The 115,747-nt window shown below is 39.2% G+C and overlaps 4 protein-coding genes across 4 annotated transcripts; 1 reads left to right on the top strand and 3 right to left on the bottom strand.

The window, feature by feature from the left end:
* Window positions 1-4,155: 4,155 nt before the first annotated feature.
* On the bottom strand, window positions 4,156-12,645 carry LOC121505305 (overexpressed in colon carcinoma 1 protein homolog). The gene is made up of 6 exons (XM_041780476.1): window positions 12,400-12,645; window positions 10,486-10,510; window positions 10,355-10,390; window positions 10,157-10,233; window positions 7,283-7,355; window positions 4,156-5,231 (listed from the first exon to the last, which is right to left on the bottom strand). The coding sequence occupies exons 1-5, from the start codon at window positions 12,464-12,466 to the stop codon at window positions 7,300-7,302; spliced, it is 261 nt and encodes an 86-aa protein (XP_041636410.1). The 5' UTR covers window positions 12,467-12,645; the 3' UTR covers window positions 4,156-5,231; window positions 7,283-7,299.
* A 6,098-nt stretch (window positions 12,646-18,743) lies between these two features.
* Window positions 18,744-54,785, top strand: lamb1b (laminin, beta 1b). Its single transcript, XM_041780474.1, has 33 exons — window positions 18,744-18,857; window positions 19,179-19,351; window positions 24,777-24,912; window positions 29,030-29,103; window positions 29,989-30,177; window positions 30,330-30,393; window positions 32,184-32,386; window positions 32,728-32,848; window positions 32,938-33,126; window positions 34,194-34,370; window positions 35,396-35,508; window positions 35,610-35,689; window positions 35,820-35,955; window positions 36,056-36,214; window positions 37,293-37,426; window positions 37,501-37,621; window positions 38,252-38,438; window positions 39,932-40,075; window positions 40,154-40,385; window positions 40,456-40,619; window positions 40,833-41,057; window positions 41,147-41,364; window positions 42,043-42,139; window positions 46,653-47,022; window positions 47,103-47,287; window positions 47,473-47,714; window positions 47,794-48,000; window positions 48,079-48,223; window positions 49,725-49,932; window positions 51,149-51,290; window positions 51,913-52,089; window positions 52,210-52,369; window positions 53,804-54,785. Exons 1-33 carry the CDS (start codon window positions 18,824-18,826, stop codon window positions 53,938-53,940), a joined length of 5,343 nt encoding a protein of 1,780 aa, XP_041636408.1. The 5' UTR covers window positions 18,744-18,823; the 3' UTR covers window positions 53,941-54,785.
* A 693-nt stretch (window positions 54,786-55,478) lies between these two features.
* eri1 (exoribonuclease 1) lies at window positions 55,479-60,998 on the bottom strand. Its single transcript, XM_041780475.1, has 7 exons — window positions 60,565-60,998; window positions 58,550-58,731; window positions 58,209-58,425; window positions 58,038-58,121; window positions 57,851-57,960; window positions 57,629-57,743; window positions 55,479-56,408 (listed from the first exon to the last, which is right to left on the bottom strand). The coding sequence occupies exons 1-7, from the start codon at window positions 60,637-60,639 to the stop codon at window positions 56,166-56,168; spliced, it is 1,026 nt and encodes a 341-aa protein (XP_041636409.1). The 5' UTR covers window positions 60,640-60,998; the 3' UTR covers window positions 55,479-56,165.
* A 4,721-nt stretch (window positions 60,999-65,719) lies between these two features.
* tmcc3 (transmembrane and coiled-coil domain family 3) lies at window positions 65,720-114,974 on the bottom strand. Its single transcript, XM_041780870.1, has 5 exons — window positions 114,749-114,974; window positions 76,935-77,099; window positions 75,122-75,903; window positions 70,936-71,071; window positions 65,720-69,457 (listed from the first exon to the last, which is right to left on the bottom strand). Exons 1-5 carry the CDS (start codon window positions 114,749-114,751, stop codon window positions 69,155-69,157), a joined length of 1,389 nt encoding a protein of 462 aa, XP_041636804.1. The 5' UTR covers window positions 114,752-114,974; the 3' UTR covers window positions 65,720-69,154.
* Window positions 114,975-115,747: the final 773 nt, after the last annotated feature.

The raw sequence follows: 115,747 nt of genomic DNA, 5'->3' as shown, positions 1-115,747 counted from the left end.
AAGTAATATTTGACTTTTTAAACATGTCTGTCTTTCTGGCATGTCTGTCTTTACTTCTCATCAAAATAGGGTCTCAGGATACCTTTAACCTCCTAATTTAGAGCCAACTTTCTTATTTCAGAACAATAAACTGTCATCACCCAAACCAGTCTTACCTTTCATTAAACAAACAAAACATTACGGCTGATGAAATGCAATAGACTCATCTACCTTATCTTAAACCTCTCCACTCATCCTGTTCAGCTGTCTGTTTGCATGTTCACCACTGCTAGAAACTAGTCTCCACTGAGGTAAGATGAACATTATACTTTAAAGAATCTGATTGTAATTAAATGTTTATTTTATAGACATAAAAATAAAAATGTTAACATCAACTGATGAGACGTGTGTCAGGTATATTATTCTCTTTTTATAATGCTGTTTACTTACCTTCTCATACATTTTAGTGGTTTGCTTTGTCAACTACTATGTAGGGAATAGATAGTAGTAAATGAGTGTTTGAGTCCAGGCACAACTTTACTCTCTTTTTAAGGAAATGAAAGAAGTAGATAATTTAGGTTTGCAAAAACCATTTATGAATACAGTTGAGAGCAAAACTTTTGCTGTTTCTTGAATATTGCTGTCAAACACCAAAGCATTTTCATAATAGCTTTTCCCAAATGTCTCAATTTTATTTTAATTGCATAAGTCTTACCTTGGAAAGGAATCAATTACCCACTTTTGCTTAATCTTCCAATCCACTATAGGAAAAGGATGAACCATGAAGCCGTTTTATAAGACAAATGATCAGCATGAACCTCCAAAAGGTGAGCACCATCCTTCTCTTTCTGGCTGCATTTCTCTCCATACTAAGCTACGTGGATGTTCTAAAGGTGGGAGTGCTATTTCAAATCAACCTTTAAGTAGAGCCACAATTCCAAAAAAGTGTGGGCACATGTAAAATGCTAACCAAAGCAATGCGATGAGTTTCAGGAAAGGAATGTTGTCCCATTCTTGTCTGATGTAGGATTCCAGCTGCAAAACACATCTAGGCCGTCTTTGCTGGATTTTTAATTTCCTGATGCTCCATATGTTTTCTATTGGTGAAAAGTCTGGACTGCAAACAGACCAGTTCTACTGTGAAGCCATGCTGTTGTGATGATTAGGTATGTGGTTTAGCATTGTCTTGCTGAAATATATTCGGCCTTGTTTTGATGGGAGCATATGTCGCTCTAAAATCTAGATCTACTTTTCAGCACTGATAGTTCCTTTCCAGATGTGTAAGATGCCAACGCCATAGGCACTAATGCAATCTCATACCATCAGAGATGCCGGCGTTAGAACCGTGTGCTGATATCAAGCTGGATGGTCCCTCTGATTTTGCACAAGAATTTCGAATTTTTATTAATCTGAACACAGAACAGTTTTCCATTTTGCCTCATTTCAATTTGAATGAGTTTTGGCTCAGAGAAGATGGGGAAGTTTCTGGATCCTGTTCACATGTGGTTTCTTTTTTGCATGATGCAGCTTTAACTTGCATTTGTGGATGGCACAACCAATGATTTCTAGAAGTGTTCCTGAGCCCGGGCAGTGATTTCCAAAACAGAATCATGCCTGTTTCTAATGCATGGATCACGAGCATCCAATACCGACCTTCAGCCTTGTCCCTTGTGCTCAGATTTTCAAGACTCTCTGAATAATTTGATGATATTATGGACTATAGATGGTGTGATATTCAATATCTTTGCAATTTTTATTTTGAGGAATATTTTTCTGAAATTATTCCACAATTTTTAGACACATTTTTTCCACAAATTTGGGACAATTTTTTGTCAGATGATTAGACATGCTAATAAATGCAGTGCTTAAAATTTGTCTGCAGAATTTTTGTCACCATCTTTCTTTTTTTTTAACCCCCTTCCAGTTAGAAAACTTGGTCAACATCCTGAACAAAGTGACCTATGGTCCTCAAATGCCTGATGACTTCTGCACCCCTGGAGACTCTGAGGAGGAATGCCACTTATTAGACTCCATTTCTTGGCCTGAAACTCCACGTCTGCCAGCTTCTTTTTCACTGAATCAGACAAGTGATCCTGCTCACAGCACCTTCACCATTCTCTCAGGGAAGAGCGGAGGAGAGTGGTATGTAGGAGATCAGCTGGAGGTTATGATACAAATGTACGACTTCCATGAAACCCTAAGAAGTCGGGGAGATTTCTTAATCGCCTGGTTGTGTAACATGGAACTTGAAGCAGGTGTGGCCAAACGAGTTGTGGATCACCTTAATGGCTCCTACTCTGCTGTGTTCACTTTATATTCTAATTCTAATTGGTTTAAAGTTGCAAAAATTTGTTTCAATATGCAATAACAAGTCAAAATCTGTGTAAGGTGGCAACTTTCTTCCAAGCAGGGAGGTCCAACCAAACCTGGGGGCGGGGCTAATTCCCCACATGACATCATTAGGGGAAAATCTGAGAATGGCTTCTTTCATCACACATTTTTTGAAAGGTGGAAGGGAATGGCTTTTTCTGATTCTTGGTGGGATTGTGGACAGGCGAGGGTCACATATTTTTGCTAGAAAACCTGAAAAAGTGTATTTTACATAATATGTGACCTTTAAAAGTGGCAATAATAGGTCAGCAGTGGCAAAAATAGGTGGAAAAAAGTGCTGGAAAAGGTTTGAAATGGACAAAAATGGGTTTAAAGTTGCAAAAATTTGTTTCAATATGCAAAAACAGGTCCAAATCTGTGTAAGGTGGCACAATGGGTGCAAAAATGAATAATAAGTGAAAAATAATTGTTGCAAAATTGGATGGGAAAAGTGGTTCAAAAGCAGCACTCAATATGAGAACCCAATAATAGCCTGACACAAGAAGTGTCATTCAGGACGCCAGCACCAATGCTTTTGATCCAGCACACATGCAGTTATATTATCAATGAACCAGATCTGGGGAGGACCCATTCTCTGGGTTTGTCAGGGGCCCAGCCAAATCTGTGGGCACGCAGTAAAAGGTAAACTTACCTTTTACTGATGTTTTTATTTGACATTAAACTGATTTTATGCATATATTTTCATAAGAATGGGTAAAATATACAGTTTAAAACCTTATGTCTCATGACCCCTACATTTAGAGCCATTCTGCTAATCAACCAAAGTGGTTGCAAAATGTTTTTCATCAGCACCACTTTGCCAGGCTTTTGTTGCCCTGTCCCTACTTTTTTTGTGTGTGTGTGGCAGTCATCTAGTTCAAAATGAGCTTAATTTATGGTAAAATGTCTCAGTTTCAGCATCTGATATGTTGTTTAGGTTCTATTATGAATTAAATATGGGTTTATGAGATCCTGTTTTTATTCACATTTTACATAGCACTCCAACTTTTTTGAAATTGAAGTAAGATTCACACATTAACCTGCTTATTGCTTTATCCCATGCCTCACCTATATGTTATATATATGTGTAAACCATCCAAAATGAGCTTGTAATCTACTGCACGTGGCTGATAAGTTATTCATTCCCGTTGAGTCAAACCACACAAACCTCAGGATGCACATCAACACAGACGCAGCACCCATTCAAATGCACCTAAACGACATACATTAATGCACCTGCATTGTTTAAACCTCGCTCTTATGCTGTTGACAGTTTGTGGTTTGTTTTGCTGAACGCCTTTTTTTTGTTAAGTGGATCAAATGTCAAGAAAATGAACTTTTATTACATATTTAAAGCATCCTATAATTTCCAAGGACTAGACCATTGATGATTTTAATAATGATTTTTATCATTATTAAGATTATCAAGTCACTATATTACAAAAGATGAGTTTTTGTATGTAGTCCTCATGTGAGCTGGTCCCTGATCCAGATAGGTAACTGAATAACAGTTTGAAAAGAGAAAAAACAAAAAACCCAGTCTCTTGTCAAGTGATTTTCATTAACTCTGTTTTTCCCTGTGAAGATGTGCAGAGAACGGAGCTCTTGAATCACTCGCAGCCTCACCCTGAGCACAAAAGGTTAATGAAAGAAAACTCTCCTCCGTCAGAGCTCTTATCTCTTTGCGTATATTCCCCAAGGAGGAGGCATTCTCTGGCTTCGGCTCCCGCTGTGAGTCCTGGAGGGCCGAGAGTCTGCAGCTTTTCACCACAAACAAGCTGAAGTACACGTGAGTGCCAACATAATCATCCTTTATTACTTTTATACCTCAAAGCACTTCTCATAAAAGTCTATTTAGTTATATCAAAATGTCTGTCGCCTGCTTCAGAAACATTGAATTAATCTTTAGACGTGTTATGGCTGTTCAGTCACAGTGATGACTCCTCACTCAGCCTGAAGCCCTTAGAGACATCCATCTTTAACAACAGACACAGGCAACAGATGCGTTTAGGCATTTTTTACCCATTCTGAAGCTCAGATTATCTTGACCATGTCTAAATGTGTTGCTCACTGCAATTTGATTGGCTGATTAGATGTTAATGTGTTATTATGCAGTCTTGTGCACAAGTTTTAGGCATGCAGAGCACTAAGGATTCACCACAAGGCTCGAGTTGCGCCTGGACAGTACCTGAGGTGGTGTTTACTTCCAGAGCACAGCTGGGGTTGCATCAATTCTTCTCACCCGATAGTGGCCTCAGTTGGCTTACCTGCCACATCTACAGCCTCAATTTTTGTCCCAAACATGCCTAAAAGTTCTGCTCAGTACTTTATTTTGCTAGAGTGATCAATTCATTAGCTTTTTTGTCTCTTAGAGAAATTTGTAGACTGAAATGCATTGGTTGCTGCCATGTGATTGGCTGATTCAGATCCTTCAATAACTATTACCTTTGTCTCAATGATATTTACCCTTTTAAGACCTTAAATACATTACACAGCCAGTCTTATGCATCTGACTTCAGAAACAAATTCGACAAGGTACGGCACATCTTCCACCTCTCAGTTTCCATTTCATGTTCATAAGCTGTTAGAGTTTCACCTGCAGCTGCCACTTCATTTAGCAGCCTCCTAAAACCCTCATCATGAGGTGCATCCAGAGGACTCTTCATCCTTTTATAAGCAATCTGTCAGTTTATAAGGCCAAGAGTCTGGGCTGACATCTGCCTCCATAACAGTCAGGTTTATCAGACTCCACAGTCCCATTTGAGTCCATGCAGAAGGTCACTGCTGCAGCACTGGTCCCCATTCAGACTTGCATCCGGAGGGTTTCTTCTTCTTCTCCATGCACAACAGACTCCTGCTGTCGTAAGGTTTCTTTGTAGCACCTGAAGGATCACAAAGACAGATATATTAGTCATTTCATGCATATTAAATTGTATTTAAGTTGATATTTAGAGGTCTAAAGGTGCAAAGTGTCTCACAAGGTAAAGGCTAAATCTGTAGGGAAAATGTCACCTCTATAAATGGAATTTTCTAGATGTAACAAACACAAAGAGTCATTTAAAGGGGACATATTATGCAAAAATCACTTTTTCTGGCTTTTATAACAAAAATATGTGCCCCTGGCCTGTCCACAATCACATCAAGTACCAGAAAAATCAAATCTTTCTTCACCTTGTGTGCTTTAAACAAGCCATTTTCAGATTTTCCCCTCATCATGTCATGTGGGGAGTTAGCCCCGCCCCAGGTTCAGTTGGCCCTCCCTGCTTGGAAGAAAGTTCCACCCTCCTCTCCTGATCCTCCTCTTAGCTGGGAGCTAAGAAGAGGATCAGGAGAGCCACATCCATTTCCTGAGAGGAGGCGGAGTCAGACAGCTCATTAACATTTAAAGCCACAGACACAGAAACAGCTTGTTCTGGGCAGGGTGGAAACAGAGGGGATTTTAGACATACAAAAATCCTAAATTGGAGTGTTTTTCAGCAGCAAACTTCACAGGCATGTTTTTGGGACCTCTGAGACCAATATAAACTTGTCTTAAAAGGGTAAAATACAGTATGTCCCCTTTAAGGTATATAATCTGACTTTAAATGACTAAACTTGAAGCTTGGGCTGGAAATACAAACTGATAAAATGTACAGGGAAAATAGCATTTGAAAACACAGCTAGTAAATTCAGCAGCTAGAGGCTCTTAATCAAGACAGTGACATAAAATGATATTAAGGATGGTACAGGGTCATGGGAGAGAGTCCCTGCTGCTCCAGCTACCAGTGAAAACAGACCTCGAATCCACTAAAGTCAAGGTGAACAGGGAGCTTGTGCAACAGAATGTGCAGCCCTAAAAGATTCTGAAATTCCTAATAATAGTTTTTTTCAAATCTGTTATTGTGCTGCTGCTATCTTGGCATGGACACTCCTGTAAATGGGATTCTTAATCTCCGTGAGAATAAATCTAAATAAATAAATGAATAAGTAATTCAGATACTGAGTGGTAAGCTTTCTGTGGAGGCGCCTCAGTGCATAATAAAAACAGTTTGATATCCGATAGCTGCATACTGAGGTGATCTGGGAATCCTTCATCCAATCCTTCATATTGGCATGCATTGTTCTGCTAGAGACTTTTTGGCCCGAGGCAGCAGTAAGATCCTGCCTTTGAGCTCCTTACAAGCTCTTCATATGATAATACTTTCTTTTACTTATATCTTTAAAACAACAACAAATACAAAATCGTTTATCTCAACATGAGGGAGAAAAGCTGTCCTGTTAAAGAGGCACCACTAGCATCTTAGCTTTTGGCACACAGCATGTGGGGAAACCAAGCCACAGTACAAGAGCTATAGCAGGGTTCCTGCAGATCCTTGAAAAGTCCTGAATAGTCCTATATTGCACATTTGAAATTTAAAGCTGTAAAATTTCTTAAAAGTCCGATTTTTACCAGTACGAGGTCTTAAATTTTAGAAGGCACATTGGCTAAGATATGTCCTTACAGTCTTTGTTTTCTAGCCAACCCTATACAATTGTTGCATAAATATTCTCCATATTTCCCAGACCCCTCTCTCTGATTTTATCAGACTCACTGTGATTTAAAAATCTCCACTGATGTGAAACACTAGTCCTGTTCTTTAACAGAAGGGCCACCAGGTTGTCCACTGAAAAATACTTGCAGTCCACCCCTATATATGCAGGTCTTCTCTGTTTGAGGAAATGTGTGCACTAGACTAAAATATATATGACATAGGCTGGCTAATTTTTCAATATTTTAGACATTTGAGGGTGAAAATTGTACATACTGTACTTTAAAGTAGTGAGTTAAGAGCGGGTAAATTTGGCAAAAACACCGTCATGGTCCTTTAAGTGCTGACACTACATCCTAGAGCTCATTAATGAGGATGAAGAGACTGGAGGAGGTCGTCAAACACACACAGGAGCAAGCACAGACCTGGCTCTTCATTAGAATTAGAGTCCGTTCCCCCACAACGGCCTCCCGAGGGATGACGAACCTTTCTCACTCTCTGTGGAAGACAGAGCGGTTAATTAACACAAATACAAACTACTGAATAAAATGCATTTGTAGCATGGATAACACATGTAAAACAAATGCACTGTTCTTGCTTTGATACACGTATAAATAAACGTGAGAGTTCAGGTCACATAAAACACAAACACATGATGATACTCTGTTTTCTCTCTCCCATGCTCTCATGACCCTGGAGATTCAACAGGAAATTGAGGCTGCATGTGTGTGCAGATTATTAAGAATTGGATTTATAGTACACTCTCACGTACGCATGCAGCCTCACACCAGAGAACTGAAGCGCATTTGTCAACTTACTAAGACTTTGTAAGATTGTTTCCCTCCATCCTACCAGAGAGTACAATGAAAAACCCATATTAGTCTCTAAAGGGCATTTCCAGTACATTTATTTTCTGCCTTCTTAATCAGCAGATGAATATGTAAGCCTGTTGAATCTACACTTTTATTTACCTTTTAAAATTAACAACAAAGTTTAATGTGCAGTCATTGTCTAGAAATATGCTCAGGGGTCAGATGTTTACTTGAGCTAGAGAGAAAATAGTGTAAGTGATTAAATGCCCTTCTCCCCTTCAATTTCAGTTAATTATTGAGCTTAATTCCAGCTTGCAGTAGCCATGTTACATAACATTATGTAACATAGAATAATGTTAGTCTGACAAACTGAATTTAAAACTCAGCAAAATATTCTGTCTTTACACTGAAGCATATTTTAGACAACTAGTCTTGACTTAGATTAAAACATGAAAAGGCATTACATGACACCGTTGATGTTACCTGAAGTCATTCTGCATTGCTTTGCTATGTGACGCTACGTCACATTACATGTTGCATAACGTTATGTTACATTACATTACTTGTTACATTGCGTGCTACTTTAAGTTGAGTATTACATTATGTTGCATGCTATGTTACATGGAGAGTTACATAACACTTTATGTTGCATGTAAGGTAACATTATGGTAAGTGTTATGCTGCATTACGTAACGTCTGGCCGTTATGTTGCCTTCTGTTCCTCTATGTTACCTTACATTATGTTACCATATGTCATGTTACCTTGCCTTACCTCATCTTATTTTACATTACATAAAATAACCATATGCAACCTTACACGACATGTTACATAGCATTACCTTATGTAACATTACATTTCCCTGTGTCACCTTATGTGACCTTAGGTCATCTAACCTTCTGTTATTTTACCTAATATTACCTTATGTTTCCTTTTGTTATGTAACCTTACCTCACTCTATGCTTTGTAAAATTACATTACCTTACATTACCTTATGTTACCTTGCATTATGTTTCATCCCCTTACATTATACTATCTTACATTACATAACATTACCTTACCTTATGTTGTATTACCTTAGGTTAAACTACCTGACATTACATTACGCTACCTTCCATTTTGTTACCTTATGCTACCTTTCATCACATTATGTTACCTTATGTTATTTTACATTACATTACCTCACATTACCTTGTGTTTTCTCATGTTACCTTACCTCACGTTAAGTTATGTTACATTACCTTACATTAGATTTCATTAGATAACATTACTTTACCTTACATTCCGTTATGTTACCTTACCTTATGTATCATTACTTTACGTAACACTACCTTATAATATACTACATTATGTTACCTTACATTACGTTATCTTACATTATTTTGCATTACCTTATCTTATGTTTATTACCTTATAGTACACTACCTTACACTACATTATATTACATTATGTTAAGTCACCTTTCCTTATGTTACCTTATGCTACCTTACATTACATTATGTTCCCTGATGTTAAGTCATAAATTATGTTAAGTTACCTTAATTTATTTTACCCATCATATTACCTTACATTACCTTATGTTTTCTCACGTTGTTACATCACCTTACATTTCATTAAATAACATTACTTTACCTTACATTCTGTTATGTTACCTTACCTGATATATCATTACTTTATGTAAAACTACCTTATAATACATTACGTTGTCTTAAATTATGTTCCCTTATGTTACCTTACGTTACGTTAGCTCTGTTATGTATCATTATTTTACGTAACACTACCTTATATTACATTACATTACGTTGCCTTTAATTATGTTATGTTATGTTACCTCACCTTTTGTTTTATACGTTACGTTGGACCACGTTCCATAACGTTATGCTATGTTGCTTTATGTTACATTACCTGTCCCTGTGTGACCTTGTGCCACCTTACAAAACATTATGTTATGTTACATTATGTTGTAATGCCTCATGTTACACTACCTTACATTACGTTACATTATGTAACTCTGTTTTGTTATGTTACTTTACCTTATGTTTTATACCTTACGTTGGACTACCTTACATTATGTTATGCTATGTTACTTCATGTTACATTACCTTTCCCCATGTTACCTTGTGCTACCTTAGATTACATCATACTTCCATATGTCAGGTAAAGTCACATTACATTTAACATTCTATGTTATGTTGCAAAAGATTATTCGTTACATTTTTTCTTTTTTCTGTCTTCACACGGTTGATAGGCCTCATCTGAGGCATTATGTTTTTAGGTTGCCCATCCATCCATCCATCCATCCATCCATCCATCGTCCACTCTGACTTGCAGATGAACTGAATATGTTTTAGAGGTACAGGGTCATGTCTTCAACATCAACGTGACCTCAAATTAACCATAAGGAGGCATATAACCATAGGCAGTGGTTCCAGTGAAGTTACGGAATAAGACTGAGTGTGAGTGGGTGTCGGTGTCAGCAGGTGTGTTACCTCTCAGTGATCCTATCTGAACTTGAGGGATGTTGCTCATATCTGTAGGAAATCCCACATACACACCTCCATAGTTCCTGTTTACACACAAACAAACTTGCATGTTCACATGGAGTAATTTTCATCATACAATAAAGCCCATTTTCTAGCATGCATTTACCAGTATAGTCTAGGTAACAGTCTAGGTAAATGACTCACTTCCATTTTTCATCTTCTGGAGCAGACTCTTCTGATCTGTCAAAACACGCACATATTTAAAAATCCCCATGTGTATGATGATGATATGTTAAAAATCAAAGAAAGGTCAAACAACTAAAGATTTAACTCACCCCTTTGATGAAGACTCAGCAGGACCTGAAGTCACAAACAGACGTTAATGGGATTAAAAGTAGGCTAATGATGAATTACTTTATTGAGGATTTATTCAATATTTTCTCAGGCAGTATGTTCATCTTTGATTTTCATTTCTAACAGTCTCTTTTAAAGCCAAATGTCAGAAATAAACCAAGTTGATTCAGAAATAAACCAAGTTGATTCAGAAATCTTCATTAAAATTAAACGCCATCGTAAATCAAATAATTCTTTACTTCCAAAGTATACTAAAAAGTATTTTGCTATGAATATTCTGTGTCTAAAGTCATATGGATTCATTTTATGGTCCAGACCTGCCCTGTTTGCAAAATGTATCTGTCTGATGACAGACATGGAGTTTGTCCAATCCATTTGCTTTGCAAGGTTAGGAATATTTTGCTCAAGTTAGTGCAATATTTAATGGCATGATTAAGAAAAGTCTGATCTTTTGTTCCCTTATCAAGGAGGGTGAAGTGTCTAACAGCATTAATCCACAATCTCACTTCTCTTTCTCCAATAGGAGTCTGTAGAAGCACAACTGTGGCTTGTCTCTCTGCCACGGTGACAAGGCACAAAAAAGGAAGTTATGGCCTTGAGTTCATATCTCTCCCTTCTTCCATTATTCCTCTTTTCCCACTCTGGTGATCAGATAGTTATGAGCATTCACTCTCTTTAATACTCAGCTAATCAGATTCTGCCATAGCCTTGTTTGACCAATCCCCATGCACCTGTCATATTTCAAATCTGTTTCTCAGAGTCAGTCTGCCATTTCAGTGTGGACACTGCAACCCTCCTCCACCTCAGCCACCTCCATTCGGATCATCGGCATCTAGGCCAGATCCTCACGGGTCTTCTGCTGCTCTCATCCTACATACCTCAGTCTCCTCTTCCAAGCCACCTCATTGGCTCCTGGCCCAGCTTCTCAGAACCTTGGTAAACTCATATGAAGTCTCTCCTGATTTAAATGTGATAATATAACCTTGCAAAGCAGGATTGGCCAGATTGCATGGCTGTCATCGGGCAGATTCATCTTGCAAAGCTCCCATCTGAAACAGTTATGTCTGATCTAAAAAACAAACCAGGGCTTTACTGAAACTGGATGTCGATAGCAATGGCTGTCACTGGTTTAGCAATTACCTTGGGATGTAGCTATAGTATAGAGGCAGTTATATTAGAACTGAGTAAATTTCTTAATTAAAAAAAAGAGCAAAGAGCCACACTGATAGCTTCACTTGGCACAGAATTCAATTTTGCACTTCTATCAACCTGCCTCAGTATGAGTTTTATCCGCTAACAAGCTCCATGGTTCGTAAGACATCATATGTCTGATGAGCTCGGGTTACTAAAAGAGGTGAGTGTGCCTACTACCTAATTCTGTCTTGTTGCTCTGATTGGCCCATAATGCATGTGACAGAGAGAACATTCACAACCAATCACCTTCTGAGAATTTTGTTGAAGTCTTGTTCTTCCCAAACGCATTGTATGGAAGGTTTTCCAGATGAATGTGAAATATATACATGCAATGGATATGAGACAGTCTATCTGGCATGTCAGGTTAGAGATTATAGCCAATGAGATTGATGAATGTTTAATGTAGATAATGCTTGCAAGGTTTTAAATATGAAAAACTGAATGATACTCTCCTTATATGCAGACGATTCCTTTAATTATTTTATCTGAAAAGATTATACATTACATGAAACAGCTACGAGTTTGATGTAATCCAAGACCAAAAAAGAGCATAAAGTAGATAAATTATTGAATGGGGTTTAACTGCCATTAATGGCCGATAAAAGTTGATAAAAAAATACTTAAATACGGATTAAAAGCATGACTTAAGGAAACAAAATGTTCTTGTTCTAGCTCAAACATCCTCTCATAATGTTTCTCACCTGCAGTGCTGCCGCCGCCGCTGCTTTTGTTGGTGTTGTTGGCTGGAGAAGAATTCCCACATCCCATCTCTCATCTGACTTTTTAAAACCTTAAAGGATGAGGAGAGAAGAAGCGAGGAAGGAGAGTATTAAGAGTGAAGAGTCTCAGGTTGAGAGGAATGGCAAAAATCGTGTCTCCTTTTCTGTATTTCCTTTTCTTTCCCCCCTCTCTTCTTTGTGTCTGTAGCTCTCAGCATGGAGGAAGGATTAAAATGACGCCAAGAAACGAGGGAGGAAAAGAGGAAGGGAGGGAGCGAGAGGGTAAGTGTGTTCACCCCTGCTGTTGAGGGAGCACAGCCTCTCTGCAGTGTGTGTATCGTGCTCTGAGATCTGCACAATCTGAAGGAGGGTGATCAAAGTCAGCTAGAATCGATATAATTGGCTCATTTTTTCCCCCAAATGCAGAGAAAGAAAACTTGAATGGGATTAGCTGAGAGGAATGGGAAACACACCTGAGGAAAACCAAACTTCAGAGACACTCCAAACAGTTTCTTTACATGCTTTATCACTGGTTGCTTTAAATGTATGTTTATAAATGTTGTAGAAAAGCTGTTAAAAAGCTCCACATTCAGTTCACAGTGATTTCTGTGCCTCTGCTTCTCAAAAGCAAGTCTTGTTTTTTCTGCACATGAAATTTGACAAGATTAAGTCCTAGAACCTAGTTAGAGATGTGTCACCAGGCAACTTTTCAAATCCTGGGAGAACTCAAACTCCCATGAGTGATTCGATCAGGACAGGGAGAGAAACCCACCAATCAACAGTCATCTCATTAATGCTACAGTCTGCAAACAAACGGGTAGAAACTGAAAACAAATAGATACTTGTTGATCTGGTGGATGAATAAGACATGATATGGAATGATGGGAAAGGATCAGATTCAGTGGGGTATGATACCATTCTGCTCATGGGATAAAATCTGATTTTGTCTAAAAGTCTAATTGTGTGTTTCGTCTGTGATTGGCTGAAAATCTTCTCTCTGTTTCCGGCAGACTACACACACAAAAAATAAAAGCTTCATAGCAGAGAGAAAACATTTTGTTCCTATGTTGTGTCATTTTATTTTTCACCATCCTGTTCCCCCTCTGTCTGAGACTTTAAATGAGTCACACCACCCACCCACTCACCTCAATCACAGGGTGAAGCAAAGTGGCTTTCAGAATATAAATGATTCCTCTTGTTTCCAGCAGGAAGTGAAAATGACATCTTGAGGACATGCTGAGAGCTGAGAGCAGAGTTTAGAATAAGACTTTTTCTGTTTGTTTGGTGGTTTTAATGAAAAAGAAAGAAAAGGTCAGACTCTGAGCGAGGATCTGAAACCTGGCTAATGACCCGTCTGTGACTCTCTAATCTGAGGACTTTGGAAACATGTTTGGTCTTGTAGGAGCTTTAAAACAAAGCCTATGGATGAGTTTCCCATGTAAGAAACTCCACAAATACAAACCCTAATTCTAAAAAAGTTGGGACACTGTAAAGTGTGAAAAAAGTCCTTCTCAACCTTTATTTTAATGGAATGTAACAACATCCTCAAACTGATCAATTTTGGGAACATGTTCACCCTGACTTTGATGTCCGCAGCATGTCCCAAAAAAGCTGGGACAGGAACATGTTTACCACAGTTTCATTATTTTACCTTCTAAACCAGTGGTTCTCAACATAGGGGTCAAGACCCCAAGGGGGTCACAAGACACTGAGAGAGGGTCTCCAGATGCCTTAAAAATACTAAGAATATTTTGAATTACAAATTTGCCACTTTATACCAATTTTGCCAAATTGTAACCTGTTTTCGTCACTTTATTCCACCAATTGTAACATATTTTTGCCAAATCAATTTCTGACCATTTTAAACCCTTCCTTGACTCTTTTTCCTGCCTTTTCTTGTCCCTTCTAAACCAATTCCTTTCACTATTTGCCTATTATTGTGACTATTAACCACTTTTTATGCCCATTTTTGCCCATTTTAACCACATTTCACTAATTTAACCCATTTCTGCCAATTTGTGCCTGTTTTTCTGCCTCACTTAACAGTTTTTGCCAGAGTAATACATTTTTTTCTCGTTTCACCAATTTTTCCACCCATTTTTTGCCACTCTAAACCCACTTTTAATCCCCTTTTACCACTTAAATGCTGTTTTTTTTTTGCCACTTTGACCCATTTTTGCGCTTACTTTTTGCCCCCTTGTCTAATTTTTGCCACATTTCACTATTTGCTATGCCAATTTCTGCCATTTTAATCCATCTCTGCCAATTTGTTGTCTGATTCTCTGCCTCGATTAACTAATTTTTGCCAGTTTAAACCAATTTTTGTTCCCATTTCACAAAATTTTCCACCCATTTTTCCACTTAAACCTATTTTAGTCACTTTTATATCCCCTTTGACCTCTTTTTATGCCTGTTTTTGCCACTTTAACCCATGTTTGCAATTTTTTGCTTTTTTTTTACCACTTCTGTCAAATTTTTGCCACTTCTAACCCATTCACAATTCCATTTCACCACCTTTTCCATCAGTTTTAGCCATTTTTATCCCATCCCATCATTTTTATTCTATTTCTTACATTTTTTAGAAAGCTATTAACTATGGCACAAAAGAGTAATAACAATATTTAATTTGATAAAAATTGTTATTATTCAGGTTTAATATAGAATAAGGATATCACAGGTTAACTTTTCTCAATTACCATGCTTTTGCTGACCTCCATGGCTCCCCAGTTTGTCTGGGCTCCAGAAAGCTCCCCCATTTATCCCCCCTTATCAGCGGCCTTCTCTACACATTATTATTCTTGAATGTGCATGGCTGATAAACCACCTTCAGGTAGAGTGGGGGTCTCTGGCATCTTTATTTTGTAGGTCGCAGGCTGAGAAGGTGGAAAACCTCCGCTATAAACTACACCCTGTAAGCATCTGGAGAGTGAAGACTTAATTTTTCAAGAACTAAAAGCGAAATTCTGTCCCATTCTTAATCGAGGTACCTCTTAACCTCTTAAGATCTTGCATGTACATATGAGATGTTACATCTTAGAATTTCTAGAATAAAGTCATAGTTTCTGCTGTTACAGTTTTTATGTAATTGTCCAGAATGTATGTTGAAGTTGGAATATTTTGCTTTGAAGTTGGGATTACCAATTAGGAAATTTTCAGGAATTTTCCCCGAGAATTTTCCAGAACTTGTTTGGATATTTTGGGGAATTGCTTAGAAATTTTAATGTTTTTTCAAGGAAATGTAGGGGATACGTCTTATCCTTTAGAAGTTTTGGGGGAAATTAACTTGATTTTTCCTATATTAATTATTTATTTATTTATTTATTTATTTATGTATTTATGCCATTTTCGTATGAATTTGGGAGATCTATTTAGATTTTGGGGGAATTTTTCATTTTCTGGCATGTACATAAAAAAACACCCTAGGGATTTATTTTGAAATTTTTTGGGGGGGGGGGACTTTGTATGAAAGTTTTTGTTTTTTTTAAACAATATCTTTATTAAATTTACATTCTATATAGAGGGATACAAGAACAAATAACAACAGAGAAGTGTGCAAAATGAGACTGAGGTGTTCAAACATACGACAGGTCATATTTCCGAGTTAAGCACACTTGGACCATACAACAGTAACAAAAACATTTTTTAAAAAATTGAATAAAAAGGTGGTGGTCAGAGGAGCTCCTCAATGAAGGCACATATGAATCAGGCCACAGAAGATACATTATCAATGTATGAAAGTTTCAGGTATTTTCACACAAATTTGGAAAATTTATTTATAAACTTCTGTTGTCAAACAGTTCACTGTATACAATGAAAATGTCAAGTTTCAACTTAAGGGTCAATTTATCCAAAAATAGCAAAATCTGTTTGGTGAAAAATGTGCTCTGATGCCTGAAATAACTGAAAACGGTTGGAAGTGAACATCTCAACTCTGTATCTGAAGAAGAATCTTTGGAAGAAAGGGAATAAAATGTTCAGTAATGACCACTAGAGGGCGGCACATACCTTCAAACTTCTTATTAATGGCAGCTGAGATATCTATGGCTGAGACAGTCTGTGGGTGTCATGTAAAGAAAAGTGAAGCATTCAAGATTAAATACACAAGTTTCTGAATATACAATTACCACGGTAATACCAATTTTAAAGTCTCTGCTGTACAAAACAAGACTGCACAAAGTTCTGACTCATTTTCTACCAATTTTTTTTTTCATCTAGAAAAAGCTTAAATTTTTCCGAAAGCCGAGAGGGGATAAATATTTTCCAAGACAAACAACAAACTGATGCAGGGTTTTGTAAAGCATTCTCATTTAATATAGGAAAAAAAAGTTTGGACTGATATTTGTATAAAATATGACAGCGTCTAAGTGTTGGTTGCACGTTTGAGGTGTTTAAACATAATTTACAGAGGATGAAAAACAGCAGTGGATACCATCATTTTTATGCCATTAACTTCTTTTTTTATTTGTACAAGACAGCTGAAGGTGGACAGTAAATATGGCTCAACTATGCCAGTTGAACACCAGGTCTACCAGATCTGCTAAACCTGTGCTATCAATCCATCCTTTATCCATATCACTCTGGGGTCAGTCTGGGGGGGAGGGGGATGGAGCCACCCTTAGACTGTCAATCACAGGGCTGACATGAAGAGACAAACAGGCAGTTACTCTCACACCTACAATAAATTTAGAGTCATCAGTGAACCTAATGAGCAGGTTTTTGGACTGTGGGAAGAAGCCAGAGTACTCGGAGAAAGCCCCTCTATGACATAGCTGTAAATAACAGAGCTATGTAGTTAGGGTAGCTAAAGCTAAGCTCACAAAGCAGCTACATAAACTAAGCATCTATGCTATCTGTGTAGCTAAGTTAGCTTTAGCTGTGTTTGCTAAAGATAACACTACTAAAGCTAACTTGAGTGTAGATAACAAAGCTATGTAGCTAAGGCAGCTAAAGCTAAGCTCACAAAGCAGCTACATAAACTAAGCATCTATGCTATCTGTGTAGCTAAGTTAGCTTTAGCTATGTTTGCTAAAGATAACACTACTAAAGCTAACTTAAGTGTAGATAACAAAGCTATGTAGCTAAGGTAGCTAAAGCTAAGCTCACAAAGCAACTACTTAAGCTACGCATTTATGTTATCCACGTAGCTAAGTTAGCTTTAGCTATGTTTGCCAAAGCTCAGATTGCTCAAGTTAAATTAGCTGTAGATAACAGAGCTATGTAGCTAACATAGCTACAGCTAAGCTCACAAAGCAGCTACATAAGCTACATATCTATGTTATCTGCGTAGCTAAGTTAGCTTTAGCTATGTTAGTTAATGATTACATTCCGTAAGCTAACTTACGTATAGATAACAAAGCTATGTAGCTAACATAGCTTAAGCGAAGCTCATAGATAATATATCTATGTTATCTGCATGAGCTTTAACTATGTTTGCTGAAGAAAACATTGCTAAAGATAACAGCTGTTGATAACAGAGCTATGTAGCTAACATAGGTAAAACTAAGTTCACAAAGCAGCTACATAAACTACATTTAATCTATGTAAAAAAAAAAAAAAAAAAACTTTAAAAAAACAAGCAAAAAAGTTAAAGCTTACAAGGCTAAAACGACCCACCATTTATGTATACTTCTAAAACAGGATTATGATTTAGTACCGGATTGGACCTCTGACCTTTTTTCTGTTTTATTTCTGAATTGTTTATTAGTCTGTCAAGTTTGTAATTTGGTTATTTCATGAATGAACTGCCAGACTTTGTTAAAGTTAAATTTAAAGAAATCTAAAACTGGAACGGGCAAATTACGGCAATTGCGTTCTGAGATATGCGGCATTTCAGATGAACGGTGTGTGAGAGTGGCCATCAGAAATGTACGGTCTGCAGCCAGACTGTCTTGAAAGACTCAGTTCAACATAACAAGTAATTGGCAGAGGAGGGCAAAGCGGAGCAGTGCAACTCTGTGCAGCTTGGAAATGTCTGGCGGCACAAAAGCAGCATAAAATATGGATGAGGTACAGCAACAGAACAGCAGTTTCCAGTAGAAGATCATACTTCCTTATGTTGTAGTCTTTGGAGTGTTATACAAAATTCTTCATATCGTACTTTTACATTTTTCCCACCAAATATTGTCATGTACTTAAGTGGCTGTATTTATTCAGAAAATTAATGTCCCATCCCATTATACCTAAAAAAAAAAAAGAAAAAAAAAAGTCTGATGTGGTTTTGTGGCACTTGCCCCCCTCCATACAGCCTGCCTCCGCTTACTGGCACTGTTCAGCCTCCATACATGCGCACTACAACAAGTAACCTCCCTCTGTGTTTGACTGTAGACTTCATACACGCCGAGTCTCTCTCGGCTTCAGGATACATCAACACGAGAGGAGAGGAGCTGTCAATGACCCACGCTCGGATATGTCACTCTTAATCCACTTCATAACAATTCTGGGTGAGTTTAGTCCAACTTTTTCCAGTTTTCTACCTTAAAAGTGAAGAATTTAGTCTGCTTTAACTGCTTTAGTCCTCACTTTCACTCATCTTTAGCAACAACACGTAATGAAAGCCATATGCAAACTATTATTCACTTCTACTGCTCGGAAATTATTGGAATCACGAGGAATAAATCGCACTTTTACGCACAGAGCCAAGTGAATGAACTAAACTTCTTGTACTGAGATTAAATTAAAAAGAAAGGCTGTGTTTTCCAAATAAATAGCTAAATCTCAGACTTCTTTGATGCTCTCGCTGACTGTATTCTTCCTCTCTGCAGCCCTGTGGGGTTCCTGCAGGGCCCAGTTTCCAGAAATGGCAGATATGTGCACAGAGGGGAGCTGTTATCCCGCCACAGGTGACCTCCTTATCGGGCGTGCGCACAAACTCACCGCCTCATCCACCTGTGGGCTGAAGCAGCCAGAGAGATTCTGCATAGTGGGACATCTGGAGGTAAGCAAAAAGCTGCTGGAGACTAAAACAAAATTAACCTGCTGTGGAAGATGATATTTTAAAAATCCCAATCACTAGTTTAGACTCTAATCCATGCAAAGCTTCAGTTAAAGATTTTTGCGCATGTTTCTGTGTGCAGATCATGGGGAAAGCATCAAATACAAAGACCAGGCTTTACTCTGGTCTGAAACTTTGATTATAAGAGACTTTTGCCTTACTGGTTTATCTGCTTGGAGCAGAATGAGCTCTGAAATGTCCTTGCCCTTGGAAAGATAATGTGCCATTTTAAACCACAGAGAGCGACAATGTTTAGTCTGCATGTTCCTTGTTGTCTCTTTTATGCTTACAGCCTGCACTAAAGCTACATTTTGTTAGTACTTTTAAACACATGATACAAAGTAGTTAACAAGTCAGGAAAGGAGCAAAAGTGGAAGGGAAGAGTAGAGGAAGACGTGAGAAGAGTAAAACTCACAAAGTGGCAGCACTAAGAGGTAGAAATGAAAGCAGAGTGAAGAGAGCGTGATGCATTCCTTCACAAATTCTGTATGAAATTCATCACATGTCATGGAAAGATAGAGGAAAAGTGTAAAACTGTGCCTTTCAAGTTTACTCTGTATACCAAATCATGACATTTTTCCTATTAGAGGCTTATAACGTTGATTGAAAGCATGATAGAAACATTTAACAGGGGAAAAAAGCGGACGAAACATTTGGAAAAAACAAAAAGAGATTCTGTTTTCTGAGAGAAAATAGAATCCATGAGAAAAAAATAAATCTAAATGTCCAAATGGCACCATGAAAATCAGTATTACAGTGACATAAAGGCTATAAAACAGAAAATGCAATGAATATTTTAGTGCAGCTATGACGGTGGAAAAACATATACAGATTTTGCATGCTCGACATTAACTTCTAATATCATGCACATAAAATAAAAAAGGTAATATGACCTTTCTAGACATGTAGAATACTTGTTGTTGATGTTGGAGAGCTTAGAGCTGAGCTGGTTTGAAAGTTTCAAGCATTTGTTTCTAATGTGATCTCTGTGTGTACTGAGAGTCAGGGGTGTTCCCAGGGATTTAGGCCCCCCAGAAAGAATATTACAGGGCCCTCCTTAACTGGCTAGCCAAGCAACAAATGTTGCATCATTTTTACAAATATCCCTGCATTTTAATGTTTTTTAACCATAATTTTCCCATTTATGAGCAATATTTTTACTATGGTTAAATTTAATTTACTTGTCTTATTTCACAGTGTTGGAATATACCATTTGGACATTATTAAGGGATGAGCAGGGCCCCCCAGTATTGTATTTTACTCTATTTGATAAAATTTTTAGTCTGTTGATGGATTCATTTATTTATTATACCATTGGAAAGCCTGTTTATTTCCCTTTTAAATGGTGCCACATTTGTGAGGAACATGCATTTGTGGGATGAGCTGCAGAGCTGAGTATGTGAGTTGCACCCATGAAAATTTTGCCAAATCTTCTCTGCCAATGCCAAACAGCTTATTTTGCTGTTGCTTTTGACTCTTGTTTTGAGCTTCTGGTAGCTCCAGGTGCCGCCAACCTGATTGGTAAATATAAGCGTTCGCTGTAATTAAAGCTGGAAATAATTAGTGTTGCAGTCATCTATAAATCTTTACCTTAGTTTCTAAACAATGCTTTAGAGGATATGTACATTTTGGCGAGCCAGCCAGGAGCATGGAAATCTTCCTCAACATTGGGTGAAGCCAAAGCATCTTTGATTGTCTGTATGTTCGTTTTCTGTTGTCTAAACACAGAGGACAGTGTTTTGGAATTTTTTAGAGAAAAAAGCAAGATGATTTTTTTGGCCAATGATGTCCATTTTCACTTGTGTTATGATCTTAAACAACAGAATGGTTGACTATAAATGAAAATGTTGTAATTTGTTGAGCTTTTTTTGCAGCGTGGTTAGAAAATACTGGGTTTGTTAATCAGAAACATCCATTAAAGTTGCATAAAACATTTGGGCAGTGCTGGCCTTGCACTTTGAAATTTTTATGGCAGTAAATTATAAATTCATGCGTGAGAAAAGGTTAGCATTCATGGTCATTTAAGCTGGAACTAATTATTATTTAATTATTTAATTTAATTAATTATTGCAGTCATATATTAATCTTTTGCTTAGTTTCTTTAAAAATGCTTTTAGGCATGTCAAAAAGTGAATAAATGTTCTTTATGAATTTACAGATCCAAATAGTTTCACAATCCAGTGATTATCAGCTGAACCATCAACATTTTGGCACTTTAAAAACAATAATATGATTTAATAATAATCAACGTTTCAACCATTCTGCTCAGTAAAAGTTTGATTCTATTTATGACAACTTTCTCAGGTTGTGTGTGACATGCACATGTACAGTATCTGCCTGCTGTCTCATTCAGTGGGCGTGCAGACATTCCTCTTCACAATAAAAGCCCTGTGTGTTCCTCACAATCCCTCCCCTGTGTGCGTGATGTCCGGGGGCGAGACGGGAGAGATTCTCTCTTTATCAAAAACCCTTCGGCAAGGTCTCGCTGTGAATGCTGCCCTTGAAAATGAAATCAGGGACACAGAGCGGTGCCTATCTGAGCTTCCTGAGGATGAGCACAGCGCTCAAGTATGAGCGGGGGGCACGGCGAGGAGAGGGAAGTTAGCTTTAAGTGGAGCCACTTAGAGAGACTCCGCTCATATTTCAACACAGACAGAGCTGGCAGGGCCTCTGTGGAATTGAGAAACTGGTCTTGTTTATTCACACGATGCAATTCAGAGAGATTTAATGGTGTGAGAGCCAGAGTTTGGATTGTGTGCTGGCCAAACATCTGGCGTTCAGGCGAGGCTTCTGCTGTGATAAATGAGGAGAAAACATTATGAAGTAGACACAAAAGAAACTTGATATATACATCATTTAAATTCACTTCTCCATAAAGCTTTCCCGGCCAAAAGTATTTGGACACCTTCATCTAAAACAATTACTTAAACTGATCCATTATCAGCTTCTTTAACAGTTCCTTCACATCTGGTTTTAGGCTTTCATGAAATTTTAGAGCGTGATACTTCTGTCATGTGGTCTCTTTAGAGAGATTTAACACTGATGTGTGGTATTGAAGGCTTGGATCTCAATAAGCAGGGTTGAGGTGCTGTGGTTAGCATTTTCGCCTCACTAATAGAAGGATCCTGCCTGATCTGAATCCCTATCAGACAGGACCTCCTTCCTGTGTTCTCCTTGTGCATGCGTGGGTTCCCTTTGGGTACTCCGGCTTCCTCCCACTACCAGAGCATACTTGTTAGCTTAACCGGTGACTCTAAATTGCCCGTAGATGCGATTGTGAATGTCTTCAGATTCATGGAAAGTTGACTGGAAGGGATAAGTGGGGTAAGAAAAGATGCACAAGAGACAGGGATGAGCTCCGCCTTCACATTGTCAAACAAAGATGGACTGAGGCTGGAGTCAGTGGCCCAAGAGCCACCACACAGACGGGTCCAGGAAATGGACTACAAGTTTCTCCTGAACCACAGACAACGCCATCATGTCTCACCTGGGCTAAGGAGGAAAAGATCTGGACTGTTGTTCAGTGGTCCAAAGTCCTGTTTTCAGATGCATTTAGTTGGGAAATCAAGGTCCCAGAGATCTGAGAGGACCAGAATCCATAGTGCTTGAAGTCCAGTGTTTCCAGTGTCTACTGGCAGTGGTGGTTTGAGGTGCCATCCTATCTTTCGCTTTTGGTCCACTGGTCTTTATGAAGTTCAGAGTCGACGCTGTGAGATGTCTACCGGGAGATTTTAGAGCCCTTCATGCTTTCATCTGCTGAGAAGACTTATGGAGATAATGATTTCCTTTTCCAGCAGGACTTGGCAGCTTCCCGCAGTGGAGCCAAAAGTACCAGAAACTGTTTCCTGACCATAGTATTACTCATCCAGCCAAATGGTCTGACCTGAACTTCAGAGAGAATCTCTGTGGAAATATCAAGAGGGAGATGAGAGACACCAGACTCAACAATCCAGATGAGCTGAAGGCTATCAGAGCAACCTGGGTGTCATAACACCCCAGCAGTGCCACAGACTGATCGCCTCCATGCCACGTCACATAGATGCAGTAAATTGTGTGAACGCAGCACCTAACAATTACTGAGTGCATAAATGAGCATAATTTTCTAGAAGGTCAAGATTTCTGTATTATAAATCCTTTTTTAGACTGATGTTTTGTGATATTTTAATATTGTGAGATGGATTTTTGATTTTTGTGAGATGTAAGCGGTAATCATCAACATAATCATCACTGTATGAGATGCATCTAGAATTTCTGAAAGTTTCACATCTTAAATTAAATAATGGGAAAAAATAAACTTTATCATCATATTCTAATTTTTATTTTTTAGTGACTAAAAATCAACAAAATGTGATAAAAGCGTCAAACCTCATCTATGAACATAACATCTGTCTGAATGTGTTTTGACAGGCCTTTCCTGGCACTGTTGGATGTCTGACACTGGTAAACAAACTCCCATGAGTCCATGCTTCTTTCTTCATGACTTGCACATGAGCTTGAGCTTCCTTTTCATAGACGGAATTTGCCAGAAGCATTGAACTCACATGACAGTTTTTAAAGATAAACCAGCTATGATTGCTGTTCTTCACCGTTTCTGTGCCTGTATTTTTACATTTGTAGCACTTTGAGATTTATTTAGAATTTAAGGTTTGTTATAAATTAGATTTATTATTAATATAACATCTGCCGTTAAGCTTCAAAAGAGCCCACCACATGTGGCATCTATGCTTAAATTTGAACAAACAAACCCATGAAACAGAGCATATCTGCTCTTATTTCTTTATCAAATGTTACAATTGGCCATGAGAAAGTAAAGATTGATTACTAAGTGGATAAAAAGAACAGTTACATCAAAACTATTCCCATTTTTAAGGTAATATATCCAGAAAAAAATGCATTTGTGTCTATTTCAATGTCTTCTTTTGTAAGTTACCATATACAGTTGGGTTGGTTTTGGATATTTTTGGACAAAACCTGCAAATTGCAGCTACTAGCTTGGGCTATGATGAGCATTATTACTTCTGTTTAATCCTTTATAAGCAGAATGATCAACTGATTATTAATGGAAATGACTTGCAGCTGTAGTTGGCACACAGACACCTTGGACAAAATTGGATTTATCAGTCTAAAGCTATTAGTCCAAAATGCTTTCCTTTTTAACTGTTTTCAGAATTTCTACTGCGCAAAATTTGTTATAAAATAAAGAGGATTGCTGCTTTTAATTGTGACAGAAAACTCAAGATATGCTTTAAAGAATAAAATCCAAAGATAAAAGCAAAGTTAAGAGCATTATAGAGGTTTAAGAAAACTTTTGTGTCTATGATTTACGCAGACTAACCCTTTAACATTTCTTGTGTTTTCTTTCCATCAGGAAGAGAAGAAATGTTTCATGTGCGACTCCAGAAACATGTACGACGAGGACTACAACTCGGTCAGCCACACCATCGAGAACGTGGTCACCACCTTTGCTCACAACCGCCTCAAGACCTGGTGGCAGTCAGAAAACGGTGAGAAACAAAAAAAGTGTGGAAAAGTGAGTGTTTTTGTTCCTGAATGAAAGAGCGAGATTTCCTGTCCACTTCTGGTTTAAAATAAAAGAGCAGCAGAGTAGCGTGTGAGCTCTCACTGCCTCTGTTCTCATGAGAACTCGGCTCAGTAATGACTAGACAGCAGATCACAGAGCCTCTCACTGCAGCCAATCACAGCAGGCAGAGGGGGGCGGGGCTTACAGGTGTGCTGAGGGGAATAGCAGGTGTGAGGATCAGAAACAGATGTGTGTCATCACTGGAACACACACAGGCCTTTAAAGTGGGAACAGAGGGAAGAGTGTAATGAGAAAGCAGCAGTGCAGAGACTCCACAGTGAGATTGAGAAACTGTTTTAACTCTCACACTTAAATTCACCTTGAAGCGCATAAACGCAAGCATCAAGCCCCGCTGCAGGACTGTAAAACAACAAATTCTTTCCATATAGAAGTCACTGGAAAATGTCTAATTAAAGAGGGCTGTTTATGGATGAAGTACTGCTTGTCATAGTTTAATTATGGATTAAATTAACCATTTTGCGTACACATTTTTCTTTAATTTCTCTGGTTTAGTTTCATATGTGCTCAAGTGTTGATTAGTAATACATTTTATGCTTTTAGTAAGTTGTTATCCAGCAAAATCCAAACCATTTAGAAGATTTACCTGCAAATTAAAGGTATTTTGAAACACCATAGAGGTCTCTTAAGTGCTATAAATGCAGGAAAACATTTAATGCACAGAAATCCAGTAACCAAATTGAACTTTTTAAGCCTAAAAAGACAATAAAGAGTACGTGCATGCATCCAAGGTTTAGATAATTAAGTTGGCTGAGTGGGTTTGCTTGTTGTAATACTTCCTTATGAAAAAGGGACATTTTAATAACATGGAATTGAGTTATTTATTTTTTTACATAAATGCAAGCCAACAATAAAGTTATAAGCTTAGATGTTTATTTCCTCAGTTATCTACAGTTGCATGCAAACAATGAGAAATGAAAGGATATACACACTCCATTAAGAGAGGTCATTTGTTCCCCTTGTTTAACAGCTCAATTGAACATTAGCTGATGCTGTAATACTAGTGTGATTAATGGCACTCATTGTTGAAAGGGGAAAAAAACACACCATCAAGTCAGGCTGAATTTGAGCCCCAAAGAAATCACACTACAGCTGAGTTCCCAGGAAACATCCCGCTTTACTCCCACATCCATACTGCACATGCACACTCTGTTCCCTGACAGTGGTGGGAATCTGTCAGAGCTATGAGTCATGGAGGGAGCAGCGGCCAACAGTGCAGATGTCTTTAATTCAGCAGGAAGCTGCAGACATACAATGGCTTTGCATGGGATTTCCTAATTCCCTTGCAGTAGTCCTCCTGTTCCATTATCTCGCTATCTGAGCCAGTTGTTTCAGCTGCTGTTAGATTTAGTTTTATATCCATTTATAAGAAAAGGGACATCCTTTCTTTCAAGAGGCTGAACCACTAAAAAGCATCTCTTCTGTTGGGAGACTGTGCAAATTACTGTACGACATAAAACCTTATTTTAGCTTTTTAAATAAAAGTCTTTTTTTTTTAGGAAAAAAATTACTATCACAAACAAAAAAAAAAAAAACACAAAACACTAGTAATTATTAAAATTGAGAAGACTTACAAGAGCATTTGATAGAAATCCCAATATATGATATACAAGGCAATCCATATGGGGGTAAAGGGGACAACTGTCTGGGGCCAAGCCAAACTTGGGGCCCATAGAGGTCAGCAAAACATGGTCCATTGTAAAAGTTAATCTATGATAACCATATTTTATATTTACCCTGAATAATAACTTCTTTTATCAAAGCAAAAACCAATTCATTTTATTCATTTATGCAGTAGTACAATATAGCCTTTTTCAAAACAGAATTACCTTTTTTTGGTAATGACAACAATGTGGGAAGTAATGTCACCTTCATAGAAACACAACAATTTGCACAAACATATGGATGCCAGAAAATAAAGTAGAAAAAACTAGACAACTTTAAGGGACAAATATTTAGTAATTGCAAAACTGGTGGAAAAAGTGGTAAAAAAAAATGGTTAAAAGTGTAAAAATTAAACAAAAGTGACAAAAATGTGCTTTAAAAATGCAAAAATAGGTGGGGAATGGCAAAAAGCGGTTAAAAAGTAGCAAAACTTGGTCAAAAGTGGTAAAAATGACAAAGGGTTGCAAAAATGGTTTGAAGATCTGAATAATGGGCAATTTTGAAAAAAATGAGTTGTTGAAAAATAATTGCAAAAATTGCCAGATAAAGAAGTAAGAGGGGGTTCAAGAGTGCCAAAAATGGGAAACAAAAAGGTCAAAATGGGTTTGGAAAAGGAAAACAGTGGTTAAAAAGTAGCAAAAACTTGGTTAAGAGTGGCAAAAATTAGTTAAAAGTAAAAAATTTGGCTAAAAGTGCAAGTAATGAGTGAAAACAGTGGATAAAAGTAGTTGAAAAGTGGTTATGAAGTGCAAATTTAAGTTAAAACTAAATTTAGGGTTAATGGGGGCACTTTAAAGAAGTGGGGCTGTGAGTTGTTATCAAACAACTTGTAGGCCTAATGGCAGAAAACCTTGAGTAAGCTAGCTCTCTAACTGGACATGCACTCAAAATATTTAGAATTTAGTTCAGAAGTATGCAGTTTGGGAGAACGTGTAACTGTAGGTTGTGCATTTTAACAGACTGTTTTTTAAGTAACTCAGCAAATAAAATTCCAGTGGGAATCATGGCATTAGCATGTTTTATGATAGGTAAAATTTAAGTAAACTTTAGATTTTGAGTGTATGAGGGCACTTAAAAAAAGTGAGGTTGTTAGTAGTTATCAAACTCTAAGTAACTAGAGAATAATAGTTAGCATGTTGAACGAACTACCTAACTGAAGTTAGCTTGTCATGCTAATGACTTGGAAGTACGATGAAGAAAGGCATGTTAATGTATCTGGTTTTACACTTGATTAATGCTTTCACAGACATTTAATTTTATTTTATCATTTACCCCAAATTTCTAATGTCAGATTTTTTTTATACCACAACCTAGCTGCTGTGTTAGCAACCCAACTCAAAGCCAGAGTTTGGTATGCTAACATGCTAACAACAATCATGATGTAAATGTAGCACTTAGTGTGCTACATTTAAACATATGAAGGTGCCAAAAAAAAACTGGGATCTTGAGTAGTTATCAAACTCCTACTAACTGCAGATTTAAGTTAAGATGTGGAACAAACTAGCTAACTAACTGAAGTTAGCTTTACGATTGTTAAATTCTGCTAGAATAATTGTTTACTGAAAAGACATTAATTTCATTAATTACTCCAAAACTCTAATACCAAAATTTTTACACAATAATGCTAGCCATTGTGCTAACAGCTCTTATAAGTGCTAGAGTATAGAATGCTAACATGCTAACAATGACATTCTGTGACAGTAATGCCATAAATGTAGCATTTTACCATGCTAATGTGTGCTTGGTGATGCTAAATTAAGGAAATTCCTGAGGGGATGTATTAGCTTGTTTAAGGTCAAGTGCTCTTAGGTCTTGGTAACCTTGCTTCACAGGCTCGTCTGCCAGCATGGCTAATTAAGGATAAACATACTTGCAGGTGTTTGTACTTGCACTCATTCATTGCTTTGGTTTTAACACCTTTATTGAGCTTAGCAGCCAGTTACCATATTACACGAAATATATTTATTTTATTTATTTAGATTTATTTAACCAGGAAAGCCTCAATTAGATTACAAATCTCATTTACATGAGTGTCCTGGCCAAGACAAAATTTTTTTATGGTACAAGAGGCTTCAGGGTGGGACTTTACTCAACAACTTGGTAAAGATTTCAGAAAATGTTTGTGCAATACAATCCAGAACTGCAGTGAAAGATTTACAGTATATGTGGTTATAATTCAAGCTTGACTCCGCTGCATAAACAGCTGCAGATGTAAATATTTAGGATAGTTAAAGTGTGAGAATGTGCATCCTTGCTGTGTTGACAGTTTTAAGATTGCATTTTTATTACAGTTAACCTCATAAAAGATGTGTGGCTTTAACTGTTAATTTCCTGTGTTTTCTTCTTTTTACGTGCAGGTGTGGAAAACGTAACCATCCAGCTGGACTTGGAGGCTGAGTTTCACTTCACACACCTTATCATGACCTTCAAGGTGCCTGCTTTCTCTCTCTGCTGTTCTCACTTAAACACACATATATCACATAAGTACTCCCATGCCCACGGCGTGGGGATAAACACAGCATTACTACAGCTGCAGTGGAGGAATGCAGAAAATTATTCTGGTCTCTGGAGAATGGTGGGAAAAGAAAGAGGAGGGAGAGGAGGATGAGTCTGGGGCTGGGGTGTAAAGAATCATCTGTAACATATGGTGGACCGTGATGGTGGCCATATGGATTTGTAGCTCTGCATGATAGTCCAAACACACATGCAGAGACACTTTGCATATGAATCCTGTTTAAGGAGGTGATGAAGGAAAGATCAACACCTCTAACAGCCTCCATCCTATCAGAAATATCATGGTATTTAAACCAAGTTATATATAGAGGTATGTCATATTTTATCCACATTGTTTAAGATGAAAAAAATACTTTATCTTTATTTACACTTTCTTGTTACTTTAATTTTGTGAAACTTGGAGTATTTACTGCCACTGCAGTTTAGTTTTCTGATTACTTCCTCCTATATTCAGCATGATCAAGTAAAGTAATACGTGGTTAACCTAAAAATATGTTAATGATGTGAAAGTCCCAAAAAGTATTTGGTTTTGAAGATAAATCACTTGAAACAAAATTGTAATCTTAAGATAAGATCCTTTCTCCATGGCCAAGGCTATCGTGATTTTAAAAACTAAGTAAACATGTTTTCATAACCGAGTTCTTAAAAACAACGACATTCTGTTTCCCCTAAAAGGAGGTGCGCTTCAAAGTTATTTAAAAGAAGCTGGGTGGAAAATTAAAGAAAAAGTATTGAAAAGTAAAATGCATCCATGCATCTTGAAGCCATTTGACTGAAAAACTTTTTCTCTCCCTGTGTCCAGACATTTCGACCAGCTGCCATGGTAATTGAGCGATCGATGGACTTTGGGAAATCGTGGCAGGTTTATCGTTACTTCGCCTACGACTGTGAGTCGTCATTCCCTGGTGTGTCCTCTGGTCCCATGGTTAAAGTGGATGACATCATCTGTGACTCCCGTTACTCGGATATCGAACCGTCCACAGAGGGAGAAGTGAGTCTGTCTTAAAAATTAAGCATTATTTTTCTAGTGGTTGAATGATGTTGGACATGCTCTTTTAAGTAAATCAATTAGTTGAACTCCTGGGTCAGGCACAAAGAAGTCGGTTAACTGATCCAAAATGTGCCCATGTTTCTCCCTTGTAGGTGATATTTCGTGTGCTGGACCCCGCCTTCAAGATCGAGGACCCCTACAGCCTGAGGATACAGAGTGAGATGCTCATAAGCTTCCAACTCTTATAGCTGTGTTGTAGACTTTATTTACATTAGAACAGTGGTTCTCAGTAGGAGAGTTGGGACCCAAAAGTGGGTCGCAGAGCTGTTTCCAGTGGGCTGTTGAATGTGTGCCTGGAATAACCTCTTGTTTCCACATACGTATGGTTACAGGGGTAAGTCAAACGGAAGTCCATTCATTCCCGTGGCAGTCTCTGTGTTGTCTGACCTGCCTGCAAAACTTCTCCCCTTTGTAATATTTTCATCCAAAATATACCACTAGTACACTGAAAAAACTAAACTTTTGTGGTGGATTTCGGAGACACCCTATGGCAGTGTGCTAGCAAGATAACAGGCTAAGTTGAGTCATATTTATCAGCTTGATATGAAGTCAGATGAACTACTTTGATATGAAATATATCAGGATTTATCAGTTGATATGAAGTGCTGTAAGATCATTTTGGTAGTGCCAGATTTATTTGAACATTTTAGTGAACAGTTGGAAGGGGTGGTTGGCCAACTTCTGCAATTATTTCATAATAACTCCTGTTTTATCGCCGTAATTCCAGTAAACACATATCCCAAGCAGCTTAATGGCAAAAAAAACAGACAAGATTATCATCTCCTCAACAGCTACAGGTAGTTTATTAGCTTTCTATCCATCTGTAAAAAAGTGCAGTTCTTTGTGCTGGACCCTAGGGGGCATCATCCTTATATTTACAGACATATGGACATCAGTCACATACGTATGTGGAAACGGGACGACAAAAGCGTAAAAGTCTATGACAACCAGAAACGACAAGTGAGCATTGATGACATCGCCTTTAAAAGAAAGAGGACAGAATGTCTGTGAAGCTGGGGATGTTGGGGGCTATTTCCTCCATTTTTTGTTAAATAGTAGGCCATTGTTGGAAACATTCGGAAAAGTGAGTGTAACTAGCAATTAAACTTCAGTCATTTATGCAAGATTTTAACTTATTTTGCTTCTTATCTTGGAATAAAAAAAGTTGGTTTTATCAAGTAAATGTGGTAATTCCTCAAGAAATTGTCAGTTTCCATTCAGTCTTCATCATCTTGAGTAGCTTCAATTTAGAAAAAAAGTCATGGTAGTAATTGAAAGATTGCCTCTCATGTTTCTGGTGCTTTATGTAGCAATCATTTAATGCAAATAAACCATACATTCTGCATCTTTAATTATCTTTAATTCTGCTGTTATCACCATTAAAATTATAGAGTAAAATTACCGTAAATTATTGTGTAAAATATGGGCCTCCAACATAGTGTTACAAAAAAATCATGTTTACTTTCCAAAGACACCTCCCTCCCTGATATGAAACCAAATAAGGCCCTGAGAGAAGACTCCACCGAGCTCAGAACAGTATTAAAAAGATTTCCAGTGACTTTGAGACATATATTTTCATGGTTTTTGGCAGCAGATCAGCAGAGATCACAGGTCAAAGAGGAAGAGCTCTGTGTGGAATTTCACAAAAAGAAGTGACTCAGTTTTCCCTCACTCACCTGCATCCAGACAGAGACTCACTCACACACACATGCAGAGTCTTCATGTTAAGTATGTGGTGAATACTGTGGGTGTGTGAGGAACAGCAATGGCAAGTCTGAGGTTAGAAACTCAGCAAAAAACTTTTCAAAATGACGGTATTGTAAGAATTACAAAAGAGACAGTGTATAAATGAATGAGAAATATCTTAATCTAATCTAATCTTCCCTGGATAAATACATCAGTGTGATGTCTGTTTAACAGTGCTATCCTCCTCATGTTGTCTGCAGACATGCTAAAGATCACCAACCTGCGGGTGAAGTTTGTTAAGCTCCACACACTGGGAGACAACCTGCTTGACTCCCGTGACGAGGTGAAGGAGAAGTATTACTACTCCCTGTATGATATGGTCGTCCGCGGCAACTGCTTCTGCTACGGCCACGCCTCCGAGTGTGCACCGATTGATGGAGCCCCGACAGGAGCAGAGGGCATGGTAAAATACATACACGAGTATAATTTAATGTTAATTTAAAATATTGTATTGAATTTAACTGAAAGCCAAAATAATTAGGACAAAAATTAGAGTTTAAATAAACACTAACTAAATCATTTTTCCTGAGCAGATGCTTCCTAGCTGGTAAAGACAAGAAAAAAAAATTAAATATGTAAAAATCGGTCTACTTTGTAAATTCATCTACTGATTAACATCATGTGAAATAATTAAAGAGGAAGGAATAATAACAAATGAGCCTTATTAATCAGAAAAAGTCACTCAGTGTTGAAAATATCTTGCGATTGTTTCTGCAATTGGTGTTAAATATTTTGTGTTTTTAGGTCCATGGTCGTTGTGTTTGTAACCACAACACAGAGGGACTGAACTGTGAGCGCTGTCAAGACTTCTACCATGATCTGCCGTGGCGACCTGCAGAGGGACGAAACACTCACGCCTGCAAGAGTAAGAATACAAAGCAGGGATTGATCACGTTCCACCTTTGTCCAACTTCTCGTCTTTAAGTCTTTACATTTTGTCTCCTCCTTTCTCAGAGTGTGAGTGTAACCAGCACTCCACATCGTGCCGCTTCGACATGGCGGTGTACAAGACGACAGGCAACGTGAGTGGAGGCGTTTGCACCGACTGCCAACACAACACGGTGGGCCGACAGTGCGAGCAGTGTGCCCCCTTCTACTACCAGCACCCAAACAGAGACCTGAGGGACCCCAACGTCTGCGAGCGTAAGTCACCTCTACATAACCTCTGACCTCTGAGCGTCTGCCCCTCTTCTTCATGGTCCAATCCATTACATGAACTGTTTGTTAAAGAGCATGCTGGTGTCCTCCTTCAGGACATTTTCTCTAAGAGACATCTGGAGCTGAACTCACTGACTGTTAAAGTCTTTGAAGTGAGAAGCAGAAATGAGCTGTAGCTACAGCATGATTGTAGTTAAGTAGTAGGTACATGTGGAAACAGTCCTGTACACGGAATGAGCCTCCCACTTTGTTTTCCTCTGTAGGTCACTCCTCTTTATAAAACAACCCCAAATTTGCAGATCTTTGCCTCTGAATGATCTTACTCATTATCCCTCTCAAAATTATCATAGATATTAGTTTTCCAGGTGAGGTTTTCATGCATGAAATTAGAAGAAATGTGGTCCCTGTGACCGTTTGTAAAACATTATTAGAATATATATATTGGTATTGGGGAAAAGTACCTTTGGCCTGTAGGTGTCTGGGTATGAAGATCATATTTGAGCTTTCTCTGTGTCGAGAGATAATTTGTTCACCTTAAACCAGGTGTTAGCTTGGCTGAATTCTGTGTTCATCTCTGCAATCATCATTACCAGATAGAAAAACATTAGAGTCATCAGCCAACAAGAGTACCAGCGAGTAAATATAAATCATTTATATTCATAAGAAAAAGTAAAGGTCCCAAAATCGACCCTTGTGGTACCCCACTAGAGATCGTCCTGTAATGAGATGCGGTATTATTCCAGTATCAAAGGGGTCAAAATAATTTCTAAAATGGGGTTCAGCATTCATTTGAGACCAGTCAGTTGTCAGAATCAGTAAAATCAGTCTGTAAGTGAGTGAAAGCTTTACTTTTTGAGGGTTCATAAGTATATTAAACTGTATCATCAGCGTAGAGATGAACTTCACAGTACTATAATTTTTCTGCAGTGCTGTTAATGTATGATGTGACTAGAAGAGGACCAAGAATAACTCCCTGGGGTACTCCCTGGTGGTTAGGCTCTTACTCCATCTTTCACACAATGTCCTGAGCGTAATTTTTCGTGTGTCCACAGCATGTAGCTGTGACCCAGATGGGTCTCTGCAGGGCGGTATGTGTGACCCTCGGACCGATGTTGCAGCAGGGCTGATTTCAGGTCAGTGTCGCTGCAAAGCTAATGTGGAGGGAGAGCGCTGCGACCACTGCAGACCAGGACACCATGGGCTAGGACAGGGGCCGCACGGCTGTCTTCGTAAGTCTACACACAAATCCTGTTCAGCCAGCAACAGTTTTAGTGACTTATTCCATGTAGTGACTTCTTTCTCTTTGATTGCTTGGTTTTATATGAGTTTATGCCAGCTGTAATGCATTTTATCAAATTATCAGTCTTTTTAAGAGGGACTTGTTCGTTTTCTGGGGCTCCCTTTTCCAAAATGTGTCTGTTTTGACTTCTGTTTAGACTATCAAGGCCTCTATACTGACTACTGCACATGCTGCAAAACATTTCAGATATAAAACACTTCTTAAAGTATCTTTATCAAGCTCCCTTAAAGTATTTATATTTCAGTCAGGGCCACTTTGTCAAGAAATGTACATGATTTGTGGTTATAGATAGTTTATTATCAGTAGTTATTGATTTGCACTTGCTGCTATTATTTATATATGGCAGTGTGGCTGTTCTAGGATCCCTGTTCTTTCACGAGCCTACATGGAAAGCATTAAGCAGACACAGCACACATTCCTGCCTTTCCTGTGTCAGCAAGGAAAGCCTGAGGCAGGGAGAGAAGAAGCAAAAAACCCAGATCAGAGCAGGCATCAGTGGCAACAGAATGGCATTGATTAAGTCATGAGCAGGATAAAGGATAAGCTGGGGTGGAGGAGAGTTGCAAAAAGTGGGTTGCAGAGTGAGCAGCAAAGCATAGCCAGGCTAGAGCAGTTTAGATATGGCGGCATGAGTGTGATTAACCAATAGCGTGCTCGGAGTGAATCAGCTGATGAGGGCTTGCATTGGTATGCCTAATCCTATATGCTCGATTTTGATCATTTATATAGCGTTATAAATGGATCTACAAATGGATGAAGGTGAAAATTAACTGAGGAGATCACACTGTCACATCTTTGAAAGCTTGAAACATAAGTTTTAGTTTTGCAGTTCAGAAATAGTGAAAACAATTACTTGTTTGAATAGAATTTCCGATTCTACAAACACAGACAGAGTTGAGGAAGTAACGTCAGACACACTGACACTTCTTATTGTTGTGTTCTGTGTTTGGCTAGCTTGTACCTGTAACCCGCTGGGAACTCTGGCGGGAGGAAACACATGTGACTCAGAGACAGGAAGTTGCTTCTGCAAACGCCTCGTTGACGGACAAAACTGCGATCAGTGTATTGTGAGGATACATCCACAGCCTTTAGCTTTTATTTTGAGATTTGACCTCATTCTATACAGTCATTGTGTGTATTAAAAGATTCTCATTTCCTCTCCCTGTAGCCTCAGCACTGGGGTCTGTCTAATGACATGGACGGCTGTAGACCGTGTGACTGTGACCAGGGCGGGGCTGTTGACAACAAGTATGTCTAGTGGATAAACTGAATCAGGAAAATAGTGAAAAAGTCAATCTCTGTTTCTAAAATTTCTATGATAATGTCCTCCTCTGCCTTATTTTGTCCACTTATTCATAATATAACTCCTTCTCTCCAGCTGTGACCCTCACACAGGACAGTGTGTATGCAGGGAGCACATGTTTGGACGTCGCTGCGATCAGGTTGAGTCCGGCTTTTACTTCATCGCTCTGGATCATTACACATACGAGGCTGAGGACGCCAAACATGGACCTGTGAGACTGTTTACTAAACCACCCCATCTATCAATTTAGAGATGTTTTTTATCATAATATGCAAACCACAGCCTTGATGATCTCTCCTGCTCTCTGTCAGGGTGTGACAGTGGTACACAGGCCTTACCCTCTGGATCGTAGTCCTACCTGGACCGGTATGGGCTTTGTTAATGTGCCAGAAGGGGCTTACCTGGAGTTCCACATCAACAACATCCCAGAGTCCATGGACTATGATATCCTTGTTCGCTATGAGCCACAGGTGAAAAACATTCCTGCATTAATCTAATCATTATTTGTAAGAATAGTCAAGTTAAAGTTAATCTGATGCATTGGTGCATCTGTGATTTCGATAGGAAGGTGGATAGAGATAACCTTGCAAAACAGATGGATTGGCCAGACTCCATGTCTGTCATAAGGCAAATCCATCTTGCAAAGCTCCAATCTGAAATGACTGTGCCACGACTATGCCAGGTCTGAGCATCATTTTTGGAGAAGGAGGCAGTAGCTGCAGTCGGGATTAAGTCGCACTTCAGGCTGGTAACAATGGCTGCTGCTGGTGTAGCAATTAGCTCAGATGTAGCTATAGTCTAGTGGAAGCTTTAACAGAACTGGACCACATTTCTTTAATTCATAAAAGCAAAGATTTGCTCTTCCCCCATCCTGCTTTGGCGTTAGTTTGTCATAGTTACGCTTGTATACAGAGTTCCTGCAGATCCTCGGGAAGTCTTAGATAGTCTTAGATTGCACATTTGTAATTAAAGGCCATGAAAAGTCTGATCTGTAATAGATCTTAAATTATAGAGGGCACTTTGACTAAGACATTTCATGATCCAATTTTTGTTTTCTAGCCAGCTTTATATGTTTGTCATCTTCCTCCACAAATTGTTGCTTAAATATTCTCCATAATTCAGGGAATTTTGTGTTGGATGTTCTAAATTTCCTGGAGGAGGACCCTAGACCCCTCTCTGATTTATCTGACACACGGTGATTGAATGAACTCTGTACTGCTGTGAAACACTAGTCTAGTTCTCTGACTTCAGGGAAGCTAAACTTTGCACAAATAGTAAGGAAATTTGTGTTTAGTGGATTATTTCTCTGTCGTAACAATACTTCTTGACAGTAAATCTGATAGCGTTTGGAAGTCTGTTTATTTCCCTTTTAAATGGTGCCACATTTGTAAGGAGCATGCATTTGTGGGATGAGCAGCAGAGCTGAGTACGTGGGTTGCGCCCATGAAAAATCTGCCAAATCTTTGTTGCCAATGCCAAACAAAGAAATAATTCACCAAACACAAATTTCCTTGTAATTTAAATATTTGCTCTCATGTCTGTTGCCAGTTGCCGGAGCAGTGGGAGCAGGTAAACGTTCGAGTTCAGCGTCCCATCTACCACCCTCCAAGCTACTCCAGTCACTGCAGCAACTCCATCCAGAGTGGAGACGAGCAGTTTGTCTCTCTGCCACCCGGATCCAGGTAAATCACAGGATTTCTACACTCTATCTTTCTCGCTTTTACCAAGCAGAGTCTAAAGCTCCGTTGTGTTTCAGACATGTGCTGCTGGTGAGGCCGGTGTGTTTCGAGAAAGGACTGAACTACACGATCCGTCTGAGTCTGCCTCTGTACTCATCAGTCAGCGACATCCAGAGCCCGTACACGCTCATCGACTCTGTATGTTGAATTTTAAAAACAGCAGTCATTCCATCCATCCATAGTGATAGTTGAACACACTTCCATATGCTTTTCAAGAAGAATAACATCCTCTGAAATACTTTGTTTGGTGTTGTTGCATCCCAAAGATAAATACCTTCAGAATCAATGATCATCTTCATTTAGCTCAGGTTAGCCCAGCTCTTTGAAGCTTCAGAAAACAACACCAGACCAAGACAGGCTAACCACATAACCCTTTATAAAAACACAACATTCTAGTTTTACTTTTTTTTCTTTATAGGTTGCTAAAACAGGATTTTAATAGTCACTAAGTACAGTTTAATGTGTGTAGGTTGATTTTATGAACTTTAGACAATGATAAAATACTGCAGTGGTTCACAGCCTGGAGTTGTTTCTAGTATTTTAAGTACATTACAGTTTTCATACAGATAAATCATGTTTTGTTGGTCACTTTGGTGAAGTAAATGTCTCTAAATACTACTGTTCTTATTTTATTAGTGGTTCTGATTGAGAAGAAGCCAGACGGGGAATTTTATCCCTTTGGAAAATCCCTCTCTGCCTCTGCTCTGCTGTTTCAGAGCTATGTATTTATTATGCTCTCTGTCACTCCTCATCTTCCTCTTTTTATAGCTGGTGTTGATTCCCCGAGTCAAAGAGATGGACATGTTCCATGGGAATGAAGGTGAGGAAGCGTGGGATACGTTCCAACGTTACCGCTGCCTGGAGAGCAGCCAGAGCGTCGTCAAAAGTCCCATGACCGACATCTGCAACGACTACATCTTCAGCGTGTCTGCTCTGCTGCACAAAGGAGCTATGGGTATGTTCCACAGGTGTATAAAATTTAATTCAAGTGCCTAGCCATGCAGTCTTCATTTACGAACATTTGTGATACTAAATTTGTTGTTCTGAAGAGCACAGTGACTTGGAAGTATGGCTCTGTCATGGATCCCACCTTTGAAATAACAGTTTTTAAAGATGGTTCAGGCCCGTTCCTGTATCAGGGAGCTGATCCTTCCCATCCTAACTCTCCTGAGCAAGTCTTCATTAGACACACAGTCTCTCCAAAGATACACAAAGATGTGCTGATGGGGTTGTCACAAAAGACTCCAGCAGTGCCTCTGGATCAGTCAACAACCAGGCCTCACAAGAGTATAGTGGGACCAGGAGGACCAAAAGACTCTGACTTTCGGCAATGCCCAGATACCAGGAACGCCATGTGGGAAGTTTGACATTGGAGAGATAGTGGTATTGGGCTGTTTCTTAAGGTTTGGGCTAGGCCCCTTATCTCCAATGAAGGGCAATCTTAATGCTTCAGCATACCATCATTTTGGAAAATGCTACGCTTCCAACCGTGTGGCAACAGTTTGTGGAAGGCCCTCTTCTTTTCCAACATGACTGTGCCCCAGTACACAAAGAAGTGCACAAAGAAAGACTATAAAGACATGGATTGATGAGTTCAGTGTGCTGAACTTGACTGGCCCGCACAGAGCCCTGACCTCTACCCCATTGAGCACCTTTGGGATGAACTTGAATGAAGATTGTGACCCAGGCCTTTTTGTCAAACATCAATGCCTGACCTCATAATTGCTCTACAGAATAAATTGGCACAAATTCCTACAGAAACACGCAAAAATCTTGTGGAAAGCCTTCCAAGAAGAGTAGAGGCTGTTATAGCTAATACAATAGCTATAGCTGTAGCTAAAACAAGGGCTTTACAGTCCCTGTGGATGTAATGGCCAGGCAGCCAAATACTTTTGTCCATATAGTTTATATATTTTTTGTTCATGGCTGTATTATTTTGATTATTGTTCAGGCAAACATGGGCAATAATAGCCCAGGAAACCCCCTTTTTTAAGATTTATTTTCATTTTTTTGCCTTTATTAAAAGAAGAGGACAGTAGATAGTGTTTGGCAAACAAGCAGCCATGCTCACATTCAAGTCAATTTAGAGTGGCCAGTGTGCATGTCTTTGGACTGTGGGAGAAAGCCTGAGTATCTGGAGCTTCACACAGAAAGGCACATAAAGTAAACAGAAGAAAAAAATGAGCAACCACTCTTGCCAATTGGCACTTTATTTGGTCTAAACGTGAACATTTCATAACATACCAACAGTTGAAAGTAATTTGAGGTATTCAGTTTTTGCTGATATGCCTAAACAGGTGAAGAAGTCCCCATGGAGGACATATTGGTTGCTTTGAAAAGTATCTGTATCTTGTTAAACATTTCTTCATATGTGAACTAGACAACATGAAACAACAACTCATCACTGTACTGTTGTATTACTCATAAAATTCTCCTCTTTTCTCCCAGCATGCCAGTGTGACCCACAGGGCTCCCTCAGCGCTGTCTGTGAGCCCAGTGGAGGTCAGTGTCAGTGTCGTCCAAACGTTGTTGGCAGGAACTGTGACCACTGCGCTCCGTCTACCTTCCTGTTTGGCCCCGCTGGCTGCAGACGTGAGTGATAGACATAAAAGTTTGCATTGATTATTAATTGATCAGGAGGGAATGTGCTGATTTATGTTTCCTCCTCAGCTTGTGACTGTGACCGCGGGGGTTCAGTCAACGCCTTCTGTCACGAGGCGACCGGTCAGTGTCAGTGCGCCCCTGGCGCCACAGGCCGTCAGTGCTCCTACTGCCTACCAGGCTACTGGGGTTTCCCTCACTGCAGACCGTGTCAGTGTAATGGACACAGCGAGTTCTGCCACCCGCAGACTGGAGAGTGCCAAGGCTGCAGAGACTACACCACCGGACACCACTGTGAGAGGTACAACCTGGGGATGAGAGTAAAAGATTATTAAGGATGTTGCTCTTCTTAACATTTGTTTTACTTTTAGGTGTCTTGATGGTTACCATGGTGACCCAGAGTTGGGTTCAGGTGGCCACTGTCGCCCCTGCATGTGCCCTGATGGACCCCGCAGTGGACGTCAATTCTCAGACAGCTGCTACCTCCTGCCTTCTTCCAACCAGCTGGTGTGTGTGTGCAGCGCTGGCTACAAAGGTACATACAGTCACATAAACACTGCTAATGACAGTTGTTTCTGCTCAGATTTGTTTTGATACAAGCAGATTTTTACAGCCTGAAGCACCACACGTTGCATTTTGTGTCACCAGCTCTTCATCTCCCCAAACATACACTCCAGATCTCCTTTTATCAGCCCTTTGAACTTAAACCCCACTGCTTAATCACTTCCTGTTTCCTGTTGTCTCTCAGGTGCCAGGTGTGATCAGTGTGCTCCAGGGTACTTTGGAAACCCCCTGGTCCCTGGTGGTCGCTGCTCGCCCTGCCAGTGTAACAACAACATTGACATGCATGACCCCAGCTCATGTGACGTTCAGACAGGAGCCTGTTTGAAATGTCTGTACCACACTGAGGGCTATGCCTGTCAGCACTGCAAGCTGGGATACTATGGCAACGCTGGCACTCAGAGCTGCAGGAGTGAGTGCAGATGTTTATTAATGTTATCCGTCTCTTCTATTCTACATGTTGGGTTTATGTATTCAATGATATTGTCCTCCTGTTTGCAGAGTGCATGTGTTACTCAGTGGGAACAGTCCCTCAGGCCTGTTCTTCCCCTGAGGAGTGCCAGTGTAATCAGATCAGCGGTCAGTGTCCCTGCCTACCCAACGTGGTCGGTCAGAACTGTGACCGCTGCGCCCCCGACACCTGGAACCTCGCCAGCGGGTCAGGCTGCCAGCGCTGCGACTGTGATCCCGTCCACTCCTTCGGCTCCTCCTGCAATGTGGTGAGTCAGAGCCAGCGAGCCAAAACCAGAAATCAAACTGAACATCTGTCTGCATCATTTCCTGCTCTAATATTGCCACAGCTGCCTAGATTAACTCCCTTTTATGATGAATGAAATCCCAGTGAGCACTAAAACATCTTCCCTCTCAGTGAGCTGTTGTTTCCAGAGTTTTCCTTACACAATTCAGGGATGTTTTCCAACTATTCTCCCTGAGAGTAAAGCTGCAGGGAGCCGCTAAGTAACTGTGACCAACCCATCTCTTCACAGAGGCTTGTGTTTGGAAAATCTTTTGATATATGGACTCCAGCTGTTTGGGAATTTCTTTTCTCCAGGTTTTTATGCAGCCCTGTTTCTCTCAGACGCAGAAAAAAATGAATACACAGAAAGAGTCACGTAAAGGAGCAGAATAATGTGCTCTCTCTTAGACACAAACATTGGGGTTTCTGTGTTTACTGGCTGCACTCCATCTGAGGAAGGAAGTCTCCGAATACTCTGTGGAATAACTGGATACACATTTCTCTGAGAGCCCTATCAGACTATAAATGTCTATTGTGTTTGCACAGAAAAGCAAAAAAACAGTCTGCCTCAGGCTCAAAATCCTAAGATAAAATCCACCTTCTAGGTTCCTAATTTTTAACTTTGCTCTTTTTTTGTTGTTGACCTTTTATGTTCCTGTAGGTTACTGGACAGTGTTCCTGCAAGCCTGGTTTTGGTGGCAGGACATGTCGGGAGTGCAGGGAGCTTTTCTGGGGAGATCCAGAAGTCAAATGTCACGGTGAGTCATTATTACGTATCACATATTTACAAAAACATGCACCAAAGAGCAGAGAGGATTGCAATTTAGTTCTGACCTGCAATTTTGCTCCACTCTTCTTTACAAAACTGCTAAATCTCTGTCAGGTTGCACAGCCCTTTTCAAGTTCAGGCATAAATTCTCTTTTGGATTGAGGTCTAGGCTTTGACTCCTTGTTGAAACCATTTCTGTGTAGCTTTTGCTGAATGCTTTAGGTTTTGCTGGAAAATAAATCTCCCGATACATAGTTCTGGTAAGGACTCATCAAGATTGTCCTCCAGGATTTTCCTGTATATTGCTGTATCCAATTTACACTCTACCTTTACAAGCCTTCGCTGCTGAGAAGCATCTGCACAGCATGATGCTGCCACCATCATGCTTCACAGTGGGGATGGTGTGTTTGTGGTGTTGTGCAGTGTTTGGTACGTCTTGTCTGATGGCCTAAAAGCTCAATTTTGGTCTCATCAGACCAAAGAACTTTCTTCCACTTGACCATGGAGTCTCCCACATGTCGTTTGGTGAACTCTAGTCCATATTTGATATTTAGCAGTGGCTTCCTCTTTGCCACTCTCCCATAAAGCTTTGACTGGTGAAGAACCCGGGCAACAGTTGTTGTGTGCAGAGTCTGTCCCATCTCATTTGCTGAAGCTTGGAACTCCTTCAGAGCAGTCATAGGTTTTTTGGTGGTCTCTTTCACTAGTCTCCTTCTTGCATGGTCACTCAGTTTGTGAGGATGGCCTGATTTAGGCAGATTTGGCTTTTGTCTTTGTGGTGTAATGGTAGCCATGAGTACTGATGAACCAGTGACTGGACCAGACTCAGGTGTCTTTATACTACAATCATTTGAAACACATTCACTGTGCTCAGGTGATCCCCATTTCACTAATTGTGAGACTACTCGCACCATTTGGCTGGACCTCTGTTGATTAAGGTCAGTCACTTTTAAAGAGGTAAATATTTATGCAGTCACTTATTTAACATTACATATTTTATTTAATTGACAATACTTTGTAGAAATCTGTTTTCACTTTAACATTAAAGAGGATGTTTTAGTCTATTTTCCTCATGGAATAAAAGTTCAGCTAACATTTTTAGTCATAGTTTTAGTTGATGAAATCAACACTGACCTCCACGTGTTTCATTCAATCCTTTCACAAAGTGTTTCTTTACTGACTCAACAAACAACAACAATATAGACACTTATCGTTCATAGCAGTGGCGTTCACAAACTTGACTGGTAAACAAAGTTACATTAGGACAGAGGTCGAATGAAGTGTTGTCTCTTTTCCTCTCTCTCTGTGCACAGTGGTGCTAATGTTGTCTCTTTTCCTCTCGTTTACTCCTGCTAAATAAATGCTGAACTTTTTTAAAATACATTTAGTTACACATTCTCTTCATTTCTGGTTGTAATGCCCTGCCATTTATGGATTGCAGCAACATTCATCCCCTACTTTTTGAGGAGTTTGTTGACATTTATTCAGCTCCTCAGTTTGTCAAACAGTGAGAGTAAGGTCAAGTTAAATACACTTTCAGACAAGAACTTGCTACGTACTGCTGTGAAAAAACTCCTTAGACATTTTTGGCCCAATATGGATGTGGCTGCACTCTGTCAGCTTTAAATCTCATGGTCAGTGTTTGATTTCTTACTAGCGAGCTGGAGCACAGAGCCAAAACAATGGAAAACATCGCTGTCCAAACACTTCCTGTACTGTATCCCTGTGTTTATGTTTCCTTTAAAGCTCTGTAGATATATTTTCCTTTTGCTTGTATTCGACTCTCTCATGAGAGATGATTTCCACTGAGTCAGCATGATGGAGGACGTAAACTTTCAGTGGTTTTTCCATCAGTATTTGTGTGTTTTAAGCTCAACAGTAGGGAGTCTATAACAGCTTTGGAGTGAGTCAGTTCTGTTTAACACAATTCTGATATCAAAAACAGTTTTATTATCCTCTGAACAATCTTCAGGAAAGTCTATATTCAACAATGATCACCTCATAGTAGCTGGCTCGCCCTCAGAGAAAGAGAGAGGGGGTAGGAGAAGAAAACAGGGTGAGAGAGCATAAGAGGATCTGGGAATGACCTCTAGTTTCACGTTCATGAGAACCAGATGTTCTCCAGAACTCCCAGGCATCCCGTTTCGTCATGCGCCAACGCCCCAAAGGGTCTGTGAATCCTGAAATATTCCCGCTGTATTCCCTGAGGGTCTTCGACCAGCTGGACCTAGTGCACAGATGATCCACTGATGTATAGATTCATGGGAAATCTGAGCATCTGTGGCGGCAGTACTTACAGATGTGTGGGAGAAATAGAAGCTAAGTGACAGAGTGTTAATGCCACCACAGCTGAGATCTTGGAGGATGGAGGGATTTTCTTGCAGGGACCAAACCAGGTTACTGTTAAAGTGCGTGTCTGTAGTCGCCTTAAATGACCCAGAATCTCAGTGTATGACCTAGACCTCTGAGGTGTAACATTTCACCTTAACATTCACAAATCTTCAAACCCAACCTTCACCTTCAGCTCCATAAATAACACAAATAAACGCAGCAGCACTGATGGTGCACACCTTCTCCTGTTTTGCATTCCTTCTGACTGACCTACACCAAACCTCCTCTTCTTTTTTCTTCTTCTCTGAAATGGGAGGGAGGCCTGGTGGGCTGCCTCCACACTCATGGGGTCAGCGTGAACTTTTAGGCCATGTTCATGTTATTGTTTATGCACTGAAGCTGCTGGAGATTTAATAAAGTTTGTTTTCAAATAGTTTATTCCCTTGGAGAAATCTAAAATCTGTTTCTAATGCTTTCATTGTAGATTAGGATCTCTCAAATTCTTTGGACAAAAACAAGTTGTATTATTTTATTTCATAACTTCTTTGTATAATTCGACACCCAAATCAAAATTGAATCAATTAAAATCATCTCTATAAAAATCAAACCCATGCTGGATGAAAAACGATCCTTTTCAAAGCAGAGTAATGGACGCGACTCCTGACTCACCCTCTCCTTATTTTGACAGAAACAGATCAAATGTATCCTCTTGGTTAGATGCCATTGATACTCTCAATGCAAAATAAAATGGAACCAATAAAATTACTTTGTTTCCTTTTACATTTTTTTTTGTACAAAGTTCACATGGATTGTTTGAGAAGCTCCTTAATTTCATCCTTTCTTAAGGCATGGATTAAGCTTTTATTAAAATAGATTTTAGTAAAGTATATTTTCTTGGCTTATGTAAACTGTAGGATAATTTCTGTGTAATAATCTAAAGTACACATTGTGCCTTTGAACTGGCAGACACAGATATGCTTGGATGCTGGATTACAACATGACATGCTTTTACAAGATCATGAAATGCAATATGATGCATTACAGTGTGATACAATCGATGACAAGATACAACACTGACTCAATATGATGTGGTACAAGACAACACAATAAAATACAATACAGAATCATGCAATTCCACATGACACTACACGGTATCCAATGCAGTAGGACACATTGTGATAGGATAAGTTGAGATACGAAACGTGGCAATATGATACGTTACTTTATGCTGTTTCATTACGCTGTGCTATGTTACGTTATGTTACTGTATGATATGATATCCTACATAACATTACTGTACATTTTGTTACACCATACTGCACAATACAATATAGAACAGCACTTTACGCTTCTCTAATATATATTTGTCATTATACAGAACTATATATGATCAATGATTTGTTACGCTATGTTGCATTATAGTCTGATATGTTACTCTGTGTTACACTACGTAACATTATGTTATGTCACGTTGCGATAATATACACTGTGCAAAGTAACAAGATAACAATGCAGTACAGACTGACGAAATACAATACATTGTATTATGTTGTGGAACATTACGCAACTGTTGTTAGGCTACAGAGTGTTATGCTATGGAATGTTACGCTACGGAATGTTATGCTATGGAATGTTATGCAATGGATTGTTATGCTACTGAATGTTACGCTATGGAATTTTATGCTACGGGACGTGATGCTACAGAACATAATGCTACGGAACATTGTCTTGTACTTCAGTATCAAAAAATAAAGAAAACTCATAGGTTTTGGTGATTTTAAACTGAAAAAAATAAAGAAAACCCAGAATAATAATTTGACGATTTATGCATTTTTTTGCAACCCAAATTAATTATTGACAAAAACAGAGAAAACACTTTTACACTTTTATGTAGGGAACTGTAGGACTGAAAACTACCTCTAGATTAACAAACACATCACTTGAAAAATATATTCATACACTGGGATGGAGTAAACATGGCACAGTAATGAAATTTACAGAAGTAAACAGCGCTTTCTTGCCTTTATGAACAATTTAAATTGCTAGCTTAACAGGTCATGCAACCTTAATAATAACTAAAAATGTCTCTACATTCATTAAGACTATTATTGAGCATTTCTGTACATTTTTGGGTGTTAATTTCTCGTATTTTCCTTTCTTTCTGTTTCCAGCTTGTGAATGTAACCCTCTGGGTATCTCCAGCGAGCAGTGCCACCGTTCAACAGGTCAGTGTACCTGTGTGGAGGGCGTGGCCGGCCTCCACTGTGACGAATGTGCTCGTGGTTACCAGGGCGAATTCCCTAACTGTGAACCCTGCGACCCCTGCTTCGCCGTCTGGGACACGATCGTCGGCGAGCTGACCAATCAAACCAAACGTTTGGAGGCCCAAGTGTCAGAGCTCCAGACGACCGGGGTGACAGCGCCGTATAAAGAATTAATCAGCAGCCTGGAGACAAACATCAAGGCGGTTAAGGAAATAATCAAGGGCAACCCTGCAGGAGTGAAGCTGGAGCAGATTCAGGAGCTGATGAACCACATCACGTATGTCCAGAAGCATCCACAAAGACGTTTGTAACACCTGTTTCTTTGTGCTCATGTATGTTTTGTTTTCGTTTCTTCAGGGGTGTGATGTCCTACGTCAACATAAAGCTGAACACAACAGAGGAGGGCCTGAATCGTCTCCACAGGGACGCCAATGCCACAGATGCAAACCTGGATGCTCTGATTGATGAGGCGAATAAACTTGAGCAGAGCGTCAAGGATCTGATACAGGAAGTGTACAACGCCAAGAATGCCAACATCCAGGGTAAGAAGCCAGGCCATCACATTAAGGCAACTACTCTCCATATTTTCCTGTCAAGTAACCCAGTTTAGCATCGCCCTGACTCCTTTAAAATAAATTATTTGTTTCTGAACTGATCTGTGCTTGAAGTATTTTTTATTCCAGATCTGCAGATTTCTTTTCGTTTGATTTGATCTTTGTGTTTCCAGGTGCGATGGACACGATTGCAACTGCACATTCTCAGTCTAGGATGGCAGAAATCCGTGCCAATGCCTCCACCAGCAGCCCTGGAAACACTGTAGAGCAGTCAGCTGCTGTACGGAAAGCCACAGAGGACAAACTGAACAGCGGTCAGAAGGAGTTCAACCGCAGGATCCAAAGAAACTCACAGAAGCTCGACAAACTGTCAAACGAGCTGGAGGAATTGGACCTGACACCTCTGAGTGAGAAGGTAAGAAACTCCTGTATATCTTCTGTTTTGTCTCCTTTACAAAGGACATTATGTATGTTGATGTTTCTTCTCTCTGCAGACTTGCGGAGGTGCAGCTGAAGGTGACAGCTGCTCGGGGTCTCCCTGCGGTGGTCTGGGTTGTGCTGGTGAGGACGGAGCGCCTCAGTGTGGAGGAGAAGGCTGCAAAGGCGTCGTCACGACCTCCCAGACTGCTCTGAAATCAGCCAAAGACCTGGACCAGGAGATTCTGAACGCAATGCAGGAGGTGGACAAGCTCTCCAGGATGGTGAGTGGACAAGAAATGGCAGAAAAAAGCAAGATTGCTCCAAACAAAATCTAACTTTTCTTCTTTGATAATTTTGAGGTGTGGGAAGCCAACACACGTGCAAACAAAGCCAAAGTGGATGCTCAGCAGGTTTTGATCAAATCCAACCAGAGCAAAGAGAGAGTGGAGCAGAGCAACGATCAGCTCCGCAACCTCATTAAGGAGATACGAGACCTGCTCACCAGTAAGAGCACGACCAATACAGATCTTTCCTCTGGAAACTAGGAGAAAGAAAACTGTTGTGTATTTTGTGACTAGATTGGCTAAAAATCTTACATATAATAGGTACTTTTTGGTATCATTTTGGCCGGAAAACACAAGAAAAACTCCAAGGCACTCACTTTTAGACAATTAATATGCCAGTATTCTCAACAAACGGTTATGTGGACGAGTCAAGGTAAAGAGGGAGGGGTTAGCTTAATTATGGTTGTGAATTTTCAGTAGTGACTGAAAAAATGAGATTGTGAATACAAGTTTTGAGTTTCTGTAGCAGTGTAGTTGGGCTCAGCCTTAGAGATAGGGTTAGGAGTAAAGACATCTATAGGCTCAGAGTACTTCTGCTGCTCCTTCTGCTGAGCCAGTTGAGGTGGTTAATGCTAACATTAGGAAGCCTCCTGGTCGTCTTCCTTTAAGGTCTTATGCATCCAACTGGGACACCTCAGGGGACCCAGAACTCCCTGGTGGGGTTATATATCCCTTCTGGCCTGGAAACACCTTGGAATCCCCCAGGAGGAGCCAGAAAACCTTGCTGGGTTGATGGAAGTCTGGGCTGACTTTTTTAGTATGCTGCCACAGTGACCTGATCCAGAATAAGTAGGAGAATTTGTATTGGTGGACGGAAATATGGTTGAGTTGACCTTAAAAACAAACTTTCAGTATCAGAATCAAGTCTTTATCAGGAAGTTGCTGATATTTTAAGGTCCATTTGACCAGGCTGTGAAAGTACAAGTATTCTGATAGCTTTAAAGAGAGGGTCTTGGAGTTTCTTATTTTTCTTCTCACTGCTTCATGTTCTCTAATCCTAAAAGTGCCTCAAACATCACCTTTTTTAAGTTTTCCTTCTTGCATTTGAACAATACTCCCTACATTAAAAAAGAACATTGATTTGTTTATAAAGGCATAAATATTGGTGTATATTTGGCAGCAACCAAAGCCTCCAATAAGGTAAATTAGACTGTTATAGGAGAAACTAACCTTTATAACAAAGCTTTGACTTAATCAGCATGTCCATACTGTTCTGTACTTCATTTATAATTGGCTCAGACTCTGATAAAACTACTTCCTGGTTATGGCGAACTAAAGAAACTGCTGGTAGCTCAACCACCGTTCCGTCACCTTGTAGGATTACTAACTCAGTTGACATTAATAGAAATCATAACATGGGGTTAAAATTAAAGCCTTTCATCCTTATGAGATACCCTCAAAACAGACTCTGTATTATGTACTGGTGTGATTTATTTCCTGGAATTTATGGTAAATCTTAAGTAGAATAGAATTGATGGGGTTTGCTGAAGGTCTTGCAATTAAAATGTTATGTACAGAAACATCTCATTCAGTTCACACAGTTTGGTTTTCCAATAATATTTGAAATAAAAAGACTCAAAGTCAATAGTTTTAGGAAAAAAAACTGTCTGGAACTCAGGTGTAAAGAAACATTAACTGTGTTTTGTTTTCTGTTGATCCAGACGATAAGACCGACGTTTCAGTGATCGAGGCTGTAGCAAACGAGGTGTTAGCTCTGGAGATGCCAACATCATCCGAGAAGCTTCTGGAGCTGACCAATGAGATCAGAGAGAAGGTCGGCACTCTGACCAGCGTGGAGACGATCCTCAGTCAGAGCGCCGAGGACATCAAGGCTGCAGAGGCGCTGCTTAAGGAGGCCAAGGCTGCCAGGTAATACGCACAAGTGCACCTAAATCAGAGTTACATTTGCATGAATTTACATCTTCAATGGCTGGCTCTACATCAGTACAACATCAGTAAATGTGCTCTTGTGCTTGGGGCTAAAAATAACACAAATGCTCCACTTTGCCATGGATCAAAGTCTGTGATTTCAGTGAATACATCAAGATGTTTTCTTTGAAACTCTTGAAGCTTTTCCTTCTACATCCATTGCTTTTATTTCTGCAAAATGTATGTGGAATAATTCTCCTAGCTACTTCTAGGGCTGCCATAATACCATCATTTTGGACTTTAACTTCTATATATACAAAAACTGACATCTTAGGTGCCTATTACTGGAAACTTTGTTTTTTTGGGGCATTTTGTGCCTTTATTGAATAGAGGAGGGCAGTAGATAGAGTCAGGGAGAGACATGCCGCAAAGGGCCACAGGCTGGATTCGAACCCCGGTCACGCACGTACATGGGTCACGCCTTAAACCACTAAGCCATCTGCTCACCCAAAACATTGTTGTTTTAAATGATAAAGAATTACAAGCAGACTTCTGCATGATGTCTAAATTGCACAAAAACACTGAAATGTTGCCAATGCATTTCAGATGGTTGTTTGCGAATTTTGATGGATAAATTCCTCTCCTAAACACCAGCTGTTTTTTTTTTTTTTTAATCTTTGGCACTTTTTAGGTTATATATTTTTGGGCTTTTTATGGCTTTATTGAAAGAGGAGGGCAGTGGATAGAGTCAGAAACAGGATGAGAGAGAGGGGGACATGCAGGAAAGGAGCCACCGGCATGACATGTCCTAACCACTTCACCATCTGCACGTCCCCTCCGGCACTTTTTATAATACAATTGTTTAGTAAAATTTTATCGAGTATATCAGTTAAAAACAAAACAAAACAAAAAAATTAAAGTATTAAACATTTTGACAACCGCAGTTTCTTTTCTTTTTTTTTTTTTTTTACAGGATAGAATTCTGTCAGATTGATATGCCAGAAATATTTGATAAATGACAAAAATGACAAAAAATCTACCACTTTTAAGCAACAATTTAGAGCAGTTCAATGTAGGAATTAATGATGATTTAAAATTTTCACACACACAAATTTTACAGAAATGTGAGAAATAAAGCTTTAGCTCAGGCTTTTTGGGTGTAAATTGAATTTGTGTTCATAAGTTACACTGAATGTTTGAATTTACTGATTTCCAGTGAGCATGCATCTAACATGAAGGAGACAGCTGACGTAGTGAAGGCAGCTCTAGAAGAGACTGAGCGCGCTCAGACCGTCGCCATGGACGCCATCCAGCTCGCCCAGAACAACACGAAAGGAACGCTGGACCTGCTGCTCTCTGTGAGTGAACATCAGACAGACAACCGCCATGTTTCTTCCACAGTTTTGCTATTTTTGTATGCTTTTTAATGTGGCTCATTCAGAAACATCATGCAATACCTTTTATCTGGAGAATTAGCACCACCTAGTGGACATATTGATGAATTTTACTTCTGGTTTTTATGTGAAATTAGAGGAAAGAGATGCACTTAAACTAGATATTTGTTTCATTTCTGATTTTTTCAGGAAGGTCTTTTAAAATTGGCTCCTTCTCTCAACATGTAACAATATTTAATGTAGGAAATGTAAAAAAAAATACAATTTTGTCAACATATGTAACCCAGTTTTCTTGCCTTGCTTCAAAAGAACATTTATGTGCACTCTGATCTTCAATGAGCAGCTTGGGCAATAAAATTTATGTACTTGTCTATAATTAACTGTTTTTGAGAAATGAAAAATAAACCTCGATAGCATTTTAGGTAACATCTGTTTGCAGCTGTTCACAAAACTCCAACATCCTGTTAGTTCTTTGTCTGTTTTAATTCCTCATATCTTGGGCTTAGCAAAGCTTCATGCATTATAAATCATGTGTGATTTTGAAAGACATAGCTGTTTTATTATGTGTGTTTTTGCTGTGTTTAAGGTGGAGTCAGAGACGGCCGACTCCGAGCTGAAGCTCAGTAACACGACAGATCGTCTGGTTCAGCTGGAGCGCGAGGTCGGCCTGCTCAGACAGAACAACCTGGAGGTGAACCGACTCACTGAGACAGCTGACTGGGTCGCCGGCCAGGCCAGCCTGACAGCAGAAGAGGCTCAACAGGTCTCAAACACACATAGACACACACGTCCTAACCTTCTGGAGCAGCTCTTATCAGTTAATGAACTCTTTTGTCAGTGGATCACATGTAATTATACCATCCGTATTTCTCTCTGTGTGAAGGAGTTTGACCTGGAGGTGAAGGACCGGTTTGAGGAGGTGGAGGGCCTGGTGGAGCTTAAAGGCGACAATGTGCAGCAGGCAAGGAGGAAAGCAGATGAGCTGCAGAAGGAGGCGAGAGAGCTGCTAGCTGAGAGCACAATAAAGCTGCAGAGACTTGGAGGTAAGGATTTTTTCAATTTTTTTCTGTTTTCTATTTATTTTTAAAATTTGAAGCATTTTTTTACTCAACTATTGATATTTTGTTCCTGCATTTTTAACAACCAACAAAAGGACAAAAGAACAAGTAGCCAAAATGAAATTAAAACAGGAAGTGAGTCATGGTTACAGGAGTCCATCGTCAAAGAAGGGAGAATATACACGGAACCAGTATCTCTATATCCACTTTTTATACCAGTTAGCTCTCACTGGGTGAGAGAAGGAGTTCCCCCTGGTCTGGTCGCCTCATGCAGAGACGATCACACACTCACACCTGCAGATAAAAGGGTGTGTAACACCTGCAAATGTAATAACTTTCCATGAATATAATTAACCACGAAAGTGATACAAATCAGCATTTTTAGATAAAAATATCCAGCTTTTAAAAATCTTTCTACTATAATGTTGACGTGTTTGTCTGTCATGATTTACACATCACGCCATTGCTCCAATTGTCCTCAGTACCTCCCAGAAGACTTCTTGGCAAAGGCAAAACTCTTAATTTCCCTGTTGATCTTTGTCCCAACTCTCACCTATGGTCGTGAACTCTGGGCAATGACCGAAAAAACAAGATCGCAGGTTCAAACGATCGAAACGAGGTTCCTCAGGAGGGTGGCTGGGGTCAGCCTCAGAGATAAGGTAAGGGCTTGGACATCCGGAAGGATCTCAAAGTAGAGCCACCACTCCTTCGCGTTGAAAGGAGCCAGTTGAGGTGGTTTGGGCATCTGATCAGGATGCCACCTGGTCGCCTCCCTGTAGAGGTCTTCTGGGCACGTCCAACTGGAAGGAGACCCCAGGGTAGACCCGAAACTTGCTGGAGGGATTATATATCTCCTCTGGCCTGGGAATGCCTTAGAATTCCCCAGGAGGAGCTGAAAAATGTTGCTGGAGAGAGAGTCTGGGTTGACTTGCTTAGCCTGCTGCAACCATGACCTGACCCCAGATAAGCTGAAGAAAATGGATGGATGGATGAAAAGCTACTTCCTGTTTTAAGGCAAACAAAAACATCGCCATTATTTCATTTTGATGTGACTTGAACTTAAGCTGTCTTGAAACTACTGGCAGATGTAAAAAGGCTTAAACAATGACAACAACTTTCATTTCTCATGTTTGTTACATTTGTGGGAATTTAATTCGATGTTGAGCGGCAGTGATTTTTACCTTCCCTTAAACGTGATAAATCCTAGTAGGCAACTGCTATTATGTTTTTGTTTTATATTACATTTGCAGGTGTTTCAGGGTGTTCTCTTGTTCAGTTGATCTGGTCTGAATCAAGGACAACGTTTAAGAATAAATAGCATATAAAAGAATGCTAAGATAGAAAAACAGACCAGTTATATGGTTTCCCTTATAAATGCTTCCTTTTAGTCATCAGAATTTTTTCTGTACTGTCTTTCAGAGTTGGAGAGCTCATATGAAGCCAACCAGAAAATTTTGGAGTCCAGAGCAGCAGAGCTGGCAGATCTGGAGGAAAAAGCCCGCCGGATCCTGGAGGAGATCAGCCAGAAAGTGACGATGTACAGCACCTGTCTGTGATCGCCATCTGCATCACCTCAGACTCTTTAATGTTCTGACTGGGATTTAATGGTGCCAAATGTTTCAAATACTGCAGAAGCCCCAAGCGGATAACTTCCATACTTTTTACTTACTTAATTTTCTCAGGGTAACAGGTAATACCTGATTATTTTCTTGAGATCTTGACTTTTTTCCTGCTCTTTGGGATACCAAAGCTGGTTTTCTTGTGATAACAGGATTCTATTCTGGTGATCTAGAAAACAAAAGTCAGATAATAACATGCTGTGCTGCCATTTCCCGTATTCATGTTAAGACTATTTGCATGTTTGTTTTGTACTTTTGCACTTCTGGAGCAGCTTGTTTTCTTGGGAAATTGAGTAAATAAAATGTATGCATGCCTCTCTGCTTAGGGCTTCTGTAAGAGACATCTCCCAACATGTGCTTTAAAGCTATCAGCACCAAACTGTTAATGTTCAACACTGTCAGTGCCAAAAGTTTTGTCTCATTGTGCCTCAGCTGACAACAGTTTATCAGACTGCTGTGCCAAAAAGTGTTTTAACAATCGAGACGAGTTTCAAAGCTGCCAAAGACCACAGAAGTATTAAAAATAAAACAAAAGAGACCACTCAGAGCCAAAGTGACCTCAGTGCTAAACCAGAATGTGTAGAGAATCTATGATGAAGCTGTATCAGATACAACAATCTGTGTATTTAAATCTAAAATATATGATAGAAATATTAAAGTTTTAGACCTACTTTAAAAGCCCAAAGATATTTATCATGAACAGGACCAAGAAGTGTTTGTCAGTTGTTATTTTAATACAGAAAAATACAGAATTTGATTGAAAATAAAGTTACTGAAACATCCCATGTGGTGTAATTTGTGTTTTTTTAAATAGTCACACTACCACTATGTATGACTGTTGGTATGATTTCGATGAAATGCTGTTAGTTTTACTCAAGATGTTTAGTCAGTTCACAAAATATTTTCCCAAAAGTTTTGGGGATCATCAGGATGTTTGGCCAACTCCCCACATCACATCATGAGGGAAAAATCTAGCAACGGTTTGTTTCAGCACACGTTTTCTGAAAGGTGAAGGGGTGGGGGATGTGGACAGGCCAGGGACAAATATTTTAGTTAGAAAAGCCTGAAAAGTGTATTTTGCATATGTGACCTTTAACTTTACAGTGGACTGTGATTTTGCTGACCGAGTGGGGTCCTCGGCCTCTGGCACCTTTATTTTGGCGGTTGCAGACTGAGAAGTTTGAGAACCCCTGTCCTAGAGGCACCTCTAGATTTGTATAAGTCAACTCAAGTCATGATCAAAAACTCACTGGTTTATATAAATGTCAAGAGTGAAGCCTGTCTTGTTTGTATTTTATTTATGAAAAAGATTAAAATTCATTTTAATTTCTAATACTGAACTTTTGATATGAATCCTGTTGGGGCTGAGCTTTTATTAAATATAATTGAGTATGAAAAGAGAAAAGGTTGGGGGCCACTGCTCCCGACAAATGTTATCATTTGTGTTAAAGCTTGGACAAAGATGAGAGACTTTGTTTACAAGAACAGAGAAACTGGTTTTATTTGCACCATTTGGCATTCAGGAGAATATTTGTTCCTGTTAAAATTCATCAAATAAACATTTCTCAGCATCAGTACAAATGATGAAACAGGATGAATATTCACAGCAGACTTCTTAAGGTAAGTTTATCTCCACCTGTGGTGTTACAGCAGGCTTTCATAGACAGAGTCAACAAGACTGTTTCAAAACCTGCATCTTTCTCTAAATCAATGCTTCTGATACATCTCCATTATGATGCAGCACAGCACCAACATCAACATTTATGGAGATTTCTGTCTTTAACACACAAAGGTTTGACAAAGGCAGATTTAATGGCTAAAGAAAAAACTGAATGACGACATTGCAGTTTTGAAAACAAGACCTTAAAAAGTGAAAATTTTAGACCATCGTGTGACAACTGAAAGGCTTATTACTCCAGTTGTTTGATGGTTAATAGCAGCTCAATAAGGCAAAGGGAGAGAGGTTTACACTGAAGCTGTGGAGGGAAAAATCCTCACATTAAACACTGGAATGATCTGTGTTTTTAGATAACTGGTGTAAAAAATAGATCTCATATGACTTTTAACACACTTCAAGCACTCTAAAATGAAAATGTACAACTTCTCTCCTCTTCTGAAAGCAAGACAGGCGTGGCCCTGAAAGCAGGGGCCTCAGTTTGTTTTTAATCTCTACTCTTGGGGTTGTGTGGCGGAGGAGCGCCCTCTACAGGAGCCGAGCTGGGGACAGAGAGCAGCTGGCCGGCGTGGATGCGTTCGTTGACACGGAGCTGGCAGCCGTCCTGCAGCATGCGTAGGGCTATCCTGGCGATGTTACGTGAATCGTCGAGGCCGGAGTGAGGACGGCCTTCGTACTTCAGACCTAACTTCTCCAACATGGTGCTCAGCTTCGTCTGTGCACGAGGAACCTGCAGGAAGGACAGCGAGGAAAGGGGATGTCTTTAAAACATTTCTGTGTAGCTTTTGCGGAATGCTTTGAGGCCGGAAAATAAATCTTCTCCAAAGCTGTAGTTCTCTTGCAGACTGAATAAGATTGTCCTCCTTGATTTTCCTATAATTTGCTGCATTCAACTTACCCTCTACCTTTACAAGCCTTCGCTGCTGAGAAGCATCCCCACAGCATGATGCTGCCACCACTATGCTTCACAATGAGGATGGTGTGTTTGTGGTGATGTTTAGTGTTTGGCGTCTTGTCTGATGGCCTAAAAGCAGCATTCTGGTCTCATCAGACCAAAGAACTTCCTTCCTCTTTACCATGGAGTCTCCCAGATGCCTTTTGGTGAACTCTAGTCCAGATTGAATCTTAGTTTTCTTCAACAGTGGTTTTCTCTTTGCCACTCTCCCATAAAGCTTTGACTGGTGAAGAAACCAGGCAACAGTTGTTTTATGCAGAGTCTCTCTCACTAGTCTCCTTCTTGCACGCTCACTCAGTTTGTGAGGATGGTCTGATTCAGGCAGATTCACACATGTGCCAGATTCCTTACATTTCTTTATGATAGCTTTAACTGCACTTTGGGGGGCGTTCAATGCCTTTGAAAATTATTTATATCCATTCCCTGACTTAAACTTTTCAATAACCTTTCCCCAACTTGCTTGGAGTGTTCTTCTGGCTTCATGGTGTAATGGTAGCCAGGAATACTGATTAACAAGTGACTGGATCTTCCAGACACAGGTGTCTTTGTACTATAAGCTGTAAAGTTGTCCATGTTTCCACTGTTTAAGGTTTTTTGCAAGTAGAAAAAAAGGGAAAATGCCCTGAGCTTGTTTCAGACTCTTCGTAAACAGCGACCTGTTCTGTAATTTTCAAAGTGACACAGTCATTAGCTCGAGGAAGAAAACACCAGCTTTTCATTCTAGTCTCCTCCTTCCCTTCTGTGCAAACTAGCAACAAAATTCTGCAGATAATTAAGAAAATCAGAGGAGCTAATGTTATGAAAAGACAAGAGAGGAAGGACATATTCATGCAGCAAAAAGTGGCTGATGAGGTAGTATGCACAAAACCCGTCCTGTGGCTGTATCTAAAAAGCGCTGAGGCTTTAGTCACCTACATTTAGCATCAACAGTGAAAGGACGCCCCGATAAAGGAATGTAAAAACAACATACACAAATAACTATGTAAAGCCCAAACCTTGTAGAAGTTTCCGTATAACTTCCTGATGTTTATCCACTTCTTTGCAAAGGTCGGATATCTGATGCGGCTGATCTGACACTGGATGTTCAGGAACTTGCTCATGTCCCACGCCCTGAAACAGAACAAAACAGAGACCCTGTCGGTTAAGATATCCTCAAAAGCAGGAGAAAAGAGATGCGGTTGGTTTAAACTCTGCAGCAGTGCTGAAATGCAACGTACCCGTCAGTAAGGATGGCGTATTTGTATTTTGTCCCGAGCTCTCTCTCCTTCAGCCAGTCGACGACCCGCTGCAGGACGGCTGGAAACGTGTCTGCTTCATCCACCATTTTCTGCACAACGACACCACTTTATAGTTACTGATCACATTAAAGAGGCACTCATGTCAAATAAACCAAACATAACCGACCTGCGTTATCCCCGTTAACTTCACACAGAAGTCTGACAGCTTTGGGTTTAACTCTGGTCTCACATATTCCTGAAAGGAGTCCACCTTCAAAATAAAAGTCACAAACATGCTGAGAAATCAAAAACTCCCCCTGCAGACTGAAAAATGAACATCTCCACAGACTCCACTTACGATTTCTAGTGTGTGCGTGTTGATGAGCACCATGGGGAACTCGATGATTTCATGGTGGAAGTCCGGAGGATTGTCCTCCTCACACGTCGCTTCAAAGTCCACCACACAGATGTAGTCGTAGTAGGTGTCAGTGGGTCCTCCCTCTGCTGCTGACTGCATCAGCTTCTGCTTCTTATAATGACTCTTTAACCTCTTCTTCATCACGTCCTTCACACCTCTTCACACAAAGGGAAATGTTTAATGAGCACTTTTCTACTTTTAGAAGTTTTGTTTCATTTTTAATGTCAGTAGTATCTTACTTCTCAAAGATTCAGTAATAGATTAACTAGAGTCACTTTTACCTTGTGTCGAGCTGCAGATCAGCCAACTTCTTCCTCAGCTCATCCTTTGACATGCGGTTTATCTGTCCATTAGCTAGAGCGATCTCTTTGTACACGGGGTGACTGAAGTCGCTGTTGGACTGAGACGGGGATACCTGAGGAGCAGATTCTTCTGCGGGACAGATCCTGCTGCAAGGCTTTGTCTAAAGAGAGAATACATCAGTGGTTATGTGTCACAGAAACATTTCATCCTCCTTCTACCTATGAATCAAATTAGTTTTTAACTTATGAGCACACTAAAGGTCTTTATTTATGCTGCTAGTCTGTACAAAAACCCTCGATGAGGCACAATTTTATTACCATGGACCCTACCTGTGGACCTGAGGGCAGAACACAAGGTTAATTTCTTGAAAGCAAACTCAAGAAGTACATTTATAGTCTGATTTTCACTGGATTGTATTTAATTGAAGGCAATTTTATGTATTCTATCAAACATTAAAATGCTTTTAAGTATCATATTTCCCTGTGTTCATGTGTATTACTTTTTTCCTACTAGATCACCTTTTAGCTATCATGTTCTAATTTATCAAGTTTTAACTATGTTTTGTTGTTTTATCATTTAAAATGTTTCCTTCATTTTTATCCTTTTCTGGTTACTCATGATAGCATTTACTCAGATTGACAGGTGCTAATTTATCTATTTTTTTTTTCCATTTCTGCCATATTTCTGTTTGAACTTGCATTAATAGGGAGATGGGTTGCTGATTGGTTTTATTTTATTTTGTTTTTATGTCTAGCACTTTCTGTGCTATCCAATATTTTGGCCATGAATATCAGCATGCCATATATAGACTGTAAAATTTGCTCATATAAACTAATGAATTAGTGGAGCTTTAGGCTGAACTAACAGACCTTTGTGAGTTGAGAACTTGTCTTTAATCAGCCTCAGTCTTAAACTTAAAAGTGTATTTCAAGAAAAAAGTTTGGTTCTTTTTCCATCCTCAAACCTTAAATTGTGTTCAAAGGGCTGGATTTTTAGCTATGTAAAACTCATTCAAACATCAGTATCGATATCGGTATCAGCCAAAATCAATCTGTAAATATCGACAAAAATCCAATATCATGCATCCCTAGTAGATATCACCCTGTTGACGAATATCCACCATTGGCAAATAACGTAGCATGAACAGATATCAATAGCCAGTGTTTATCTGCTGTGTCATATAAATGTAATCCTGGCATCAGATATACCTAGAGATGTTTTACTGGGAAGAGGAGGTCATCTATAGGGCAAACTCTGATCTGTTTTCAGCTAAATAGTGAATTTAACATCTTTATCTGCTCTAACTTTCACAATCAGTGCATCTTTAGCAGCAACAGTTACTTAAAGAGTTGCTGAAAATTAACTTGAGGTTCATCTGACAGGATGTAAAATACCCATATGTTGAGTAAATACATGCTTTTGTATTTAGTTATCTTTCATAATATGATAAAACTATATTTTGACATCAGTTTTATTGTAAGAGCTCATAATTAGCTCATTTATTGTGCAGCCCTACTTTGTGCTTTTTGGTTGTTTTATGAATGATATTCTAGTTAAGTTAGATAGTTTCGCTGGTAAATATGGAGCTTCAAGCACATTGTGGATTCTGGATTATTTATTCACAGAGATAAGATAAGAATGAAGTCCAAACTTTGTGTCAGAGAGACTGACTTTTAGAGAAGTAAAGGTCACAACTGTGATGAAAAAAAATCACTTTGATTTGCAATTAGGGAAACAAAAACAAACCCAAGACTGTAAGATTGAGTGATCAAGAACAAGAAGAAAGAGTAAAAAATGGAAAAATAATTTTGAAGTACACGATGGTTTAGACACAAGATTAACGTTTTGAAACACAAACATGATAAACAACTCCACAATGTCGGTTTTATAGCAGATCCTGTGCCACGTTTTCACATGAGCTAAGTCTGATAACTGAAATATAAAAATATACCAAATATAATTCATATTATGATGATGTTAGCGTCACACCAACCTTTTCCTCCTCTCCTGTCTTTGACATCTTCACATTGACGTCCTTGGCTTGAATATTCTCCTTGTGCTCATCCATTTAAAGAGGAAATTTATCCAGAAATCAGTCCACACTTAAAAACAATAACTACAAATCTAATCCATGAAAATAACGCTGAAATAACACCCTAATTGTCTGATTAGCTATCATTTGCTAACACGAGCTAACAGAATGAACAATGCTCAGTGACTTCTTCGCGCTTGTCAACCCCCACGCCGCAAACTATCACGCTAATTATTCAACCTCTTATAATACATGATAAAATTAAAAACACTAGAATTAAATTTCAAGCGATATTTTTCTTTTGACGCTCAAATAGCGGCTGTTAATGCGTTAGCTCTCCCAGCAACATGTAACTTTCTCTAAGGTGGACAGTTATGACAAGTTCCGGTTTGCGCCAAAACAACATGGCGCTCACTGCCGCCACCTAGCGGTGTGGATGATGAATAGTGTGTCCGATAACGGAAGCAGCCCACATGACATGTTTTATTCGGTCATCTCGAATGCACTGGGATTCTCTCAGGTTTTCCTTATTGAAAATAATAATTTATCTGACTGGAGGAGTCATGAAAAGCCAAGGCTGACCCTGCTATTGAATTTCCCTTCAGGGATAAATAAAGTTCTTGTATTGTATTGTATTGCTATTGAATGCTGTTTTTATTTTCCTTTCTGTCTCTGAGATTTTGAGTCTTCAGTGGCTGATATAGATTTCCGTATAGATAAGAATAAAGAAAGGTTTGTAGAAATGTTGTTTTTAAAATATATAATTACTTTTGCTAGTCTCTGGATTAAAAGTTCATTTGTTGTGTTTGATTTCTGTCTTTTATTTTTTCTTCTTCTCATTAATAGGCTTTAACTGGTAAAAAAAAAATGCATAAGACCATAGCAGTTGGATATACAGCTTTTATTCCTCCATTTATAACTAAAAGTCATTTAATAGTATTAAAAATATTTAAAACTATGTACTTAGGTTCTGTGATATAACTTTGCTACACCATGTGTAAAATCAAATGAGCTGCTTAGAGGTCAAGCTCGATGGCATCTCTTATGTCAAGGTGTTTACACACCTGGTTATAAAACCAGATACTGCCAGTTTTTGGGCAACTGGGACATCCACAGCACGACCAGGGGGTAGCAACCTTACTATTCACCTGGGCAGTACCCTAGGCCTTGCTTACTCACCACATCCACTCCTCTGGTAATGTGCAAGGATATCCAGAGCCCCCGACCAGGGTTTTGTAAATCCTCCTTTTTGCCCAGTGGTGCCTTCAGGTGGCTTACTCACCACATCTGTCTTACTGCAGCCTAATTTTTGTAAAACATGCCTAAAAGTTCTGTATGCAAATCTAATTTTGAAAACATTTGAGCTGGCAGGATCCTGAGCCCTCCCTGAGATCTTCAGCCCCCAGGGACCCCAGGTTGAGACCCAATTATCTACAGGATAATGAAACAGCTGCAGCTGTTGTAACAGGAAACCATCATTGGTATCCCCAGATAAAAAGATTGATCAGTAAAAGTGGAGAAAAAAACAACCAGACATTGCTCATCGTCATGAGAAAACAGAGTAAAATTAAATATATGGATGCATGTCCATTCATGGCTTCTGTGCAACAAAGCACCTATATAGAAAGGCATGTAGACAATTAGTATTGTGTTTATATTACTCATTTTAAATTGATTTTAACTGATCAGTCAGACTGGCAACAACACATGATGATTGGAAACATTACGTTATTTTTCAGTGCATAGAAAGTAAAAAATAATTTTACATATAAAATAATTGTTATTTACTGCTCTGCTCTGACAGCTAGGGGGCAGTCTCATCCATATTTTAGCTATGCTGTGCATTAATGCATGCTGTAATATACACTAGACAGTGTTTGTAATTGTAAATGTTTCAGACCCAGGGCCTGGGTCTGAACTCTACCTGGCCCTGAGTTGTGGCTAAAACGAGGCCGTTTGATTAAAATGAACTCTGGCAGAAACAGTGCAGTGTGCAGGGCAAAGAGCAGGAGCAGAGAAACGGGGCAAAACATCCCCTGAATTATGAATATGAGGCCAGCAAAACTGGATTAAACATTTATAGTCGGCTAAACAGCAACTAAAGTGCCTGCTGGTAGCTGTATAGCCAAATTTATATCTATCAGAGCAGCTTGAATCCTTCTGGGATGATCAACTCTGATCAAAAACATCTGGTCACATCTGTGACTCCCTCAGTGCTGAATTATCACCAGTTTCTGTTGACTTTACACATTTTATTGCCAATAAAAGCTGAAATAATTCACTCAAACACTTGAAAAATGAGATTTGCTCTTTGCTTTCCTCTTAAGAGACATTTACGCCCGTTTTATGTATGAATTCCTTATGAAGCCTGCAGAGCTGTTTGATCCCCGACCTTATATCTCGCAGCCCATCTGATGGATCATGTTTAATGGATGAGATATCAGGATTAAAAAGAAAGGGAATAATAACCAGAAAATCCAAGGCAATCTTAGAAAAACAAAGATTTATTCTCTCATTTGAAAAAAATAATGATGTTATGGTAAACCCATAACCAGCGACTAATGCACATAGAAGAGACAGAAAGTATACATTATGGACTTCAAATACAGCTCTGGAGAGACGGTTCAGGTCTCTCCTTATGAATGTTTCAGCCAATTTGGAGTAAAACATCAAACATTAATCTTCAGATAAAAATAGTCATTTCAGCGTCCTTTAGAAAGGCTAACTTGCCTTTAAAAATCTCTGTATTTGGTTTCTGAAGGGACAAAAACAGAAGTTACACAGTAAAAGAAATAAGCTGCATTGAAAGGCAACAGTCCCCTCATCATCACAGTGATACAGGGTTAGGGAGCATGGCGCTACATTGTTCAGCTTCCTCTGATCTGCTGCGCTGCATTCATGTCACATGGGAAAAACAGGTGTTGAGTGTTGATATTACTGCCTATATGAAACAGGCCTTGAATTTTTAGGTTACTGACATTTTTCTGTGGAAGAATAGATCTGCTCACTTCAAGTATAACAAATATTAATGCAACTTTTTTCCTTTCAGTTCATACATTTTTAAAAGATAGCAGGGTAGGACTTTTAGAGTTTGTCATCATGCAAGATATTACACTGAGACAACACAAGTAGAAATAAATCAAAATCAATGACTGTTAAGGTTTCACAGCAACAAAAAAAGAGTCCTATGCACCCGTTAATATCTTGTTTCCTCATCGTAACATTAGCAGACAAACTCCTGCACACAAGCCCTGCAAATGGAGCTTTCAGATTCCATGACCATCATCAGGCAGATCAATCTTACAAAGCTTGGACTTTAACACATGTTCCAATCAGCATGAGGAGAATGAGACAGGAGCTGTAAGTGTGGTTTAGTTGTACTGCAAGCCTGTAAACAATGGCAGCTGGGGAAGAGATAAGCATGGCTGCAGCTATCGTGCCACTTTGATTAGAACTGGACATTTATCTACTAAAAAGAGAAAAGAGCCACACTGAAAGCTTTCCTGGTGGAAAATAAATTATGTTTTGATATTTTAGGAACCAGCTTTAGCAAGAATTTGATTCATTAACTGGCTCCACTGACACTGAACAAAGTGCACACTTAGTATGTCATATGTTTCCTTGTTCTGATTGGCTTGTCATGAATGTGAACATCTGCCATATCAAACTTTAATTTTTTCCTATTTAAATGTTCTGCCTAGGGATGCACAGATGTATCTGATTAACTTTCTATCAGCTGATATCGACCCTGCTTACAGATGTTGACCATATGCAAATAATATAGCATGAAGAAAAGAAAACAGTTTCTACTTCCTCATGTAAAATCCTATAGTGACGTTGCGTCAGAGACAAACAAAGTAAATGTTCCTTGGTAGGAAAATGCAAGCAGAGCAGAGGCATTACTGCAGACAGCAGAACAAATAAAAGACAGGCGGGGTATCAGATTGATGTATCGATATCTGTGTTAAAATTCAGTTCGGCAGGTATTAGATGTGTTGGTACTGGCCCCATGTTGGTGTCAGATACCGACACTTAACCCGCCTGCAAACATTGCGAGATAATAGCGACATATTCCTTAAATTTTAGAATGTGTGCATGACCTTGCCTGAAATTGATTTTTTTCCTCTCATAGACAGCAAACTTTTGAAGAAGATGCCATTTTTCAACATTTCAGTACCTTCTTTCATACAATTGTTCAGGAAAATAATGGAGATTGAATCAGAAACAAATGTGCAAAATTAAAAAAAAAAAAAGCTGTTAATTTGACCTTATAAATGCTAGGAAACAGAGAGCTTGAAAATGCTAGGGAAATACTTTTTTCCTTGAAAAAAGATATATATTTCAAGTTTAACAGCCAAAAAATTCAACTATCTTCAGTACAATTCATGTCTTACAATGATGCGGCAGGATGGGACTTTGTTAGGTCTGTCATGATACCAGAATTTTCAAACGTCCATACATTTCAAGCAAAATTCAAACAATATACACATCTTTTTTTTTTTTTAGATACCTTTACAGCAAATACAGAAGTCCTATGCAGCCAATATTGGGTAAACTCTTCTCTATATTTACTATAGACCAGTGGTTCTCAACTGGTGGGTTGGGACCCAAAAGTGGGTCGCGGAGAAGTTTTCAGTGGGTCGCGAATGTGTGTCTGGAAAAAAATGGCTGCAAAAGTCTATGAAGAACATGCATCCATACCTTTTATTTTACTGTTTTATTGTGATAATGGGTAAATGTAAATAATGTTTAGACTCATGTATCTCTTTTTCTTGTAATAAAAATGCTGCTTTAGCAAAATAATGAATTCCTCAAAATCTCTGGAAAACTGGCTAAAATGTACATGTCCGTTTCATCCTGTGTCCTTTTCCTATCATAAATTCAGCTTCTCCAAGATCTTAACGCAACATTTTTATTTACTAATTGTACATTGTTGAAATTTTTGGGACATTTGGGTCGCGATTTGTCATCAGAAATATTCGTGGGTCCTGAGGCTGGACCAACAGAGAACCACCTCTATAGGCTGCAGGCAAAGTCATGCACGATGTCCAAATTGCACAATTACGTAGAATTGTATTGCCTTGACGAGTTTCAACTCCTAAAGTCAAGCTTCTTGAGGGCAGCATCCCAGGTGTGGGGCAACATAAAAGCCCCCTTGTCCCTGCTCAGACTAGGAAAATGACACAGAGCAACAAGCACCACTGATGGATCAGGGAAGCCATCATGATTCAGAATCAGACCAGGACTATGAACAGGGTCGAGGGGGCTTCTATGTTGCCCCACACCTAAGAAGCTGGAAGTAGCTGGCAGACAGCAGCGGGCATCCTCTCTTGTCAGTCAAGACAGGATGACCAAACCTGCACAAAATCAGCTGATTAGACACGCACAGAAACATCACATGACTCTTCTGAGGAAGACTGTAGGAACTTAGCAGCTGAAACATGTCAAGGTTAACACAACATTCTACTCATCTGTTATTAAGAAAAAAACAAGGAAAATATTAGTTAAAAGCCTCTGCACTTTTAAATACTAATGTTCAGTAAAATAACAAAAAAAATGTGTTTAAAAAACACTGGGTCAAAATATTTAAAATTCTGAAAACCTTTAACACTGGGACACCAGAGAACAGGTCAAATAAGTTCAAGATTAGTGACAATTAAGTGTTTTTGTGCAACTTCAACTTTAACAACCCTTAAAAGCAACAATCTTCATTAAATTCACAATCTTTAATGTGATGAAAGGGCAAGACTCCTTGTGCTAGTTTGATCTACAGCGAGTCACTGTTTGAGTCAGAAATGAGAAGGCTGAAAGGAATTGTTGTGAGGAAATTAAACGTAGCAGCAGTAATGATCTAAAACAGGTTTAAACAGATTTCAAGTCAGCACTGTGAGCATTCAGCGGTGTTTGTTATTCCCACAAGATCTGAATGCAGCACAAAATCAAAGGCTTCACTCACACCTCTTAATTTGTTCTGTCCACCTCGCTGAAAAGGCAGTTCAATAAAAATCAAGATTCTCTAATCACTTTCCTCACAGTTTACATGCTAGCTGCTTCATGCTAACGCTGCAGTCTTTGGAACCCAGTAAAGCACGTCAACGCACAGACAAAATGTTTTTTTCTCTAATAGCAACGAGAAGCAAAAACATGAAACAGATAAAGCAGATCAACAAGACAGGAGGCAGTTTCAAAGCTTCTTGATGCCCATTTTGGAGAAAATGCTCACAAGCTTTCTAGTTGAGAGTTAGAAAAGAAGATTGATGATTTTCTGCACTTTTAGAATACATAAAAAGTTACAACCATTTAGCTCAGCACAAAGACTGGAAACAAGGCTAAACAGTCAGCCTTGTTACTTCAAAAGGGGATCAAATCTGTTTCAAATCCTAAAAACTCCTCACAGGTGAGGTGTGGAAGTTAACTATTGGTCTTGGCAGATATGAAAGTCTCTGTCAATATTAAAAACTGATACATCTGCTGTAAATATGAATTCAGAGAGTTTTAGCTTAAACAGTCTGGCTGCAGATGCCAGATCCCTGCAGACTACTACAGTGAGACTCCGCCTCTGCAAGAACAGAAATACACACTGAAGCTTTCAAAATAAAATCGAGAAAACTTCAGGAAGGATAAGGGTTAGGATACCGTAAATTAAAAGCAAAAAACCTGACTTGTAAAACCTGATTACTAAACATTTAATAAAGCCAAACAAACAGTCTGCTGACAGGAAAAAGCTTCTATTCTCTGAAAACACTCAAAGCTAGCTCAAGGATAAAATTAACAAAGCTACGTTAGCTACATGGGTAACTTAGACACATAGCTAACATAGCTATATTAATGAAGCTATGTTAGCTATGTAAGCTACATAGCTAACATAGCTACATAACTACACTGGCTATATCTAAAGCATATGGAGTCATGTAAGCGACATAAGTAACGTAGCTATAGAATTTAACATACATAACTAAATTAGCTAAATCTAAAGCTAACAAAGGTACATTAGCTACATAAGCCACGTAAGTTATGTATCTACGCAACTAATGTAGCTAAATCTAAAGCTAAAAAAAGCAACGTTAGATACATAAGCTATGTAGATAACGTAGCACATAACTAAGGTAGGAAAGCAAACAAAGCTTCGTCAGCTTTGCTACATTATTTGTTTGTTGAAGCTAGACCATTTTAACAGTAGTTATGGAAGCAGTGGCTCACTTTTTTCCATTTGCTTTAGCTTAAGCTATGCAACTACACTGGCTTACATAGTAATGCTAACAATGTAGCTAGTGGTGTTAGCTTAAGCTAAAGCTAATAAAGCTAAAGTGACCCAACATTTGCACAACTACTTCTTAAAAGAGTCTATACATAATTAAATCATGGATTAGACATCAGATCGTTTTTCTGTTATAGCTTTAAAAGGTTTCTTAGTCTGTCATAAATGCAGAGTGGTTATTTTATTAATGTAACTGTCAGACTTTGTTCGTGAATAAAGCTAAAATGAAAAATAAGTCCCTTTCTTTCTAAAAGGGGTGGCATCTAACAATAGTGGACTGCGATAATCAAACCAAAAATTGAATATTGTGTATCCCTGTTTTTTACCCTACATCATTTTGTACAGATTTGAAAATGTCTATAGCAAATTATTTGGTGAGTTTTCAAGTTTCTGAAAGTGTGATCTTTACAGATGGAGTCATGCTAACAGTTTCCCTTTGTTTCCAGTCTTTATGCTAAGCTATGGCAACCAACCTAAAAGCTTTTTAAAAGATGTACAGAAAATCACCAAACTCTGATCAATAAAGCAAATACTTCACTAAACGTGAAACCACTTCTTTAGAACACATTGTAGACGCACACAAGCAGGCAAATAACACATGAACACTCACACAGAAACAAATGATTGAAAACAACAGTGTCAAAACCGTCTGAGTGAGACACCGACGAGAAAAAGATCACATAAATACAGAAGAGAACACGGTACAAATCAACCTTCAGGTGGACGCGTCAGCTGGCTGGTGTTAGAGGAGGCAAACTGTGCAGATTCAAGATGGATCAACTGTTTGTTTGTTTGTAGGTGTTGCTATAACACACTTCCCTTTAAGGACAGGATAAATCAGCGTGTTTTCATGCCCACTCCTCTATATTTAGGTTTTAGTGTCTGTTGTGCAGCCAGAACTCTCCAATGAGTCCAAAAGCTGATAATAATGCAGCCATGTGATCGATCCCAGCTGATTTATCTCTCATTAGTCTGATACTTTGGACTGTAGTGATACTCTGCTATGGCAGCGCTGTGCCATGTATATTTCAGTGTAGTAGACAGCACGTTGTAGAGGTTTGTTCAGTTGTGATATCAGCTTACGTGTGTTGTGTTGAATCACTGCGGCCAGCGTTCTCAGAAAAGGCTTTGTGGATTTGCGTGGACCCCTTTTAGACATGCAGAGCCATAAATCAGTCACCATGGAGCCTAAGATCATCAGGAGACGGGGGCTGGTTTAAGGCTACATGTAACAAACATAACAGACACCGTCATGGATTTTGGGGAGGGGTCCGAGTTTATTAGTCTAGTCGATCAGTGAGGGAGGACTAATCGTTCCAAAGCACACTGTAAATGTTCCCAGTTCTTCCACAGCAGCGCTAGCACAGAAACGCCCACACAGGTGAGCGCCAGGTGGAGGCGGCTACGCAGCAAAGGGGCAGTGAACTTTGCCGCCGTGGAAACACACACGAGTATCACCGTGACGATGGCCAGCATGATGTTGATGCATTTCCCCAGCAGCACCTTGGCGTCTGTGTTTTCTACCTGAACCGTCTGTTGTTGCTGCTGCTGGAGCTCAAGCTTTGAGACTCGAGTCTGACACGACTCCAGGACCTCCTAAAACACAGAGACAAAAATACACTCTCAAGATCTACAATGGAGCTTTGTATAAATTACAGTCCATTTTTAAGCTGTGACTTTGCTGATTTTTACTGCTATTGTTGTCCTTTTATGTTGTACTATTAATGCTGACCTCAATTTGAAGCCTGATTTGAACTGTGTGTTGTGTCATTCTGTATGGTACTGCTGCAAAACATGACCTCCAACAGGAAAATGAAGCTAATCTGAACCTTAGATGAGGGTACTACTGGAGAGTCATGAATCATATGGGATGGGCCATAATTTAAGATAAGATACACTATGTGGACTAAAGTATTTGGCCACAACTATAAATTACTGAAAACAGGTGTTTCAATCAGACCACAGGTATATAAAATCAAGCACCTAACCATGCATTCTCTGTTTGCAAACATTTCTGGTACAAAGTGGGTCATTCTGAAGAACTCAGTGACTTCAAGCGTGGTACTGTGATGAATTCTGCCTTTACAATAAGACAGTTTCCCTGCTGAATATTCCACATGTAACTGTACATGATATCATTAGAAAGGGGAAACAACAACTCAACCACGAAGCGGACTCAGGACATGCGGATTACTAAGGGGCTCCAACACAGTTTTAAAAAGGAAACGTAAGACTTTTTAAAAGGGACACATTATGCTAAAATCACTTTATCAGAATTTTCTAACAAAATATGTGCCCCTGGCCTGTCCACAAGCCCCCCAAGAACCCAAAAAATCCATTCCCTCCCCCCTCTCTTTCTCCACCTTTCAGAAAATGTGTGCTGAAACAGGCCATTCCCAGATTTTCCATTCATGATGTCATGTGGGGAGTTAGTGTCACCCCCAGGTTTGGCTGGCCTTCCCTGCTTGGAGTTCTGCCCTCCTCTCCTGATCCATTAAGCCACAATCATTTCCTGATAGGGGCGGAGTCAGGGGCGGAGTCAGAATGCTCAGTAACATTTAAAGCCACAGACACAGAAACAGCTCATTCTGAGCAGGGCTGAAACAGAGGGTCTTCTAGACAGAAATCCAATACTGGAGTGTTTTTCAGCAAAAAACTTCACAGGCATGTTTTGGGGACCTCTGAGACAAGCAAAGGCATGATTTAAAATAGTTAAATCAAAGGGTTTTTGAAGGGGATTTCGAAAAATTCAAGCTAAATTTGAAGGAAAATGTGAAAACAGAAGAACAGAACTTAACTCTCAGGAGCGGAGGGAATCTTAGACAGTACTGGACAACTTTATTTAAACTTGCTGCAAAATTAATTGGAAACTATGCAAATTATTATTACAGTAACCAAATACTTAATTTCCATTTTATTGGTTTGACAGATGACCAAAACAATTAATAAATGCCTCTTGTCATTATATTGTACATAAAAAATAAATCAGCATTACAGTTGTTAATGTGTGTTATTGCTTTATGTGCTCCTGTCATTACATAACAGCTTTCACTTAACAGCTGCACAAACTCTACCTGTATGTCCCTTGCCCTCTCGTAGGCCTGGTATGCCACCTTCTCCTCAATACTGGCCAGCTCCTGCTTCAGGTTACTGGTCTCATGCTGGTGCAGCTCTGTCAGGTCGTTTAACTGATCCTCCAACCGCTCATACCTGCAACACACACACAGAAACATGAAGAGTAGGTGGAGGCAGAGAGCCGAGCAGAAAGAGAGAGAGAAACAATGCATAATTGAGAGTGTGTGTGGGCGAGCTACAGTACAGCAGTTTAGCTACTACTGCTGCTAAAAACATTTGCCCTTGGTTGACTTAGCAACCGTTGGGGGGTTCGTGTGTAAGCTCAGCTATTTATTTTTAGTTTAGAAAAGCTTTTAATAATGGCGCCTCTAAAACTGTCAAAAGCTCTTCAAGGATCAACAGCACATGCACAAACAAATCGGTCCAATTAGGAGAGTTTCTGGGGGTGAAGGCAGAAATATCAATGTTATTAGTCATCAATGTCAGTGTATTTACAGGTGATCTACATTCATGGATTTTTGCATTCAGGCAATATGCTCTTCTAAATGATCGTCCGTAGTGCTGCAGGTCATGTCTCAGTGAAATCATGCATTATGAGCATTTCAACCAGAAGTAATTTCTCCTTCTGGGACGGTTCATTTGAAGGACTTTTAGGGGTACGAGGAGGTGAAGGAGTCTGGTGTCTTGTAAGAAAGGCCAGAAGATGATATACAAAATATATACATTTAATTTAGTTTATTTACATTATTGTTTATAATCTATTCTTGAAATACTTTTACAGTGTTAAGAACTACTTTTGCCATCGCTTCATAAATCTATAATTATGTTTCCATAGTGTTTTTTCAACCACAGCGATGCTTATGTTGTGATGACTAGCTGGGTCAATATTAATGTAGTTATTTTCTGTTTTTGTGTTTCTTCTGTCCTCCAAATGAAGGTGGGGAATATGAGCTTACTGTATGCCCATATTTCAGTACTTCTTTTGCTCTTAACAGTAACTGCATTATATCACAGTCCTGCACAATCAAAAGGGGTTGAAAACAGTTAAAGTATTACAATCCCCTCCTCTTTTGAGCTTTCTGCCTTTATTAGACAGGACAGCTGAAAAGAGACAGGAAGCATAGAGAGGGACAGAGAAGGGGGAAGGCATGCACTAATCAGGATCAGGAATTGATCCGGTGATCGGCAGAACAAGGCTTCGAGGCATTAAAACAACATAACTTTTGTTGTGAAGAACTTGTCAGAAATAATACATTTAACAGAGCTTTGGCTAAGCTATAAGTAATGGCAACTTTATGGAGTTACAGTTTTTACAGCCCTTTCTTTGACATCGATCAGAGCCACAGCCACTTTTTTTGAGTCATCCTGACCTTAAAACCAGCAACTCATGAGCTGAAACACAGCTACATTTAGAGTAGTTCCGATTCTGATACCAGTATCAGAAATCCTTCTGATACTGCTTAAAATGTAGGTGTTGGTAATGTCGAGTACACAAGTTTATGCATCGATCCAATACTGGGTTTTTTGCTTTATATTTTGCTTCGTTGAGCCATGCTGAATATTAGCCCTATAAACCAGAAATCAATTCTTCTTTGCCGCCAGAAAACACTGCATGCACGAGCTACCATTTTTAGAGCAGTGAAGAAGAACCAAAGGAACCACTGCAGCAGCAAAGAATGGTAGCTGCATGACAGTTTTTCCTCTGAATGTGATCGTTAAAATGCCTTCCAGACCAGCGCTGTCATACACAACAAGAATGCAACACAGTTTATCAAAAGTTAAATAACTTTTGAACCATAAATTGTGCCTCAAACTTGTTTTTCTTCTTGAAGCTAGCTGTTGTACCTTCCCAGTGATGTTATTGATGCTTGTGTGACTTTCTGGGACTTTAATGATCAAATCCACACCAATAAACCTGATACTGAGTGCCTTTTTTATCCCTTTTAATCCAATAATGATCATTTATTTCCCCTAGTTTGAATGCTAACCGTCATACTGTTGACCCTTAGTGAGGGTCTGTCAGCCAATGGCAGGCTGTTCCCTCATCATGTCATGATGCCTGAATAGAGCATAAAGGACAGAGATAGAGAGAGCCTGTGATCCAGCCCCCTGTATTATTATTATTTTAATATTTAGCAGTAAAACTCAACAATCCGCAGAAAACAACTTTAGGGTCACAGAGATGCTGTACGTTATGATTCTATTTGTTGGGCTAAGTTCTGAGTCAAATAAAGGTCTATAATAATTTGCTAGTCTGTACAGTCAGCCCAGAAGTTCACACCGGTATTGGATCAGTACACCTTGGTACTGGAGTCGTATCAGGAAGGACAAAATGGTATTGGAACATCCCTATTTTCATTGGTTGTTTAAGTTGTTGTTAGTAGGCATGATTAACCAGTAATTGTACTCAGCACTAGAATTACGAGTTGGTTAAACAAATTATTAACATCTCTCTGTCATTTAAGGCCCATATTCCTGCTCAAACACTCCTTCTAAACCATAACGCAGCTGCCCAATGACTACGACCTTGCTGTCACAATGTTCTTTGCTCTGATATAAACTACCACTAATGGATAGCACAGGCAGCATCTCATAGAAACAGCATGGTTTAGCACTATTTTGATCTAGAAAATAGTGATCAAGTTCTCCAGTCGGTGTCAGGTTATACTCACATATAATCAACATATTGAGAGATGATATTCAGCACAGGAATGTGGACATGAAACTGCAAAAGCATGAAAGCACTGCTAACTTGAGCCACATTCTGTGAACCAACCTGGCATTACTGTGATGTGAAGTTGGTTTACAGAATATAGTTACTGCACTTTAGACTAGTTTGATTAAGACAATTATAATTTGTGTTTCATCAGACCGGAAATTATTCACCTTGGAACACCACTAGCTGTAAAGGAGATGTAAATTGCTCTCCCGCTGGGCTCAGAGTAAATTGAGTCAATCCTAAGTGTGTGTCAAAGCCCCAGACAGACTAACAGAGATGCTCTACAAAACCAGTACACTCATTCAATGTTTCTGTTATTAGCAAACATCAAATTAGGTAAGACGAGAACATATGTTTACTTGATTAATCTGCTGAGATTACCCTTTACTGTAAACACTGCTAGTCACTCTGATATGAGGAGGCGGCAGTGTCATTTAGTCAGAGAGCCTGTAGGGCTGCCTGGCTGTGCACTTTAAGTGTCAGAGATAAACATGCCTATAAGACTCTGATCTGCTGTCTGTCTTAAATTACTGATAGTGCTCTTAGCTAGCTGCTACAGTGGCTGAAAAAAAAGTATTGGTTTTCCCTTACATGTACACTAAAACCAAACACCTGGTGGCAGTAAGGCAAAAATATATTTCATGAACAAAGTAATACTGGTGACGATATTGATATTGGTTACCAGCAACCACTGCTTCAGACAATAACAAATTGCTGCCATTGATTTTTCTTCTTAAATCTTTCAGCATGCTGTAGCTCAAAGGCCTTTGAAAAGAAGTAGATTTCTCTGTGCACTTTTCTTTTAAATGCATTCAAAGGTCTAGCCTTGAATTTGCCTTTATACGGGTTGTTGTTGAGGTTTTTAATGGCTGATGCACGTGTGCGAAAGGTCCCTCAAGGTAATGAAAGCAGGAGCCAGATTGAGTTGTGAAAATCCTTTTGCAAAAGCTCCTACCGTACTCAGCAAAGCAATTCAAAATAAAAGGCTGATGGACTTGTTAAGGAGAGAGTGTCCAAAAGAGAGTCTGACAAAAGAGCATTAGAACACGTGTAGATATGAGCAGCTTTTCAGAGTATAAGAGGTGATTGGATATAGATCTAGATGGATTCTGAGCTGCTTCTTCACTCCTGTAATATCTTAATGTGTTGAGGTGGTTGGTTAGATAATGTAGGGCGATTTACTGAAAAAGCAGTATCTAAAGTATGCATTATGCACGAATGAAGTGAGTGCTGGAGTGGTGTGCAGGCTTACAGAGTGGGGACAGCTGCAGAACAAGGGCTGTGTCTTTAATATTCTGGCTTTTTTTGGTTTTCCCAGAAACTGAAAACCCCAGCTTTAATCTAATGGAGTGCTGCTTGACCTACTTATTTACTTTGGAGTGAATTTTATAAGTCCATCACTGGGTTTGTGGGTCCTGTGCATGGAGATTATAGTAGTTAAATGTGTGTTGTCATGCTGCACCCACCTGTATCTCTCCTCTTGTATCACCTGGGTGAAGTAGCTGTAGTCTCGTTTGAACTGTGTGCTCAGAGTCTCCATGTCCTCGGCCAGCTGAGCCTGAGCTTCTCTGATGTCCCTCACCATGTCCAGAACCTCCCCCAGCCTCCCGTTAGACTCTGATCTCCCTGGACCTCCAGACCCTGCCCCTGAGCCTCCGGCCAGGTTTCCATTAGAGTCAGCGGACGCCGAAGTCCCCGTAGAGCACTCGTCGTCGCTCTGGTACTTTGTTGCTTTGGCTACTGTTGTGGCACTCCCGCTCAGACCTCTCGCCCCGCCTTCTGCCTGTAGCCCTGACCCTGACTCCATGGAGCTTTTAAGGTGGGCGATGTTATCAGCGCTGCCAAATTTGTTCCTAATGAGGTTTGCAAACTCCCGTGATTTGTTGAAGAAGAACGGTGGGGAGAGCGACACACCGGGCCCTATAGTCTTCACTTTATCCAGAGCAGGGTGTCTCCCTGTGGCGCTGACGTCCTTCAGGCTGCCCTCCTTGCTGTGAGTCCCAGAGTCTTTGCTACTACCATCTTTGTGGCTGTGTTTCCCGTTGGCCTCGCTGTCCTTCATACGGCGGTAGTACTGCTCCCGCTTCCTCTGCAGCCTGGCGATGGTGTGAGCTGACTTCTGGTTCTTCTTTTCAAACACCTGACGTATTCGAGCCTGCTGCTGCTTGTCGGCATTGTTCACCAGCTTCAGGTACTCGGCCACATTCTCATCCCGAGCCGTCTGCTCCACCTTGATCTTCTCTGTCACCTAGTGAAAAAAAGAGGACATACAAGTTCAATAATCTGATAAAAATACATTTAACAAAAATGACATGACAACACAGAAACAGTAAAGTAACTGTTAGAATATTTATTAAGGGGGTCGATTTACTGGAGGTTGAATATTAAAACTAGGCCCTTACTGTTCAGACTTTTCAGCTGTTTTTCTATGAGTGGGTTCCTGTTTTGTCAAGTCACAAAAGTTTCTTACTAATCCACCGATCTGCCGGTGGGCTGTGTGTGCCAGGAGACACAGAGATGTGCTCACAAACAAAGAGAAGTACAAGACAGCAAGCTGGCAAGCAAGAAAATAAACAAAGCTGCATTTAAAAAGTTAAAAATAATCTACAAATATTTTGTGCCAAAGGAAATGTTTTACACCAGAAAGAGGAGATTTTTTCAGGAAGACTGACAAGAAAGCTCCACAGGGAAATCACAATGAGGTCAGTAATGATCCAAATATTCTCAATAACAATGCAGACAGACAAAGCTGACAACAATTACATTCTGAAGACATTTCTTTTAATAAGCATTACAGTAGCATGCTCTGACCAAATTTTACAAACTGGGAGCAGCTACTAATAACTCTAAATGATTAGTTAGTGCCCCAAATTATTCTCAGACCTAGGAAAAACTAATTGTGTATGGAACTTAAATGCACTGGTGTCTTATATTTCTATGGTTGAAATGATTCCTGTCTTAAGACTTTTAAACCATTTATGAAGAAATCTGAGACAATAAATTGAGAAAATATATAAATTAGAGGATGGGGAAGAATATCTTGGCAATTAAATTCATTGTTTTTCTCGAAATTGTTCTGAGAATTACAGCTGAAATGAAAAATTATCTAATTGGAGAAAGAAAGGTTGCTCGACAAACAGAGCTGAGGAGATATTTGACTATCTTTTGTGAGACATTTGTTCAAAATGGCCACGACTCTCTCACACTGCTCTGCAAGTCAAATACTGTGAATCTACAAAAAGGCCACACATGCAGGAGGTGAATGATCTCTCCTCTGACCTTGAGGATCTTCTGCTGCAGGCTGTCGATGCCCAGCGCTCCTTTGTTGAAATCGAGGCCGACTCCATCGTCTCCAATGCTGTCCACCACGTCCAGGTTGGACTCTGAGCCGCCGCGACGGATGGGCACCGGGATGCTGAGGACATCGCAACTGCTGCGTTCTGCCTGTGAACATACACAAATGATCAATGAATGCATGTTACCAATGACAGTTCATCTAAAAATGGAAGACAGAAAAATGTCACAGCATTTTGAAGAGTTAAAGGTAATGTTGGCAGACAGTATCTTCTATTTTGTTCCCTTAAATTGAAAATATACAGATCACTGTGATATATGAGCAAGAAAAGCATTCAAAGATCTCATTAGATCATCTGGAACAACATAATAATGCTGAGTAAAGCATTTGATATCTCTAAATGACTAAAATGATACGCCTATTATCATAATTATGAAGTTTCATTATTCTCAGCCTAAATGAGAAAGCTTTAATTGATATTATTTGTAATAATGGGAGTGAAACTCTTTCAGTGGAGCTGAAAATCAGAAGCCAGACATCATCTGTTCCTCTCATTATTATTTCAAACCTTTGAAAGGCGTCGCTTTTCACAAACACGTTCAACTCGGATTATAGCTGCTGTTGAAACAAGCACCGAAGAGTTATGAAATTATATAACATCTTAGTCAACAGGTTCAGAGACAAAATCACAGCTCTTCTGAAGAACAGTAAGTGCCACAGTGGCAATACAAACAAAAATATCACATTTGTCAGACAAAAGGCTATAAAGAGCGTTCAGACTGAACTGAGGGAACATGAGCAGTACATTCAAACTGAAGACTTACGTAAGCATGCCTACTGTTCTGGACGATTGATCAAGTTTCAGTTTTGATTATGATTTAAATTTGCACGATCATGAAAGCAAGGTGACTGAGATTAGGAGATAACTATGTCAATAGGCTTTGTCATTTGTGGTAAATGAAGCACACACTTCCTTCCTTTTCAAAACAGCATGTGCTCTGTCCCTCCAACCAAACCAGCTCTCACTTTAACTTAAGTGAGGAGCAGAGGGATTTTTTTTCCTCCTCCAGCCAAAGGAAAATATGTTTATTTTTCAAGTAGCTCATTCATTTTTTCCAAGTGAAACATTTGGCACACTGGGCAACAGAGAGCAGTAAAGGGAGAAAACAAGGCCATCACAAGAGAAGCTAACAGCTAAGCTAAGCTAAGCTAAGCTAAGATGTAGTCAAAAAAAGAAAAAGACTTAACAGATCAGCTGCTAAAGAACGAGAGTGTTTGATGATAACTTTCACACTTTTATGCAACAGGTAAAGAACAGCAGGCATCAATATGTGTCTGTGCGAATGAAAGCAGCCAGAGGGGAAGATAAAAACTTGCAGCTGAGCTGAAGTTCACTATATGGAAAAAAAAATTTGAATATGTGTACTTTAATATGGAGTTGGCCCCCTTTTGCAGCTGTAACAGCCATCACTCTTCTCGGCAGGCTTTCCACAAAACTGTGGAGTGTTTCTTTGGGAATTTGTGCCCATTTAATCTGCAGAGCATTTATGAGGTCAGGCACTGATGTTGGATGAGAAGGCCTGGCTCACAATCTCCACTCCAGTTCATCCCAAAGGTGCTCAGTGGCGTTTAGGTCAGGACTCTGTGTAGACCACTCAAGTTCTTCGAACCATGTCTGGCTAGTTATCTATAGTCCTTGCTTGTGCACTGGGGCACAATCAAGATGGAAAACAAAGGGCCTTCCCAAACTGTTGACACAAAGTTGCTAGCATAGCATTGCCCAAAATGTTTTGGTGTGCTGAGGCATTAAGATCGCCACTCACTGGAGATAAGGGACCTTGTCAAAACACTGAAAAACAGCCCGATACCATTATCCCTCCTTCACCAAACTTCACAGTTGCAGTCAGGCAGGTTCTCCCAAACCCAGACTCTCCCATCTGAGTGCCAAACAGAGAAGTGTGATTAGTCCCTGTACAGAGCATGTTTCCACTGCTCCAAAGTTCAGTGTTGCAGTGTTTTACATCACTCCATCTGGAGCTTGGAAATGGACTTGGTGATGTGAGGCTCGCATTAAGCTGCTCGGACATGGAAACCCATTCACGAAGCTCCCACTGCACAGTTTTGTGCTTACAGTATTGCCAGCAGAATTTCAGAACTCTTTAGCTATGGAATCAGCAGTTTTGCTGACTTTCACCAACCTTAGCAGTCATTTACCCTACTCTGTGATCTGTGTCTTGAGCTTCATGGCTGATTTGCTGTTGTTCCTAAATGCTTCCATTTTCTAATAATATCACTTAGAGTTGACTGTGGAATATCTAGCAGGGATGAAATTTTGCAAAACATCTTTTTGCAAAAGTGGCATCCATCACAGCACCACACTTAAAGTCACTGAAGTCTTCAGAATGACCCATTTTATCACAGATGTTTGTAAATGGAGAATGCATGGCTAGGTTCTTTATTTTATATACCTGTGGCAACAGGTATGATGGAAACACCTGAATTCAGTTATTAATAGATATGGCAAAACTCTTTTGTCCATCTAGTGCAGAAGAAGTGTGATGATAGACAAATAAAATGCAGACACAGATTATTGGACAGAGTACTCTTGTAACGCAGACGATTGGTAAATATGACACTGTCCCTTCTTTTTTGAGATTTGTTACTAGACTTAGATCCAACATGGGCATATCCTTTCTCAGTTTGAACATCTGATGTTTTGTCTAATTTAAACTGCACACAGAATTTTCAGTGTTTTGCAAGTCATCACTCAGTTTTAAATCAACATTTGAGACAGTGTCCATACTTTTTGGGAAACAGGGCTGTACATGAGCCAGACTTTTTTTTTTTTTTTTTTTTTTTGAAAAACTGCAAAGATTGCAGATGAAAACAAACTTTTCACAGATGCCAGATGCTGCAGCCTGAATAAGATTTCAGGCTCCATTACGTGCCAAAAACCAGCTCCAAAGAAATTTATCACTGATATAAAATATTGAGCTTCTTTTGCTTCTTTCATCTCATGACTTCAATTCCTTCACTCTATCTATGTATCTACCTGCTGTTTCAACTAGAAAAGTACGCAGATGCTGGTAAGGAAGGCAGGAAATGAAAGACCTGAACAAGAGGATCTACAGAGTGAGGAGAGCACAGTCTTTGGAGGATGAATAAAAGCAGCTGATGAGACGATAAATCTGTTCTAAAAGTGCAGCACGGTCAGTTAGTGGAGCAGCTAGAGCCCAGGGCAGCAGACAAACAGCCCCAAGAGCCTCTTCAACTGAAAATCCACTGTCTGTATTGACAAAAGCGAACGATTATGTAAGCCAAACTAAAATATTAGAACGTGGTGGCTCTAGTTGCCACGGCAGCAAAGCGCACACCAACAGGCCGAGCTACGGCACACATGAACAAACTGCTGACAAACCCTGAGGACGGGTTAGCGGCTCTGTTCTTTTTGTCTTACACATGGACAAGCAGGAAACGTGACACTTTAATTGTGTCCTGTGGCTTTTGGCTGCATGGCATTGTTATGCATCCTGAAGAGTCAGCAATCATCATCCAAAGCAGTGAAAGTTTGGTTAAACTGTGAGCAAGTTTTAGAGTCATTCATCCAGCCTGTTTGTTCTGAATTAAATCATCATTCTTGCTACTCCTGAGTGCAGATGGCTCACACCCTCAGAACATCACACATCCATCAGTCCAACCAGACGGCCAGAAATGCAGCCAGAACAAACCTGTGTTATAAATAACGCTGATATAATCAACATTTAATAACAATATACAACATTTGCTGCTTGTTGATTTACAAGAACAATAATCTTTAGGTTCCATCTTCTTTATGGGACAATAAAATCTAAAAAATATTGTTTTTTAATTGTGAGTCAGGCCATTGCAGCAGTTTTCCACTCTAGTGGGCTGTGATGAGATTTTAACAATTTATAGCTGAAAGGAGAAGGCTGCTAACCCTTGAATCCCCAGCCAGAGAAGTTTTATTTGTACACTCGGCAGTGCATTGATCCTGAAGTAGACAGCAAAATAACTCTGAGCTATTCAAAATCTGTGGAGACAACTTTGGGTCTACAAAACTTCCTAAAATCTATTAAAAAAGACCTTAATGGGGTCGTCACAATACCAGAACTTTAAAATTTGGTTGGGCTGTGGCAAATCAAGCATGATCAGGAGCAGTTTCAATACAATGGCAACAAAAATATAAGCCTGAGACACAAAATAATGAGTAATGTAGAATCCGACTATCTCCGGTATTGAAGCCCAAGGCAGACATCTATCCATATACTTTATTTTGCAGGAAACTTATTAGATTTTGATTGTTTTCTTGAGATTTTCACTTATTTATCCTTTTATCTTGGATGGAAATATTTTCAAGAAGGTTTGTTTTCATATGATGATTTGTAAATGTCTTATCACCTTTCAAAAAACAAAAACAAAATGTGTTATAATGGTTAAAACAGTGAAATGCAGCTCCCCGGGTTTGAGATGGGGCTTTTTTACTATGACTTTTAGCCGCACCAATCTAAACAAAGCCGGACTGATCCCCGATATACTTTTCCATCATCAGTTTGGCTGTGCCAGGCTGCACCGAAGTCTACCCAGAACGGTCCTACTCTGGAGCTCTGGGCCCAAGTGTTCCTTGCCCCACCTCCAAGCATTTTGAACAGTTTGACTGTGGATTTGATGAGTGGTGTACTAAGGTTGAGACAAATAAATCCATGAATTACAGAAGAACCATGGTGTTTTATATAACCTGGAAGGAGGGATACCCCTACAGTAGATATCCTGCTCACAAGCAAGGAATGGACTAGCCCTCAATGGCCTCAATGTTTAACCTCCAAATTCTAATCAGTTTATCTTTGAGTCAGAGAAGACAAATGTGCTAAATTTGGGAGAAAAAAAAAATTCTTCAAAGCGTCTTTGAGACATTATGTTTAAAAAATGATTTGGACAGACTGACAATTTTAGATTCAGATTCAGACGACTTTATTAATCCCCAAAGGGCAATTTAGTTTACAGTTTACCCTGCCTTACTGAACCCAACTTGAAAACATAATGCCTCCTGCCCCTAATTATCAGGTTTTGAGGCATAAAAATGATAAGAAAAACTCCTTCACACTGTCTAAACTGCATAAATACAGCACTAGTATTTACCAAAACCCTTCGATCACAGTGTACAGAGTCAGAGACAGGGCTGAGAGAGTGGGGGAGAGACATGTGAGAAAGGAGCCACAGGCTGGACATTAGACCTGGCCGCTTGCATACATGGTGTGACACCTAACCACTAGTCCATCTGTGCCCAATAGTTGCAATATTTTAAAAGCCTTAGTACTTCTACATGATATCTATCACTGAAATAACAGGGACTCTATCATTTCTAACAAATTGTATCAAAAGTATGAACATTTTTGACAATATTGCTTCCAAACTGCCGCCTTTTCAATTAAACTGGAAGAGCTCTTTGTTAAAAACACTACTGTAAAATTAAAACCTTCTCAGTCTGAGCATAAAACCCCTAAACTAAAGATACCCCACCTGAATCCCTGCCAAAACACTCATTTCATTTTAATGTTTGAGTTATTTATGATTAATTATTATTATTGCACTTTGGCTTGAGCAGTGGGTGATAAAAGGCTAATCAGAAAAAAAATTAACACACTATGTCGTCATTCCCAACTGCAGACTGAGTTATTAGAAAGCCTCTATTGATTTGTACAATTATGCTCTAAACTGACAGAAAAAATCAATTTAAAGTGCATCAACCCCACTGCTAAATGTGTTTTACCCTCATGACTCACAGCCTTGATGCCAGAGTTGTGCGCTGGTAAAAATCCGTTACCACGTCACGCTTCTATATGAAGCATTCTCTCGTTCCCTCCTTAGTTGCCTCTCACATACAAACATCCTGGTCATAAATCAGCCGGGAGCAGGACATTTCAGTGTGCAAACATGTGGCTGGCCGTGCGCCACACTCTACAGTCCACACACGTATTGAACACCCACTAGAAAAGTGGGTCTGAGGGTGAAAGTGGGAAATGATTAACATGTGCACAGTCAGAGGCAGCATATGTCTCAGAGGACACACGTGCCTGCTGTACAGAGCAGTTATCTACCCACTGCTCGTCCTCTGACCTCGGTCTGCACTAAAGGCCTTTTAGATTATAATATGGATGGGTGGACACTCAGGAAAAACACAAACATACACAACAGGGCACAGCAGGGAATGTTATGACCGGGTAATGAAAAACCATTACAGGATACCACTGACTGACTGAACCTTAAAACAAGATAAAATAAAGAACAGTGTGGGGGCAGAATGTGTTCTGATAGATGTCCTTAGAGGGAAGTACAGGCTGAGAAAAAGCAGCTTAAATGCACCAAATGAGATTATTTTCACTACAGAAAGCCAACTAGGGAGAAAGGCTGAAAAATGTGGCAAACACAGTTAATTTAAATAATATCTGCAGCTTCCTGGAGGCTATGATGTATATATAAATTTTCAATACATATTTAACTATTACAAAGGCTCTATTGCCTTTTCCCCACAAAACCCTGAATATTGTGTAGTATTTCTAAAGGTATAAGTCTATTCATTAAATGACATTCAACAGCTTTACATTCTAAAGCTTGTAAGGGGCTTAATGAAGCTGTACTGAGTCACTGCAGTGCTCTGAAGTAGCTAAAATTAGCATGCTAACATGCTCACAATAATATCATCGAGTTGACGTTAAGGTGTGTTAACTCCTTTTTGCATGCAAATTTAGTATGCCTATGGCTCTAATTAACTAAAAAAAAAAAACAACTAAAAAAGAGACTAAAGGGAAATGCCACTGTTGTAGGAATATTTGTTCATTAACAAAAGTATTAAAAATCATGGCATGTCATCTGTTTGTCCACAGTGATGACAGGTTTTGTGGGAGGTAGCAAAAAGTTTGACAGCAGTAGCTGTGGTCAATTCACACCAGAAAGATTTAGGATCATATGAATTTCTCAGTTTAACAGCTTGAAAGAAGAAGATAAGTTGACTTACAGCAACAAGCTAACCCTTGGGGTTAGAGATGCACTGATTGTAATCAGGGTAAATGTCAACACCGATGTTTAAGGTAAAAATTTAGCCTATGGCTGATGATAATGCAGATGTTTTATTTTGAAACTTCTTTTGGTGTTTGACCATGAAACAAATCAGTTAGTCCAGCAGTTCATATATACAGACCAATTATAATTATCTTTACTAAATCAGCTGGTAGGTGTGCTAGTAAATGCCATCATTAACCCTTTAAGCCCAAAGCATTTTTTTTTACACTTTGTCCCCCCTGGACTTACTGTCTTAAAAAAGCTTGTAAAACATCATCTCTGTGGTGCACAGTCAAGCTCTAAACATCCTTTATTACAGGACACCTGGGCTTAAAAAAATATGTGTGCCGCAGTGATGTCGTTTGAATTGTTTACTGCAAAAGTATTGGACTATAAAGACAAAAAGAAAAAAAAGGCTAACCCGAAGTTAAAACTCAAAGATTTTCATGTGACACACAGTAAACATTAATAACCAACTCTCTTTTCTTTGTTTTTAAACTCGTTCTCCCATCTCATGGGGACCACAAAGGGAAAAAACAATCATTATGTGACCAAAAATATCCAAAATATTCATATATTTTACAAAAAAGTCCTTGTGCTTCTTTGTATTTGCTCTATTTGAGTCATTATTCAAGGCAGTTCCTGTCTTCAGAGACACAGAGGGCCACATCACAGACTCTCTGTCTCTCTTTCTCTCTATTATGAGCTTCTCCTGCATGATCAAAATGTAAAGACATGCGCAGTATGACACAGCATGACACAGTGATGGAACAGCCTGTCATTGGATGACAGCCCTCACAAAGCATTTTGGGGAAAGAATATGGCATATCGCATAAACCACTAGTGGCAGGCATGGTCGAAAATAGATTCAAAAATGGATAGAAAGACTTTCAATTTCAGAGTTACAGGTGTGGATTTAATCGTTAAAGCCAACCAAGTTTCAGGCTTGCTAGAAAAGCTTCCATAAAGGCTACAAAGACATGAATAGCGTCATTAGAATGGCACAACTGCTGGCTTTAAGAGTTAGAAAAGGTAAGAGGCTACAATTCATGGTTGGAAAGTTGTTAAACTTTTAATAACCTGTGTCACCTCTTGCTGATATATGACAATGTCAGGTTGAGAGGGTTAAACTGGTAAGACACAACAGATAAACTACTCCTACAGACATCAGATCATGCCCATAATATCTGCAAATAGACAAGTTTGTTATAAGGGACAATGCTGACTGAAACCAATGTTAAACCAGTGCATTTGTGCATTCCTACTCAATGAGATTTCCTGAACCTTACTCAAGTCCAGGCTAAAGGGTTTAAGGTTTTAACAAAACAGCCAACGTTACAGTGGATGAGCATCTTTGCATACATTGTGGAGACTCAAGGCATCTATTCTGAACACATAAGGCACACAAATCTCCTGACACATCAAACTTTGTACTTGGCAGTCATTTCTCAGACAATAAAGGGTAAGATTTGCAAGATGGTTTTTGTGTATAAAGGACTGACATACTGCCTCGTGAGCAGGAAGGTCAGTAAGTGCGGCTTTACAAGATGTGGGCAATCATAATCAAGACAAAGAACTATGAACGATGTAAATCACTACAAGATCTCAATCTCTGTGATTCTCTCCTATTGCACCTGCTGATGTTCTGCCAGCATGAAGAGATCTCAACTGCAGTGACATTGTAAAATCTAGTCTTTATTGGTCTAAAGTGTTAAGATATTTTAGTTTAAATAATACATAAATAAAATACTATATTGAAAACTTTAGGATCAGGTTATTTGGACCGTCAAAGTTAAACTATCTTTAAAACTAATGTTGTCATGTGACAAATACTAGTTCTAAGAGATTCTACCAAAAATAAATAAATCAGAATGCACAGGTATTAAAAGTTACATTGCAAAATTGTGTGTTCAACGGCTTTTACACTTTCTTAACTCCAGGCTTGTTTTAGCCTGACAAAGCCCATGACATCAGCCTGCAAAAACAAAAAATTTAAAAATACAATGAGGAATTTCACATGCATGGCTTGGAAAAAAACAAAATATGGTAATCAAAATAAGGTGAAGCCAAAACAATTGAGAATCCAACAAAAACAAAAGCATATAAGAAGAGGCAGATCAAGTGAGTGCTTGTCTGTGCGTAGGTGTTTGATTTGCATCTGCTTCTTTATTCAAAGTCTGAGATCAGCTCGTGTTAGACAGAGAGCGACAGACGGTGCTACTCCAGCTCAGACTAAGCCAGCTGATCTGAGCGCCGTGTTGATGGGACCTTGCCGCGGGGAGACAACGATCTGCCAAAAAAACACAGGAAAGTGCTGAAGGAAACTTGTTCTTTTGTTGCTCCCAGCTCCCAATAAAAAGCCATTTATTCCTGCCTCCAATCCAACAGTTTATTTTGCGCTAATGTGAGCCAGGGTAGACACAAGTCACACACAAAGAAACTAAGTGCATGTCACTGCTCACAAAGTATACTTGAGTGAAACTTTGCCAAAAACATAGACGTAAGACTCATTTTTCAAAAACTAATCAGCCACTGTCCTCAGGTGACAAACAAACTAATTGATCCACATCAGTAATCCATCAAGTCAAGGTTGTTTGCAGAGGGGTAAGATCCCATTTGAATGCTTTTGAAGCAGTGCAGTTATACATGCTATTTGTCAGTGTCAACAATCACACAGGGAGGCAGTGCAAACACCTGACCTATAGTATACATATTTATGTGACGATAGGGTGCAGACTCCTGTTTGCAACTAGATAACTTCAGTTAATCTGCAAGAATAGGACGCATGTGTATCCAGGCTGCAAAGATTAATATCATGAATAAATACAAGTATTTCAATAATTTAGTAGAATATTAAACAGATGTTTCACTCATTTTTGGATGCAGCTTCTCAAATGTGAGTTTGCTTGGCTGTTCTGTATTATACATGGTAGATGATAAGGTGTATTTGAATCTTGGACTGATTGTTGGACAAAAATGAAAATGTAAATGGTTTCTACAGTAACATTTTGCAGAAATTCTACACTCATTCCATGCATCAGCGAAGTTTCTTAATCAAAAACATCTTTCTTCCCTTTATATTACAATGCATAATGGCACCTGATTGTAATGCAGTTCTATTGCCAAACTATGGTTGTGGTATATCTGAAAGCTATCAGCTAACTGCCCTTAAATAACAAAAGAAGAAGAAAGTCCAGAGCCACAACTGTAACGTTCCAAATTTTTGAGGTGTCAAGGAACTAACCTCACTTCTCTTAACTTGAGAAATAATCTATCTTATAAACATTTTTATATTTATCTATCAATCTATTTTACTGAGTACTACCAAGTGAAAAAGATCATGCCCAAAGCAATGCTAAATTTTTCGACCAGCAAATGGAGATAATTTCCATCTTTGTGTTAGCATCAAACTATCAAACTAAAGTCCACCTCAGACCGAGGATTTGTGAGTTGAAACTCACAATGCAACAATCTAAAAGCCTATCAGTTTCACACCACTGGAACTTGTTGCAGACAGGTAATCCCAGCAGAGTGGTGAGGGAGTGATTGTAGTTCAACAGAGGAGAGAGAATGAAAACAAATCTATCTAGGATTATGTGATTGCAATAACCAAGAAGACAGCCTGACTCATTATCTTCTTGCAATGTCTAGACCAAATTAATGATCAGTACTTAAAAAGAACAAGAAAAATAAAACTTTAAATGGGTTTTTCATCTGAATTGGAGAGAGAATTTACTTTCCATTCATTAAAATGTGAATATCTCAATTGAAATATGATGAAATATAAAAAAGCCAAAGGTATTTTTTTTTTAAATAAAAGGAAGAGTATTTGGTCTTCTGCATTTGAAATGTGAGCTCAGAAAAACTAAATGTATTGTTTTAAGCCACATTAGTTGTCTTTTAATTGCCTCAAACCTCGCCTGGAGCCACACTCTCTTAGCAGCAGCACACCAGATTAACACAGGCTGAATTAAACGAGCGTCTGAGTGTTAGGACGGATATAATTGGATTGAGAGAAAAGATCAAGAGATTTAGCGAAGGGGATGTTTAAAATGAGCCTGCTTTGGCCAATCAGAAGGTTCTGCTTCATTCTAGTGAGAAGACATGTTATTTACGTGGACAGAGGTGAAGGGGGCAGCATTTACATAAGATAACATATGGAGTGGGATTAATTTACACCACAAAGGAAACTGCAAACAATGATGGGAGTACAAAGTAACCACAGCTTTAATCCTCAAATTCATCAAACTACTACCGAGGCAAACTTTTAACTCTTACAGAAAACCTTTAAAAAATTACAGGTTTTTTGGCCAAAATAACATAAAAAGGAGCTAAGACGGTAGTGCTTTAGGCTCTAGACTTGAGCATAAGGCGTTTATCCAAAGGTCTCTATTTTATGTTTGTTTTCATTATGATGTATTAATAGCATCTGCATTTGTAACAGGTTACAACCAAACAGCATGCAATGCATGGCAGCTGATTACACAAAGCTAAACTTCAACACACTTACTGTGCATTAAATTAATGAAATTTCCATTAACTTGTTGCTGCTCCTTTCAAATTCCCCCTAAATAAAAAAATAATAATAAAAAAAAATAAAAAATAGAATACAAAACAAACAAACAAAAGAAACTTCATTGGCCTTTATCATCAGAATCAAACCAAAGTTGAATTGAGGACACCGTGGCAGTGCTCAGGAAGTGACCTTGCAACCCTCCAGTCTTCAGATCAATTTCCAGACTTGGTCCAACTGGGACTTGAATGGTAGTCCCTCTGGCTATCAAGCTAAGTCCTCACGGACTGAGCTACTGCTAGCCTGAGTAACAGAACAAGTAAGATTAAATGTTCCATCCAATATTTGTTGAAATACTTCAGTTTTGATGGAAGTTTTCATTCAACAGAGTTACAGACCAACATCGTCTCTTCCTCTTGGCAAAAGCTGGAAGATTTGTTTAGTTTTCATTGGTAATCTGCCATCCTGTCTGATGCTATCACTTTCTTACCAAACAGCACAGAACACAAAGCAGCTCTTTACATAACCATGGAGATACTCAAACAGTTTTTATTAAAGTCAGAATCAAGTAAACTCTGACTTGTCTGCCAGGGCCACTCTGTTCCGACAGACTTAAGAATAACAGCTAAGAATCCCTGGTAATTAACAGCGGTGCTTCTGGAAAGCTCCAGGAAAAGCTCAAACACAAAGCCTAATGCATCATGCTGCTACAGAAGCGTGTACTGGATTCACAAAACACTGTACCTGCAATTGAATTGAAATCCATTCAACCTGTGAGGCCCTACAAATGAGCTGAAGAGACATGAAGCATTCTGTGATTGGTAAAAGCTCTCTGGAACAAATCGAAAAATTTGAAAAGAAAATGTTGCTTGAATAATAAATGAAACAGTACCACAGTGTGTCTAACAGTACCATCCATCATACAGATTACATTATGCACAGTGTGGGCTATTAAAAACTGTGCTGCTGTATAATTTTCACATTATTTTCAAGTCAGTTCTGTTTTTTTAACTTTTACAACACTGCTGCAGTGATTTGAGGGCTTATAACTTCTTGCAGCAAAGACTGTAACAATAAAACAAAAGACTTTCCATCCTGCTTACTTCAGAGGGACAATTTTCAGTGCCTCACTCCATGTCCTCTCTTATGGTTTAGACTGAGAACCCCCTGGTTGCAGATTATACATAACATGCCGGGTATACCATACTTTATTTTTCATTAGTTTAAATGTTGAGAATTCAGTCTTGCACAATAAGACAAGATAGAAAAACAACAGGCTGGATTTTGGAGCTCTTGTTTTTCTAAAACTGTATTAAAGTCAGATACTGAGATGGGAAAAGTGTTTTCTGGTGAACTATAATATCATAAAGGCACAGTTTAAGGTGAAATGAGATATGAATTGGACTGGAGAGCTTGCTGCCTTGAGGGGGGATGAGCTGTGACTCTGCGTCCACAGAGAGGAGCCTCCTGTGGGGACGAGGAGCCAGCAGACAGACAGACCTTCCCCCAGGGACTCCGGAGGTACAGCAGAGAATCAGCCGGGGAATAAATGGAAACCAAAACAGTCAGAAAAGATGCAGACAAACAGGGATGGGAACAGAATTTCAACACGTAGAGTTCAGACAATGTTCAGCATGGAACCAAGGGCATAACAGGCTCTACAAAACAAAACCTTTGCAGAGGTTATTAAAAAGAAATCCAATTTTCTCACTGTGGCTTTTGTTTCCAGAGATGCACCAGGTGTAATAGCAGACCCAATACTGATACTATTTTTTTTTTAAATAATATAGCTGATGACTGATTCTGATGTCTTTTTGCCTTGTAATTTTCCATGTCAGTTTTTCAAATGAGCTGTGTGTTTTTGCTTGATTTAAGTTGGGAGCAGGTCTTTCTCTTAAATGTCCATGAACTTGTCTTGATCTTTCACAGAGACAGTGATACAGACCCACAGCAGGGACATTTTCTTTCACATCTAACCACAGATACTGATACTGATGTTTACATATGCAGTTCAGACCAAAAATTCTTTCCCTAAAAACAAAGGATGAACAAAGATGCAAACTTCAGTCCCTTGAACACACTTTTAATCTTTTTTGAAAGATATTTTGGCTTTTTATGCCTTTATTTTAGAGAGGAGGACAGTGGATAGGGAAGACATTATTGTGAGGGTTGGCAAGATTCCTCCACTGTCAGACTTTAAAAACATGTGATTTTAAACCCTACCTATAAGGCTCTGTCAGGGCTTTGTCAGGACTTCATCACCTCTGTATTTTCTGCTATGAATGCTTAATACATACCTAAGACACACCCACACCTGTGCTGAAACCAAACCCAAGGTGTGACTGTGTGGAGGCAAACATAGTGTGTCTGATCTTAGTGTTGCTACAAGTCTTAACTGGCTGCTCTCTGCACACGCCAACGCATAAACTGAGCTTGAGGCGGGCTTAACAGGACATGTCCACATTATCCAGAGGCTGAGAGAGACACAAAGACAACATCTCTGTCCACACTTCGTTCTGCACAAAGTTTTTTTTTGATGGGCTATAATTACTCACGGATCACTTCAGTGTTGTGTGGAGTTGCTTCATTATTCACAGAAATTGTAAATCCAATCCTCGAAGCGCTTTCTAAATATCATTGCTGCCTAAAATATCATGTTTAATCCCGCTCCCAAGGCCACTTCATTTCACTGAAGGGCACTTTAATCATTGTCATGTTTTCATACTGTCTCATCTAATCTGCTTCCTTTCTCTAAATCCGTCCACTTAATCACAGATGCTGCAAAATCTGTTGGATGATTATGAAGACAACAGGAAATCAATAGGAAGTATCTGACAAGTATTTAGCATCAACGCAACAACCTACTGAGGGATGTGCAATTGATTTCAGAGAGCATGTATCAGGATGTGAAGCATGTGTTAGGAGGTGAATAAGACTTTGGCTGATGGATTTGTGGCAGCACTGAGAAATTAAACACAGTCTTAAAATTGATCTTTACATAAAATTTGATCTAGAGCGAGGGGCAGCTACTGATAGAGTATTTTTCAGTTATGTCATCAACTGCCAACAAACTGAATAATCTTCATATGTACAGGGCTGTCAAAAACATAATTAAAGTCTCATTATTATACAAGTTAGCTTGTTTTGATACCACAGCAACAAAAACTACAGAAGCAAAAAATAATTTGATTTTTGATGACCTGTCTGTTGAGACGGATAATTTATAGTTTCAGTACTTTTTAATACATTTAATCATTAAAATGATAGATAACAGGGAATGCAAGATAAGAGATTTTTGCCGGTGTCCTATAAGCAGATATCTATAAACCAGTTTAACTGATACTGAAGGCAGTAACAATAGTGATGTCCTTCACACTTCAGCCATTAAAAGTGGCATTAAAATATCAGGATGAACAAAGAAAAGAGTTCCTCTAATATACTGGGGGTCTGTCAGCACAGTCTAGCTCAGCAAACTCATTTGCACATACAGTAGGGCTGATCTTTACAGCTGATAGAGGCTGATATTCACCATCAATTTAGGCTGATATTTACAGCCGTTTATATTAAATTACAGCCTGATATTAACAGTCAGTTTAGTATAGTATTTACAGCCAATTCAGGCTGATATTAAGAGCAAATAAAGGTAATTATCTACAGTATCTTGTGGGATATTTCCAACCTAAATAGGCTGTATACACAGCTGAAACAAAAAATATTTACAGGAAATCAACTCTGATATTTATTGCTGATAAAGGCCGATGTTTATTGCCACTACAGGCTAATTATATAGCCGACATAAGCCAATATACACAGCTGATATAAGCAGATATAGAGCAATTTTTACAGCTGATATAGGCTGATATTTACAGCTAATATAGACCAATATTTACAGCTGATATTGGTAAATTTTTACAGTTGATATAGGCCGATATCGACTGCCTATACAGGCACATTCCAACAGCTGATATAGGCAGAAATTGGCAACCAATATAGAAATTTTTACGGGTGATATGGGCAGATATTTTTAGCTGATAAAGGCAGATTACCACAGTCAATATGGGTCTAATTTTACAGCTGATACAGGCTGTGATTTACTGACAATAAAGACCAATATTTCATGCTAATAGAGGCTGATATTTATATCCGATATAACAGATGTAAATATCTTCAGAAATTCTTATATTTGCAAATATGGAAAAATCACTTTTTAAGCAAATATCTGCCCTTGTCCTGCCAATAATATCTTGGATGCCTAAGGACAGTTCACTGTGACAGCAGAGGATGAGTGATGCTATAAAAAGTGCACAGATTGCAGGGCAGAGTATGATAGCTTTTCCTGTTAATATTCATTCAGTTTAAGATGTTTATAAAGTTGGGACAACCTTGAATCAGTTACTCAAAGCAAAGCATTTGTTGTAGCAAAGGTTCTCAAATACCACGTGTTTTTTTAAATGACACAACCTCCATTCATTTAATTTCCAGCGGTATCAAAAAATGTAATAAAACTTTATAAACTTACCTATATTTCTTAAGACAAGTGTTTAGGAGAGGATTAAACCACCAAAAATTACATAAAAACTGCTGCACACTGGCTTAATTTCATTATGGTGCTAAAAAGTTGCTGTTGTTTCTGTGCAGTTTTGAGTGAGAGTGAGTGTATGCCTGCGATTTCTGATGTTTGGGAACAAGAAATCACCTGCCTAGTACCTTGTTGCTTTGGTGTCAAAACAGGCAACTACGTTGTTTGATTTTTACTGATATCATACTGAAGTATAAAACAGAGCTATCCTGGTAACCTTTGGCAGCTTCTTACTCATCTAGAACCTATCAGCCAACTTCTTTATCCAAGCTGTGTCACCTTTGAATAATCTGTATGAAACCATGACAATAGAGGGAGTTGACTTTTCTTAACCGAGCAGAGGAATGATGATTAAAACCTAAACCTGAAGACGATTTATGTGGAATTTCAAAACAGAAATATACGGCAAAGTGAATCAAAAACTAATTAAATTTTCATATAGCTTGTGCTTTTCAATCCCCTTGAAGTGCGCAGTATGCAATAAGATAAGACATGATAAGCAGATGAATTTCCTTTATTGCTTCAGAGTTAGATGAAGTTCATACTGTATAAAAATGTTATACTGTTGCTCTGACATGGCCAAGGAAAACCCTCCTGAGTCTCATTAAAGAGCAGCAGATGGAGAGATGAGACAGGAGGAATGAATGTCTGAGTCAGACTGACAGAGATATCCTCCTCTCATCATCTATTCCCCTTTATACTCATGGAAAATTCAGTACTGTGATCAGAAAACACACTCCCAGCAGAAAGACTACTGGCGGAAAAGGGTAGAGGTGACTGCTGCTGTAGACTCACTGAGTCTACTGAAGTCAAAGTGTGGCACAAGCTAAAATACACTTCTCTTAAGGGGCATGGTGCAGGGCCAGCAAAGAAAATGTTGGTGCATAGGTGAGCTAGTGATTTGGCACCAACCAGCACATCATCTTCACCTCAGAGAAAAGTAAAATCATACTCACGGGTGGAGAAATGACTGCTAGCTAGGTAAGGCACGCACTGATTTCACACCTGACATGCATCACAATTAAATCGCGTGACAAACATCCTCCCAATTCTGCTGACTTCTTAAACTGCAAGATCTAAATCTGCTATTGCCACAGCTCTGCCTGATCAGTACAATATTATTGCTTCAAACCTACCATCACCTCAGCATCTAACTGTAACAATCTCAGACGGGTGGTTTAAGCTGTTATCCCATCACTCTTCCAATTCTGCATTTGCAATAAACCTGCGAGGAGTGATTCCTTCAAAGCCTGATGCCAAACATAAACATGTTCTGCTGCTTTAATACATGTTTGAATATGCAAACATGAGTTAACTGACTGAAATGTGAGTAAATACGTTTTGTTTCTGCAACAGATTATAATCTTTCATATGTTGTGTGGTGAAATGCAAAACTGGTTTCCTGCAGAGATGTGACTGTAAGAACTGAACTTTTTTCAATATGCAAAGATATGAGGATATCTGTGTTCCTGCTAGGGTTAGAAGATGTTGACCATCCTGTCAGATATGGCAGCAAACCAGACATTAAAGTGTGTTTTTGAGATTTCTGACAGTACAGACCAATTGCACAAATTCAAATCAACCCTGACACATATCCAGGCGTCAAAGGGCTACAAAACTATTTCTTAAGAGCCATTATCCACAAATGGAGAAAACTTGGAACACTGGTGAACAGTGGCCAGCGTACCAAAATGACACCCAAAAGCGCATCCACGACTCATCCAGGAGATCTCAAAAGAACCCAGAACATCTAAAGACCTGCAGGCCCCACTTGACTCAGTTATGGTCAGTGTTTATGATTCAACAATAAGAAAGAGACTGGGAAAAAATGGCATCCATGGGAGAGTTCCAAGGCCAAAACCACTGCTGACCATAAAGAACACAAAGTCCCACTGCCACTTTTAGACTTTTGGAAAAATATTCTGTGGACTGAAGAGACAAAAGTTGAACTTTTGTGTCACGTTACATTTGGAATAAAAGTAACACAGCATTTCATAAAAAGATCATACAACCAGTCAAACATGATGGTAGTGTGATGGTCTGGGGCTGCTTTGCTGCTTCGGGACCTGGAAGACTTGCAGTAATTGATGGAACTATGAATTCTGCTCTCTACCAGAAAATCCTGAAGGAGAATGTCTGACCATCAGTTCATGACCTCAAGCACACTTGAGTTTTGCAGCAAGACAATGATCCAGAACACACCAGCAAACAAAATGAAGACTTTAGAATGACCTAGTCAAAGTAATGCTGTGGAATGACTTTAAACAGGCCGTTCATGCTCAAAAAAAACACCAAATGTGGCTGAATTGAAACAATTATGCAAAGAAGAGTGGGCCAAAATTCCTCCACAGAGATGTGAAAAGCTCATTCGAAGTATTGTTGTTGCTAAGAGTGGAACAACCAGTTATTAGATTTAGACATCAATGACTTTTTCACATAGGGCCAGGTAGGTTTGGATGGCTTTTCTCCCTCAATAAATAAAATTATAATTTAAAAACTGCATTTACTCGGTTTATCTTTATCTAATATTGAAATCTGATTTGATCTGAAACATTTAAGTGTGACAAAATGCAAAAAATAAATCAGGAGGGGGACAAAACCTTTTCACAGCACCTTAGCTCTGTATTGGAATGCATACCTATGTGAGTATACTGGGGCATGGAACCAGGTTACTGATGTGATAGAGGACAGGTGAGGAAAATAGGAGGGAGAGAAGGAATTGGTACAAAACAATGACTAATATGAAAACCTCTAAGTCCATCTTTACAGGAGCAGTCTGCTAACCTGGGTAAAGCCTGTGGTGCCTGAACATGCTTAGCTCTGCATTTTGTGCGTCATCATACCGAGAACAAACTCCAGATCTGATGCAGACAGGATATTACTGTTTGTCTCCACTGTGTACTTCTCCTCTGATGCAGAGCTAGAGAGGACAACAGCCTTTCAGGGAACAACAATTCATTTTAAAGCATTGAGATGAAACTTTCTAAGCAGAAGAGTGCCCATGATTAGTTTTGAGATCAGACCAGATGACGCACAATGGTTACAATGCAGTCGACAGCTGCAGATCTCTTCATGTCTTATCTGTGAGTTATAATTAAACTAATGTCCCTAAATGAATGACACTAATGATAACTGATGATGATGGGCCATATTTAGAGAGCCACATTAAAGTTTCTTTCCTTTTTGATACGGTACATTTTCTATCATTAAGGGGCTCATTTAAGAGCTGTGGTGTCTCGCTGTGGTGTGGGTTTAAAGAAACTTTCTGAAAAGCCATTTGTGAGGTCATTTTCAGCGAAAAGTACCCTGAGAGCAGGAAAATTGTGAGGAGAAAGTACACCACAATGCTGCTTTAACAACACAAAAGCAAAACTAGGTAATACAGTGAATCAATGGACCACACTCCAGCAAGAAAAAGTGGGTATCGAGTTAAAAATCAATGAGCTGTTGAGAATCCAATTATTTGCATAGGAGCTGAGCATCAGCTAATGACTTGGTGTGACAACACCCACACACAGGAGCAACAGCTTTAGAGCCCAAAGTGTACAACCCAACCTACAGCTCTTTAACTCAATCTGAACCTCATGTATGCTCGTATATGACCTGCTTTTCACACCCACACAGCTTTATACTCAATGAAAAAAAAAGTGTAATCCCTCCTCTCCTCTTGTAATCTGAGATTTTAATCTCTGCTTTCAAGAGCAAAGATTACCCAGCAGCCTTTGCTTCCATTCAAGCAGGGGCCTTAAAAAAAAGAAGCCAGTAGGACTCCCTGCAGTGTGGACGAGGAGGATACAGATGTGTGAGGTAGTAATCTTAAGACGGAGACAGAAATTGTAAAAATGGGATTTAAAGGGAGGGGAGGGAGACGTGATGAAGATATGGAGTGACATGAAAGGAAGAAGAAAAGAGAGAGAGAAAATCCTGCTGCAACAAGTCGAGGTCAGTGTCTGAACTCCCCAGGTGGATGGCAGAATCGGATTAGAGTTACAAAACATGATGATCTAAACAAGTCAGGGTTTAATTTGTGGCCTTCCGAGGTTTATTTGAAGTTTCTGCTTTTTCAGATGGAGTGACCTGGGTTACCCAAAATGTACTGATTAAAAGGAAACCATCAAACCTTTCCAGGAGGATGAGGTGGTACCTTTTGTGCAGTGCACACATGTGCATACTGATTCAAACAAGTACTTTCAGAGCAACTCCAGGAATTCTAAAAGTTGTATAAACAAGAAAAGACAACAATATTTTAATGTGTAAGCAATTTCATGGGCACAACATCAGGCATATCTAGTGTTGCCTTTGGAAGACGGCACATTTAACATAAACACACGTTCAACTCTGATGAGGGCTGGGGTTGTTATGAAATTTAGCAGCGTTGAACAACACCAAATTTTGAATTTAAGAAAACCTGCTAACCATTATGTTCTGCTATTCATGGCAAACAACCAGCAGCTAACCCACCTTATTCCTGGACACTCTACTGTACAGATGATGATGGGTGGAACTTCTGGATACAGCAGAGGAAGACAAAATGTCCAAATGGCTAAGCATCAGTAGCAGTCGTTTTGAAAGGATTTTACCCTCAATTCTACAAATACTTCTTCATTTTCTAACCAGATGTTCAACTCACTTTTGTTTCAAACTGTGAGTTACCGGCTACATTTTTATGTCAGAGGCCCGTTACGGATTGTGCTTTTTGTGGTTGTACTGTAATCAGACAAAGCTAAATACTGTATGTGTCATCATCAGTGGTATTTGGCATCAGGGATGTCATTCTTCTGAACAACTCTGAAATTATTACAACTCTTAAGAGGTGACCCAAAAGAATGATTTCTACCATTTTAGTCGACAAAAGCTCCAAAACATTTTAGTCTAGTTTTAGTCCATAAAAAGTCCTCATATTTTAGTCTGAACTTTTAGTCCAAGCATTTATGCTCTTGCCTTAATCTGGTACCAAATCATGGTAGTGTGTTCTCTGCATCCCACCAAACCTGGGGCCCCTACTTTCTACTGCTAAGAGGCAAAAGAGCAACAGATGCATTTTTTTTTTTGACAGATTTACACACACTGGAAAAAAATCATGGATTTTTAATGTCAGACGAAAAACTACATTATATTTTAGTCTAGTTTTAGCGTCTTGATGGAAACTTAACTTACTTTTCGTCAGTTTTAGTCATCAAAGATCTATCTTTGGCTAGTCTGAGTCTAGTTTTTGTCATGAAAAAAAGGGCTGTTGATGAACATTTTTAGTCATAGTTTTAGTCAACAAAATTAACACTGTTGTGAAGTATTGAAAATTTCAGAGTATCCACACACTAAATTGTGTGATGATTCTTTTCTAAGGACCCATGCTAGTATTAATGCTGAGCTTTAACATAGTTTGTTTAAACTTGATAAAAAAACATAGAAAGTTAAGTTCGCCCTCATTCATTTTGCTCTGCAAGCAGCCTCATTTCTTTTTAAACCCTGCTGGGATGCAGAGTAATAACAGGCTACAGCTGCCATTACTGGGTCATTATTATGTTGTTAAAGAAAACACTGATATACCGTTAAGTTAATATACCTTAATAAATCTTGTGGAGTGCTGGTTTAATTGAAAATACTCCTCAAAAACAACAACGATGAATTTCTGCAAGTTGGTATAGCACACAGTTATTTAGGACTGAACAAAATATTGTATTTTTATCACAATGGTGAAATGCCCTGTGCGATAGTCACATCCCAAGGATGTGCAGTAGTCAGGTTGGATGCATATCACGCTGCCTCTTCTGTGCTGTTGGATTTTAGCCAAATTTGCATGTTTTCTTGTTTCTGTGACAAACATCCATTGAAGCCTGTCTGAAATCACCACCATTGATGTGAAGTCCATCTGTCTCCTCCTTATGTCAGTCTACAGGGGACACTGCTGCTATCACTAAACTGGTATGACCCAGAGAGATCCTAGGTGAGCTGACTGAAAACACTGGTAATGGCCTGTACTCCCCTATGTTTTTTGGCACCATACTCCTGACGTGCCAAGCAACCATCCAGCCCTACAGGGTGAGGCTCAACACACTGCTGGCTTACAGCCCCACCTACCAAGTAAGGAAAGTCGGGGTTTACTGTAGGGGTGGGTAAAAATATCGATTAATCGATGCATCACAATATTTCCTCCCCCAATTCAATATCGATTCAGCAAATCCTCTGAATCGATTCCCCTCCTGGCCAGTGGGGGTCGCTGTGTACGTGATTTGCGCTGTATGGACGGAGACCGCACTCAACCAAACAACAACCAACCATAACCATGTTATGTGAGGTTTATCACAATTTCCAAGAAGACAGAAATATTATTTAAGTTTACATGCACTTTACTTTTTCAGTGTTTATACAGAACTGCCATGTTTTTTTACTTTTGTACTTCATATGCACAAATAAGTTATTATTGTGCAAATTTTTATTTTCAGATGTTTTATTGCTCAAAAATATGAGGTGACATACCAAATATGTTCACATGGGCATGAAAATAATTATTAAAAATTGTCAACAGGTTGTGTATTTCTACTTCTTATTGAATCGACATTGAAGCTTTTAAATCAATATCGAATCGAATCGATATCGAATCGAATTGCAACCTAAAGAATCAAAATTGAATTGAATCGTGAGGTTCTTAACAATACCCAGCCCTAGTTTACTGTACCAAACTGTACTAAACCAAACTGGAGTCTGCTTTGTAGATATGTGTAAGTGTGGAGGTGGTGATTCACAATGTGATATGCTAAATAATTACTGGCTGACATGTCAGTTAGCCAGTATAATTACACTACAGCACACACACAGTGCTTCTCTCAGCCACAGGCATCAGAGAAATAACTGCAGGCGATGAGCTTTGGTGATCAGTGACTAGAAGCATTAATAAATAATTAGCAGGTGATCAATCAGAGCATCCCGAGTCTTAATATTGTCTTATTGTTGTTGTTGGTTTACAAGAACCCAGCACCCTTGAAGGATGAAGGTTTTTACACATTCATTATTTGCAGTCCTTGACCATCTTCCATTTCCACTCTTGCTGTGAGTAGTGCTCTTATTTTCTCACTGTAGCAGTGAATATCAATCCACACTGAACCATCAGGGTCATGTCAACACACTAGCTTCTTTAAATGTTTTCATTCTGACAGTTTCAGGCCTGGAGATGCTACACACTGCCACAGTGACATTTATCATACTTATCCTCTTAGCTGAGTCCCTACACTTGCTAAGAAAACCTGCTGTAGTTGGTGATTTGATTGTTTTGCAGGTGGAACTCCTCTTTAAACCCAATGATGGTTTCAGACAGAGGAGTAAATGGCTCTACAGCTACAACAATCCTTCCTGAAAGCATGCTGAGTCCAGAAGATTTTAATACTAGAACATATAGTACTACAGAGCACTCATGCAGACACATACTGTACACTCATCTGCTCTGTATTTAGATACCAAATATATCAGAGGAAACAGTCAGGCTACATTCAACACCTCTACAGAGAGACGCTCCATTTTTGGAGGCATGATTCAGAACATAGCGCCACTCTGTGCTACAAATACACATTTAGACACATACTAATACACACTATCACACACCAGAGTACTTACGAGAAGCGAGCCCAACGAAACTTTGGCAAGAGTACAATCCAGAGCTATGGTTATAGTAACTATAAAATACATCCACACGCAGTCTGAGTGACCTGTTTTCTTCTGTCAACACACCAACACATGCAAACACTCTCTGAGGATTACATAACAGTGAATGGTAGGTGTGTGAGCAGCAGGAATGATTTGTTCATTGCTTGGTTTGCTCTGTACATGAAACTAATATTGAATTCTTTTGACAGAAAACTATTTTGGTTATTCCAACTAAAATATTAAAGATATTTCAGAACCAGAAATAGGCAGCAAAAAATGAATGATTTTTTGTTTTCTTTGTCTGTTCTGACAGTATGCTGAATTTGGGTTGCTTAGGGCTTTTTCAGGTCTCATCCACACAACCAGACAGGGTTTTACAGGGTGCAGGCCTCCGATCAATTTTAAAAGGATTCACTGAATTTGGAATATTAATCAAGCCTGTAAAACATGGACAGGGGAGAACAAATGCAACTGGTCTTTCTCTTCATATTTACCCAAACTACCTGAGATTAACATCTAAAAATCTTTTATATAGGGATTTAAAGGGATACTTCAACATTTTGGCAAATTAGCCCATTGCCATAATTCCTATAGTCTTAGTAATAGGTTTGTTAACTTCAGTTGTCGGTGCAAGCTATTTTTAGATCGGTGCTGCCAAGTTCGGACCTGCTGTGCCAACTCAATGTAAGCAGACGGTATTCCGGCTTTCCCTCATCAAATACACAGTCCAACAACTCCAAAACGCTCTCGTGGACAAGTTGTGACCTGTACATTCACCACGCTATGAAATAACAATGTATAATTATGTAACATTACGACACACGAAGCAAATACTCTGAAATATTTCTTGAGTAAACCAGTGGGTGGAGTGACACAGTGCAGCAGCCGTGTCTAGAGTGTAGTTCTGGCTTTGCATTTAGCTTTAAAACATCTCCGTCTTGTAATGTTCCATGATTATTTCATAGCATGGTGAATGTACAGGTCACAACTTGTCCACGAGAGCGTTTTGGAGTTGTTGGACTGTGTATTTGATGAGTTTGATGAGGGAAAGCCGGAATACCGTCTGCTTACATTGAGTTGGCACAGCAGGTCCGAACTCGGCAGCACCGATCTAAAAATAGCTTGCACCGACAACTGAAGGTAACGAACGTATTACTAAGACTATAGGAATTATGACAATGGGCGAATTAGCCAAAATGTTGAAGTATCCCTTTAATAAACGGCAAAATAAGATGGATCAACTGATAATTCAAAAATGCAAGTTGTGTGTTGCATTCAAGGGCTGCAACAAACTATATTTTCGGATTAACTTGTACACTTTTCAATTGCCTCAATCTATTTATGGAAAATGCTGTAGTTTGGACCTTAAACAGAACAACGACTGAACAAAAAGACAGGACAAGTCAAACATGTTCAAAAGTGCATCGATACAAAAAGCATGCATACATGTTATTTTTACTCCCTTAAAATTGCATGCTGTCCCCCCTGGACAGCATGCAATTTTAGTAAACTGGTGTGGAATTACCTTGTTATCTTCGGAAAACTAGCTTTGTTATTCTACAAAAGTTTGTTAGATGAGACTGGGAACTGAAATGTATGTTATCACAGGAAAAGTAAGCAAATAAAAAATATGGCTCTGTATCCTCTTAGGGCTTCAATGCATTATAGACTTTTCACCACTATTTTTTTCCCAGGCACTTGTTCATGACCCACATTTGGGTCCCGACCCACCACTTGAGAACCACTGGTCTAGAGTGTAGTGTTTGTCAGTGAGTACCGACACAGTTTGATACCTGATAACTCAGACTGCATTCGTAGGAGGTTTTCCTGGATGAGATGGCCTGGCTCATAATTGGTGCCTTCATCCTCACTGGATTGGTTTTGTAGACACAACAACTGGTTTGATATGCTCTATTCCACAAGTAAACAAAAGCATGGCTTCATCTGTGTCTGCCTAGCCTCACTCAGAGTGGTGGGAACTTCAGCATTTGCTAGAGATCTGTTGTGGTTTGCAAAAACTGCGTAGGTTCTAGTCTGAATGCAAGTTCTTACTTGAGACAGAGTTTACGCCTTACTAACATTTAAGGTGTAAGGACAGCTGAGATTGTTGCAACACAGAGGTCATCACTGAGGACATATTGTTAAAGCATGCTATGAATGCATGTACTTAAGTGCAGTCATTTGATGTGTGAACGGCCATTAATGTAAAATGTAACAAGGGCCTTTGACTGATCCATTCCTTCCTTCTCCTAAGTTTTAGTACTTTCTAGATCTTTTTCATTTAAGCAACAAAGATTGAATGGCTTTAAAACACATGGTTTTGAAAAAGTATTAAAGTAAAAAAAAAAAAGCTGCACCAAGTTAAGCCTTTGAAGTGTTTGCTTTCCCGAAGGACCTGCTGTAAACCCAAATATATCTAAATATGTGGCTTTAGAGGTAGAAATCTTGCTTCATATAATGGTTTTCAGTATTGTAAATCAAACAGAACTGTTATACTGACAAATACATCGTGTAACCGAAGAGCTAAAAAGAAGAAAATAACTAGTAATGTTGCCCATGTTTGTAAGACTGTGGGTTTCAAACTGTTCCTTCAGAAAGGTTGACATGCAAAGGGAAAGACAGCAGGGAAGGACACCTGCTCCAAGCAATAAATCTCACACCTCTTCTGCTATTAGAGCTAACAGCAGAGCAACAGAATAAGCTGTATGTCCATGAACATCAACTGTCTTTGTTTGTTTTCCTTTTACAAAGCCTGAGAATTGTCAGAAACGTCAGATTTTCTCCAGCAAGCACACAGAATAGACAGCTAGAGGACTGTGAGGACAATTTGATAAAAAGTGAATTGAACAGACGTCACAGGAAACCATCTTTTAGAAATGACTGCAGTAATGTACGGACTGAAGATGCCTGGTTAAATAAACAACTGCATGTGCTCTAAGCATCACAGCACTCTACAAACAGCCAACTAAATGCCTTCCATAGAAGCTTGAGCTGGACCACATTATTTGCAGTTATTATATGAATCCATTATGTGTTTTAATGACTGCAGAAGCTGTATTGTTGAGTTTGAGCACTTTGAGGATAATATGTTAAAAGGGTGGGAAAAAAGTAGACAGCTAGCTTCTTACATCTGCTCTGTGAAGTGTAATAATTGGCACTGAATCAGCTTTATGTGTTGTGACTAAAGAGGGAAAACAGCTACGAGTATGTGTAGGATCATTTTAATGGGCAGAGCATTTGTGTGCTGGTTAATCCACACCGTGTTACTCACACACCGCTGCTGATGTGTGTTTATTCACTGTCAGCTTAGCCCACTCAATCCCTAATCCAGAGCAGCGAGAGAAAGAGGAAGCAGGGAGATAAACCTGTATCTACATGTGTGAAACGTCTCCATCACTCATACGTCACACGCTGCTCCTGTTTTCACACTCCTCTCTCACTCGCTCACATCTTCCCTCATTCTCATAAGTTTCAGCAGTCGTTTATTTCTGGATACGGCACAGATTCCACTGGTTTCCCGGACAACGGACGCAATTGAGTGAGCGGGGACTCACACCTCGTTGTAACAACCAATGAGGCGAGGCGAGGAGGGTGAAGACCATCAATCAGCTCCCATTCAACAACATTTACTGCTCCCATTCGGTCCTTCCTCTCTAACTGGCCGAACAAAGGCCACGGCTGGGATCATCACAGAGATTTGTGGCGCTGATGGGAGACTGAGTGGGCCAGGGTTACCACCAAAACTATTGCCCTGTGTCGAAGAAGAGCACAACAATAAGCTGAGCCAAGACATTTAGAGTAGAAACAAACACCCTACTGTCCTATCTACAGGCAAATTTCCTAAAAAGCTGGAACACTTTGAACTGAAATAGAGTGGCAGTACTTTTTCTAGATCTGGTTTATTTACAGTTCCCTGTAGGGAGTTTCAGCTTGCATTTGTTGATGTAGTGATGAACTAAATTAACTATCAGTGGCTTCTTGAAAAGCTACTGTGAGCAGTGATATCAACAACAGAATGGTGTCTGTTTATAATGCAGGGCCATCTGATGGCCTGAAGATCACTTCCATTCAGCACTGGTTGACCAATGCATGGAGAGATTGCTTCAGATTCTCTGAATCTTTAAGGAAAGTATGTACTGTAGACAATAAAATCCCCAGATCCTTCTTGATGTGTTGCTCTACTTCTGAGTTAGTTTCAAGTGATGAACACCTCCACATATGTCCTTGGGTGCTCTTTTTGTTTGTACCCCATCTGTTGCCAGTTTTAGTCATTATCTGTGAATTGTTCCACCAGGTGTTTTAAGCATTTCACAACTTTTACAGCCTTTTGTTTCCACAGCCCCACTGTAAAAAGGTGTTGCTTTCATAAAATTCAAAATAGGAAGATAATCTTCAAAAAACTGCTAAATTTCTCAATTTCAGTTGGTGCTGTCAAACAATTACTGCTCATAATTTTTTATCAATGTGTTGTTTGTGAATTTAATAAAAACAAAGAGATGTATTCTACAATGTTAACTCTTTGTTTCACTATGTAAGTGCTGCAGTTGTGTTCCACTAGAAGAAGAAGACTGCTTCGAGGGGATTCACTAACACTAGTATATATTCAGAAATTTGCAGGAGCACATGTACAAAATGACACACAAAAGTCCACTTATCTCAGTTCAAGTGACAGAATTTACACTTTTCAGGAGTTCACATCCAGTTAATCTCTCCGTTTGAGTAACCCGGTGAATGTGATCAATAAATCTAAGAGACTTTCTAAAGAAACTTGTGATTTGTTATGCTTTTACTTTGTAGTTCATACAGTATTTTGCTAAGTGCTTTACTTCTTGTTAGGATAAAACCTGCTGTAATTCAAACAGAGAATGTTGCAGTTGATCAAAGGCTTATTGGAGGATGTCAATGGCTGAATGTGTAGTGTTGACAAAGCTATATAGAACTGTGTCGTCGGCATAAAGATGGATATTAAAATTTGTAATAACAGATGTAATGTTGTTGATATATAATGTAAACAAAACAGGACCTAGTGTTGAGTCTTGTGGAACATTCTTCCCCTAAAACAACACACTATCAACACTGTGACAGATAATCCTGGAACTGTGTGCAGGATTTCAAATCAAAGTCGACCTCAATATGCTTAGCAAAATGTGGTCAACAGCGTCAAAAGCTTTACTTAAATCTACAAACAGTGCAGCTCAGTATTTCCACTTGCCCCTTAAACAACTAATATAAGTGGTAACAGATTTAACAATGATGATCGTGCTATGATTTCCCTCTGAACCCAGACTGATACGGACTTAAAGTGTGATAACAGGAGAGGAATGATTTGATTTGATTATTAACTAATGATTCCAACATTTTTAAAGGTTTTTAAGGTTACTTTTGACCCAAAAGATTTGGCCATTTGAGAGTCAAAAATAGACTAAGAGACTCTGGTAGTCAGTGAACAGAATCTGTTAGTGTACGGCGTGATGTGTTTATCCTCTCATTCTACACCACACACTGTACGATCAAATCAGTAAAAAAGTACAACCAGAAATTATTTATCATGGGGTCTCTCAAGTTGAAAAAAATCTGTTAAATTTTAAAATCTATAAGGAGAAATGTCACAAGGAGCAGATTAGTTTAGAACTGTCCACTGAGCTGTGATTTCTTTAAAGTGAAATGTGACATTCATTGGAGTACTTTTTTCCTTATTTTCCATCACTGGGAAAGCAGGAATAGGCTAACAATGAGTTGTATCTAGCTTAACTATGGCGCACCTAAGAGGACAAACTAGTACTCAATGCTATTTAGAAAACTGAATTGGTTAATTTGGAACCTTAATCACATTAGAACAAATAATTTCAAGTTTTCTTTCTCTTTTATTTTTATTTTCCTGTTTGCATATTCTTACATCTTCTGTCTCACTGCTGTCAGTTTAACGTTACTTTTGTCTTCATTTACTCTTGTATAGCTTGCATTTTTATTTCCTATTCTCAACTTACACCCTTCTTTTATTCATTAAACTTCATCTCTCTCAACTTTTTGTCCTTGTGCTGCTGTAGCAAAAACTCCACCTCCAGGGCATCAATCATGGCTTATCTTATCTTAATGTCTCTAGCTAATGTGAGGAAATTGATCATTTTAAGAATGCCTCATTTGTCATGTCTCTAAAATGAGCCGAAGAGAGATTGGAGAAGAGGGCAAAGGGCTGTGAGTTAGGGTGCTCATCTCAAGAATTGGATATTTTTTCTGCAAGTATTTTGTCAAAATGTGGAATCCTTGCTTAGGCTTGAAATGTGCCCAAAAGCCCCCCCAGGTAACTGGATAAAACAGAGAGAAGTTAAAATTTCCTTAGCTTGAAAATGAAAATATGATGCTGTTGCTTAAAAATTGACTGAAAATCAATCCTGAGTAATCAGAGCAGTTTTCTGTCAATTAACTAATCAAACAGCCAAACAACAAATTGATTCACTCAGACAATACTTCGATCCTAGTCAAACTTAATAATGAGCTCCAGCTCATCAATACTGTAGAGAACTCCAATCACTGTGAATGACATACACTGACAAACAAAACAAGCATGGATATACTCCATTCATCTTTGTATAAAATAAGTACTCTTATTTTCTTCTTGCATTTTATTTTTATTAAATCACTGGGGACAACATGCAGAGACATCTCAGGTTATTCCTTTCTCAGTGTCAGTGATTTAATAAAAAAGAAATAAGTAAGCAGACTGTGAGTCTGAAATGAGGACTTAGAGGTTTTGTGCTCCTGCAGGATTCTACGAGGGAAAATAGAAAGGTGACAAGTGGACCCTGTTCCTGCTTTTGTTTGTGTTTTGTTGTGTTAGGCGGCAGTTTTACAGCCAGAACCGTCTTTGTTTTCCCAGCTGACGGATCCCTCAATTATTTTCACTCCCAAGGTAATCACAATTTCCTTGAACCAATCATGAACCGATGTCTTCCTTTGTCCTTCCAGCAGTCCAAACTACAAAAGATATCCAGTTTAGAGGGATTACATAACATAACAGTAACACAAGTTTGCATTTCAGAAGCTTGATACTTAACAGGTTTTGGAATTTTTCATTTGCAATTGGTAATGTTAAGCTGTCATAAAAAATCAGTGCATAAATTAGAAGAAAAATGAACAACTGCAAAGAAAGAAGACAAAACCAACTATGATTTCTGTTCATGTAGGTAAACAAGGTTGTGACGCCTGGAGATGAACGCCATCTTTAAATCAAGTATTTCTCAGCAATAATAAACCCAAACTGACTTGACTGATAACAGATGCTATTTCTCTGAAAAACACATCTCTCTGCCAAGACAATGGAATTAGACCTCGAGAAAAACAGTCCTCTGTTTATTGACATCTAAAGAGGAAGAAAATCTTAGAAAGCCACACGGCTGCCCTGAGGGAATATTGTCAGGATCTCAGAGAAGGAAGCACACCCCCATCCAGCTTCCTTGAGATCAAAAACGCACACGGACACACAGAAATACACAAATATGCAGCATTGAAAGTGATCTAATGATAGCAAGAAGAAAGGCCACGGGCTGCATTAATTATACACCGTACACAACAACATGCAAGCTATTTACGTAAATGTAAAGACACTTGAGAGTTGGCCGACCTTTAAGAACCATCTATGTGATATTTCAACAAACCACAGCCCTTCTACCTGCCTGAACATCAGTTTCCTCACTGGTATCAGTCTCCTTCTCTTTTCATTGTACCAGAGCTAATCTCATTCTGGCTCCGGCATCTGCACCTATGGGTCCTCCAGAGAGCGTAATCTTGTGAGGTGAGGAGAAATACTGAGCAAATGTTTAGAAGTACATTATGTATGACAACTGGGACACATTTTTCTTGCAGCTTTACTATATCAAGGCTTCCAAGTATGAAAAAACGATCATTTTAAAAGGTTTAAGTAATTCATTTAACAACACACGGAGCCTACCAATGAAGGAAATGCAAGTGTCCTTTTAATGGGAGGAAATCACTACTGTTAGGTTTTAAAATGCCCTTAGATACCTGTCCATCTTTATCTTCACAACAACACTAAGGTCCTAAAAATTTGAATTCTTCCACACTTCTTGAGACCGTGGCTTTATGGCTGTTTCAGACAGGGTGCTGGTAGCAGGGTAATGGCTGTGCACAAGTAGGGGCTTTCAGATGGCCTTCCTGATTGTCATGTCTTGTGTGCCTAGTATCTAGAAAAAAATGTCTTGCCTATTTTTGCTGCAAACCATGCACGTCTCTCAGCCAAAACAAACAATAAAGTGATATTTAGAGAGTAATATTGACCTAAATTTGGCAGAAATGTATGTCCCTATCTGTAAAATATGCTTGCAATGTGTGCAAAATAAACACAGATAAATTACATTGCATCTTTGTGCTTTCAAAGTGAAAGCCTGGTTCCGCATTTATGTAGAAATTTGTCCGGAATGCTTTTATTCTGAATTTCCTCTGGCTCCCAATAAATCTAGATGACTAGATGACTAAAACTAGACTAAAATGTAATGTAGTTTTCGTAGGACATTCAAAATCCATGATATTTCTCCACTGTGGGTAAATATCTCAAATAACCAATGCAGCTGCAGCTATTCTGCCCCCAGCATGTGGAAAGCAGGGACCCCAGGTTTGACAGGGTGCAGAGAATACACTACCATGATTTGATACCAGATTCTGGCAAGAAAATAAATGCTTGGACTAAAAGTAAAGACTAAAATGTGAGGACTTCTATGGACTAAAACTAGACTAAAATGTTTTGAGTTTTTATCAACTAAAACAAGACTAAAACTAAAATGCATTTCATTTAAAGACTAAAAATAAGACCCAAATTAAAAATAGCAGCCAAAATTAACACTGCAGCCAACAAGCTGCACTGACTGTGCAAATCTGAGTAAACTCTTGCTGCAGCCACCATGCAGCAAACATGCACCCAGTCTAAAACAGGCATCAAAATATACACTGATGATTTTTCTAAGATGAACAACAGTGTTCAGTGAGTCAGTAGTTAATTCTCTTCTCAGAGCCAGAAGAGTTCTGTTACCAGGATATAATCAGAATCATCTTGTTAAAGAGGAAAAGAGCGAGCTGCTGCTGCAGTGTGATTTCTCCTACCTTCATTACCTAGAACCAACTCTCTCCTCTCTTTGTAGCCTCTCTTATAGACACTAGACTTTGCAGCCGCTGTCTGGAAAACACGCTGGAGGAAAATGACTAACGCTATATCCTTCCACAGCAAGTAATGCTGAGGTGCCTTTAGGTTAGGCACTTCATGCTGCACGATCAGCAGTAAACAATATGTTTGCACTGGGCAAGTGTGTTTATGTGAAGCCTAACACACTCAGTCAACACTTCGATAAGTATCCCCTGAGTGTTGTCAAATAAAGCCTTAACAAGCGAGGACTCGATGGCCTCTCGGAGGCCCCTGAATGCCTCATAAAAATGTCACGAGATGAAAAATGCTTTCTTGTGTACCTGAGTGTACAGGCAGCAGGACAATGTAACGCACAGTTGTGTATGTGGGTGTTAACTGGCAGAAAATGCAGTGTTCATGTGTCTCTAAAGAACAGTCGCAGCCTCTTCACAATTATATTCACATCAAGTCATACTGAAAGAGGAAACTGCCATCCTAAAGCAATTTGTGGGGACTTTTAAATTGAGTTGAAGTCAATAGAACTGTACGCCAACACAAAAGCCAGCACGGCCTGTTCTCCTCCTTTAAAAGCCGTCATATCGCTCTTCAATGTGAAGTATGTTCTGTGCAGGATGGCACACATTAGTAGAGCTCTCAGTATGTGAGTACCCCTGTAACTGGGTCAGAGAAGAATCTGTTTTTCTGTCATAACACGTCATGTTATTCAACCAGGAAGGCACATACTGTATGACCATTTACCCCCTTCCAAGAGAGCTCTGAAAAGCAACAGGAACTTGTACACAACTTCACAAATCATTCCCCCTCCTAGGGCTAGGCAATGTTTTCAAAGTATAACTATATGTTAATGAAATGGGACATGGTAATCATCTGTGTCGATAGGGTTTACGTTGATGCTGATTCTGAAAAATGATATCAAACCTAACGCTCAGCAAAAGGATTTTTTACAAGACTCATTAATCTGTTTGAAACGTTCATCCATTTTTTTTTAATTAGGAGCATTTATAGTGCTCACACCTAGTCACTGAAAAGTAACCACTTATCCTAACGAGCATGCCTTTGGTCGGTGGGGGAAGCTGGAGTACCCTGAGAGAACCCACACGTGCACTGCGAGAACATGTAAACTCTGCACAGAGAGGCCCTGACCAGGAATCTATCCAGGAAACTTCTTGCTGTGAGGCAACAGTGCTAACCACTGCACAATAGGACTGGGCAATTAATCGCAAATTACATTAAATCGCAATATGTCCTGCTGCAATTTTCAAATCGCAGCAGGTGCATTATTTCTTTAACCTGAAATTTGTGTCAAATACCAGTTTAGACATTTTTTGCAGCAGTGATGCTATGCATTATATATCATGCAATCATTCTTGTGCCCTATTTTAAAATCCTATTTTCTTAATTTTTGTGCATTTTTCTTATTAAATATGAGAATTATTTAACACTTACCATTCCCTTTAGCACAATAGTTCATATGAAATTTGCAAAATGAGTAAAAAATCATCAAAATTCAATATTTTAAAAAAATTGTTCTGCCCTGCTTTAATCTAATATTGTGTCAGCCATAGTATAGAATGAATTATCGCTTTTTTTGTTGTGAAATGCATGAGATGAGGAACTTAAGAAATAATCCCATATTAAATCACAATATTGGGTAAAAAAATCGCACTTAAATATTTTTTCCAAAATCATTCAGCCCTACTGCACAACCAGCAAAATCAAATGATATCACTTGATGATATCTTGCTCCCAGCCAGTTCCACCCACTTTTCCAAATATTGTCAACGTATTTGTGCGATTAGACAGAAATGTAGACTTTATAAATCTCTCTTTGGCGGTTCCATACACTCTCCCAAATGTTGCCAAAGTCTTTTTGGTTAAAAATTTGACTGGAGAACATCAAGTTTCTGTCGTTTTTGATTAGGGTTTGTAATCACTTGTGGCCCCATGATACGATATCACAATACTTGGGTCATGATTCGATATTATTGTGATTTTAAACATTTTGCAATACAGTGAGTATTGCAATACCATATATTGCGATACATAACATTTTTTTGACTGTTTAGCTGATTCAGCATTAGACTTGCCCTCATGTTTGTCGTACTTTCGCAGTATTTTATTTTCATGTAGCACTTCTTGAAATTCTCATGTGTCATGTCCATCTCATTCGTGCCCTTTTTGCATTCTTAATGTCCTTCCCCCTGGTGCTTCCATGTTTGTTGTATTAACTTTCTCCTGCTGGATGACCGTCACCCCTGCCAACCTCACTGGACAAACAATTGTCCAAACAATTGATTTTTTTCCCCATTATCATAGACTTCAGTTCATATTAGCAATTAATTTTAAAAAATCGATACTTGGGAGGACGAGACGATATCATGATATATCACCAGACAAAATATCACGATACTATACTCTATCATTTTTTTCTCTCACCCCTATTTTTGATACCACAGAGCATAGAAGAGAACAGAAAATTATGACAACCTTACGGACCTGTGTCCACAGCCAGTGCTTTTTTAGCTGGTAGCAGTTATTTTTAATTCAAAACCAATGTAGTCCAGCATTCTCAGCACCCTTGGTGAGAAAAGCCATCCTCAGCTTCAGCTGTTTTTGTTGCTGTGCTGAGAGCACTCTCAGTTGGGAACTGTTCAACTTTTGGGACAACACTGCACTCATCTAGGTATCTTCTCTCTCAACGTCCAATCAAAATCAGGAATGGACGGGACTGCTGACAATGTGTGTGTGGGGAAACAAATTCAACTCATCTTTTCAAGGATACAGCTACAGCTCCATGAAGTCTGTGTCAGGACATGGTTCCTTTACACTGCCTTCATGTTTTCTGTGTCATATTACCTTGAAATACAGAATTATGAAGCACACATTACATCAAAACAATGTTACAGATTCTACCAAGGACAGCAGGAGTCATTTTTTATTAAGTAGCAACAAGAAGCACTCTAAAAAGGACACTGTAGGCACTACCAGTGCTAAAAAAAACAGCTGTGGACAGATGCTATAGCTAACTGTTTCAGACACAAAGATGGTGCTTGGGCAGGTCAACTAAGTATATTTGACACCCTTTTATTTTCTTTCTTTTTAATCTGTTAATTGATATGTCCCTCCAGTAAATGTACTGTTAGAGGACCAACATTTAATATCCAATATCAAGCTACTTATGCCATCATTCAAACAGTTTCTGCAGCGGTTTACTGCCATTGTTGTCCTGTACTCCTGCACTCTAGGATGATATTGCAATACGCTACTTCATCAACAATAAGACTTCACATTTGAAGCTCACCCACTATGTCTATGGAATATCAGGTGGCATATTTCAAAAGACAGTGATGTTATTGAGTTTCATTACACAGTGTACTGCTGATGTTGGCAGTGTTTTTGTACAATTCAGACTGGGTTTAGAAGTTTGTCTGCAATTTATAATAATGCCGGTAGTAGGTGTCTGGGACTTGAGCTTAGTGCTGTGAGATATCAAGCAGTTTTCAATATTATTTGATTTGTACTAGAATCATGGCAAATTTTCTGATTCTGTCTTTTTCAAATGTTTTTTATTTACAGGAAAGATATGTATCATCGTTCAGCTAAACAGTATTTATATGACTTTAGTCCGTATCGCCCAGCCCTACACCCACCCTGTTATCCATATCCACCTCAGATGACTTTGTTATGACAGACATTGGGTGAACCTGCTCGACCACCTTTTTTTTTTTTTTTTTGCCTTTGGGTGCACATACTGCTTTGCAAACAGTCAACATGATGCATTGATGAAAAGACGCCTGGATGATAGCAGAGTCGTCTGAGCACAGTGTCTAAATGAATCCAGACATCATGACAAGTTCAACGTCTGGCCAGGCGAAGATTTAAAAGGAACCTCAATTCATCCCCACCAAAGTCCATTACAAAATCTGTCACTTTAATGTCCTTTCACTTCATGAGTGCTACCACAGAGGTAGAGTGGTGAAACATGATATAAGAGCTTTTAAAACAGCCTCTGACGGGCTCTCCTAACCGCTAACCGCAGTGCATTTTAGTAGAGAATGATTGTGGGATTACGAAGATAGTAAGGATAAGCATTACGAAAGAAATTTTAAGGAAATGCATAAAGCAGGGGACTGGATGTGTGTCGAATTGTGGAAAGAATCCAAAGGACTCACGAGGAGTGTAAAACATCCTCTTCTATTAAAGATAATTACAATGTCACACCAGGAGTTACTACATTATTATCACATGAACTGCACGTTGGTATATTCAGAGGAGCAAACAGAACGTGTATTGACTAGTCGGTGTTGCGGTTTAAAATGTGACCATGTTGACTGGCAACTTGCAGCCCAGATGTATTCGTCTGAGGTTGCTGTCGCTAGAAAAGATGCTGAAGATAATAAGCGATGTCTTAATGTAGTTTGTAATTGTGATAATGTACACAATAATTATCAAATTGTCTAAAAACAATGAGGGATTTGTCAGGACAGTGTAAGTCTTCTACGCCTGCCTCTTTTAAACAATTAGACACGTTAAAACTCGCCAGTTAATATGGTCCCTCTTCATACCGAAACACCGGCAGTTGGACGTAATGTTGCTTTACTGACAAAAACTCAACAGTGAGCTACTTTCCTTCAATAAGAGCAACTTTCCAACTCTCTTTGTGGAGCAGGCATTTAAAAGCTGTTCCTTTACCGACGTGGCCATATTTTACACAATGTAAACGAAGCCTTATGTATGTAAAGCATCAATGCAGAGAGATAACATCAATAACTGTCGTTTGGGAAATGTTATTAAGCTAACGTTAGCTAACTTGTTTACAGAAAAAGCGCATAATTACCATGTTTTTACTCCCGCTGGTGTGTCCCTACTTCTGTTAAACTTTTCTCCACAGCAGCACCACCAGCTCCGGGCATAATCTCTGGACTCAAACTGGATCCTCCGTTTCGTTCTCCTCGCGCGGAAAGTTGGCCGTTAACATCGTCCGTTCTGCTCATGCCATCACGGCTCCCTCCGCTTTCTGCCACTCCGCTATGGGACACTGGACCGACGACGGTGCGCCTCTCTCCCAGCCCGCCGCGGTAATCCCTCCAAACCCCGCGAGCCAGGGAAGCACAATGTGTGATTAAGACCCGCCCACCGCGTTACATAGAGGGAGGGGCTGCGTGGGATATCGAATACACCCACATGAATATATTCATGAGAACAGACGGTCCATTAAATTACAACTGTTGTCAAGGTTTTATGCTGTTTAAGTCAATATAGATAGAGTATATTTGAATAAATAAAAGCACAGCATACAAGCATGAACTAAGGAAGAGTATAGAGGTATTTCAAGCAAAGAAATCCCTAAGTAGCTGTAAAATAAAGGCCTTTAATTAAGCATTTCCTTCATCATTGTTACATTTTTTCATGCTTAGAGTGCCTGGTTTACCGCTCAATATATTTTGATTTTTTTCATCCACGTAGACCACATTGAGCAACCATCCACCCCATTGTCTCAGCCATACTTCTTGTTATGAAAGCCCCATTATGTCATATTATATAAGTGAAATATACACTGCCGATACAAAGAATTGGATGTTTTAACCTCTTTTTGCTTTTATAACTCAATCATAGTCAATATAGTTATGCTTTTATTGACAGAAAAATAAACATCTGTAATGTCAAAGTGAAAACAACTTTCTACAAAGTCATGTCAGTCAAATGAAAACATGTAATGTAAAATAAGTCACTACATAAGTATTCACCCCCTTCATGTCAGTATTTAGTAGAGTCCCTTTTAGCCGCAATCACAGCACTGACTATGTGGATAGGTTTTAGTCAGACTCAGACACTG

This window comes from Cheilinus undulatus, linkage group 23 (genome assembly GCF_018320785.1).
Source record: "Cheilinus undulatus linkage group 23, ASM1832078v1, whole genome shotgun sequence".
Lineage (NCBI taxonomy): Eukaryota > Metazoa > Chordata > Actinopteri > Labriformes > Labridae > Cheilinus > Cheilinus undulatus.
Note: the sequence above shows the minus strand (reverse complement) of the source record. Positions and strands in the feature narration are given on the sequence as shown.

Coding starts and splice junctions, on each gene's coding strand:
- LOC121505305 (XM_041780476.1), bottom strand. CDS start 12,466: ATGGGATGTGGGAATTCTTCTCCAGCCAACAACACCAACAAAAGCAGC. Junction 10,234..10,354: donor CCAGAAGATGAAAAATGGAA/GTGAGTCATTTA, acceptor GTGTGTAAACAG/GAACTATGGAGGTGTGTATG. Junction 7,356..10,156: donor TCAGATAGGATCACTGAGAG/GTAACACACCTG, acceptor TGTCTTCCACAG/AGAGTGAGAAAGGTTCGTCA.
- lamb1b (XM_041780474.1), top strand. CDS start 18,824: ATGTCACTCTTAATCCACTTCATAACAATTCTGG. Junction 18,858..19,178: donor CCACTTCATAACAATTCTGG/GTGAGTTTAGTC, acceptor TCCTCTCTGCAG/CCCTGTGGGGTTCCTGCAGG. Junction 41,365..42,042: donor TCGGCTCCTCCTGCAATGTG/GTGAGTCAGAGC, acceptor ATGTTCCTGTAG/GTTACTGGACAGTGTTCCTG.
- eri1 (XM_041780475.1), bottom strand. CDS start 60,639: ATGGATGAGCACAAGGAGAATATTCAAGCCAAGGACGTCAATGTGAAG. Junction 58,732..60,564: donor AGACAGGAGAGGAGGAAAAG/GTTGGTGTGACG, acceptor TTCTCTCTTTAG/ACAAAGCCTTGCAGCAGGAT. Junction 57,744..57,850: donor TACGCCATCCTTACTGACGG/GTACGTTGCATT, acceptor GTTCTGTTTCAG/GGCGTGGGACATGAGCAAGT.
- tmcc3 (XM_041780870.1), bottom strand. Junction 75,904..76,934: donor TGCAGCAGAAGATCCTCAAG/GTCAGAGGAGAG, acceptor TTTTTTCACTAG/GTGACAGAGAAGATCAAGGT. Junction 71,072..75,121: donor ATACAAGAGGAGAGATACAG/GTGGGTGCAGCA, acceptor TGTGTGTTGCAG/GTATGAGCGGTTGGAGGATC.